General features: G+C 37.1%; 3 protein-coding genes across 4 annotated transcripts; 1 reads left to right on the top strand and 2 right to left on the bottom strand.

The window, feature by feature from the left end:
• The first annotated feature begins 1,005 nt into the window (after positions 1–1,005).
• On the top strand, positions 1,006–18,748 carry LOC137401848 (hyaluronan-mediated motility receptor-like). 2 transcript variants are annotated; one of them, XM_068088320.1, is made up of 9 exons: positions 1,050–1,111; positions 1,312–1,416; positions 3,294–3,399; positions 6,539–6,607; positions 8,312–8,376; positions 8,838–8,955; positions 14,168–14,295; positions 14,692–14,799; positions 18,000–18,748. In XM_068088320.1, the coding sequence occupies exons 2-9, from the start codon at positions 1,378–1,380 to the stop codon at positions 18,090–18,092; spliced, it is 726 nt and encodes a 241-aa protein (XP_067944421.1). In that variant the 5' UTR covers positions 1,050–1,111; positions 1,312–1,377; the 3' UTR covers positions 18,093–18,748. The 2 variants fall into 2 exon arrangements, with proteins under 2 accessions (XP_067944420.1, XP_067944421.1); XM_068088319.1 differs by having other exon boundaries at positions 1,006–1,416.
• A 7,995-nt stretch (positions 18,749–26,743) lies between these two features.
• On the bottom strand, positions 26,744–48,853 carry LOC137401436 (arrestin domain-containing protein 2-like). Its single transcript, XM_068087775.1, has 7 exons — positions 48,733–48,853; positions 46,867–47,007; positions 40,568–40,637; positions 38,226–38,376; positions 32,368–32,476; positions 29,983–30,248; positions 26,744–27,011 (listed from the first exon to the last, which is right to left on the bottom strand). Exons 1-7 carry the CDS (start codon positions 48,845–48,847, stop codon positions 26,817–26,819), a joined length of 1,047 nt encoding a protein of 348 aa, XP_067943876.1. The 5' UTR covers positions 48,848–48,853; the 3' UTR covers positions 26,744–26,816.
• Positions 48,854–61,926: 13,073 nt separating this feature from the next.
• Positions 61,927–65,151, bottom strand: LOC137401839 (uncharacterized). Its single transcript, XM_068088310.1, has 4 exons — positions 64,764–65,151; positions 63,357–64,265; positions 62,247–62,302; positions 61,927–61,938 (listed from the first exon to the last, which is right to left on the bottom strand). Exons 1-4 carry the CDS (start codon positions 65,149–65,151, stop codon positions 61,927–61,929), a joined length of 1,365 nt encoding a protein of 454 aa, XP_067944411.1.
• Between the last annotated feature and the right edge of the window lie 56,745 nt (positions 65,152–121,896).

Below are 121,896 nucleotides of genomic sequence, written 5' to 3'. Positions count from 1 at the left end.
ATGTATGGATGCTGGTTATCAATTATATGTTGTAAGTAATGTGTCTTGTTGCTCAGACCATTTGCATTCCATAAAAGAAACTATTTTATTACCTAATACACCTATTGTGTAACAGTTAACCATGCATCTTTTTCAAACTTTTGAATTACACTATTTCTAACACGGAACCTCACACCTTCACGTGTGTTAGCAAGCTCCCTTTTTTGACGTAATTCAAACTCTTATGCTCTTTCCTCCTGAGTAAGATCTAATGTTGCAAAGGAGGTCTTGATCTCATTATAAATGTATACAGGTTCAGTGAGTTACGAGTAATCATACACTTACTACTAATAAACAACTATGTTTAAACATATTTGTGGCATTCTCATCTATCAATAACCTCCTAGACATGTGGTTTCCACATGGAATTATATTATCTTTCGCTGTGGTGTTTTTAAAGGCTATGAAAATTTATCTCCCTTATCAAGTTCTCGCGTTTTCATCGCCCTCAAAACAAACTCTCACTCCTTTCCCCACTCCAGGGTTGGCAGGCCTGATCACAACTCGACCATACACTGTAACTGTTTAATATAATTAAACTACAAAAGGTGAGTCAAAAACAATCCTTAATTAACTTAGTTGATATCTACATAAACTAAGAATATAATAATCGTGTAAGTTGTATTAAGGCTGCCTTCAAAACTAAACTAGGCTTCAGAATCTGGCCATTCTTAGAAATTACACTACTTACTAGGTAGAAACAGTAAAAACGTGTACGTTAATTTATAGCTAAATTTACAAGTTTGAGTATTTTATGATAAAAAAGTTAGGCAGAGAAACCCATTATGTACTTCACTTGCCGACTACATAGAAATTGGTCTATGGATGGACGTTAGCCTAAGAACTGAATGGACAACGTGCAATTAATGGCTTGAATGGGAGCCGGAGCCGCGCCTTCCAACGAAAAGGGCCATCAATGGGAGCCAACCACATGTTTCCGCTTCTACTATTTGGTGCCGATTCAATTTTTTTATTATTCGTTCGTGCTCTTGCAGATATGAAAATAATCATATTACCGTTCAGTTCCAAACATAAACCATCTAATATACTCGCACCGTAATGGCTGGTTTAAGTGAGTGCTCTTCTAGGAATCTTTTATGTGTAAATTCGCTAGCATTCATATGTACTTTTTGTAATCAGGGGTGTATTCGTCTGCGGATAGCAGCTTGATGCGCAGACGAGACATTACGTCATTGATGGGTCTAAATTGTGGTTCAAGATACCTTGCACTTTGCAATCCTGACCGTATCAACTGCTGTCATGGATTCACAGACGCGAGGAAAACTTCAAGCACTCATTGCTGCTTTAGACTTTCAGAGTCCAAGAGAGTGTCTTAACATGGGCAAGCTGGATAAGGAACTCAAGTATTTTATGGAGGTACCCTTTAACGTGTAAATTTAAAAGCGCTTTTAATGACGGTAATTAGTGACTAATCACCTTTCAAGATTATTGTATTTAATCTTGTACTCAATTGTATTTATTACTGTTTTATTAGTGAGTTATAATTTTGACAGAATGATAAAATGTATCTATCCTACATCCGATGGAACTAATACCGGTATATGTAAGTTTATAGTCCGAACCTCGACTGGTTTGAAACTCGACGAGTTTGTATATCGACAACGGTTGGCCCAATCTCGACAGCAGTTTTACTATTTTACCATCTACTATTTTCATAGTAAATGAGCGATTTATATGTGAAAGATTTATTTGCGCAAAAATATCTTGCGATCCATTTGATGCAGCTCTCCCCAAACTTATGTAGGCCTAACAATATTTTACCCAACCTAAATATAGAACGAATGCTAAAACAAGTAACAATCATAAATATGGTTGACTGTTATGCTAGCAAAATGTTTTATTTGAAATCTAAACTTCAGTGAGTAGCTTTGATTTTTATTTTTTGAAGTGAGGATAGAACTGCAAAAAGACATTTATTATTTGTTGAAGATTAAATTATTGTAAAACTGCATCAGCCTTTGTCGATGTTGGAACCAACCTTTGTCTAGATTCGGACCAGCCTCTGTCGACATTGGGACTTGTCTAGGTTCGGACTTGTCGATGTTGGGACTGTTTCCCGTATATGTATAACAGTGTGTAAAAATGAAATTATCAGTTAATGAATTTTTTCGTATGATCTTGTTGCTCAGCGTGCAAAAGCAATGTAGCTACTATCTATTCTAAAGTGTAGTAAATTGCCAGCTACAAAATTTCCCAGTCTCCCCTTTAATTACAACTTGTTTATTGGCTTTGCTGTCACCATGTTGTTGATATATTTTTATGTTTGCTCACAGTTTATCAGCAGATCTGTTTCCAGACGAGTGTGGTAATTGTCTGGCACTAAACTCCTGTTGTTTATGTGTTGTCACTGTCACAACACTGTCGGTGTTTTCACTTAGTTTGGCTATATGTTATGTTTTCTTGGAATCGTTTTCACGAATATCCTCAAATTGCGAGGTTGTGAAGCATGGCAATGTTCTTCTCTAAAACTTAGTTACATGAGTTCTCTGAAGCTGTCACACAATCATGCTCTGGTTGTTTATTGCAGGATTGTTACAAAAATGAGTAAAATATTTGTTTGCCCACAAACTGCTCTAAGTCATTGTAAAATGGATGATGTTGGATAGTCATAAAATGTTTGTAGAGAAATATATATGCACTATCTTATGAGTCACTAATTTTCCACTAATTAACTAGTTGTTTTTGCTTGGGAATTCAACACTGTTTCAAGAGGTTTGTACCATATGTTGGGACAAATCTTTGCTAAGATTTCATGTAGCGTATCATAAGTTTGGCTGTACTCAGTCTATATCTAATAACAAACGTAGCACTATTTTACCTAAAATCAAAGCAGACATGTCGAAACGATAGACTAAAACTAATTTTGATTATTTGCTAGAAATTTATCCATTCATCAATTTCTGATAACTTGTTGGTTATCTATTTTTCCCTGAAACATTACATCCTAATTTTGCATACCACACAACACTGATTTGAAACGGCTTTGCAAATTAGTTGTATGTTGTCTAAGTTGTGTTGAACAGTGAATTAATTAGTGCACTGCGCTAGGTTGATTCACTACTAATCACTTATGGCTAGTGTGATTTGAACTAAAAGTGCAGATTGCCACACTCACAACTACCCTGCAGTATAACTATTTTACCCATATAGCTTTAGCACGCATTCACTTAATCATTATGGGAAGTTCAATCTGTTGGCTTTTCTGCTCATGCGTGCAGTTTTGTTTTTTGTAGAAATTGAATTCATACATCAGAATGACAGAAGATCTATTTGCTAAGCAACAGGAGGCAGACTCTCATGTGGATAGCCTGAAGTCTCAACTTTCTTCTACCTTGGCAGGTGTGTTAAATATGGTTGTATTGGCCTCTTTTAGAGCTGATTCTACATCTCAGTTTACATCTTGAGTATTCAACATGCTCATGAATTACAGTAGATGTTCCCATAACGTAAATTCTCCTTAACACTTTAAAGCCTGAGATAACCCGGAAATAGGTTTTTCCACCAGATCCTGTAGGCTACCTAGTAATCTCAGATTCTTAGTTTCGCTTTTTTTACAGACTTTCGGTTTACGGAAAGATTACAGATATTTGGTGTTTTGTGTGGTATAGGATTTTAGTAAAATTCCAAAGTTTCGCGTCAATAGGTTTATCGGTTTTTGAGATATAGTAAAAAATACCTATGACACTTTTATCTGAACAAAAATTACAAAATGGCTGCCAGCAAAACACTAATTCTTTTTGCACATTTGATTTATGCAGATTTATTTGATTTTGTTGAGATATTGCCAAAATAAAGAGTGCACTTTTAGCATACCAAGAATGAGAAGTATGAGAAATGAAAGATGACTGCTGATAGAATATTTGTTCTTTTGTACTTCTGGTTTACATAGAATTACCAAACTTTGCTTTGTGCGGTAAGCATTTTCAACATAATGCACAAGTTTTAAGTTGATTAGACATTTGTTCTGGAGATATTGCCAAAAACGGAAGGCACATTCAACCAACCGAGAAATAGTAAATGGCTGCCGTTCGAACATTAGCTTTTGATGACGTACTGATTGAAATTCTCTGTAGTGAAGATAAAACTAGGCAAGCTAACTAAAAAATCAAACTAAACAGTTTCTCAGCAATACGATTTTTACACTAAACTATTTCTTTTTCTACTCTTACACCAATCATTAGGTTTTTTCTGTCACCTCTAAACATCACATCTTTGAAAAAGTGTAAAAAAGCTACTGTAAGACCTAATTGAATGCCACCTTTATTTGAAGGCCCCCCTTAATTTGGCCGCCATTATGGATGTTTTGAAAAATAGAGTGCCATCCTTTAACTTAACGCCACCTTCATTTGATCGCCACTTTGACATTCTTCGATTTTTACGAACCCATAATATCGAGTAATCAGCAGAAGTGTTCTCAAAATCGTACTAAAAATGACTCAGTTAAATCAGCAACAATTAATTCATTTGTTGTTTTGTATCAAAGTTCGTTATCCAACTCCAAAGGTTTTAATTCTTTTGTTAGAACTTCAAAAGCAAAACCATAGAAATAATTAATAATTGTATCAAGCTAATAGTTGTTTCTGGTTTAACACGTTCCTGATACTTCGATGTATGTGAAAAACGGTTTACATTTATGATGGTCAATGAATAACCAGTTTTAGGCAAAAAGTTGTGCTCAAGGCCTGTGGGGCTAAAGTGTATTATTCGTGCGAAACCAAGCATAGAAGTTTTGCTCTGCAAATAAAATGTTTGAACTTTAATATCGACCAGTTCAGCAGTGTAGAAGAAGAGTTGATGTCAAAAGACATTGTGGAAGGTATTAAACAACTAGAAGATGAAATCGTTTAAAGCGAAAGCAACAATCAGAACGCAAATGGCCAAGCAAAACGATGCAAATATCTTTGAGTTTTAAAAATTTTAATTTTTGTTCTTCCATGTATATAAATATGGTTTGTTTATGTCTCTTGGTCTTATATATATACACATGTATATATCTATATATATACTAGTTGTGCCTCTCGGTTGTGCCTCTCGGCTGTACCTCCCGGCGTTGCTCGGGTATCAAAAATCAGCTTATAAACAATGAAAAGTGATAAGAGTTGCCTACCACTTGCTATTAGCCTGGAACATTGCCAATGGAAAAGGCTCCTGTTAAGTTAGAGATTTTATGTAACATGAAGCGTTAAGTCAGTGCAAGTTGTCAAATTCGATGAGTTAGTTATAGTTAGCCTTGAAAATATCGTTCTTCTTTCTCGCCGCATTTGGGAGAGATAATGGCAATTTCAAGGAAGAAAAATTACATGTGCATGTAATTAGTCGGGTGCATGTCGCTATTATATGTACCAGTACCCTGGCAGTCAAGCGTGCCGGGAGAGATCATCATGTGCCGATAAAGCTTAAGAAAATAATTAGCCGCACAATTTTTCAAAAATTCCAAAAGGCGTTTGATTGGTGCAAATGTCATTAAATTAAAAAGTTGAATTTAGTTTTTTCCGATTTCCTATATTATTCCTATTCCTAGAAGGACCAAAGAGGTGAGTTTGGGACAATCTTGAAATGGGGTAGAAAATGTACACATGTTTTACTGTTCGTATAACGTAAAATCTCTATACCGTGAAATATCTATAATGTAAATGTTCTCAGAACAAATTCTGTATGTTGTGGTAGTGTCTACTGTACTACATTTTATATGTTGGGAGTGTTTAATGTACTACTTTTTACTGATTTATTAACATAGCTTTTAAATTGTCTCAGGTAAGCCAATGACAATCTTATATTTAATCTGTCAAAAAACCTTAAAGAAACACAGTAATGCAATCTCAATGTCTTCAACTTGTTTTAACTATGCAGTTTCTTAATAATGACAATGTAATTAGCTTTTATCAATAATCAATTTTTGCTTTTGCAATAAAATTTTTATTATGCATTTTTAAGTATGCTTCAAGTACGCAGTATTATAAGAATTTGCTCGCAACATATTATGGTTTCAAATTAGGAGAAAAATGTCAAAGCAGATCAAGTTTATATGTGGAAGGTTTAACTGTGTTTATAGTCTGAGGAATTTCTATCAATTCTAGGATATTTTTTTACCAATACCTTGCCTGCCTGTTGCTTAATCATCACTACAATACTACTTACACACAGATATAATTATTACACTGACATACAATGCTTACACTGACATACAATACTTACACTGATATACAATACTTACAGTGTGATACAATATTTAAACTGTAGTACAATACTCACGCTGATACTTACGCTTGGAAAAAATTTGTGGTAGACCTACTTCACAATTTTCAAACATGAAAAAGTTTCAAAACACAATGAATAGTTTTGAATAACAGTAATATAATTGTAACACTAGTGCAGGTGCGCCACAAGACCAATACATCAGTTAGTCGCTTGTAAACAGGTTTTCCATTGTACATCTCTGTGGTAACTTATTCTGAATGCGGAGTTGTATTTTCTTTAGATTTGGAAACTCGGAAGAAGCAATATGACACCCTACAGTCGGCATATGACCAATTAAAGTACTTAGAAGGTATAAATAGTTTGCGTTATACATTATACATTATACATTAGCGTTATCTTAGCGATGAATATTACATCCATGACTTATCAAATGTTCTATAATTTATTAATTAAATAATTTATTAAATTAAATACATAAGTGAAAAACATGCGTCTTAGTTCAAGACTTCCAAGTGACTAGCCTTTTACTAATTTACCTACCATTCTAATTTTGCATTAACATAGTGATCCACTCATCAATACAACTCGCTGATGTATTTAAATAAGAATTTAGATATGAAGTTAATGTATTAGTATTCTGTCTAGGCACTTCATTACTGGAAATTCTCTAGATCTAGGTGTAGAGCAAGGTCTATGGCAATACTATGTCAGGTCACTTCATTACTGACAACATCTCTAGGTCTAACTAGTAGTACTCTGTCAGGTCACTTCATTACTGACAACATCTCTAGGTCTAACTAGTAATACTCTGTCAGGTCACTTCATTACTGACAACATCTCTAGGTCTAACCAGTAATACTCTGTCAGGTCACTCCATTACTGACAACATCTCTAGGTCTAACTAGTAATACTCTGTCAGGTCACTTCATTACTGACAACATCTCTAGGTCTAACTAGTAGTACTCTGTCAGGTCACTTCATTACTGACAACATCTCTAGGTCTAACTAGTAATACTCTCTCAGGTCACTTCATTACTGACAACATCTCTAGGTCTAACTAGTAATACTCTGTCAGGTCACTTCATTACTGACAACATCTCTAGGTCTAACTAGTAAAGGTCCAGACACACTAGGCGATTTTTTTGCGTGCGTCACTAAGCTGGCGGCGATATAGCTGGTGTGTGCCCAAACACACCTGAGTGATTCACCAGCAAACGATATAGTGGGCAAGCTCACAAACTGCCAATAAAATTCCGTATCATTAGTTTCTACGGAGTTGGAAATAAGTTTAGTTTAGTCAATATGGCGCCGCCTAGGCAACGACGTAAACAACTTCCGCTTTTGTTATTAGGCCTATCTCGCGTTCACGGATTGTACATTATGAGAAGACGTAAGAAAAAAGATTCTTGTATTTTGAACGGTATTATTTTACGATTTTTATATATAATATATTTTATAGTAGGTTTTTACAGTCAATAGGCTATATTAAATATTTACCATTCTCAAGATGGTCTACCTGCGCACGGTTGATTCCAAGTGTTGGTTTTCAACTAAGATTTTTTGTTTATTTTTGTGTGTTATATCATACAGGACCGGGAGTGTTTTCATTAAGTTTATGAACAACATTCAGCATTCGACTTGTGATGTTCAACTTGTTCTGATGATGTTTCAATCATAACAAAATAGCAAAATGTTTCTGCTGTACGTTGGTGAACATCGATTATAACTAATTACCCGCCATAAAATTGCACTCTGGAAAAAACCAACTAATCGAAATACATCTCGCTAGCGATAAAGTTGTGATGAGAATGTCTAGCGTTATCTGCATGAGATCGCTGAGCTAGTTCTAGCGCAGAGTAGTGCTATGCAGCGCGATATCGCGCTAACTAATGCCTAGTGTGTTTTCACCTTGATACTCAGATCTAAATTTTCTTTTTTTTTTGTTTTTAGACAAATTTTAAGTTGCCTACAGTCTTTTATTTGTTTTGCATAATCTATGGACTTTGCCATGGATTCGAAGCTTTTCATTCATAGATGCTAATCATATTTGCAGCTACGCTTGCCGAGTCAAAATCCACAATCGTGCAGGTTCAACAGGAAAGTAAAACAAAAAAAACAGTGAGTTTCAAGTAATGTCTTCACTTTGCTTTTGGTTGTCTAAATAGGGTATATAAGTAAACTTTCTCAATTTATTTCCAGTAATCAGTTCTTTTTCCACGTAGTGTCACCTCAGTCTCAATTCAGCGGTCTTTTTTAAACAACATCCTCTTTCACCTGAAGAATTGATTATACTCTCTATGTAATGACATACGAGGTGTTTTCCTGGAACGGTTGCTTTTTTCATTTAGGCAAAAAAAAATTGCTTTGCGCATAAGATTAGAAGAAAAATCAGCACAGTTCAAATAACCTTGATGGCTTGTTTGTATGTATTTTGTTGACCATGTATTTGGAACAAAACAGACTTATTACAAAATGTTCTTTTACTTTTTTGAGCCTCTTTACAAATCATGGATATAGCAGAGCTGCTGTCCTTCATTCTGTCGCTATCTTATATTACGCTTTACTCTTTTTCCCAACAGATAATAGATGAGCTCAGTGAAAGCCTGAAGCAACGAGAAATTACTATACAGCTGATGACGGAGAGGCTCTCGGAAAAGGATTCAGGCATTGAGAAGCTTCAAGGCTCGTTAGATGGACGTAAGACTCAGTCAGCTTGTACTTGCTTCCCTACAGTCCAACCTCTACTTAAAATTAACGTAATATCCAAAATTGCCAATATCGAATATAACATTTGAGTGAGTTACTCCAGATTAGAGTAACTTACATGTCATGTACTCCAAATTAGAGTATCTTACATGTCGTGTACTCCAAATTAGAGTATCTTACATGTCGTGTACTCCAAATCAGAGTATCTTACATGTCATGTACTCCAAATCAGAGTATCTTACATATCATGTACTCCAAATTAGAGTAACTTACGTATTATGTACTCCAAATTAGAGTATCTTACATGTCGTGTACTCCAAATCAGAGTATCTTACATGTCATGTACTCCAAATCAGAGTATCTTACGTGTCATGTACTCCAAATTAGAGTAACTTACATATCATGTACTCCAAATTAGAGTAACTTACATATCATGTACTCCAAATTAGAGTATCTTACATGTCGTGTACTCCAAATCAGAGTATCTTACATGTCGTGTACTCCAAATCAGAGTATCTTACATGTCATGTACTCCAAATCAGAGTATCTTACATGTCATGTACTCCAAATTTCAGTAACCTACAATTCTTGTTGTTCAAATTCGAGTAAGCTACACCATGTATCTTTGTTACCACATCTCTATTACATAATGCTGCGCATACGCTTCCATTATTGTGCCCTTGAGATTACTGAGCAATTTGTTACTATATTCATTTAGTTGTTTCATAGGTAATACAATTTTGGTAATGCCCCGCGTATATATCTGAATTGTCTATTTGGGATGTGAAATGGATTGGTGTATTCTTATGAGAATAGATGTTCTTGTTTAAAGGTACATAAATGGGCAAGCGGGGAAGCTGTGCAAATTTTAAAATGTTTAGGTTTGAAGTTTCTCGAAATTAGACCAAGACCAACTTTTGTAGTAGTATGACTTTGGTTTTCAGGACATTCTGTCTCAGAAGGTTGTTCGAGAAGCAGACTTTTCAAATGCAAAAACTCTTCTTCGCGTTACTAATGATGTAAATAGTTTTCATTTCTTTCCTTAAAGAATAGAGAAAGCATAATATTATTATGCTTTATTAGTTATCTTGAGGTGTTGACTGATGTTCTAAAAAAAAAATCAAGGAGATTGACCCACTAGAAGCTGAGATATAGACAGCCAAACACAGGTCTACCTAATAAAGAATCAGAGGAAAACCCTTCGAAAATCCCGAAAACTGTGACGTATAAAATCGACTTAATGGTCATGTGCCGGAGTTGCGCACCCTTACCGCCGTTATGTATAATGATTGTTTTGGCTACGAGATGTGAAACGCTTCTCGCGATAGTAAATAATTTACATACTAGCTCTGGTTTCTCAGAAAAATCATCCAAACATTGTGTGGTAAAGGCATTTGCCCACAACTCCTCGCCATGATTTTTTAAAGCAGAAGAGCAGATTTTGACTATTGTGCTTCAAATTTTATCTCGATCTCCACGGATATGCTCCGACGATCATCTGTTCAACGAACGGCGCGTGTATAGTCTATATGCGATATCCGCGAGTTGCAGTTTGTTTACAATAAGAAATAGGAATGGGACTTTTTGTTCCTTCATCGTTTTTCTACTGTGTATCTACTGCAGCATTCTTCTACTGTGTATCTACTGCAGCATTCAGTTGATTTTCATGATTATCGTCACTATTAACAGACTGAAAGTTCACTACAGCCATAATCTTAAAAAGACTAACTTGACCGTGCTGCTCTTGTTATAAGAAAAGAAAACGATAACTTTTGCTTTGATTTTTCTATTGATCTATTATCTTATCTATGATTATTTTTTATGATTTATATAATATTCATAATGCATATTATACAAAATAATAATATAACTGCATATAGAATAAATGATGTAACTAATATAATTTGTAGAAAATTCCAAATAATAACCGAGATTGATTTAATTGATTCTATTTATTAGCTATAGTTAAAAAATCTGAACAACGCCAAAGATGAGTCCGAATAGGGAAGCTAAGTAGGAGAACAACAAAACTGAGCTGAACTAGCAAGATAGCGAAATAATAGATGCGTGTAATTATTTTACGCTAAAACTAATCTACACGTCAGAGAGACTGGTTCGGAATTCTAGGAACGATGCTTGTTAGGCCCAATTTGATTGTTCTATACTTCCAGGGATTAAACCAATTAAAACGCCGTGATTGTTATAGGAGAGCGCATTAGTTGGCTTAATTGACCAATGGCACACAAGTCGATTTCATACGTCATATATTGATGATTACCAAAACACTTTTGTTTTTCTGTAGACCTGTGTTTGGCTGGCTATATCTCAGCTTCTGGTTGGTCAATCTCCTTGATTCTTTTTTTAGAACATCAGTCAACACCTCAAGATGAATAATAAAGCATAATAATATTATGCTTTCTCTATTCTTTAAGACTAGTAAAACTACTTGTAAAAAATTTTGTATTGTTTCCCAACATAAACTGTACATTAAGCAAGCGATTTATAAATAAACGACTCTGATTTTTTCATAAAGACTCTTATTGTATAACATAATGTATAATATAAAAAGTCTAGATGATGTATGGCCGTATTCGTAGCACCTCGTATCCCAAACTTATTTTTTAAATTTTTATGTAAAATAGAGAAGTGATGAAATAGCTTTATTCTAATAGAAGCTAGAAATAAAACGATAAACTTATACTCCACTCCAGACAGTGTGAACTCAGTATAAACACATCATGGACTAAATATGTACACAGTGAGGAGTTAGTATGTACTCGGTATTTTGTAAAGCACAATAAAAAGGCATGCATACGGTGGTTAAATACTAAGGATAACAGGCTTTTTCCTGCTGCTTCATGCTGCTTCAGCTCGTCTTGGAAGTATTCGAGTTCCGAATTCGTATATGACATCCACCACAAAAAAGTCTCAAATTTTTTGTTTGAAGTTTGCTTGCTTCACAATGGGAGACTTCGGAAAGCAGAAGTTGGGCAGTAGAATCAAGCCTTGAGATACAAAGTTGATTCATGTCGGTATTGGCTTTGTATTTCAAGGCTGTCATATGTGGGAGCAGAGATTCGTAATACCGTGCACTTTCATGTAATTTATTCCAGAGGTCGAAACAACTTCTCTTTCAATAATTTCAAGGGTGTGAGTTAAGGTTGCAATAGAAATACAGAGCTAATACGGAGCTAGTACTGAGTTAGTACTGAGCTAATACAGAGCTAGTACTGAGCTAATACAGAGCTAGTACTGAGCTAATACAGAGCTAGTACTGAACTAATACGGAGCTAGTACTGAGCTAATAAAGAGCTAGTGCGGAGCTAGTACAGAGCTAATGCATACCTAGTATGATTGTATATCATTGTATTTCTACAAGAATACATGTACAAATAATAAATATCAAATATTGTATTTTCATACATTATTTGATATTTTTTAGTTTAATCTTCAATTATTACGGCCAGCTTAAAGAATAGAGAAAGCATAATATTTTTATGCTTTATTATTTATCTTGAGGTGTTGACTGATGTTCTAAAAAAGAATCAAGGAGATTGACCAACCAGAAGCTGAGATATAGCCAGCCAAACACAGGTCTACCAAAAAACATAAGTGTTTTGGTAGTCATCAATATATGACGTATGAAATCGACTTGTGTGCCATTGGTCAATTAAGCCAACTAATGCGCTCTCCTATAACAATCACAGCATTTTAATTGGTTTAATCCCTGGAAGTATAGAACAATCAAATTGGGCCTTACAATCATTGCTCTGAGAATTCCGAACCAGTCCCTCTGACGTGTAGATTAGTTTTAGAATAAAATAATTACACGCATCTATTATTTCGCAACATTCTGCTATCACTTTCTACAAATTATATTAGTTACATCATTCATTCTATACGCAGTTATATTATTATTTTGTATAATATGCATTATGATTATAATATTAATCATAAAAAATAATCATAGATAAGATAATAGATCAATAGAAAAATCAAATCAAAAGTTATCGTTTTCTTTTTTTACAGCAAGAGCAGCACGGTCAAGTTATTCTTTTTAAGATTATAGCTGTAGTGAACTTACAGTCTGTTAATAGTGACGATAATCATGAAAATCAACTAAATGCTGCAGTAGATACACAATAGAAAAATGATGAATGAACAAAAATTCACATTCTCATTTCTTATTCTAAACGACTTGCAATCGCGGATGTCGCATATAGACTATACACGCGCCGTTCGTTGAACAGAGGATCTTCGGAGCATATCCGTGGAGATCGAGTTAAAATTTGAAGCACAATAGTCAAAATATGCTCTTCTGTTTTGACAAATCACGGCGAGGGGTTGTGGGCAAATGCCTTTACCACACAATGTTTGCTTGATTTTCCTGAGAAACCAGAGCTAGTCTGTAAATTATTTACAATCGCGAGAAGCTTTTCACATCTCGTAGCCAAAACAATCATTATACGTAACGGCGGTAAGGGTGGACAACTCCGGCACATGAACATTAAGTCGATTTTACACGTCAGTTTTCGGGATTTTCGAAGGGTTTTCCTCTAATTCTTTATTAGGTAGACCTGTGTTTGGCTGGCTATATCTCAGCTTCTAGTGGGTCAATCTCCTTGATTCTTTTTTTAGAACATCAGTCAACACCTCAAGATAACTAATAAAGCATAATAATATTATGCTTTCTCTATTCTTTAACCACTTTCACTTACAGTTTTTTGCAATGTTTAACCTAGCGATCTGCAGAAGTTCTACGTACGTATGTACCGCTTTGTAAAGCTGCAATGATTTAAGTAACTCCTGGTTTCGTATATTTGAACTTATTTTATATGTTTACGCATGTATTTGCTCCATTTATATGCCTCTTGCTGAACAATTCGCATGCAGAGATGATCATAGGTTGAGGTATGAGATGAAGTGAGTGCTTAGACATGACACAAATTTCTTTAAAAAATTATTTGAAAAAAATCACTGTAAAGACCTATGATCAGCTTTACAAAAATTAGCTCGATACCTTCATGTATTGGTGTGTAGGTTGACATAGACAAAAAGGTTATGTATTTTATTCTACTTTTGGTATTTATGATTGCTAGCTTGTATTACATAAATCAGGTTTTATTGGGTTGTATGCTTCATTCAGGTCTGTATGTCAGATGCATGCAATTTGTTGTTGATGTGAATTCTCTCACAATTTCAGATATAAAAAATGCAGAACATCTAGCATTACAATTGGAAACAGAGAAGACGATTACTAGAGAACTGTCAACACAAATGGAAACGCTCAAATCTGAACACACCAAGCATATAGAGAACCTCAAGTTAGAGGTCATTATTACCATTAACTTGAGTAGTCTGTTGCCACCAAGCATATAGAGAACCTCAAATTAGTCATCATTGTTACCATTAACTAAAGTAGTCTGTTGCCAGTTCGTCATGACTGGCAACTTTTGATCACTGCTGCAATCTGGTTTGAATGGCATCTACATGTCTTTAACCAAACTTAGCTAAAACTCTATCATAGATGTTATAGTGCTAATTATCGCTATGCCATACCTGCACTTTGTGTGTTCATTTCATCAAGTCCTTGGTTTTTGCGTGAATCATGCTTTTTTACCCATTGTATGCCCAGCTTAATTGTTGCTCAAAAAACTCAAATTTGGCACAAAAGTATTTCTGTAAGTCTGACGCCGTGCATTAATTAGTATCGGTTGCTTGCTATAGATGGGAGAGAAGGTTCTAAAAGCTCAAGCTAGGATTGCCCGACAGGCAAATACTTCAACTGCTGGCTCGGGTTTGACTTCAAGTGAGCTCAAAGAGATTTTTAAAAAGGTAAAGTCTTGCCATTGCCTACAAACATATTTTTATCTAAAATAATAATCTGAAATAAATGTGAACGTTACCGACTGGATATGCTGCGCCAAAATACTTAAATTCGATACAATATGACAAAGTATTAATATACTGCCCAAAATTATAAGTCCTCAGCTGTTATATCACATTCTGGCTGAAGCCTGTGGTCCACTCAGAGCTTCGGCTGCATAAGGAAATGTAGTGCGGACAGGAATGCTTAGCCCGCACTACTATCAATGAAAGATTTACATATCCATGCAAACACAGTGTAAGACTTAGAAGATGAGTATGTTAACTGCTTGTGTATGATTACAACAGATTTTTTCCTAATATTATAAATCATCAGTTTTGAATCTTAAGATATTTTAAATTAGAGTAAGACAGCCGATTAGTCAAATCCTCTAGTCAAAGTGTTAATGACCATTTTATTTGTATTTTTATCATCAACATTGCGAAATTTATAAATTCTAGTTTTTTTTCAGTATTTCTTAACAGTTTTTTTACTCCGACGCATTTTAATCCTAGTGAAGCAGGTCTGCCTGCCTTGATCTCTACTTTTCTCTTCTCACCTCTTCTCATCCAAACATGACCCTTGATGATTTTATAAACAGCGAATGCATCCTCGCCCGCTTCGCTCTGTCAATCTTGCTCATTTCTCTTTCGTTACACTCATTCACCTTGTACACTGCTACAATAACATGTGTTCTTTGAACTGTGTACACTGCTACAATAGCGTGTGTTCTTTGAACTGTGTACACTGCTACAATAGCATGTGTTCTTTGAACTGTATACACTGCTACAATAGCATGTGTTCTTTGAACTGTGTACACTGCCACAATAGCATGTGTTCTTTGAACTATGTACACTGCTACAATAGCATGTGTTCTTTGAACTGTATACACTGCTACAATAGCATGTGATCTTTGAACTGTATACGCTGCTACAACAGCATGTGTTCTTTAAACTGTATACACTGCTACAATAGCATGTGTTCTTTGAACTGTGTACACTGCCACAATAGCATGTGTTCTTTGAACTGTGTACACTGCTACAATAGCATGTGTTCTTTGAACTGTATACACTGCTACAATAGCATGTGTTCTTTGAACTGTGTACACTGCCACAATAGCATGTGTTCTTTGAACTGTGTACACTGCCACAATAGCATGTGTTCTTTGAACCATGTACACTGCTACAATAGCATGTGTTCTTTGAACTGTATACACTGCTACAATAGCATGTGATCTTTGAACTGTATACACTGCTACAATAGCATGTGTTCTTTGAACTGTATACGCTGCTACAACAGCATGTGTTCTTTGAACTGTGTACACTGCTACAATAGCGTGTGTTCTTTGAACTGTGTACACTGCTACAATAGCATGTGTTCTTTGAACTGTGTACATTGCTCCAATAGCATGTGTTCTTTGAACTGTGTACATTGCTACGATAGCATCTGTTCTTTGAACTGTGTACACTGCTACAATAGCATGTGTTCTTTGAACTGCGTACACTGCTACAATAGCATGTGATCTTTGAACTGCGCACACTGCTACAATAGCATGTGATCTTTGAACTGTATACACTGCTACAATAGCATGTGTTCTTTGAACTGTGTACACTGCTACAATAGCATGTGTTCTTTGAACTGTGTACACTGCTACAATAGCATGTGTTCTTTGAACTGTGTACACTGCTACAATAGCATGTGTTCTTTGAACTGTGTACATTGCTACAATAGCGTGTGTTCTTTTTGAATTGTGTACACTGCTACAATAACATGTGTTCTTTGAACTGTGTACACTGCTACAATAGCGTGTGTTCTTTGAACTGTGTACACTGCTACAATAGCAGGTGTTCTTTGAACTGTGTACACTGCTACAATAGCATATGTTCTTTAAACTATGTACACTGCTACAATAGCATGTGTTCTTTGAACTGTATACACTGCTACAATAGCATGTGTTCTTTGAACTGTGTACATTGCTCCAATAGCTTGTGTTCTTTGAACTGTGTACTCTGCTACAAAAGCGTGTGCTCTTTAAACTGTGTACATTGCTACAATAGCATGTGATCTTTGAACTGCGCTCACTGCTACAATAGCATGTGATCCTTGAACTGTGAAAACTGCTACAATAGCATGTGTTCTTTGAACTGCGGGGGATTTGTTACTATGACTAAGAAGTGTCGTTATCTCAATGAAGTTTCGAATGCACTCTCCAACTTACTAAATATTTAAGTCGAAGTAATATCAAATTATGATTACTTATAGGAATTCATCATCACACAGTTGCCAACTTGTTAAAAAAAGCTTGCACATCTGTGGGCATATAAAGTTCCATGGAGTATAGCCTTGTACTCTGCTGTCCCATCTGCTGTCTTTTCAGTTCAGCTACCAAGTACCAAGTGCATTTTACTAATATTTATATTTATTCGGTGGTTGATGTTATTAGCTCGGCACTTTCTCTGCTTACTGACATACACTAAGATTCTGTGTCTTTTCCGTATGAATTGAATGTTCTTCTCCGAGAGGCACTTGTTAGTTACTTATTATATATGCTCCTACTCATACAGGTCTGAAAAGTATGTCGACTGAAGCCTACTAGTATGGCTTGTTATTTCTCTTACACTCAACATTAACAAGATAACAGTTGGCAGATTTATTCAAATGTCAAATGGTATCCCAATAAAAAAATCTGAATAGTGCACGATTCTACATCAGAGCGTTGCTTGAAGGGTTATCTTCTTTCAGTAATCAGAGTTGACAACTTTAACCGTGTCATAGTTGTGATCTCTGAGTGTATTTCATATCAGATGGTTGATACACATAATAGATAACGTCATCTTCATTTCTATGAGTAATGCAGTTGAGTTGTGTTTCTTGTATATGAGCTCTATTACAACAGATTTAATGTCTTCAGAATAATCCTCCTCCCAAGTCTGATCACCCAAGTGGTCAACTCCTTACAGCTTGTCTAGTCACACTAGCAAGACTTGTTAGAAACCTTGTGTGTCGTACCTTTTTCACTGAAAGTTTTCCATTTTTATTGTGGTGTTGAGAAGATACATCCTGGTAGATTTGGCTGTTAAGTAGGGTTTGCGATGGAAAAGCTTTTTTAATCTATTTGATGAGAACATTCGACCGTAATTCATTTCTATCATGCTGAAATCTATTGTAGAAACTGGCGAATATTGATGCAATACATGCTAAAGAAGTGGCGGAATTAAGGAAGACCATAGCACGGCAACAGCAGCAACTTCGTAACAAGTAGCTAATGGTAGCCTCTGTACCATGGAATACATTCAATAGTCAACAGCTACTCAGACTTGCTTTGTAGAGAAAGTGCCATTCATTTTAACATGATATTTCTAGAATATTAATTGATGTTTTCATATTCTTAGTAACATGCCAAGTCATTCGCTCAGATGTGAACAGGGGAGAAGATAGCAATATACTGCAATTCTTGTTCTCTTGAGTTTGTTCATGTGAGAGTCTTCTATTTATGGTACTGACTAGTAATGACCAAGTTTGAAAATGTAACGTAGTAGCAAGTACCCATCCCTTCTCTTGGAAAACTCATTAGTTGACACCCCTTTCCTTGAAATACTCATTGGTTGACACTCCTTCCCTTGGAATACTCATTGGTTGACACCCCTTCCCTTGAAATACTCATTGGTTGACACTCCTTCCCTTGGAATACTCATTGGTTGACACCCCTTCCCTTGAAATACTCATTGGTTGACATCCCTTCCCTTGAAATACTCATTGGTTGACACTCATTCCATTGGAATACTCATTAGTTGACACCCCTTTCCTTTGAATACTCATTGGTTGACATTCATTCCTTTGAATACTCATTGGTTGACACCACTTCCCTTAGAATATTTATTGATTGACACACCCATTTCCTTAGAATATTCATTGGCTGGAATCTAACCTACCAGCAGACAGCATCAGATCGCATAAACTTTATCATGCATTTTTATGGTGGAAGATGTGTACATGTAGTTTTATCATTAGCGAATTTCATGGTTGGTTAGTTATGCCAGTTATGGTTAGTTGTCTGCATCTAAGCACACTTATTGGCAGCTCCTCTTGGGCCAATGAAAAACCAACCATATCCTTGTAAATGACTGCTCAGTTCACCATAGAATATTTTAAAACTTCAACTCATGTGTTGGAAGCATTACTGAATAACGCTAGCAAATTCTCAAGGTAAGAAGTGAAATCTGCTGTGGATGTACTACGATCTGAACTAACTATATCCTCTTAGATATTGTGTAATAATATATGATTATACGAAAATTATGATTGGTCATTCTTTTACTGCTCTTCAGAAGTGGTCTGACTATCAATGATATGATTGAAAGTGAAAACTTTCAATGCTGTCACTCACAACTGTCATCACATCTGTCATCACATCCATCAACACATCCGTCATCACATCCATCATCACATCTGTCAACACACATGTCATCACATCTGTCATCCCATCTGTTATCATATCCGTCATCATATCCGTCATCATATCCGTCATATCCGTCATCACATCCGTCATTACATCTGTCATCATATCTGTCATCACTTCTGTTTTCAAATCTGTCAACACATCTGTCATCATATCTGTCATCACATCTGTCTTCAAATCTGTCAACGCATTTCTTCCATCCCATCTGTAATCCCAAATGTTATCACATCTGTCATCACATATGTTATCATAACTGTCATCACATATGTCATCATATCTGTCATTACCAGCTACCAGTAATACCACTACATATAGCTAAAACTCCCCATTGGAAGTAAATTTGTTGTCATATCTGCTTGATATGTTAAAACTGTCATTTTTCAAACCAAATATTTTCTGAAGAATACACTATCACTCCTTCAATGTGGTTTAAAACCAGAAACATGACATTTCTGCAATAAATACCCATATGATTCAAATAATGATCATAACATATTGAAAGAAATTCACGATTTTAAACTTTCTAAAAACCAAATTAAAACATAAAATACAGGTAGAAAATTCAATTTATGCAGTAACAAGCAATGAAAAGAAGTTTGTATTATTATGTGCTCTTAAAACACATAAATGAATACGCAGGCTCGGTAAGACGTCGTATGGAGCTAGCGATGAAAGGGATTTTAACTTACTTCAACTTAAAGTAGGTCAAATTATGTCCAACTTCGCTTTCATTCTTTTACTTTTACTCTTCTTACATTTCTCACACTTTTACCAAAACCATCATATTCTATTACGAACTTGTAATATTTTGAGAAACTGCAAACGTTGTATGTTGTAAATTACCTTCTGAAAAAATCCAAAACTTTCTCAAATCATACTGTATTATCTGGTGATCTTAAGTAAAGATTTGACTGTATTTAATCTTGGGTATAAAATAGAACAAAAATCGGAAGACTATAACAAAATTTAAACCCCACAATGCATGGACAGCTATGAATGTCTATTGCATTTTCACACAAGCAACTTATCGACTTACTAGGAGACCGGGGTAGGTTGGGCCCCTTTTCAGAATTTTTGTTATTGGTTCTGTGTTTCTTATCGGATGCTAATGATTTTTTGTATGACGACATTTTTATCTTTTAACTAAACTGCTACTTTAAAAAAAACTCTGAAAAAATCATTTCAAGAGTGATCCAGCTTTTTGAAGTATATCATTAGGAGTCCAACCTATGACACTCCTAAAGCCAAAAATATCACTTATCAACCTAGCCCCACGCACAGGGTCGGTTGGACCTCTCAATAGGGGCAGGTTGGACTATTCATTATCTAGCTTTTATTATGTACAAAACACGTGTTAAAAAGTGTGACCGCAGAAAGGAAAGATTATTTATTTATTCACTAATACAAGCAGTTATTGAAAGTACAGCTCAATAAAAATGTTTACCACATCATCTAATCCCAGCAAGTGAACCAAGGAAAGACAAAATAACAGAAAATGTGTAATGATTCAGTTAATACTGTACCGAAGGTGGTTAGCGAAGATTGACAGAAATCTCTCAAATCGACGCCAAATGTGAGCTTTTTAATTGCTCTCATTGTTCCTCCGGTTGAAACTGGATCTAATTTCATAACAATGTTCTCCTTGTCGACCCAGTCGCGGTCTTCCTTGTCAGGATATTGAAATGCATGATTCTTGCTGTTGGTTACTTTGTGTACAAAGTTCACTTTGAACTTATCATCATCCATAATTTCAAAAACAAACCCGGCATAAAAGACTGTCCTACCTGCAGGGTATGATGTTCCAACTCATGATATTCATGATATTGGTCATGATATTCTAACTCTACAGGATGGTCTCTAGATTCTGAATCAATTAAATCAATTGATACTTTTTGGTAGGTTTTGGTTTTCTGGCTTTTGCATTCTCTGCTATTCGATTTTTCTCAGGTGTGTCGGTGAGAATTGCTGATGAGATTTTTCTCCTGTTTGACTCTCTTTGGTGACATTTGGTAAGGTCATGGGTTGTTCTGAGGTTATGTGTTGAACTGGCAGTTGTCTTTTCGTCACAGGTGTTGCTGCAGGTTGCTTTGGATTGCTGCAATTACTAGTTGGTGGAACACTCTGTTGGGTAGAAGTGGAAAGTTGTGGATTACCATCTGATTGTGACTCAGGATCAAGTTGACACTCAGAATCAGGTTGGCGCTCAGGATTTTGTTGTTGTGCAAGATCTGGACATGCCTTGGGGTCCGGTTGGTCAGTTACATCTGCGGGAAAGAAATGATAGTCGTCGAATACATAGGGGTAGTTGAGTTCTAGGGGTATATACCGGTAGTATGAAACCCAGCTGTAATTTTAGCATTTGTGACGCTCTCAGTAAATGCTATGCTTGATAGCTCTGGCATTTCATAAATGGAAATGTAACAACTCTGATAACATCGCAGCCAACCGTACGTTGCTGTGTTCAAGTGGTGTTTCAAAGGTCCATATACACTGCGATCTAGGGGTTGGAGCCTATGAGAGGTATGAGAGTTAACAAAATTACGTTGTTTTCTTTGCAAAATTCAATTGACTGGATAAATATATGGGAACTAGGATTGTCCAAAAATAAAACAGCACCTGTGATATATGACACAGCTAGTGAGCAAGCACCTTTGGTATATGACATAGCTCGCGAGGAAGGACCATAGCTGTTGACAAATTAAGGAACCTTTAAAAACTAGTTTTTACATCAACCAATAGGTTCGGATTTGAGTATGAAATATGTAAAAAATAATATGGTAGCATTAGGGTATAGCAGCATGTGTGACAAAGAAATGATGATCATGCCAAAATGAGACCTTATAGACACAATTGCTCCGCATGTTGAGACACGAAAACAGAGACTTTTACTGAACATAAATTGAAGTTTTGACTAAACATCATCATTTTAGTCGACTCATTGTATATAAAACATGTGGAGATTCAATCGCCTTAGTTCATTATCTGAATAAAAAAAACGTTTGCGTTATTAATTATGTGTAATCAATTATGTAGATATAAAACAAATAGATCAATGTTGGCGACTATCTAGTCACTGAATGTAACCTATCTGGATAATAAACTTGAAGAACAAACGAGATACTAACCCAGTGAAAATCCAACTGTAGCCTAACTGGATATTAAACGAAAAGAATAAATGGAATACTAACACAGTGAAAATCAAACTGTAACTTATCTGGATAATAAACGTAAAGAACAATTGGGATACTAACTCAGTGAAGATCAAACTGTAACTTATCTAGATAATAAACATGGAGAGCTAACATGGACGTTATATGGATAGAAAGCATGTGAAAAGTTCACAATGACATTAGATCTATAAAGACCAAGCAGGATGTTACATGACCTAATCACCTTCACACATGTGCACCAATAATTTGATGGGACTTTTGAATTATAGTACCAAACTTGAAATATGATAGCCTCTGATTCAACTAAACAGACAACCATTGTGTTTGAGAGGAATTTTAGGCGAAGTCAAACACAGAAAAAACAAGAGAAAAACAAAGGTCTGAGACAAGTGGTTCTGATGAGCAAACAACCCTTCGCATACTGCTAATCCATCAGTTCAAGTAAACAAAGCTTTCTGTTGTAACTCTATATTAATTGATTAATATATAATTAATAAAGTTATATTGAAAAAGTAACGTAGAAATGAGTTAATAAACAGAGATCTTGAATGCATATTCAAATAGATAACGCAAGAGGCCATATGATTTAATGTAGTATTTCGTTGATTTTGTGTTTTGCCTAGCGATAAGCTGAAAGTCCAACTTACTACCAATAGGGCACCAGCTTGGTTTATAGACAAACCATATTTCATAACTAGCTTATCAAAAGTTAATAATGGCAAACCATTTACAAATAAAGCGTTCCTTTGGTCATAAAATTTGAAACAACAAGGTAAGTTTGAAAGTGCAAAAAATGAAACTGCCTTTACCGTTAGATCTGATAAGTTCCTGCTCAAGGTTGATAAAAAGATCAGTAGAACTCCTTGATTTTTTATTATCTCCTGATCCTTTGCTCCACCAGCAATTAGACACTCCCTGCAGCCGAACATTCAGGTATTTAACCTGTACAGCTGAAAGGAAAAGCAAAAACACTTACTTCATGAACTTGGAAGACGATTCAAAAATGATTCCTAAACATGAGTTTGAACATCTAGTAGATTCTGGTAAAATCTTGATCGACCAAAAAAACAAGAAAATCTCAATTATCTGGTAACCTAAAACACGCAGAACCAATTTCCAATTTTTAGTTTTCAGATCATTACTATTATTATTCTGTTATGATAGCTGATCAGAGGCAGTGCGATTGACTCAATGTCATTTGGAAATACAATCAACAGCAATAATCATTTAGTATTTATAATTACAGTGTTGAAACATCAGTGTAAAATGAAAGAGTTTATATTTCAGGGATGCTCGGAGAACTGTTGCTTAAAAAAACTTACACAAAATTGTAGTAGATTTTATCAGAAAGTATCAATATTTTTTTATTATTTACTATTGTTTTTGATGCTTGAGGTGATCTTACTGCCAGAATGTTTAAGATTAAAATACATAGAACTTGATCGCGAATCAAACTCTCAGATTCATGCGAAAGTGTGCTTACGATGACATAATCGCATAGAGACTGACAGAATAGAAAAGCGTAACGCTGCAACTTGAACACAGTAGCTGATATCAATTACAAGAGAGAGAGACAGACAAGCAACTACAACGACAATTTCAGCACATTTTCATTCTAAGCATTCTAACCTGGATCAAGGCTCGTCGATTTTAACCTTAAAACATCCTGGCAGTGAGATTCCCTCAAAACATCAAAAACAACACAAATGATAAAAAAATACAAATACTTTCTGATAGTCTAATTAAATTTTGCGTAAGTATATTTTTAATTGTAACAAATCTATTAGAGGTTTTATCCATTACAAAGTCATCTACACACAATTTTGAAAAGTGCATACAAACGCAGCTCAACAAATGAGCAATATACCAATATCAGTGCATTTTACTTCTAATATTGGCCAATATTGCATTTCTCCTATTGCAGGGGAGAGATATAAACATATAATCTTTTCTTTCATTATTGCCGTTTTTGTATATAATAACACCCAGTACATTACAGCTACCATTGCAGTTATCCTATTGCACTGCAGTGCCATTTGACTGCTAATATTGCATTTCTCAACCATCAGTACCCTTTTTTTCCAATATCACTTTGGTCGTAGGCTGTATGACAGTGGAATTTCTAGTATAGTAGATTCCTCAAAAGGCCATCGGTGGCGGTGAAAATGGCATCCAACTTGAATTTCTTTTTGGAACTAAACGTGGCCGTAAAGGCTCCCTTGCCAGTGAACTCAGAGATATTCAGCCAAAAATACAGAGCCATTGTTGGTGTAACAACGCTCTTACAAACACACACATGTTCTGCTTGCAGTAGCAGACATACTTACCCTTCAAAGAATTACTCACACAAATGAACAAGGTTACAAACCTTAATTTTAGTAAAACTCTTCATAGTTTATAACTCTTCAGGTGATGTCATATAGAATTACAAATCGAGTCTTACCCAACAATCACATGAATCTCTAATAGAATAAGAGCCGTGTCCATCTGTCGCCATAGTAATCGCTGCTACGAGGAAAAAACTACACCATACTTGAATCAAACCTGGGATCGCAGCAGAATCTTCGCATTTTAAGATATACCTGCTGCCACTACACTACTCAATCACATGTCTATTTCTGAGTAAACTTGCAAACAGACTTATTACACATGACAATCTCTCACAATCTGAGACTAGCAGTATAGATTATGTTATGCTAAGTATAGATTATTTTAATTTATTTTATTAAAAATCACTCAAATTACTAAAACCACAATACAACAGTATCGGAGGTAGTATACGAGGGGTGATCATAAAGTTCCCGGAATCGTCTTCCTAGTCAAATATAAAACCATGTGCAGTTGTTTTGATTGTTCCATGTTGCTAAGCAGCACGGGATTTCTACATAGCCAAAGTTTTACGCTTGTCAGAGCACCCGCAATGAAGTTATAGTACGAAATGTTAAAGTCATTTTTTATCGTTCGTCGGATTTTTCCAAAATGAATAAAGTAGAAGAGCAACGCGTTTGTGTAAAATTTTGTGTAAAACTTGCAAAGTCCGGTGCTGAGACGCTCCAAACGTTACGGACAGCTTATGGAGGCTCTGCCCTTAAGAAAACAGCCTGTTATGAATGGCAAAAAAGATTTAGAGAGAGAAGAACAAGTACTAAAGATGATGACAGCATGGGCAGACCGGCAACTTCAAGGACCACAACTGCCACAGACCTTCTGAGGCAGCAGGTGATGGGATATAGGCGATTGACTATACGGGAAATATCAGCAGAAAGTGGGCTTTTTTATGGTACATGTCATCTTATTCTAACTAAAGATTTAGGCATGAGAAGGATCTCTGCAAAGATGGTACCCAAACTGCTCATTGACGACCAAAAAGAAAAAAGAGTTAGCTGTTGTATCGAACTAAAAGATGCTTTAACACAAGATCCTGACTTTATTTCAAAAGTTGTGACTGGGGATGAAAGTTTGGTCTATGGATATGACCCAGAGACCAAATCACAAAGAATGTCTCGCTCAAATGTAAAAACGCTGCTGATAACATTTTTCGACATCAGAGGTGTGGTACACTCTGAATTTCTGCCACATGATCAAACTGTGAATCAGCATGTGTACAAAGACATTCTAATAAGACTTAGAGACAGTATCAGAAGGAAACGTCGAGATTTGTGGCTCTCAGGTGACTGGTACCTACACCATGACAATGCTCCGGCTCACACCTCATTGATGGTACGTCAGTATTTGGCAAAAAATACGGCGACTGTGCTTAACCATCCCCCTTATTCACCTGATTTAGCACCATGTGACTTCTACATATTCCCCAGAATCAAATTGACAATGAAAGGTGAAAGATTTGACGACATACCAACTATTCAAGAAAATGTGACAAGACAACTCCGAGGCCTCACGGAAAGTGATTTCCAGCATTGCATGGATCAGTGGAAACACAGATGGGAAAACTGCATAGCAAGCTCAGGCAATTACTTTGAAGGGGACAGTTTAAATTAGGTAATTACGATTAACGGTTTTTGTGTACCGAGACAATTCCTGGAACTTTACGATCGCCCCTCGTATATGCATAAAAACTATAAAAATATTATAATAGTGAGCATGTGAACAGTAAAAGATTACAAATATAATTTTGATAGTCATAGTCTAGTCATAGTCATAGCCTGTAGTTATAAGTAACCACACATCATAATAGTAGCCAGAAGTATCACAATACAAGACTTGCAACGCATAAGAAGGTGCAACAACAGCAAAGATACTGAGCAAAGGTTAGATGGGTTAAAATGTCTATGAAGTTTGCTGCTTCACTTCTGAGAAAAAGTGGGAGGTCTAAAAGTCGTATGTGAAAATGTCATAGTTAATACTTCACAGAAGCGGGTTGTCCGGGCTGAGATGGGGCGTACATAGCGCTACCATAATCCATCGGGGGCGCATCGGGGTCATCTCCGGGCTCCGAAGATAAACCAAAGAGCTGGTAGTTAGGATACGCAGTTTGACCCATTCCAATGAAAATCGGATGCAGCAACCTAAATCTTGAGCCCTTCATCGTGACCTGAATCATAACCGTGAATGTGACAATTCGGAGATTGCAGAAATAAATACTGACTAATTTATATTGGTATTATAAATGTGTTTCAATTATGAAACATATTGCCGACAGAGGATACAATACTACAGGTAGATGATATACTACTAGAGTAATATTGATAAAGTAGTATATAGTAACAATACTACAGGTAGATGATATACTACTAGAGTGCTATTGATAAAGTAGTACATAGTAACAATACTACAGGTAGATGATATACTACTAAAGTACTATTGATGAAGTAGTATAGAGTAACAACACTACAGGTAGATGATATATTACTAGAGTACTATTGATAAAGTAGTACAGAGTAACAATACTACAGGTAGATGATATATTACTAGAGTACTATTGATAAAGTAGTACAGAGTAACAATACTACAGGTAGATGATATACTACTAGAGTACTATTAATAAAGTAGTACAGAATAACAATACTACAGGTAGATGATATACTACTAGAGTACTATTGATAAAGTAGTACAGAGTAACAATACTACAGGTAGATGATATATTACTAGAGTACTATTGATAAAGTAGTACATAGTAACAATACTACAGGTAGATGATATACTACTAGAGTACTATTGATAAAGTAGTATAGAGTAACAACACTACAGGTAGATGATATATTACTAGAGTACTACTAATAAAGTAGTACAGAATAACAATACTACAGGTAGATGATATACTACTAGAGTACTATTGATAAAGTAGTACAGAGTAACAATACTACAGGTAGATGATATACTACTAGAGTACTATTGATAAAGTAGTACAGAGTAACAATACTACAGGTAGATGATATATTACTAGAGTACTATTGATAAAGTAGTACATAGTAACAATACTACAGGTAGATGATATACTACTAAAGTACTATTGATCAAGTAGTTTAGAGTAACAACACTACAGATAGATGATATATTACTAGAGTACTATTAATAAAGTAGTACAGAGTAACAATACTACAGGTAGATAATATACTACTACAGTACTATTGATAAAGTAGTACAGAGTAACAATACTACAGGTAGATGATATACTACTAGAGTACTATTGATAAAGTAGTACATAGTAACAATACTACAAGTAAATGGTATACTACTAGAGTACTACTGATAAAGTAGTAGCAAAAAGCATAGCAAAAAAGCTCTCCTAGTCTTTTTACATTACAATCAACTCCATCAATCTCTAATACCGAAGTCAAGGACGATCATGATTCTGATCTGGACATTATGGTATGTATTTGATTTGCAGTGCAGATACGTTTTTCCATAATCAACTGCATTAGTTAATTCTTTTGTTTAAAAACTGATCGCTTTCATCAAATACTTCAGCTATTGTTTTTGTACTTCCTCAACACTCGTTAATATTTTTTTTTGTGTTTACTGCAAATTGAGAATGAAACAACCTACTCAGATTACGAAAACTAGAGACAAGTACTAATATTCATCAAGGCAGGAATATTGGCAGAGAGGCAACCAGTCAACCTAGACCCCTTCATCGACAACAACTCCTTGATATCGCTGTAGCAAACATGATTAAATTATATATTTTATTTCATGTATTATAATTTATTACAAACTTGTGTACAAATAAAATATTTCAAATACTAATAAAATTTTACAAACGATGAATGGAGTAAATATAAACAGTTTAGTCCATATGGCGGTTGTCTAGCAATAAAATTAAACTGGTACTCTTGATATGTGAATACTAGCGTGTAATGGTGCTTTCTGACTATTTGTTTTGGTAATAGCAGCTCTGTCGCTGTCACTGTCTTGGGTATGTGTTGAAGGCGATTCTCTCGCTACTACATGACTGGTAAGGAGGTTATCATCAGAACTCTCCTCGTGGCTTACTATTGCAAAGTTCTGCCGGTTGGCCAAAGATTTGTGCTCGTTAAGGCGTTTTCGTTCCTTTTTTAAAAACAGATATATTCTTCTCGTAAGTAGCTGCGGTCACTTCAACCTCAATTTCCAGACCTCCCTGAATGATTGGTGATCTTCTAAGAATGACATCTACCACCCCTTGCAATCATTGTTCTTCGGTGTATGATGAAAAATCTCTCTCTTACTAAAACAAATATACCTAATGAAGCAGTAGGGATGGAAAAAATTAGTATTGCGTTTTACCGAAGAACCAAAGTACAATTTAACTAATTTAGTAAATGTAAAAAACTCATTACTTACCACAAATTGTTGGCTTATCAAAGGCCTCCAAAGCGATGACTCTTCGTGAAAACCTTTGGACGCAGCAAAAATTGTTTACCGTAGAACAGCATGATCGCCTCGCAGTTGTAAGCTAAATATAAACTGGAACACGCGGTGTGCGCATGCGTAGGAATATTTATTACTAGCCGCAATAGAGTTAACTTTTCCTAGAGAGTGGCAATTTTCAGCCGCGAATAAATTCATCCGCGAATATGCATGAAAAGACAATTTTCGCGAAATATAACTCCGCGAATAAATTCATCCTGTACGGTACTACTAAAGTACTATTAATAAAGTAGTACAGAACAACAATACTACAGGTTGATGATATACTACTAAAGTACTATTGATAAAGTAATACAGAGTAACCATGCTACAGGTAGATGATATACTACTAGAGTACTATTGATAAAGTAATACAGAGTAACAATACTACATGTAGATGATATACTACTAGAGTACTATTGATAAAGTAATACAGAGTAACAATACTACATGTAGATGATATATTACTAGAGTACTATTGGTAAAGTAGTACAGAGTAACAATACTACAGGTAGATGATATACTACTAGAGTACTATTGATAAAGTAGTACAGAGTAACAATACTACAGGTAGATGATATACTACTAGTGTACTAATAATAAAGTAGTACAGTATAGCTATCCGTAATCGCCATAGCAACAAAAACATAACAGAAATACACATTTAAACTCACCGATACCATATAGCAAACGAAAATGTTTCGAGTTGATTCGATGTTTCCACAAACAGTTGGAGGGATTGGTCCAATCACGTATGAACTCCTGTTATGCCGAGTGTTTGGCATGATTGGCTGACCCGGCTGGGCTACTGCTATAACCTTTGTGCCAGTTCGAGAACTCCCTCCTGCTAGAAACCGTGTCATCTCTACGATGCCCACCTCGGGAATAATCGTCTTCCCTTTCATGTTATCTACGGATATGGTAACTTCGAGAGTTTCACCTGAAAAATTTGGATTTAAATATTTTGGGAAGATCAGTCACAAAAGAATCCTAGATAATTTTAACAAACTCCTTTCTCCTTCTCGTGACCTCAAAACAACTTCCCCATCAAAGACGGATTCTGACAGGTTAAATGAATTGTTTGACAGCCAGAATTTCAAACCAGTCTATACCAAAGCTGATGATCGAATTTTTTGTAAAACAACCTTAGAATGGTTTTAGCAATTAACCACTTTTTGACCCTTTTCTAATGGCCTAGAAAATAATAGTAACTATCTTTTTTGTTGCCATCAGTGTGCTATATGCTATACAAGGCAAAACCTTTTTACTTGTTGATACTTTTATTGCTCTCCCTATCGCAGAACCATATGGAAAACATCCTTTTCATTAATATGATTATGGATTGCACAATATACTTATGTATAAACATATTTAAATACAAATACATCCATACAAGTATATACGTACATGTATATACATATATAAAAATATATGTATATACAAGCTAAATGCCTGGACTTCTCAGTTAATAAAAAGTTTTTGATTATAATATTATTTTCAAGCGGTTAAGTTTCTTCACCCAATGAATTTGAGTAACTAAAGCGAGTCTGAATATTTACTATAATAAGAGCTGTGTTCGTCTTTTTATTAAGGTGTTAAGAAAAAAGATTGGACTTCACAGTAATACAAACTGTATATTCTGTGGAAGCACCGATGTGAAGATAAGCGCACTTCCACTGAGCCAATAAACTAGCAGGCCATGGGTTGGGAAACCTCTACTCGTATGCATAATCATTATGAGTCACTCACACAATCATGATCTTCAAGCGTGCTAGAATTATTCAAGTGAGCTAAATATTCAATGGGATCGCAAGTAGCACGGGTATTATAAACAACTTTTAAACAATGGCAAGTAATTTAGTTGCCACTGTTTAACTTGCCACGACTAACTTGTGTAAGCTGGTATCAAGTAGTCAATAGAAACAAGATTTATGTACAAAATTCTGTAATAGGAGTAGAAAAATAATGCAATATTCTTTAATAGAGTTAATTAAATTTTGATTGATAGAGTTTGGTAGAGTTTGTTAAAATTGGTAGAGTTAATTCTGATAGCCAACAGAAACACAAAACCAGCTCGAGCTTTTGTTTTTTTCAGGTCTTGCTGGATGCATTATTGTATGTCAGTAATATTTTAGTAACTCTCTGATATACACAGTATGTAGACTGAAGAAATAAAACATAAGTTTATCCTCGATAATATTATCTGTATAATTTTATTGGTCAAGGATATTGAGCGAATGCTCACACGGCCAATCGCATTTTAGCTTTCGATATTGACCAAATTTAATATCCAGCTTTGGGCCACTGTTGGGCTTTCCACCACAAAGTAATGAAGAATGCATTCATGATAGGTTTCTGTACTTGTAACTAATTATTTTAGTTATAAAGATTATTATAAAGTTAATTATTAATTATAAATATTTGGAAAAAAAGCAAAATGAACATTACGTACTGTCTGCTAACATTTGCAGAGTTATCATCCCTTTTTCATCACTTCATTGCTATTTACTTATATAATTAATTTAAGTAATTGTGTACTTATAGACCTCATGTATTGGTGTCAAAAAATCAACAGTAAGCAGCCATAATTACTCTCTCATTTAATATTTCATTAATCATATCAGTAACGTTAATATTGACTAAAAATTTAATTCTATTTCTATACAAAATAAAATTACATAAAACTACACTTCAGGATTCCTTCAGCTCTGATAGTAAACCTACTAATACTAGATAAAAGATCAATTGTGATATGATCACATGACTGTCAGCTAAAGCTAATGATAAACATTACCAGTTTTTATTTCATGTAAGTCTATTTAGAATTACCCCCTTGACAACAAAAAGAGAAGGCAACTCTAAATGATATTTGTATTAGATCAAATTGGTCATATGTTAATTTAAAGCTAAAGACTATTGGTTACACATAATATAAAATTAGATACAAGCTATAGCAGACTACCCATAATCCTAGTGGCACCTATTGGGAGCAGGTCTGACAACTACAAATGGTGTGGGTTGAGTAGGAGGGCGGACTAATCTGACATGAATCTACAGACCTGATCCAATGGCAAGTCCAGACTTGTTGATATTGGCTGTCACTATGACGGGACCAGAAGCACAGCAAAGGCAGCAATCAGTGTGTGAATCTTCCGCAACAGCAGGTTGCTAAAATAGGTCAGAAAGAAGTAAATCATTTGAAGAATTAGATTAAGGAAATAGATCAAAAAGCAAGCTGTTCCTATACTCTAGTTGACACAAAAAATCAGGAACTTTATGAAACAATTTTTTGCATTCGGAATCCATCGTTGTTTTTGACGTCATCGCCCTGTTTGCACATGCGCTCGTTGACGAAAAAGTCGCCATCTTTGTAAAAAAACGATCGTCATTCTATTGATTAATAGTATTTTTCGGTGTTGTTTTGACACTAAAATAAAAAATTTGCAAATAAAAGCATTGTTTACAATTAATTGCGGAAGCTTCGTGTTTTTCACGAGAAAAGTTGTCCATAAAGATGGCGGACAACGATAGAATAACATCACGAAAAAATGAAGGATTGAAGCAAAATTAAATTTAAATATATCTTTCTTGACACACCATGGCATACCAAGAGAGACAAATCTATTGGCGGTATGTCGTTTATCGGTTCCGTGGGAAACCGTTTTTAGTGGTGTTCCGTAGACGTTTATAAAGCTGTCGCCTAGTTACAATAAACAAATGATATAAATGCTAGTAAGACTTAAACATTATCGGCAAGGTGTTGGTCGATGAGTTAGAATAAAATATGATCATCTGAAAAGCGTTGCCTTGTGCTACGAGCTAAAGAAATCGTGACTTCTTTGAAAAAATGGAAGTTGAAAAGACCAGTCAACATACGGCTCGACATTCAAAACAAAATGAACATTTATTTGATCCTACGATCGTTAGTGATCATTTATTTGATCAATATGATAATAATCTAAATGATGGTAGTGATATAAACTTTGAAAACTCTGAATAACAGAGAAAAGTGATCGTTATGTGAGCGATGCTACCGGCCTTGGCTACGCTGTGGCACTGGACTTTGCCGAAAGGAATGCTTCTATTCTAAGCACTTCATACATAGACAATTGTACATAGTCGTAGCTTTTTGTAGTAGTACACATATAAATAAATGTTTATGTACCAAAAGTTTTCACCAATAGAAATAAATTTCAGTTAGAGCTATGTATGTTCATAAAATACTTATTTTATTGAATTTTTAAAAGTAAATTACAAGATTCGCAGTTGTTTTTGCGGGGCTTTTACCCATCCAAAGGGTTAGTTTTAAGATTCCACTACCTAAATACATGGAATATTTGCCTGCAGAATGATCTTTATGAGGCCTGTATTCATACGTTTGGTACAGCTAAATTTGGGTAATTCTATGCTTCATATGTAAGCGTATTCAAATTAAAGAAATTATGTTCATAAAATTATGTTTCTATTTTATTGAATTTTCAAAAGTAAATTACATGACAGATGATACTTGAGTTTTATTATTATTATTATTATTGTTTCACTATCGCTGATAACTCTCAGGACTCGATTTTGATAGCAAACTTTGAATATATGTATTTTAGTTGAAAAGTCAAACCTTTAGAAACACTCATTTGGTGGCCGTGAGACCAACCCTTCTTGGCGGCACTCCTAATATAGCACAGAATAAGGGCTATGAAATTACGATTAAAAATAACATCAACTAGTCCATAATAAATTGTTCACAAAATAAATTGACGAATGTTAATAAAATACTACGAGTTACAAGACTATGATTACAAGATTGTAATCATGACATCACAGGTCGGGAGCAATTAAATAGCACAATTTCAATAACGTGAATATGAATTGGATTTCAAAGGATTGCTATCTAAGATCTAAACTAATTTTATACTGACCCAATACACTATCTTTTGATGATGGGCATGATGCTCAAGTCTGAGTCAATCCATGTGTATAGCGTGCGTAGAGCGGTATATCTATTACACATATCTACAGTTCACTGTGATAGATCGTCAGACGTGTCGACAAATCAGAGTGTAGGGTAGCTGTGTAATTGTTCATAACTAGAAAAGGCGATCGATTAGTGCAGGTGTTATAGTGTCGGTCTACTAATCTGATTGTCACAAGTTGGAGTATCGTCAAAAGTTGTCTTTTATCCTAACCTTGACCCCTGAGTACAGGATAGATGACGAACAAATAGTATCACTATTTTTTGAAATAAAAATGTTTTTTGCTTCCCTTTATTGTAGACGTATAAAATATTAGTTATTCGTTTTACTTTGCAGAATAGAATTTGCCGTTTGGAAAATAAGCAAATCATTGTAATTGAGCATTAGGATGTGCTGATCAACTTATTGTAGAATTATCGCAAGCATGGTCTATATAAGCAGTGAGGTTGATCAGAAAAAGGAGAAAAGTTGTTAAAGCATTATTTAACAATTATACTGCAAGTACGATAGAGCTCACAAATTAATAAGTTAAGTCTAGTTTTATGTATGGCCAAAGAGGTGAGTTTGAAAAAATTTTGGAACGGATTAGACAATTTACATGTATTTTACTGTTGGTATAACGTAAAATCACTATAATGTAAACGTTTCTGGAACGGATTATTTATATTGTATGAGTGCCTACTGTAATGTGAGAGTATTGCAAAAACAAGGAACTAGCGTGCTATGTTTTAAATCCATTGAAAAGCAATTGAGATTTGTCTCCTCAGGTAAGTACCTCTCTCAATGGTAATTTCAATAGATGTATTTTTACCACTGCATAAGTAATAGTTTAAATGAGCTAAAATAAGCCTGAAAACTCTGAAAATCGTGTTATTTTTATATTTGTAGGTTTGAGGCATTTCAGTTCTTGTTTGCATGTTTACACATAAATTATTGAAAATGTTTATCGGATATAAGCTTGAAATATCAAAATACTACAAAAATGGAACGAAACGGTTATCAACACATTACACAATGAACCAAAGGAGTTTATGAGTATACCATTACTAGGTGAAAGCCTGGCGTTGAACGGGTAATGAAAAACAGTTTATAAACAGTGACAGGTAATGTAGTTGCCATTGACTAAGTAAACCAACTAGCCAATCCATCGTTTTTTACGTCATCAAGTCGTTTGCACATGCGCTCGCTCACGAAAACGCCGCCATATTTGTAGAAAACGATCGTTTTTTTTATTTACTAGTACTTTTAAGTGTTGTTTTGATACCATAATAAAAAAGTTGCAAACAAAAATATTGTTTTCAAATTATCATTGCAAAAGCTTCGTGTTTCTAACGATAAAATTGTCTATAAAGATGGCAGACAACGATAAAATGACGTCACGAAAAAACGAAGGATAGAAAAATTACCCGGAGTTGGCTAATTTAGGTTGAGTAACTTAAGCTAGTATTCAGCTAAACTTACTAGAATAAGAGTCGTGAAGCCAGCTCTAATGACATCGCACAACGTCATTACGCATATTTAGACCGATGTAATGAATATGTGCACGATTAATCCATTATATCAAAAGTAGACCATGTGGCTTAATGGGTTAGCTTGTCTTCCTCCAGAACTAAAAGTGCCGAGTTCAAATCGAGTGTGAAATGCATTTTTCATTGCTAGAACTTTATCACTCTAACTGGACACACGACAGACCAGCAACCAATTGACAAGCTCTAGATGAGCTTTATATATGAACCAAATGAGATTTATATATATAAATTACCATAATATATATATTACCATATATAAATACCATAGTTATAGAGTTGCTAGTCATAGAGAAGGCTTCAGGAAGGCATCGAGATGAATAAATATGTGGAATAACTTTCATTGTGTATTCACTAGTTGTAAACCTATTTCATGAATATGGTATGACCTTCTTCAACACATTGTACAATCAATTAGGCAAATGTTTTGCAATACGTCCCTAATTTTTGATTGAACTATTTATTACGTACATGCAAATATCATAGCTACAAGATCATGCAACCGGCCATATTCATGTTAATGTAACTATCTTATCATAGCCAAACAACAAAGGTTTCTAGGAATTGCATTCAACTAGTAACCACCCCCTACTCTTATCAGTCATACAGCATGCCTAGACACCTCCTAGACTCGAGGCAGAGTAGTAACAGTGATTTAGGAACTAGTTACCATAATAGTAATGGCTGCCACATTCTTAAAATATCTTGTAGAGTAGAAGGTAACTGAGAGAGATTTCTAGTTCAAACCACAGTGAGTTTTCCAGGTCTTCCGCTACCATTGCAATCGAATAAGGAAACCCATAGCAACAAACTTCCCATGTGCTTTTTTCACTTGGGGTAAAAAGGTAGAATTTCAAATGTCAAAGGTTGAGGTCAAATGTTGAGGTCAAATGTCAGAGGTCAAATGTCAGAGGTTGAGGTAGATAAGACCAAACTAATGTCAATAACTTTTATTTTAGCAGAAGATTTGTTATGGAGACTCCAACATCATTAATACATTAAATGTCATTCGTACCCTTTCACCATTTCAAAAACAAAAGTGCTACTGTGATGGCCGATCACCGCGGCTGAGCTAGAGAAGATAGCTGACGCTGGTGCAACCGACGCCGGGACCTGACTTTGTGGACAATACAGCCCTCGGTAACACTTATGGTTTGGCCTAAGCCGAGAGGAGCCAAGCCAAAGTGAGAATGCTAAACTGTTGGGGAAAAAAGATTGCACATTCTAGCAATCCATCTGGGCGCGTTCAGATGCACGGCTGGGAAGTCATGTGCACTTTGATTGGTAGCTGGAATAAGTATGAGTGCTATGCTGTAGTGGAGCAAAACAGCCGTGCGGAGTGGTGGATTGAATGCATGTTCCAAATGAATCGGGTTTCCGAGTTCAACCCCTGGACCAAGCAATTTTTATTGCTAAATTTTAATCGCAACAACTGGATATAGAGTTTAATGAGAAGAAAAACACTTAGATTTATGTACATAAAGACTTGCCTTGTACTCAAGTGATTTGATTCTTGGGGAGCAAGTAGAGGAACTAGGTCAGGCCCTTGACACTACCATATTTTATACTTTTATAGCCGCTACAGGAAATATTCAACGGATAAAAGAATATCAGTGTGACAATTTGTCAGGAAAAAGCCATTTGAGATCAGGAGCCAACATTATTATAAATATAGTTGTCTATAAAGGTGGCCAAGGCTGACCTTATCAACCAAAATTAGTACTTTTGCATGTGAATATCGTAAATAAGCTAAAGAGTTGAACTGTAGCAAACAGACACATAATGTGTAACCTTTGAATCTTTTTCTTTGACCTTGTGGGGTCGCTGTGGACAATCATATCTTGTAGGCATACTAATGCTGGCATGGTGGTTGGAACACAGGAGCAATTGCTGTTGGATGCCTTTCCAAAAAGCTAACATGGTCCTTGTGTGATTTGAACCACCGATCACAAGCCAGCGTGCCAACCAGTACACTAGGCATGTCGTTGGGTAACCATTGTATGTTGCACATAACAACCCGTGTATATGTGCATATGGTTGCATATGTTGTTAATATATTTAGTCTGGAATTACCTATGATAGCACACTACTATTACCTATTATATAGGTGATAGTAGTGTGTAATCATTTTACTTAGAGACCAAATAATCTCTGATTTGTCAGAGGGATTGTTTTTTTATTTTTGTCCAACATTTGACCATTTGTCTTTTGACGTCATAGTGGTTACGGAGGAGGCAAGTCAAACACCTAAAACTAAAGCTATACATTTTTTATATGTTCAAATTTCACTGAAAATGCCTATTGTTGAATGATAAGCTTTAGCTATGGTAACTTTCTTGTAGGCTAGGCTTTTTTATAGTCTAGATCAGAAACTCACAAGCACCCACATAGCTATTAGCACCTGCTAATGTTGTCACCTACCTCATGTAGGGCTGGGTTGAGTGGGGGTGGGTTTGAAACGTTGATAACAAAAGACGATCTGTCATCAAAAATAACTCCAAACCGATCCATCTTGGCACTCAGTGAGTAGACGATACGACCATAGTGCCCGGCGTAGCTGGAAGGCAGGTGCCTGCGGGAAGGAGAGACGATAAATCAAAAATAAACCGAGGAAACACCATGCATTTAGCAATCTTTACTATAATAAGAACCATGTTTATCCAAAGTCACACTAAGCGTTAGGAAAAAGTTGCTTGGTTGGGAATCAAACTCAGATAGTTTATTTTGCGGACAGACTGGCTAACGGCTGTGCCTCTCAACCACTTTCTGAGCTGAAGAATAATTATGCATATACTTATTACACCTGATGATCCAAATAATTGTACATACAGTTAACATGCCTGACTATATGCCACAGCATGCAAGACCGCCAATACAGCAAAAAAGTAGCCAACTCAAAGAAGAAACTTGATTTTAGAGAAAAGCCAACGAAAATATTGACTTAGCGATGCATGAGACAGCTGGTGCGGAGGTAGGGCTGGTTACTTAGGGATGCATGAGACAGCTGGTGCGGAGGTATGGCTGGTGACTTAGCGATGCATGAGACAGCTGGTGCGGAGGTATGGCTGGTGACTTAGCGATGCATGAGACAGCTGGTGCGGAGGTAGGGCTGGTGACTTAGGGATGCATGAGACAGCTGGTGCGGAGGTAGGGCTGGTGACTTAGCGATGCATGAGACAGCTGGTGCGGAGGTAGGGCTGGTGACTTAGGGATGCATGAGACAGCTGGTGCGGAGGTAGGTCTGGTGACTTAGGGATGCATGAGACAGCTGGTGCAGAGGTAGGGCTGGTTACTTAGGGATGCATGAGACAGCTGGTGCGGAGGTATGGCTGGTGACTTAGCGATGCATGAGACAGCTGGTGCGGAGGTATGGCTGGTGACTTAGCGGTGCATGAGACAGCTGGTGCGGAGGTATGGCTGGTGACTTAGCGGTGCATGAGACAGCTGGTGCGGAGGTATGGCTGGTGACTTAGCGATGCATGAGACAGCTGGTGCGGAGGTATAGCTGGTGACTTAGCGATGCATGAAACAGCTGGTGCGGAGGTAGGGCTGGTGACTTAGGGATGCATGAGACAGCTGGTGCGGAGGTAGGGCTGGTGACTTAGCGATGCATGAGACAGCTGGTGCGGAGGTAGGGCTGGTGACTTAGGGATGCATGAGACAGCTGGTGCGGAGGTAGGTCTGGTGACTTAGGGATGCATGAGACAGCTGGTGCAGAGGTAGGGCTGGTGACTTAAGGATGCATGAGACAGCTGGTGCGGAGATATAGGCTGGTGATAGAGGTACAATGCATAACTTACCATATCTTGAACTAAACAGATGTTAACTTGATTTTTTTGGTTTAATGTATTTACATAAAGGAAGATCAGAATCTAAAGCAGTATGAATTGAAAAATACAGTAAAACCTCTATAATTTGAATGACACCTTTACTTTAACGCCACCTGTAATAGAATGCCAGTATAGGAGAAAGGTTTGAAAGTACAACGTCAGCCTTTAACTGAACGCCACCTCTACTAGACCGACACTTTGATATTCATCATGTTTACCTATAATAGAAAGTGATCAGTAGAAAAGTGTCCACAAAATGCTACTAAGAACGATTATTTCATTGTTGCTGTAGTGGTTGCCATGGTTTTAGTGTTGGTGTACCTGAGAGGATCAACAAATCATTATAACTACACTCTGATTTAGAGTCGAGTCTAAATCTGATCCATTTTCTTCAGAGTTGTCCACAATGTGGTTTACAACCGGATATGAGGAGTTCAAGTATTTTGATGAATGATGAGAGTACTATACAAGGAACACCGTATGACGTAATAAAAGTTATTATTATGGTGTATCGAAGTCCGTTTTCTAATTCTAAAGCTTTACAGTTTTTCCTTAAAACTTTGAAAGCAACACCATCAAAATAATTTATAACTTTATCTCTCCAAGGTTTTACTCAAAGTAGTTCCTTGTTTGACTCGGTCTGATACTTTGACGTGTAGGAAAAATGGTTTAGCAAAACCGATGAGGCCGGCGACTTTAATGACACATTGCCCGAAGGAAGGAGAGTGCAAAATCTAAGCGACAATAGCATTTCTGTGCTCGTAAATGAGTTACATTTAGTTTCTCAAAATGCTGATGAGCTAGTTGAGAAATACTGAGCCAACCTTTATTTGAACGTCACCTCTAATAGAACACCGCTAAAGAAAATGTTGCAAAATACAGCACCATGGCGGCCAAATAGAGGCTTTACAGTAAGTTAAATAACATTCTCACCTGTCAGCCTGCACTTGAAAAACAAATGGGACCTTATGAGATCCTTGGTTGAGCACGTAAGGAGATGATTCTAAAGAAGACAAACAATATTTGCTTAACCAACAATTCCAATATAACAATAATATTTTGAAACCTAATCTTGTACATACTATCAGGGCCCCTGATCCTGGAACATATTAACAACTTTCTATTGTCTGTGGAAACACTTAGAATGGTACAATTCCTTTTCAACTGAATATCATATCAAAGCTCCAAACTTAAAGAACTCAATGAAAAACACAAAAATCAAATAAAGTAAATACTTTTTTTTCACACACTTTCAAAGATGTTATGTTTAGAGGTCCTTGTGGTAACTGAAGAAACATAATGATTGCAGTACACTGAGTCTGATAGGGTGTGTATATTTGTTATTAATAAAAAAAACAATAGTTTTACTGTGAAGCTCTTGTCGCTGAGGAGAATCTTTCTAGCTTTGTCTAATTTGAATTCGCCGCTACCAAAAATGAAACTGTTGTTCTGTCAGCAGCCATTTTTCATTTCTTGATCGATTAGAAGTGCCTTGGAATTTAGGCGATATTTGTAGAACTAGTAGTCCAATCGACTTGAAATTTTAGAAATAGACTGAAAACGCATAACGCACAATGAGCCCAAACTTTCGTAATTCCTACTTAAACTGAAAGTGCGGACAAAACAAAGTAAAACTAAGCAGCCGAGTTCACTCGGGTGAGAAAACAACTCTTTTAATCATCTCGGGGCTAGGCTTCAAAGTATTAAAGGTTTGATTGGTTAGCACCATGACCTAATTACACGGAGCCACCAAGGATACAAGATGGCCCCTTTATCAAAATAAAGTATCAGTAAATCAAAATTACTTAGGAGAAAAAAAGAAGTTTAGCAAAGCATTTTGTAAATCTACCCTCAGGCATAAAATCATACCCACACATAAAACTACATACAATATCAGAACCTAATTTAACAACCAGTAAGTTTTTCTTTTCAAGGACAGAGTCTTTTCAATGCACCAGTCAATATGGAAGGGAAACCTGACAAATAATAAACAGGTACACTAGTTGCCAGTCACCACTCTGGACAGCGACACCCACGGTGCTGTCGGACAGTATTCCAATAAAGCTGCTCACCTTGGATTTGCATAAAAATGATTGATTCAAACTATAATATATATACTACAACTAGCGGAATGCCCAGCATGGCACAGGTATAAAAATTCAGTTTATAAACAATGAGAGGTAATGTAGTAGCCTGTAATTAGCCTGGCGCATTGCCAATGGCTGATTTAAGTAAGCTCACTAAGAAGAGCCTTGAGAGTGAGCATAAAATTACATTGCGCAAAAACGGAGAGTGGTAGCGTATTTTCACCCACATAGCAACATATATCGCCCACTAAAGCCATCAATCTCGTGTAGCTTAATTAGAAAGGTATTTGCCCGGTAAACCTGCCTGAGATCAAATCTTCTATGATACAGATTTTTCATTCCAAAATTTTCGTAGCTATAGTTGGACAAACCGAGGGACACACAAACTTTGAGATTTATGAATAAAATAGATAGTTTAATTGAACTCGATGGCTAGTGATAGACAAAGTAATTACTGAGTTGACAGTAAGGGATAACTCCAAGTTTACGAATACAGGCAGGACTAAATTAACAGTCGTAGTGTACTCAAGTCATGGATGGGCCTCTTTCTTGATTAAATCATTTGAAAAACGCTAAGAACATTTTTAAGTACCACAAATAGAAGGATATAGGCTAGTGTATGAACCTGAAGTAATAGCCTTTACAGTTTGTTGAGTGTTACTCGTCATATCAACTCATAGAGTTGAAATTAACTAATCAATTACCGTAAAACCTTTAATTGAATGCCACCTCTATTTGACCAGCACTATAGAGGAAGGGTTGAAAAATAGAGCACCATGACATTCAATTAGAGGTTTTATGGTACATGGAAATTTCAGAACAAGTGAATTTTTTAAAAGCTGCAGTTTACCCAAAGGAGCATAAAAGAAAAAGCACACATCAATGGTTAAAGACTCTTTGGCGTGATAAGCTTTCAGTATTTCTGAATGGCTGCTGTCTAAAGTACACTAGACCGTTATCCCGCATACCCACCCATATACGTATATAAGTGGGTATACTACTGCGTATATACACACTTTACAGCTACACCCCACAAACACAAATCACTGAATATACTAGATACAAACATCTTGACTGTTCTGTGTCTAGAACATCCCTAAGGAAAAAGCACAGACCAATGATCGGAGGCACGATAACCATTGGTTAAGAATGAGATCTTTTTCTAAGAAAATATATAATTCAAACTCAGAATCAAGCGGAAGCATGATCCATAAATGCAGTCTCTTCTTTAGCCAATTATCAGGACAATTGTTTATACATAATGTCTTAATCACTGTTAGCGCTAACAAACTAGTTGTATGTGATCTCGAAGATTCTCGTTGTTATAAAATTCACGCATTCAGTAACTGATAAACACTGATTCAACGCGATCTATTGAATAACAACGGAACTATATCATGGCTTTTAGTTCCAGCGAAAATGCTCTTTCCTATGCTGTTTTCATTTCCCGCACAACCTGATTTGGTTTTATCAGCATTGGCAGGTGAAATAAGGTTAACATCAAATCAAATGCAACGCTCAAAACAACTCAACAAAATAACTCTTTCATTATCGCGCTAAATTCAATATTTTGAGCAAAATATTTCAAACATATTTTCGAAAATTTGATATATCACTAGTATTTATGCAATATCTTGAGAATCAATGCAGATATTGCTTTACTGTAAAATGCATCTTATTCAGAACAAAATTTTCTAAAAGCCAAGTACAAATTTTTTTAATGAATCTTACTCTCGGAAAATTTCTGACGCTTCCTTTACATTGAACGAGTGCAGTGAATTTCTTATTGCCATGATGGTAGCGATTTGGTTTTCTCGTTTTGAAAAATAAACTAGAAATCAAATTACTTAGCAAAATGATTTTCGATTGGTTGCACGTGATTGTCAACAAGGTTGTTTGGAGACCAAAGTTGATTGATCTAGCTTATGTGCAGGCTTCGTAATGAAAAGAAAAGTGAAACCCTTTTGATTCATCGACTTACGGTCTGTAGTTATATCACTTCGGCTCACTGTGGTGAAAGCGTTAATAACCTAGATAACTAGAACATGGATGAACAGCGGCTATTGTTGTATGACAATTGAAAGTGATGCATATAAGCCAAGAGTTTGTCAGAGACACATCAAATATTCATAGATTGGGAACTGACAACAAACAAACATGTCAGCTGGGAATATGCTTATTGCCAGCTGATCAGCCTCTCAGCCGCTGAGTCAGAAACGCAATCAATATTACACTCTGAATCAATCAAGGCTGATAAGGGCAACACTGAATTTGACAGAGTAAATGGCAGCCTCACAGTGTCAACAGATACACTTCCTGTGGTTAATAATCAACTTACAGCATAATAATGGAATTCATTGCGTATAATTACTAAGACAGTGTTGATCAATTGCTACTCCCTTAGGCTGGACACACAGCGTGGTGCTGGCAGACATGACTTCCTTACAGTATAAATATGTTGGATATTTTAAGGAACTCCCTTGGCTGCTATAATCATAGGCATGGCATATACGTGAACCTGTTTAGTTTACTGCTTTGTATCCAGATTTTGTTAAGGCAATAATAATGTTTATGGATTGAGTAGGATCCCTAAACCATTTGTATGTGTTTCAGACACACAGTATTATCCTTTCCTAACTGGAGCTTAGTAACAATGTGATACAAACAGCTAGCGAGGAAGCGCCTGTGATATATGACACAGCTAGCGAGGAAGCACCTGTGATACATGACACAGCTAGTGAGAAGCACCTGTGATATATGACACAGCTAGCGAGAAAGCACCTTTGATACATGACAGAGCTAGTGAGGAAGGACCCATAGCTGTTGACAAATTAAACCATAACTGTCACGTACAACTTTTATCGTATTTATTAGGTAAATCAGAACACTGATTCCGATTTTGTGCTCAAAATAAAAATTGGTCTACTAACTTTCAGAGTGACGATGGCTTTTCACAGCGTTTTAATACCGGTCTCGAAAACGACACGATCGGCACAACAAGCTGCGCCCATAGATACATGGCGTAACCTAGCTTTGTAGGAACGGAAGATAGGGATGTTTAGTCTGATTTAGAATGATAGAGATAGGTGTCTTAAAACCCATTATTATCTAAATTCAGCCTTCAAAATAATTTCAGTCTTTTCTAAAAGGTAAATAAGTTATTTAACATTGCATATTTAAAAATGAGCTTAAAAAAGCGCGATAACAACGCTAGCTTGTGATAAAATCACGCTTTGTTGAGCTCATTTTTCTCGGCTTTCAGCCTACTTAACATCATGTAACAAGCTACGAGAAATTTTAAATAGTTTATATACCTTTCATAAGAGACCGAGATTATGTTACATTCTGAATTTAGACAATGGGTTTTAAGGCACCCATCTCTATAATTCTAAATCAAACTAAACATCATTAACTTCCATTCCCAAAAAGCTAAGTTACATAACATATATATGGGCGGAGCTTGTTCTGCCGATTGTGTTGTTTTTGAGATGGATATTGAAACGCTTTAAAAAGCCTTCATGACTTTAAAGGTTAGTGGATCAATCTTTATTTTGAGTATCGGAATCGGAAATCGGAATCAGTGTGTCTGATTTACCTAGAAAATACGATAAAAGTTGTATGTGACAGTTATGGTTTAACATGGTAGCAGTTATGGTTTAAGGAACCTTAGAAAATAAGTTTTTAAACAATCATTGAGTTTCGAATTTTAATATGAAATATGTAAGAAATAATATGGTAGGATTATGGTATAGCAGCATGTGTGACAAAGAAGGGATGAGCATACCAAAGTGAGACCTTATAGACACGATTACTCCGCATGTTAAGACACTAAATCAGGGACTATAACTGAACATAAATTGAAGCTTTGACTAAACATCATTATTTTAGTTGACTCATTGTATATAAAACGTGGAGATTCAATCGCCTTAGTTCATTATCTGAATAAAAAACTTTTGCGTTATTAATTATGCTAATCAATTATGTGTAATCAATTATGTGGATATAAAACAAATAGATCAATGATGGCGACTATCTAGTCACTGAATGTAACATATCTGGATAATAAACTTGAAGAACAAATGAGATACTAACCCAGTGAAAATCCAACTGTAACCCAACTGGATATTAAACAAAAATAATAAACTAACACAATTGAAGTTGCGGTAAAACATCATCATTTTAGTTGACTATATGCATATAAAAATGTAGAGGATTAATCTTCATACTCCATTATCTGAATAAAAACCGTTTATGTAAGTAATTGTCCTAATAAACTATTTGGATATAAAGCAAGTGAATAATTAGCTGTCTTAACTGATTATCTGAATACTCAACTGTTTTTATCTGTATAATAGAAATGTGAAAAGTTAACTAGGACATTATCGGGATACTAACCCAGTGACATCAAACTGTAACTTATCTGGATAGTAAGCGCGAAGAGCTAACATGGACATTATCTGGATACTAACCCAGTGAAGATCAAACTGTAACTTATCTAGATAATAAACATGAAGAGCTAACATGGACATTATTTGGATAGAAAGCATGTGAAAAGTTCACAATGACATTAGATCTATAAAAACCAAGCAGGATGTTAAATGACCTAATGACTCTCACATCTGTAACGTGTGCATCAATATTATGATGAACTTTTGAATTACAGTAGCAAACTTAAAATATGATAGCCTCTGATTGGACTAAACAAACAACCATTGTGTTTGAGAGGAACTTTAGGCGTAGTCCAACACATACAAAAACAAGAGAAAAACAAAGGTCTAAGACAAGTGGTTCTGATGAGCAAACAGCCCTTCGTATGCTGCTAATCCATCAGTTCAAGTAAACAAAGTCATCGCTCAGAATTTTAACCAAATTTTGAAAAATTAACGCATAAATGAGTTAATAAATGGAGATCTTGAAGGCATATTCAAAGAGATAATGCAAGAAGCCATGTGATTGGCTGTAGCCGTTTGCTTATTTTGTGTTTTGCTAAGGGATAGGCTGAAAGTCCATCTTACTACTGATAGTGCACCAGCTTCATAACTAACTCTTCAAAAGTTAATGAGTGGCAAATCACTTTTAAAGGAAGTCATGAAATTTGAACAAACAACTCAAGTTTAAAAGTGCAGAAAATGAAACCGCCTTTACCGTCAGATCTGATGAGTTCCTGCTCAATGTCGATAAGAATATCAGTAGAACTCCTTGTTCTTCTATTATCTCCCGATCCTTCACTCCACCGGCATCTAGACACTCCCTGCAGCTGAACTTTGAGGTATTTAACCTGTACAGCTGAAAAGAAGAGCAACAAGACTTACTTCATGAACTTGGAAGACGATTCAAAAATTATTCCTAAACTTGAGTTTGAACATCTGTGCACTAGAAGAATCCGGTAAAATCTTGATCGGCCAACAAAACATGAAAATCTCAATTATCTGGTAACTTAAAGGTTGACTTGCAACAAAATACACATTACAGTTATTTGGTATCTAAAGATTCACCATGTCTTACTCTGCTGCGTTGTAGGTGCAAAATATGAGGAAATGTGATTACAAGCTCTTAAAAGCTCAAAAATGAACAGTTGATCGCAGCCATCACGAAACCGCCATAGATTGGAATCAGTTTTTTCTCTGACGTAGTCATTACATTTGGTTATTGTTTTGTCACGTGATGTTTTCACGTAAATTGAAAGGCCAAGAAAAGGCTCAATATAAAACTTCTCGTAACACTAGTTTATGACAAACACTTCGGGTTTTACCGAAGACCCCGTATCAAATATTGATGCTCGCTAATTTACAGTTTTGTTTCGGCTTGGTCTAATCATCTAGTCGTAATCTGATATGACCCATACTTTGCAAATAATTTATATAGCATTTTACGATTATCACAGGTGACTTATTCTTCAAGCTAAGGTTAAAAAATTAAACGAATTTTCACGGTAGATTATAAGATATCAGTGCTGAAAGTGACAGCATTACAATGACGATAAAATAGATGCGTAAGAACAATAGACATGGTTTTATTGAATGCGCGAAGTATATTTGCGAAAATATTTTGATGAATGAGGTTGCCTGAAAGTGTAAACAGAAGCCATCTTGTACAACTACATCCCATTTGAGCCGTTTTAAAAAGAGATTCTAATCTACGTCGGTCAAGTGATGGCTGCGATTAACTGTTCGTTTTTGAACTTTTAAGAGCTTGTAATCACATTTCCACATAATTTGCACCTACCACACAGCAGAGTAAGACATGGTGAATCTTTAGATATCAAACAACTGCAATGTGAATTTTGTTGCAAGTCAACCTTTAAAATGCGCAAAACCAATTTTTCAATTTTAGTTTTCTGATAAATACTATTATTATTCTGTTATGATAGCTAATTAGAGACGGCGCGAATGACTCAATGTCATTTAGAAATACCTTGAACAGTAATAATCATTTAGTATTTATAATTATGATGTTGAAACTTCAGAGAAAAATGAGAGTTTATATTTCAGGGATGCTCGGAGAACTTTTGCTTGAAGATGTCGAATTTATCAGAAAGTATTGATATTTTTCTATCAATTGCATTTGATTCTGATGTTTCAGATAAAATTTGATCAGTTAAAACTCTCATATTCAAGCGAAAGTATGATTATGATGACTATAGTTGCTAGGAGACCAACAGAATAGAGACACGTATGGCTGCAACTTGAACACAATAGCTGATATCACTTACAAGAGAAAGATAGACAGCCGAGCCACAAGTGGCACCATTTCGGCACATTTTTTTTAAACGTCTCACATGTGATCAAGTTTTATGGATTTCAGTCTGAAACATCTTTGTTTCAGACTGAAATCCAATTGTAAATGATAGAAATATACTCCCACTTTTTGCTAAAATCTACTAAAATTTTGTGTAAGTTAATCTTTAATTGTAGCAAATTTATGTCAGGTTTTATTCATTACAAAGTCATAACTACACAATTTGGTAAAAGTCCATACAAACACAACTCAACAAGTGTGCAGTATACATACATTCCTCCAGCTCTATTACAACGCCCCCAGAGACACACAGACATCCAGGAACAGCGGGTGGAATGGTGGCAGGATCAGTATTGATTGTCACACAAAATACTTTTACTTTTCCCATTGTAGGCAATCTGCAAATGAATCCTCCATCTGATTGTGTAAGATTAGAAAACAAGATGAAAACATGATTAGTGAAACAAGATTTGTTCAGAAATTATATAGTAAGCAAAATAATTGTTTTGTTATCAGTTTTTTACAAATTAATTTAAAAAAATGTAACGTTTGGCACACGGACGAATTATTGGTGTTAAAGGCGCATCGACACGCAATAGGCATGCAGTAATCTTTTGCTTTTTCGAGTTTCAGCTTTTAGTACTTCACCATTGTTATTAAAAAATTTGAAAACACAAAAATAAATAAAAATACAAAAATTTAAAAACAAAGTTTTCTCATACTCTTTGCAAAACAGTTTCACCTACAGTTCTCAGCAACACATCATTTGTATTGTAATAATCTCCAAAGATCTCTTCACTACACTACAAAAAGTCTTTTGACGACAAAGACCTTTCAAGCAGCCTTGCATCCGCTCAAAATAAAATTGATAGAGTTCTGCAGCAAACCTTTACCTATTTATACAAAAAAGCTTTGTTTTCTCCTAAGGATTATAACATCTCACACTAGCTAGTCTTTGCTGATAGAACTAATTTTGGGAATAATTTATGCTTATCAACTCACAATAAATTTGTTTGGCAGGTTTCTTGGAAAATGCAGCAGTGAGTGCTTAAATTCAACGAACTAAATAAGCCATGATTTCTATCCCTGAGATTGTTTGGACACTTTAACTATCTCAAACTCTAATTCATGCATTTCAAAGTTCCTACCAAGTTAGATTAAAAGTGTATGAAGTCTAGTAGTTCAGGCAATGAGCTATGCATATAAGAAGAGGTTTTCATTTTGATTAAAAGAAGTAACAGTCCCTCGGAACAAAAATATTTTGGAGAGCGGTAAATAATTTATACACTGTGTTTCTATGTTTCAAAGAAGTTTGGATTTGTCCGCTGACAATGAATTCGCACCCTACCGTTTTAATGGTGCGGATTTGCATCGCAAATGTATAGATTCTTCCAAAAATCGCGATGTGTCCTGAAAACAAAACTTATCAAAGCTGACTCGCTTTCAGGTCACCGCTACTTTTCAACTCGTGCGTAGTCAATTCATAGATGCAACACAATCACAGAACCAAAATACTTTGGGTAGCAGTAACAAAATCATAGCTAATTGTTAAGGGCCCGTTCAGTTGAGATAATGCCATGAGCCAAGCTGGATCAAAATGAATCCCTTTATTTGAAGTCTATTCATATCCATTGAAAATTGCTTTTGCATGTCAAATAACATCTAGCAAAGCAAACTGCCCACCTGTTGTGCCCAACGTAAATCCTTAATAACTAAATACTGATTTTACAATATTTGACATAGCTGATTACAGAATCATTCAAGAGAAATTATTTAAGAGTATTTATTTAAGTATTTATTCAAAGTAAAGTAAGTTATTACTAGTTCATCTTATCATTATTCAATTGATCAACGATGTTATATCAATTTACCAGTTAATAATATACGACGAACACATGTGCCGTTTAGCCTATTACTTTATTATCAACAACTTATACAAGTACCAACTGAAATACCACATAGATTATCGTATAAAATTTAACGATAATACAATTAATTGAATATTACATTATCATCATTATTATTATTATATTCAAATCACATAAATATTCACATACCTACTGAACGGGTACACATCTAGTTAGTAGCATTTCTGGCAACAAACTCACGACCGGAAATGATCACAGAGAAAAAAACAACTAACGTTTGGCGTTGCTAACTCCGAAAAAGTATATAAACTAGGCCAAGCTGGTCAATTTAGAAATAAGCAATGGTCATAAAAAGAGACACTATCAAAAGTTATTTATAAATCACGACTAACATTCCACAAAGAAAGCGTAGAAAATGAATAAAATTCACAGAACCAATCTACATTCCATTTTTTAAATAACTAAAACTGTTCGAAGAAGGTAAAAACAGCAAACACTTTTCACGAAAATGGAAGTTGAACAGGAATTCAGGCAAATTAGCACAATACTTATACATTCCAGATCTTACCAATGATCTGAGAAAACCTCAAGTTTGACAAAAATATTAAGTGTTATCGGTCGGCTGTCAAGCTATGACAAAAATGCTGTAGCAAACAAGGCATCATCGTTGCGAAAAAACGTTTCCTGTAATATTAGAAGTGTTAAGCAATTGAAAAGCTGTATCTACAGCCATCGAACCAACGATCCGAACAACGCTCTAGAAGCTATAGCGCGAGCGCAAAGAGATCATTGAGCTGATTGGCCCTTCGACCAAAAGTCTACGTGATTTGTTCTTTCCTTTTGACTATGAAGATTGGTCAGGTATAATTGCAGTGGCTCAAAACCTGGTCAGTTTCTGGGTCGTTTTGTAGAGGTGGAGCTTAATTCGGAAATGCAAATGTTTTGTCGGCACTAAGCGACGATGTTTTAAGCAAGTGCCAATGTTTAGTCGGTTAGAAATTGAGTCTGTAATCTTTTTATTTTTTGTAACAAAATAAAGCATAAACATCGTTTTAGACAAATCTTTAATCAAAAATATGAGATCTTTCATCAAACTAGCATAACGTATTCACATAGTTGTTTATCGTAGTTTTGTCGTGTTAAGACGAAATAGTAACATGCTCACGAAACGGAAAAAATATTCTCAAAAATACATCATTCATTATTCTGTATTCGTTTATACAGTGTGTATGAAAAACATCTTACATACGTTGTAATATGATTGCACTTACATGTATGTAACGCAGTATTATATAAGTTATTGAATATTTGTGATTATGTTCTAACCAAATAAAATGCACATTGAAACAATTGTCTACTTTGCTACCATTCTGAGAGCTAAAAAAGATTCTATCTCATTTTAGTGTAACTATTTATGTTAGCGTATCGTAAGACAAAGATTGTGAAAAGGCAACAGAAGACATTAGTCTATCTTATCTTTACTACAAACACCGACTTCTCCAACAACTAACTTTATTTAGATTTTGAACATGACCGCACTCTGTAGGTATTCATTTGTCAATTTGCTTATATATTTATTATTTATGTGCAGCATTGTGGGATCAAAAAATTTTCTTGATTTTTTGGGCAAAAAATAATTTCTTACTGTTGGCATGACGATGTATTTTCTTGCTCCAATATAAATAATGCATGTGCCAATTGTTGTGCATCATTGTTAGCAGCTTTCCCGTTACCTCCACAAGCACAATGTAGCCAATTCTGGAAAATCAGAGGGCAGCACACACAAAACCTTAAGCATGATGTATGTCTATTGGCATTGCTGACGTTGTACAACATACATTGTTTGAAAAGTCGATGCGCAATGACAAAATGTCTGGTGATGGACCACTGGAACAATGATGGGAAGTAGGTTGTTTCAGTTATCGGACGAATCTATCATGATAAATTGTAAAGTTTAATAATTTTACTTTATTTGATATAAAAAGAAAATGTTGCACATAACTTAATTACTACCGCATCAGCACCAAAGCCATAAAAGGCCTTTAACAAGCACAAATGAGAACAGAATAACACAGTAGAAAAGGGCTACATATACTACACGTAGATATGTGAAAATAAGTGAATATAAGACTGGTTTATTTGAAAAAAATCAGTGTTGAAAATCATGAATGTTTTATGTATGTAGGTATGTTTTAATTTGATCAATATATTCACTCAAAATTGAGCACAGTACAAGCTGAAACAGTTCAAGTTTTTGCATATAAAAGTATTCCTATCTAGAACAAGTTTGTTCTCTATGGCTGCAGATGAATTGGCAATGAGGTGGAGGGCACGCCAGATGCCGTCTGGCGTGACCTCCCTTCATTGCCAGTTCACCCACAGCTATAGGGAACAAACTTGTTCTATGCCTATCTAGATATTGCATGTATTAGAAAGCCTCAGGAAGCATTTTTGCTCTGTCATTTCTTACTCCCTGCAAACTCCTCTTGGAGATCCTTGATCTAAAATAAAAACAATCATAGCATGTGTATTTACCTCTCCTTGAACTTGTAAAGTACTGTGAATGCAGTATTCAAGTGGCATTATTTGCGACGATTATTGACTTTGACAGGAATATTATTTGTTAATTTAATGAAGTAGATTAAAAAGTTACATTGGACTTTGTGATTAGCTGGAAGTTAATTTGGCGATCTCAAAGAACCGGGCAAATCTGCTTTTGCTAGTTCCTGACTTTATTACTGTTTTTACAGTAGTTCTATTTCACAATTATTTCCTGGCCTCATATATCTTTGCCGATCCTACATTGCTCAACCGACTTAGCCCATAGAGTTGACTTGTAGAAGACAACAGCGAAATTAGTCCAAGTACTCAGTCTATGAATCGGATGGTGTCGTGGCACCTTGTTATCAATTTCTCAAAGAGTTGATAACAACTCCAGAGATGCTCCCAAATCCTGATTAGAGATTTGCACATTACATCAAATCACCAATCATGAGATTGGCATCAAAGCACCATAAAAATGGATTACCCAGTTTGTAAATTAAATCAAATTAAAACCATCAATTACATAGTGAATGATGGTTTTAATTTCATTTTATTTGAAAGCTGAGCAGTCACCCTTCTAAGTGATTTGATTTGGAGCAAAACGCATGCCAGCGATTTGATATGCTGTACAAATCTGGAATCAAAGATTTGGGAGCATCGCTGCACAACTCTCTCCAATTCAGACACTGAGCACTTACACTAAAGTGACACGAAAGCATCATGCAACAGGGTTCTAATTTTAAAACTGAGTTACTGAATATTACCACTCACCGGACTGTTACGTATGAAAGTAACATCAGGTATCTGAGTTACATCTATAATGCTGTCGTTTGTGGCGTTTCGTAGATGCTCCCCACATCTATGGAAGCTCGCATAGCCTCTGCTCTTACTCCTACCCGTCCTGAGCAAGCACTGCGTTTCCACCTTATCTTGAGCTATAAATCAGAATGCTCGAGGCGTTGAACGTTTGGCTGGGTGTGAACAGACAACTTAACAAATATCGCAGTTGGCAGCAAATAATTTGTTTCTAAAACCTAATCCTGCCTACACAAGGGGTTCTTCTGCATTATCCTACTATAACTTCACGTTTTTCTAGCTACTAATCTAGGGCTATAAATGGCTTGAAGATTCGCCTACCAATGAAATTCCACATTTAACCATAATTAATATAGCACGATTTGCCTAAAATTTTATTGCTGGTTATGTGAGTGAGTACCTCCGTGTTACTATCAGATGTATTGTCTTGAGGATGCGGTCTCTTTGTTGGATTCTGTGACTAAAAATATAAACAATACGTAAATTATGTATATCGACACTATGTGACAACATATATGAATTTATGCACATGTATAGCATATTTATATTGGTGGGCACAATCTAACTAAATTCAAATTGGCAAGAGAGTCCAAACAAAGGCCTTGTTGCCAGGGCTCCAAAGTAAGCGTTCATTTTATCTTGCTTTTAATGATTGTTTTTGCAAATTTTAGGTGTGAAATATTAAATGTAAAATAAAATATTACGTCCAAGTTTAACCAAAGGTGTGAACTGCGATATAATACTATCTGGCGCATGTGTGAGGTCTCGGGATGAGAAATTCTCAAGAAAAATGAGACAGATTGCCGTAAACTTCACTGGCTATTTGGTCAAGGATATGGTATCTAAGCATTCCAATCAAGTCCTTGTTTCTTTGCAATTCTACCAAATTTCTATGAGAGTGTAGATGAATTAAAATAAGAGAAAATGTTTTTGAACTTTGATGTACTGTGAGACCGAAAGCAAAGTATCGAATACAGCTTAGACATGTCGCAACCCTCACAGTAGTGTAGACTTAGATTTACTGCATTCTCTGATTTTGGCTTACAAGAATATAAATGTGCACGCATGCTTTTGTTACAAGATAGCTATTTCAGAAATAAGACAAATTAAAATCCATAAAAGTAATAAATATTATTTATTATCTCTATGTAAAATCCCTACTATACTATCTGTGCATTTGCAAAGACATGGAAGGATAGCCCTGTCTAAATATATTGGACATACAATGACCAAGTTTTGCTGTCCAAAAATATCTCTTATAATAGGCTGAGTAAAATATTCTTGGTGTACCGGTAACTTACCCTCCGCTGTTCTTTGTACTTTTTCTTCTGGGTTTGCTGTCTTTCAGGGCCGTACATGCAGCCATACTCTTTTTCTTCGCCATACTCTTTTTCTTCGCCATACTTTTTTTCTTCGCCATACATACATAAATAGCCTTGACTGTCATGAATGACGTTCTTACCTCTCCAAATATCTTCACCTTGCTAAAGTAGAGCAGATAAAATTTTAAAATTAAGAAACATGGTACAGATTTTTTAGATTCATTGGCTGAAGACGTTGTAGGTTTTTAGCCTTACTTGATTGCTAACACTCAATTGGGAACTAACTGCTGCATGTATATGATGCTTGATACATTTATTGCTTGCTTGATTGTAGTTATTAATATATACAATGATTTTTAATGTCATTTCAATTGCATGCCAATGCTTGTACACTGAAGCCCATGTATATCTTCTAATCAAGGCTGCACTATAAGCTTGATTGTAATCCACTGCATGTCTGTATATACACGAATATCCACTTCGTCAAATTAAGCTTAAGAGTTGAGTGTCTATAGAGAGTAATCCTTTATTGCTGAGAGGTAGATGGTGTGTATCCAGTGTGAGTTGCTAGTGAACTGATGAAAATTGTGTCAACTCTGCTTCAAGTAGGGCCTGTGGCATCATAGATCACATGGTACAAAAACAAACCAAAAAGGGCTTCATAAAACTGCAGCATAAAAACATATAAGCTACTATTGACATGTACTTCTATTGCACAACAACCAAGCATAGGCCTACATTTTACAATCAAGGTTACACTTCACAATCAAGGTTACACTAAAATATCCGAGGTCTAAAATGTTCATTTTCAACACAAGATCACAAATTAGGCAGTGAAGAAAAAGTGCTTTAAGGATATGAGATTACCTTCAAAAAGTCTTTCATGCTTGTTGAATATGCCGTCCTCATGGTTTGTATAAAACTTGTTGCCATATTCGATTTCATGGGCTTTGATGGCTTGCTCAGCCTCGTTTAACGATGAGGCAAGAAGGAGCGGCATAATGCTTAAATGCACTGCAATTAAAAAATATATTTGGTAGGCCCTCAGGCTTCTCGTAGAAGTTGACTGCCGTCAGCGATCATGTCATTCAGCTATCGAGGCTTCGATAACCTACCAACATGATTGCCGAATACAGGCACGGGAGGCCTGCAGGTAGGCCTATATAGAAGATGAAATGATGAATACAAAAAGTCAGTTATGAATACATGATGACCCACTGAGGTCTTGAAGCAATATGAATATGCAGTGCATTTCAATTAATTTTTTAAGACAAATTGCAAGCAGTAAGCGACTCTGACTACTGAGGACTACTGATCACAGGCAGGCTGTCTAGTCCGAAAATATAACTGCCCTGCATTGCAGAAGACTACAAAAACTTGCTTTACCTTGCCTCCTCTCCGACACTTTTTGTCAACCAAACAGATGAGATACAGCTACTGACAGCGCACCATTGTAGTAACAAGTTCAAATAAAATTTGAGATACACAATTAAATGGTTGTTCCCGAGGTAGCTACATACTGTCGTTGTTTCAAAATGTGCTACAGTTGAGACTTGGTAGTAATATAAAGTTAGTACTTAAAAAAGTGTGTGCTTGCAGCAAATACAGTAAAAATAAGAAACTGATGTCTTCTGTTGCCTTCATTTTTACAATCAATGCCTAACGAGATGCTAATACTAATATTTACAGTGAAATAAAATAGAATCATTTTAGGCTCTCAGAATGGTAACAAAGTGGACAACCGTTTTAATGTGCATTTTATTTGTTCAGAACATAATCGTAACTTTTCAATATTTTATGTAATACCGCTTTACAAAAGTGTATTCATACTAAAACAATATATAACTATTTTTCAAATATAAACGAATACAGAATAATTAATGGTGTATTTTTTAGAAGATTTTTTCCGTTTTATGAGCGTGTTACCATTTATTCTTAACAAGAAAAAACTACGATAAACAGCTATGTAAATACTCTATGTTATTTTGCTAAAAGAACTCATATTTGTAATTAAAAATTTGCTTGGAAAAAATGCTAACGTGATATTTTGTTAAACAAAAAGATAACTACAGTGCACCCTTGAGATACGATGTTAATCCGTTCCAAGACTGGCATCGTATAGTGAAAAATTCGTATGTCGGGGTATAGAAACCATTGTAATTATACAATACAAAAAATGCAAGGTAAAAATCGTCCAAAATTTTATAAAAATGCGGTACATATTGAAAGTTAGTAACAAAATAGTATGTTAATTTACGTTTTAGTATGTATTTAGAATTAGTTTACTGAATTTCCACTTACTATCACGAAATTTTATCCTTCATAAGTTTCTGTCTTCACTTTCGTTAGAAAATTTGGCGTGTCTCGTTTAAACCTTTTTCAACCAGAATTCAATAAGAAAGGCCGAGCGATGCAGTTATCGAAAGCGGCCTCTCACACACCTGACCATTTAATGGCTACCGAAAAGAAAAATGAAATTTTATTTACTATTATACAGGATGTACATACCTTTGGAGTAACATGACATTAGCTGGTACATGTAGTGAATAAAGCAGAGAGGAGGTAAAAACGTATCAATGTTAATTATGTCGCTGTACACTTGAAGGTTAATTTAATATGTAATGAAATGGAATTTTTAGCGGGCGAAAGAAAGTTGTCTAGTACTGTCCAATTTTTTTTCTGATTTAAAAGAAAAAATGCTGGTGCAATGCAGATAACTGCTAGCTAGCTAACGCTTGTAGAAGGATCCAGAGAAGGTGCTACAGTAGTTTTTCTTGTATGAAACGTGCACAAGAATCAATGTAACCATACGTACTAAGTTTGTACGCATTTATACACTAGAAGACAAGGCTTTAACAAGTTTCAGAAAGTAATGTGAATGCATCAACTATCTTGAGTAGCTAGTTATATGAGTTACATACATACGATGAATTGTATTCACATAGGAGATAACAAGCTCATCTGCAAAGACATGGTTAAACAAGCAAATAAAACAAAATCAAAAGGAAACAAATAAAATGAATAAAATATGAAAAACGTGCCACACAAGAGATAAATAATATAAATTATACATGTATTGTTTTAATGTACCATTCCACATCAGTAAATTAAACACTTGAAACATTTCTGCCAATGTGTGGGTTTTCTGTATCTTCTACCTCCTCGCCCTTACTAATTGGGTGCTCCTTTTGAATGCTGATCGCGTGCATGGCCTTCTAACTCCTTCAAATCGTCAGTCGTAAGCTTCTTCTTGTGCTTGCTTTAATGGAGTTCTTGTTTTAGTAATAATTGCAAATGCTGATTGGTTGCACTCATATTCCTTGACAATGTTAATAATACGGGAGCCTTCTTCTTATTTACGACATCCAACTTTGTTGACATAGAAATCATTTTTCCTTCGTTTTGTATCAGTCTCAGATTCCATAGCTAACGAATTAAATGTAGCGTAGTTGTATAGCTGTGTAGCGTATACAAGCTGTGTAGCGTATAGCGTGTAGCTGTATAGTTGTATAGTTGTGTAGCGTAGTTGTATACGTAGTTGTATACGTAATTAAACTCGTAGTTATATACGTATGCTGACTTAGCTTATAGTAAAATATATTATAACGCTACAGATGAATATTTCCTCTGCCTTCAGTATTTTACACGAAATTTTCCACGCGGAATTCTGACATGGGAGAAGTCGATCATCGTGTCTCTTCTAAACGTTCTGAAAATGTTTTCGGCACACTATGTTTCGGTGTTATTTTTTATTTCGACGTGCGTTATGAGCACACCGACCGCCAAATTTTAACTCGGGCGAAACTTTTCTCACAATCGTATGATGAAATAAAATTCGTATAGCGAGGTGAAGATCTCACAATGTTTCACTTCGTAAGGTGAAAAAATCGTATATCAGGGTAATCATATCTCGAGGGTACACTGTACTCGATTTCTCAACAACTAAACGTTTGCAGTGATTCTACTAACTTTAAAGCTTTTGTATTTTCGGATTAAGCTCCACCCCTACAAAACGACCCAGAAACTGACCAGGTTTTGAGCCACTGCAATTATACCTGACCTTACCGCAAACTCTGTTTTGATCGCAGTTGAATTTGATTGGCTTAAAAGTAGTTTGTTTCGGTACGGGAGCAATGGACCACCCGATAATGCTAATAACGGGCTACCTCCCGGAACCTGTGAGGAACATTTTGGTGTATAATGAACCCTGGTTATTCTTGGCCAAAAACCGCGGGCAGGCATATTTCCAGAGAAAAAGTGGGCATTAACCATTATGTAACAGGGTTGGCTTATTTTATATGAGGTATTTGGATACATTAATAGGTTGCTCATCCATTAGTAGGTTGTGTTTGGCCGATAGAATTGACATATGTTAGTATTTTTGAATATTCGTGCGGAAGACAGCGAAAAGTGTGTCTACCCTGTTGTTTTTGTTTTGTATATGCGTGGCGAAAATCTTGCGTGACCCGGCTAGCCCGTGGTGCAACCCATCTGGTGTTCCAGTTAAACGGTGTTTTCGCCGCAACGCGATCTCGACAGAATTCTCTCAAAATTAAAATTTCGCATTCGAGGTGCTGAATACGTCGGAATAACCAAAATGCCATTAGACTAGCCCCTGTTTTCTTTTTTTTCTTTGCGCAACCCTACTGAGAACCTTCAATATTTATTAAAAGTTCTTGCCCCTCCCCCCGTCTAATCCCTACCCTCTACTTTAATAACAACATTGCCCCAACCAAACTTGAAAATCACAATAAAAAAATTAAAAACAGAATGGGAAGGAAGAAACCCAAACTAAGAGTAATCTACTCATGTTACCTAATAAAGATATCGCTCTAATGCCCCATTATGGGGCAAATGCGATTACAGTACACCCTCGAGATACGATGTTAATTCGTTCCAGGGTTGGCATCGTATGATGAACAAAGCGTATATCAGGGTATAGAGACCATTGTAATTATACAATGCAAACACCCCCTGGTAAAAATCGTCAATTTTTTTTTTTAAAATGTGTACATATTGACAATTAGCAACAAAACAGTATGTTAATTTTAGTAATTATAGTTACTTACAGTAACTGTATTGTATTTGGTGTATTTTAATGGTTATGATCTGCAATGAAACGCAAAATTATAATGTGTGTACCAAATGTAGTACGTACGATAAGGAGTTCTTGCCTTCAAAAAGTACGCATAACATAAACTTTGAATTCACTTCAAGTAAGTTTAACTTGCTAAGCCTACACTTAAAACTAAGTTTTAGTACGTATTTTAAACTATTTTGCTGAATTTCAAATTTTTATCACGAAATTTTATCCTTCAGCAGTTCCTATCTTCACTTTCACTATAAACTTTAGCCTATCTGGTTGAAACCTTTTTCAACCTAAATCAATAAGGCCGAGCGATGCAGTTATAGAAAGCGGTCTCTCGCACACTTGACCATTTAATGGCTACCGAAAAGAAAAATAAAATTATATTTTCTATACTGGACGTACATACCTTTGTAGTAACGTGGCATTAGCTGGTACATGTAGCGGGTAAAGCAGAGAGGAGGCAAAAACGTATCAATGCTAATTATGGTGCTGTACACTTGTAAGTAAATTTAAAACGTAATGAATTGGAATTTTTTAGCAGGCTAAAATAAGTTGTCCATTCCTGTCCAATTTTTCTACAAAAAAATTGATGGTGCAATGCAGAAAATTGCTAGCTAGCGCTTGTAAAAGGATCCAGAGAATGTGGTACAGTAGTTTGTCTTGTATGAAATGTGCGCAAGAATCAATGTAACCATACATACAAAGTTTGTACGCATTTATACCCTATGGGGGACATGGCTTTGGCAAGTTTCAGAAAGTAACGTGGATGCGTCAACTATCTTGAGTAGCTAGTTATATGACTTACATACATACATACGATGAATTGTATTCACGTAGAAGATAACAAGCCCATATGCAAAGACATGGTTAAACAAGAAAATATAACATAAAGTCAAAAGGAAACAAATAAAATGAATAAAATATGAAAAACATGCCACACAAGAGATGAATAATATATATTATCATGCATTGTTTTAATGTACCAGTCCACATCAGTAAATTAAACACTTGAAATATTTCTGCGAATGTGGGATTTTCTGTATCTTCTACATCCTCGCCTTTACTAAATGGTTGCTCCTTTTGAATGCTGATCGTGTGCATGACCTAGCTCATTCAAATCTTCAGTCAGAAGCTCTTTCTTGTGCTTGCTTTAATGGAGTTCTTGTTTTAATAATAATTGCAAATGCTGATTGGTTGCGATCATATTCCTTGACAATGTTAATAATACGGGTCCCTTCTTCTTATTTACGACATCCAACTTTGTTGACATAGAAATAATTTTTCCTTACATCTTACATCTTCTTCTTACATCTTCTTCTTACATCTTCTTCATAGAACGTACTAGAACCGGTTGCGGCAAGCGGCACGCCTCATATGTTGAGCAGTTGTTAACACTAGATAATATTGTAATTTATTGCCATATTAGCAATTAATTGTTTATTGTTGATGTGATGTACAGCTTTTAAATTCACGAACAGTCTTTGGTAAAAAGCTGTTGTGATACACAGACGTTCTTGCATATATAGTAGGAGGATCGCCTCTTCCAGCAGCTCATGTGACAGTCGTACTAACTCGGTCCTGCATTAATTCATCATAGGTGGTGATTAATGAGTTGTGATTTTGGTCAGAGGAGAGGAGTCGCATTAGCAGATTTTGTCTATTGACCTTCCGTCTTTCACATAGTGTTTGCATATTTAAAGTATCTAAAGCTTTGGTGATGCTATCTCTTCCTTTCAGTTTACATATAAAACGTTGTGCGTTGTTTTGCACCATTTGAAGTTCATGTTGTAGTAGCTTAGTAGAAGGGTCCCACACAGTGGAGGCATACTCAATATGTGGCCTGCAAAGATTAGTATATGCTAAGAGTTTGGCCTTTTCAGGAGCTTCATATAGCACACGCTTAATCATGCCTAACTGCTGTCTCACCCTTCAGGCTTTGGAGTCTATATTTTTGTCAAACTTCAAGTTAGATTGTAGGATAACACCTAGGTATTTGGTTTCTTCAACTATTTCTAATTGTTCAGTGTCTAAGAAATATTCAGCTGAGGGAGAGTTATTTTTGTCATTAAAAATCATGACAGAGCACTTAGCTACATTAAATAGCATTTTCCATTTGTTCGCCCATGATTCCAGGGCATTAATGTTTACCTGAAATCGTTGTTTATCAGCATGGAAGTTTACGGGTGTGTATATCAAGGTGTCATCTGCAAATAAACTAATATTACAGTCAACTTGCTGGAGCATGTCATTAATATAAACTAAAAACAGTGTGGGACCTAGCACTGATCCCTGTGGAACTCCAGATGTCACAGCTAGTTCATCGGATTTATGTCCATCAACCACCACCCTTTGGTTTCTGGCCATTAGGAAGTCATGTATCCACATAAGAATTTTATCATCTATGTCAGATATACTGGATAACTTGTTCATCAAGAGTTGGTGAGGTACTTTGTCGAAGGCCTTTGCAAAGTCTAATACTACGGCATGAGTGGTGTCTCCCTGGTCGATGCTGCGTGCAATATCATGATAAGTACTACACAGCTGAGTTTCCCAAGAAAGGCCTTGCCTAAAACCATGTTGTCTACTGTGCAGTACTTTATCAAGTTTATCATTGAGGTGATGTAGAATAATGTGCTCCATGAGCTTACAAGGGATGCTTGTCAGCGAAATTGGCCGGTAGTTGTTTATTTGGTTGTATGCCCTACGCTTGTGGAGTGGTGCTACATGAGCTAATTTCCATTTGGTTGGTAACTTGGATGTTTTATATGATTCATTATATATATATATATATATATTATATATATATATATATATATATATATATATATATATATATATATATATATATATATATATATGTGAGACATTTGGCAGTCATTATTGGATCAATTGTAAGGTCTTCCTTTCTCAGTCCATCTGGACCTGGTGATTTTCCATTTTTTAAGCTATATAATAATTTCAATACACCCTCATGAGTAATGGAGATGTTATCGTTATCACATTGTGTACGTTGATTAATCGGTGTAAGTTGATCTTCAGTACAAAATTGTTTATGAAAGAAACTATTGAGCAGGTTTGCACATGTAACTGGCTCTTCAGTAATGGTGTCATCATTGTCAATAAGTTTCATAGCTGGTTTGGTGGAGCTTTGCATCCATTTCAAGTGACGATAAAAAGGCTTACTATTTCCCGATTCCAGAGGTTTACATATTTTATTGTACAAGTAACTTTGTTTAATTTCTCGAAGTTTATGTTTACCAAGCCTCCGTTCTTCTTTGTAACGCTTGAGATAGAATGGGTTTGATGTTTTCTTAAACAGATTGTAAGTTTTTCTATGTTTGTTGACTAGTTTCCTAGCTTCTTTATTGAACCATAAAGGCTCTTCCTCATTTGCCTTGTGTATTATTTTGACTGGGACTGTTTTATTGACCGCATTTATTAGTTGTTCAGTAAACAGCTCCCACATTTCTTCGACATTGTGCATTACACTTAGTTTAGCTTGTGTAGGAAAAAGAAGTTCCTGAAAAAGGTCAATGTCTACTTTTTGATAGAGCTTTTTCGGTTGCATATGCACACGCTTGTTCGATTGGCTAAGTTGTATTTCAGCAGTGATAATGTAGTGATCACTAATACCTGGAGTAATTATTTCCGCATTTATTTCTGATGGATTTGTAGTGCAGATAAGGTCTAGAGTGTTTCCTAGGACATGAGTAGAGTCATTGATAATTTGTAACAAGTTATTTTCATCTAGGAAAGACTGAAACTGCTGATGTAGTAGCTTATATTGAGTATTTGGTTTAATAATACCTTGTTTCCAGTCAAACCCTGGAAAGTTCATGTCACCAACAATCAAAATATGGTCCTGCGGATATTTGTTAAATACATAATTAATTGAATCTATGAATGAGACAATTGGTCTGCCTTGATGAGGTCTATAATAGCGCCCGATAGATATGCAGTCTTTTATTCTTACAAAGATAATTTCATCTTCAGTTTCAGGAAGTTTAATCAGCTTGGGTTGTAGTTGTTCATTTATAGCGATGAGAACACCGCCACCATTAATATTTCGATCTTTCCTATAGAAAATGAGATCTCCTCTATCGATAAGTGTTCTATTGTTAACTGTGCTGTCAATATGTGTTTCCGTTAAGCAAATTATATTATAGCCTAAAGTTAGTGATGCAATATCATGCGTTTTACCTTTGGCAGATCTGCAATTAGCTGAGAAAAGCTTTACACTACAGTGTGATTGTTGTCCACAGGTTTCAGTACTACCCATTCCCCCGTTGTTTTATCCTTTTGTTAGATATTCATACTACGAATGCGGTAACTACCTTCTTTGTTATCCTCTCCAAGTCGTTTGACTTGTTGTCTTAGTTTGTATTCTTGGTCTTAGTTGGTATTCTTTGTATTCTTAGTTGGTATTCCTTGGTGTTGTCTACTTTGCAAAAGAATCCTTGACCTTTGAGTTGATCATTAACCCTCTTGATAAACTCCCACTTTGAATTTTCATCATTAAATTTGACTTTTATTGGACGTGATTTGTTTTCAATTTTAGCCCCAAGTCTGAGTGCTTGTGTTGGATTTGTGGATTGAGTGAAGCAGTCCTTTTTAAGAACTCTGTAACTTGATTTAAAGCAGATTTGTTGTTATCTTCTGGCAAACCATATAGAATGGCATTCAGTTTACGAGATTCAGCATCTGATATGTCCAGTGTTTTTTGCAGAATGGTCTGGGTATTAGTGTTGACATTCAGCGTTTTTCTAATGTTATCAGAGTTGACTTTAAGAACTTCAGCATATGATTTTTCATGCTCTTCTAACTTGGTTGCTTGATGTTCTATCTTCTCATTAAGGGATTGGATTGATAAGGTGATTTGGTCCAGTTTAGATTCGGTTGATAATTTAGATCCTTGTTGGTTGGAATTTTGTATCACCAGTGATGGTAGGCAACCGACACAAAACCATTTCACACCTTTGTTCACAGTGTCACTTTTGGTGATAAGATTGGCTTCAGATTTATTTAGGTTTTGACACTGGCTGTGGTACCACATCTTGCAGCAGTCAGAGCTTATCCAGATGAATTGGCTGGCATTGCTTTCTTTTTTATTGCAAGACTTACAACATTCATCATCTTTTTATTGCAAGACTTACAACATTCATCATCTTTTTATTGCAAGACTTACAACATTCATCATCTTTTTTTGGAGGCATACCTGAATAGTAGGCCTATTATGGTAGCTAAGTGTTTTGGATAGTAAATTTCGGTAAGTTTGGGTAACAACTGCTCTATTTTTATACTAAATTTCGTTCAGGAAATTTGAGGCACAAAATTAAGCCGCCATTCTCGCCGGAACCGAAAAACCTTTTTTCTATAAATATTCCTTACGGAAGAGGATTCGATCTCGGACAAGCCGTTCACCAGTCTTACGCCTAGCCCACTAGACTACGAAAGTCAAATTAGTCCTTCGTTTTGTAACGTTTTTATCGGTCTCAGATTCCATAGATAACGAATTAAATGTAGATAGTTGTAGTTATATACGTATGCTGACTTAAAAGTTTATAGTAAAAGCGATAATAACGCTACAAATGAATATTTGCTCTCGCTTGTGTATTTTACACAAAATTTTCCACGTGGACATGAGAGAAGTCGATCATCGTGTCTCTTCTAAACGTTCTAAGAATGTTTTTGGCCAACTATATTTCGGTGTCTTTTTATTTCGACGTGTGTTATAAGCACACCGACGGCCAATTTTTAACTCGGGCGAAACTTTTCTCAAATTCGTATGGTGAAATAAAGTTCGTATAGCGAGGTGAAGATATCACAATGTTTGACTTCGTAAGGTGAAAAAATCGTATATCAGGGTAATTGTATCTCGAGGGTGCACTGTAATTAACTTGACTAGAGGCTGTTCACCAAAATCCCTTCCACAACGCGTAAAAATACGATGGTCATTCTCTCAGTTCAACATTATTCGTGTGAAAATTAGTGAACAGTAAGCAAAAATGGATACATATACTAGTTCAAACCACACCACTTCAGGGGTGAAAAATTTTTTCTTTCGGCGGCATTCACATGGCCAAGTATGCAAAAGACTGTTTTCACAAACAGTATCGCTCAAGCTCTCTTTCTCGGTCAGATCTAAAAAAGATAACGATTTGTAAGTTTCTAGCCGCAATTCCTAACTCAGTTGCGGCATGTACACAGAAATAAATTTTGGCACCTACAATATAACTGCACGTTGACAAGGTCGTTGACAATTATCGCTTTCTTTCTCGAAGGATTAGGTTGAAAAAGGTTCTAGTGAGGTCGGTTAAAAATAGAGATGGAACGAGACGTCTGGAGTATCGACCTGTCTCGTTTCGTATCGGTCTCGTCTCGACTTAACTATTGCCAAACTCGAGACAGGAAATAGAACTAAAGCGCCTGCGCACGGTTGTTAAAACATGGCTTCTTGTGGTAGCAAGAACTCCATATATTGTAATGGATTGCGGGCAACTGCCTTTAAAGTTATACCCGGTCCGTTACTACCTGTTGCTATTGATTATGTTGGCCACTGAGTCTAATCATGTAGTCCGGACAACGGCCCTGTTATATTTTAGTTCGGTTCTGTGTCCTTAAAACAGATACCGGGTCATATCTAATTACTCTTCGGATAATCCAGTTTAATAAATAAGACTTTTGCGGGTAAAATGTCTGTATTTCATCGTATCGTGTCTAAAAACCAACTGCCCTTCATAAAATTCGAGCCTCTTTTACGTATATACTACCAATCGCGGGTAAAACCTGCAGGACACGGAGAAACGAACAAAAGGCCGTGTCGACCATAGTCCGTGTTCGGTTAACAATGACGTTTTGTTAGCTCAATATAAGAATATACATGTATACAGTAATTAATATAATTTCATGAGTACAATTTAAATATAATTCACATACTACAGTTAATACACAAACAAAACTTAACATTAATGAAACGATAAGAATGAAAGTGTTATCGTGTGTTCTTTTAGTTGCGGTATTTCTTTGTAGAGCGACGGCTATCGGTTTCATTACACATTACATTAAAAAGTAAGAACTATTCAATAGATGGTAAAAATATACATGTACAAAGCAATATGTTTATAATAATTATGATCAATCAAGCTCAAAGTTCTTAGAATACATAACTTCGGTATTTTAGAGCTGTTTGTGTCACTTTTGTTTACAAAAACTACATGCATATCACTATTAAAATGTTGTATTTAAATCGTTTGCACCAGGTGAAAATTCAATTTAAAAATAGTTTTATTAGTTTTATATATATCAAGTAGCTAGTACTTGTGTAGTGAAATCATCACCAAATGCTCATTATTTTACTGTCTCGAGTCTCGAATTTTTACAAGACAGTGTCTCGAGTCTCGTCTCGAACTTAAAAAACCTGTCTCGTTCCACCTCTAGTTAAAAGTTTTAATAAAGTCAAACTGGAACTTTTTATGATGAAATTTTAGACGATTGCAACATTAAAGTTTAGTGAAATACTATTAAACTTAGCTTTAAGTTTGTGTTTTGTAAACTAAATACATTTAAGCTAAATTCAATGAATATGTTATACATCTGTCTTGAAGGTAGTAACTCCGTACTACAGTACTTAGTGCACATAGTACATTGTAATGTTACATTTTGACGAAAAGTCGGAGGAGTGCGGTGAAGACAACTCTTACTTCTTGTATACCTCCGCTCGACCTAATGCTTCCTGCGATGCAACCTGTTGAAACCAACAGGAAGGAGTTGAAGCCAACTTACTTGTGCTCTGTTGAAACTAACAGAGTGCGCTAAACCCAACGCTTCTTGCAATACAACCTGCTGAAACCAGCAAGAGGGAACTCAACCCTTGTAAGAACAATAACTTTTAGATTCTGGTACGTATATCGACTTGATCACCCCGTCTTTTCACCAGCCCATTGGAAATCAATGCCCATGGAGTTGCTCCCCCTTGGCCCTATCCGGACTGTCACTCATTGCATAGGCCATAAAGTTTGCTCAGTAGAATAGCATTCATGATTTTTGTTAGGTTTACTACAATCTTATTGCAGCTGATAACCCCTAAATGCACTGAAGATACTTTAAGTAACTATCGCTACTAAGGTAAACATAATAATATAATGTAACTTCTTTTTAATATGCACAGTATATATATGAAGTTTTTATGTTTTTCACCAGGGGTTGCTTGCATTAGATAATTACTGTCGATTTCTATAACCCTTTATATGACATTTTCGCCTTATGATGCCAACACCGCAACAAATTATTGGTTGGGGTGCACTGTATTTGTATTTAATTAGCTAACTGGCCATGTTAGCTGGCTATCAAACATTGTCTTGAATTACAGCAAAAGGCATTCGGAAGCCTTGAAGCAAGTGGTGTGTGGAAATTTTACCAAAACAAAAAATCGGAAGCGTTTAAACAATTTGCATCATGATCAGAACATTTACTATGTTAAGAAGATTTACCTAGAGGAAGCACATGACTCAGTAAATTGGAAAACCACATAAAAGACATTCAGAAGCTATAAGCAAATACAAATTAGAAAGATTTACTACCCAGCTGATCACAGGATCACCAAAGATGTATTTGAAACAAACCAAACTATTACACATATACAAGTCTGCCATTTTTTTTCTATTTTCTGCAACTGGCATGCCTCCAGTCATCGAGGTTTCCTTGACACTGGACCCAGACATGTCCAGCCAAGACCACATTCATGCAACATGTTCATGCAACAACGCTTTAAAGAACACCCACACAGCATTTGTTTGCAGGAAGCTAAGCAGACATCACGCTCAATCTACTGTATGGTGGATAGCTCACAAACACAGAGTCATGGCAGAACACAATGCGTTCATATATGTATCATATATAGCATCTTCACAATGACCAATTAGGCTCTTATTAGAAGAGTAATTTTGTTTTCTTGATCAAGTAAAAATTATTGTTACATTCATGTGCAGTTTTCCAATTTATAATTGCCATTATGTTGTTGTCTGTTTGTGATATACATGTTGTTATATATGTTTGTTTATGCTTTTATATAAGCATTGCATTTTTTTTATGTTTGGGTTTTCAATTTGTTTAATGACACTGTTTTACCCCGCGAAGTAATGAAAGCTGAAACTCGGAGTAGCAAAAGATTACTGCATGCTTATTGCATATCGATGAGCCTTTACACCAATAATTAGTCAATGTGTCAAACGCTTCATTTTTAAATTGATTTGGAAAAAAACTCATATTAAAACAATTATTTTGTATATTGTATGATTTCTAAACAAATCAAAATTTGCTTGGTTTTTAATCCTATATTATATTGAAATGATGAAAAATTCATTTGCAGATTACCTAAAATGGGAAAAGTAAAAGTATTTTGTGTGACAATCAATACTGATCCTGCCACTATTCCACCCGCTGTTCCTGGATGTCTGTGTGTCTCTGGGGGCATTGTAATAGAGCTGAAGGAACGTATGTATGCTGCACATTTGTTGAGCTGCGTTTGTATAGACTTTCCCAAAAAATGTGTAGATGACTTTGTAATGGATAAAACCATAAACATAAATTTGTTACAATTAAATATTAACTTACACAAAGTTTAATTGAATTTTATCAAAAAGTATCGGTTTTGTTTGATCATTTACGATCATTAAGATGTATTGATAATCAGAACTAGAGAGGCACTTGCTTGGTTGCTGTCTATACAAGAACTGTATTATGTACCTATATCCAAGGCATACAATGCGCCATAAAACTTGATGAGACAATAATGCAACCAAGGTAAATAGGCTGACTAAACATAATGACCAACATAATGGTTTTCTCGGCATGCTAATGAAAACATACAATATGTGGGAACTAAGACACTACAAGATGTTTCAGAATGAAATCCATAAAACATGATCGCAGTTAAAACGCTTAGAAAAAAATGTAGTAAAATGACATTACTAGTTGCTCGGCTGCCTATCTCTGTTTTGTAAGTAATATCAGCTATTGTGTTCAAGTTACAGCATTACGCCTCTTTATTCTGTTGGTCTCTTGCAACTATAGACATCCTAATCACACTTTCGCTTGAATCTGAGAGTTTAACCGCTATCAAGTTTTATGTATTTCAATCTGAACTATCCTGGCAGTAAGATCATTTCAAAACATCAGAAACAATCGCAAGTGATAAAAATTACCGATATGTTCTGATAAAATCTACTATAAGTTTTGCGTACATGTAAGTTCATCTTTTAGCAATAGTTCTCTGAGAGTCTCTGAAATATCAACTCTCATTTTTCTCCGAAGTTTCAACACCATAATTAAAAATACTAAATGATTATTGCTGTTGATTGTATTTCCAAATGACATTGAGTCGTTCACCCCTCTCTGATTAGCTATCATAACAGAATAATAATAGTAATGATCTAAAAATTAAAAATGATAAACTGGTTTTGTGCGTTTTAGGTTACTCGATAATTGAGCTTTTTATGTCTTGTTGGTCGATCAAGATTTTACCGTAATTTACTGGTGCACAGATGTACAAACTGAAGTTTAGGAATCTACTGGTGCACAGATGTTTAAACTGAGTAAAGGGATCTACTAGTGCACAGATGTCTAAACTGAAATTTAGGAATCATCTCTGTATCGGTTTCCAAGTTCATGAAGTAAGTATTGTTGCTCTTCTTTTCAGTTGTACAGGTTAAATACCTCAAGGTTCAGCTGAAGGTAGTGTCTGAATGCGATTGGAAGGAAGAAGATGATAGAAGATCATGGACTTCTACGAAACTTTTTATCGACCTTGAGCAGGAACTCATCAGATCTGACGGTAAAGGCAGCTTTATTCTCTGCACTTACAAGCTTGACTTGTTTGTCCAAATTTCGTGACCATCAGAAAACTTCCTTTGTAGATGGTTCACCACTCGTTATTGATTTTTGATAAGCGAGTCATAAAATATGATTTTCCTACAAATCAATCTGGTGCATTTTCAGTAGTAGGTTAGACTTTCAGTCCATTGCTAAGTTCAACACAACATAAGCAAAAGGCTACAGTCAATCACATGACTTCTTGCATCATCTATTCAATATCGTCTTCAAGATCTTTCACTTATCTGAAAGCTTTATTTTTCTCTTGTTTTTTGTGTGTGTGCAACTTCACATAAAGTTCCTCTCAGACAAAATAAGTGTCTTTTTAGTTGAATCAGAGGCTATCATGTTTCAAGTTTTGCTAATATAATTGAAAAGTTTATCAAAATACTTGCGCAAGCATTACATGTGTGAGGGTGAATAGGCTTATTTAGCATCATGTCTGTGTTCTATAGATGTATTGTTGTTGTGAACTTCTACATGCTTAGTTTCGGAATCATGTCTATGTTAACTCTTGACGTTTGTTATTCAAATAAGTTACAGTTTGATCTTCACTGGGTTAGTATCCAGATAATGTACCAGTTAGCTTTGCACATGTTTATTATTCAGATAAAAACAGTTTAGTATTCATCTAATCAACTAAGACGGCTAATTATTCACTTGCTTTAAAGTTTAAACCTAAATAGCTTATTAGGACAATTACTTACCCAAACAATAAATGAAGTAAGACGATTAATTCTCTACATTTTTATATGCAATGAGTCAACTAAAATGATGATGTCTTACTACAACTTCAATTTATGTTCAGTTATAGTCCCTGATTTAGTGTCTCAACATACAGAATAATTGTGTTTATAAGGTCTGATTATGGTATGATCATCCCTTCTTTGTCACACATGCTGCTATACCCTAATCCTACCATATTATTTCTTACAGTAATCATAGCAGCACTAGACATTGTTTTTTTCTAATTTGTAGGTTTGTAGAATTTGCAGTTGAGCAACATTTGCTGAGTTTGCTTGTTAGTTTTTGGCAACAAAAGGCACCTAGTAGCGATGAAAAACCGATCAGAGAGCTAGTTTGGTCCGCTATACATGCCAAAGAATTTTTGAATAAAATAAAGTGATACAGACAGGATTTGCAAGATGGATAGGCATGTAGAGCTTGCCTCTTAAGCTTCAACTTAATATTGTTGGGGAATGTGATCCACTGAAAGCTGAGCTTAGGGCTGAGCTAAGCCGAGCCGGGCTGTGTTCAGTCAGGCAGAATAACGAGGTGAGATTTAAGCATAGATATATAAACCTAGATTGGCCAATAGGGAAAAAGCCTGTCAGACTTAAATAGCATGACGTAACGTCATTGTATTGTACCTCACGCTTGACTGCACTGTTATTAACAAGGAAGCTAATGAGTAGAATTTGACAAAATAACATTTATTTTCACATAAAAACCTTCTTGGATACATAATCCAGTAAACTAAAGCAATTCTGTGATAATATCTGATAACCACCATAGATTAAAACTAAAAGCTATGAATTGTTGCGAACAAATCATGAGCCATCAGGGCTTTATTTGTCACCCTCTCCTATCCCCATTCTCTCTTTTCCCCTTCTCCAAGGGAGAAAGGAGAGGGTGGGCAAATAGCCCACCCACTGAAAGAGCCAGACCCTGGCTAGGTAAATAGACTAATATCATGTTGAACTAAACATGACTAAATATGATGAGCCTGTGAAATTTTGATCTGATCAGGGAAATGGAATCAATGGCTTTCTTAGCTAGAGCTGGAACAAGACCAAGGAATGCAGGGTCGGACCAGACTCAGGGTCAGCAATGAGGGCCAAGATCGGGTCGGACCAGGTCAGCACGCGGGCGATTTTTTATTCATTCAAGGTTAAGAGATAGTTCTATTACAGCCTAATGTTGTGACATCAATAAACTGAGATAAAAGAAACCATTATCACACCAATCATTATATTTTGTGGTTTGGTTTATACATGCAATCTACAATTTATGGCTAGACATTGGTGGACCAATGCTATTCCATTGGTGATAGATTAATGGCATGATTTGGCTAGTGTTTTTATTACAGATTTTATTTTCAACTGCTATTATAATCAACAAGAGATTAGTTAAGAAATACTTTACAAGTATAGAAATAGATAACCCAGCATAGTGGAAAGCAAAAATCTATCACTTCTCTAAAACTTCTGGTATTAGTGAAAGAAACTAAAAATAAAATAAATTTGCTGAATTGAAGGTTCTTGGACGCGCTTTTAAGTTCCTCAGGATGCCCTCGTTGTAAATGCCTCAATAGTATTGAGGTGGACCGTTCTTTGTAGCTTAAAGGTTGACTTGCAACAAAATTCACATTACAATTATTTGGTATCAAAATATTCACCATGTCTTACTATGTTGTGTTGTAGGTGCCAAATACCTTGAAATGTGATTACAAGCATTTAAAAGCTCAAAAACGAAAAGCTGCCGTAGATTGAAATCTCTTTATTTTGATGACGTAGTCATTACAGACTGGTTATCGTCTTGTCACGTGATGTTCTCACTTGAATTGAAAAGCAAATAAAAAGCTAAATATAAAACTTATCGTAACACTAGTTTATGACAAACACTTCGGGTTTTACCGAATACCCCGTATCAAATATAGATGCTCGCTACTTTACAGTTTTGTTTCGGCATTATTCAATCGTCAAGTCGTAATCTGATCACGTGACCCAATACTTTGAAAATAATTTTTGCAGCACTTTTTGATTATCACAGGTAACCAACAGGCTCGTCATGATTATCAGACAATGATATGTACTCCTTCGAGCTAAGGTTAAAAATTTCAACGATTTTTTACGATAAGTTATAAGGTATCAGTGCTAAAAGTGACAGCATTACAATGACGATGAAACAGACGCATAAAAACAATAGACATGATTTTATTGAATGCGTGAAGTATATTTATGAAAATATTTTGACGAATGAAGTTGCATGAAAGTGTAAACAGAAACCATCCTGTAACAACTACGTCCCACTTGAGCCGTTTTGGAAAGAGAATCCAAACTACGGCAGTCTCGTATGGCTGCGATTAACTGTTCGTTTTTGAGCTTTTAGGAGCTTGTAATCACATTTCCACATATTTTGCACCTACAAAACAACAGAGTAAGACATGGTGAATCTTTTGATACCAAATAACTGCAATGTGAATTTTATTGCAAGTCAACCTTTAAACAATAGCATAATGTTGAACCTCAGCAACTTCTCCATGGTAGCATTTAGTGTTAGCCTGGGAATGTTTTTCCCCAATCCAGCACTACTAAGCAAGACTCTCGTCGCTTTCTCACTGTGGTTGCAAACCTCAATCACCACAGGTGAAGACAAAGTCAAGCCACCACGATTCTTAACTGTGATTAGGGAATTCTTTGCTTGGTTTACATCATAGTTGGTAACATCCACGATACTAGTGATACAAGCATTACATTTCAGCTTTGGTGACCTAGCCAGCTACATAGCCATCTGTAAAATAATCTTCTGTCTCATTTTTGACTTAAGACATACTTGCATACTCATCATATTTAGTCATGTTTAGTTCAACATGATATTAGTCTAATTACCTAGCCAGGGTCTGGCTCTTTGAGTGGGCGGCCTATTTGCCCCCACCCTCTCCTTTCTCCCCTCTCTCTTTTCCCCTTCTCACATCTTCTTTGGAGAAGGGGAAAAGAGAGAATAGAATGGTTATAGGAGAGGGTGGCAAATAAAGCCCTTATGGCTCATGATTTGTTCGCAACAATTCATAGCTTTTATAGTTTTAATCTATGGTGGTTATCAGATATTATCACAAAATTGCTTCAGATTACTGGATTATGTATCCAAGGAGGTTTTTATGTGAAAATAAATGTGATTTTGTAAAATTCTCCTCATAAGCTTCATTGTTAACAACAGTGCAGTCAAGCGTGAGGTACAATACAATGACGTTACGTCATGCTATTTAAGTCTGACAAGGCAACCGATGGGAATAGCTATTATTGGCCAATCTAGGTGTATATATCTATGGATTTAAGCCAGTCAGAGCCACGCCAAACTGAGCTGTAGAGCCAAGCCAAAGCAGAGCCAGGTCAAGCCTAGCCAAGTAGAATGAGAGGGGGGCCTGCCCACTATATAAGCCTGAACAATTGTGCTAGAGAGCAGAGCTGTTCTGGACCTGTCAAGTCAAGCCGAGCCAAAGCCGAGTGAAGCCGAGCTGAGCCGGGACCAGCCAAGTAGAACAGAGGTGGGGTACACCCGCTATATAAGCATGAACATTCGAATTAGAGAGCAGAGCTGTTCTGGACCTGTTCATTGCATGTGCTTGACTATTCTTGTACTCTTATGAACGAAGCAGAAAATATATGTATAAACCCGTGCACCGAGTCTTGTACTAGTAGAGGAAAATAAGGGTGGTACAAAACCTTTACAATATATATAATAGGGCCTAATATATATATGTATATATTGTTTCCTCACCCCGGATACCCCGTATGGGTGGTAAATTCTGCTCTAACTTGGGTCTCCTACCAGAGACCTGGGAGTTTGAGCACTCGCCTCAAGATCTTAGCTGTTCCCAATAGCGCACTTTTCTGCAACTCACCTGAGTTGATTGTTGTTGGTATTTGGGCAAGCCACATTTGATATACAGTGAAACTCGGATAACTCAAACTTCAAGGGACCGAGCAAAAGTGTTCGAATTATCAGAGTGTTCAAGTTATCAGAGCACTGTCACAAGTCCATGTATTTACTTATTTATTAGTAGATACATGAACATATACAAACTATAATATAAATCAAAAGCACAAATGGCTTGTTTCAAATTAAATGCTTCTAATGTAAAGTTTAAAACGTTTTTTATCAAAAAGTATAGAGATTTTTCTATCACTTGAGATTGGTTTGTTGTTTGAGGTGATGTTATTGCCAGGACGTTTTTAGATTGACATTGGCAAAACTTGATCGTTGCTGAAATGCTCAAAAGAAAAGACATCTTTTTCTTTTGAGCGTTTTACCAACGATCAATTTTGCCGATTTTTCTTGAAGTTTATCCAAAGATTACCTTACTTTACCTGGCATTCGTTAAGAGCAACACTCCGAGGCAGTTCAATTAAAAGTTTTACGAGGTTTAACGGTACATTGTATATCACTAACGTTTTTTGAATAGATACTTATTGAATGTACACACGTATTCTGTGTTTAGGTCAAACGATGAATAGTTTTTTTTAGCTAAGACAACGTATACGTTTAATTACAATTTTTAAGACGTTTTAAACATTCAACATTCCGACGTTGATTCAACTCGGAATCCACGTCGGGTCACGCACTCAAGGATTTTCGCCACGCGAATACAAAACAAAAACAACATGCTGTTTTTGTTTTGTATGTGCGTGGCGAAAATCCTTGCGCCCGTGACCTAGCTAGCCCGTGCTATTCATCGTATAGTAGTACGTATAAATCAAATTTCACCAAACCTTTAGAACAGTCGTTGACAAAAATATTTTGCTGATGGAGGTAGTAACGACGCTTATGAATTACGAAAAGTTGAGGTTTACCTCTATGGCTTGAAATAAAGTGATTTTCTAAAGCGTTTTTCGGTAGCCGTTGGGCAAAAAACAGTTCGAATTAACAATGCTGAGTTCGAGTTATATAGAGCCATTTATCATTCCGTGGGAACGGACCAAGCAAATCCAGTCGAGTTAACCATGTGTTCGCTATATCCGAGGGCGAGTTATCCATGTTTCACTGTATATATAGTATATATATATTTAGTGTATATATATATATATATATAGTATATATATATATATATATGTTTTGTATATTAATATTCTGTATATAATATTGATGACAGCTGTAATGACAGATGTACTGACAGATGTGATGGCATATGTGATGACATTTGTAGTGACAGCTGTGATGACAGAGGCTGTTTATTATAATGCTGGTTCACATTAGAGTTTTGGAGTAAAAACTTCAGATTAGTAGGAACAAACTGCAGTGGTTTAAATTAGTTTTCATATTTTATCTTTATATATATATTTTTATCTTTTATATTTGATCGGCCTTGGTATTGGTATGGTAGTTAGAAAACTATGCAGCCTAGTGGTAGGTCAGAGGTTTGAGCCCTGCTACAACATGTCAGGAGAGGCATAGGGTATTAAACTGTTCCTGCCCTAAAGGAGACAATCCCAAGGTTGAAAAATCCAAAGCAATCAACAGGAAACTACATCAGTACCATACATGAGTTATTTGCCTACAACTACGAGCGAATCTTGGAAGATGGCGTTATTCTGTTCTGGGGTTGGGATTGTGGGCTGAAATACCTGTCAATCTCCTTTTGGAAGCCTGTTGTCGACGACTTTTCAAAATCTTTACTATAATAAAAGCTCAATAAACATTGCTTCTCTCAGGAATTAAATCCAGATTTTAAATTCTCAACCAAGTAAAGTGCCATCAGCACCAATCTTTTCCACATCTAAGAATAATTGTGCACATATTTACTACACATGGCGATCTCTCACGGCTGCTACTAATCCCAGCGTATTAGTATTTCGGAAATGACACACACCCTTAAAAGACTTGCTTTAATGTCTTCTTATTTCTTGATGATCATCTGGTTTCAGTCTTACTCTTATGAGGGGAGGCTAATGATGCGCATGCCTTCTTTAAAGATTGATTTGCAACAAAATTCGCATTACAGTTATTTGGTATCAAAAGATTCACCATGTCTTACTGTGTTGTGTTGTAGAGGCAAAATATGTGGAAATGTGAATACAAGCTCTTAAAAGCTCCATATCGAACAGTTAATTGCAGCCTTCACGAAAACGCTGTAGGTTGGAATCTCAGAAAAATGAAGGGTGAAATATCAGGGAAAAATCAGGGAGAAACAAACAGATTCCAATCTACAGCTGCTTTTCGTTTTTGAGCTTTTACGAGCTTGTAATCACATTTCCACATATTTTGCCCCTAAAACACAACAATGTAAGACACGGTGAATTTTTTGATACTAAATAACTGGAATGTGAATTTTGTTGCAAGTCAGCCTTTAAATTACTGTATCTTTTAGCTTTGTTTCCATAGTGATCATCTTCTTGATTCTCCTTTTACCACCACTAGTAACTTTTGGACCTATGGCTTATGAATGAATGTTTGTAATGAGCACTAAAAAGCACAAAGTAAATATGATATCATCAACACTGACAAGAGATAAACATGATGCAATGCGTGGTTCATCACTTAGCTAGCAGTAAACAACAGATAGCGTCTCAGGTCTCATTCAGGCATTGTAGGAAGAATTTGGCCAATAACATAACTGTATATTATTGATGCCATGGTGCCGACCAACATCAGGCCAGCATTTATGTAGGCTGGTTCGCTTTTGAGTCTTTCATGAGAATTATAATATTAGATCTACTGGTCTATAGTTGGATATTTGCTCTTAAAGGTGAACCTACACAAAATTTCAGTATATTTTATCAGGAACTGTGGCTATTTTTTATTATTTGCAATAGTTTTTGATGTTTGAGTAGCTCTGACTGCCAGGATGTTTCAAGATTAACATTGTCATAACTTGACCTTGGTTAAAATATTCAGGAAAGAAGTCAAAATGGCGTCACTAGTTGCTATCATTGTTATAGTTTATATCAGTTATTGTGTTCAAGTTGTAGCGTTATCCGTCTCTATTCTGTCAGTCTTTTTGCTCCATAGGTGTCATAAATAGACCTTAGACGTCATAATCGCACCTTTGCGCGATTATGACGTCTAAGGTGCAAATCGTTTCAAATTATTTTTGTTTTTCAAAGTTTTGAGAGGCTCTTTGTAGGATTTGGTTATCAGGTTTTTTGCATTGACAAGACTTTATTTTTGGAAAAAAATTGACATCTGACATTGCATTTGACATTTGAAATTGATATTGCAGCTAAAAATATGCTGAGCTATTGTATATAGTTTTATGTGTAAATATGATTTTTGCTGAGGGTAAATTTGCAAAAAGTTTTGCATCCTTTTGAAAGTTTTGAAATCGCTTTACTAAACTTCGTTTTCTTTGTTTTCTCTTCTTTTTTTGATTTACGTGAAATAATTTTGATTTGCGCTGTAGATTGATGCTTTATTTTGTTGAAAGGTCTATTTTGTATCCAGGGTGACCCTGTGTTATTAGGACAATGTGCTAATCAATTAAACCTTTAACATATTCACTTGTAGAATTACAATTGTAGATAATTCAAGGAGTTGTTGTCCCATGCCTGGGTTAACTCGGCTGCTTAGTTTCACTTTGTTCTTGCGCACTTCCGGTTTAAAGAAAATTTTGAAAAGTGTTAGTCGTTTATTAGTTGGAGTATTAGTTCTAGAAATACTGCTAAAATACTGAGAGCAACTCTTGCCGATCGAGAAATGAGAAATGGCTGCCGACAGAATAATAGTGTCTAATGACACACTGAATTAACTTAACCTAATTTAAATTAATAGAGAAGGACTTAAATTAGACGAAAAGCTTCGCACTAAAATTATTTTAGCTTATTTCAGTGTTGGCATGCTAAAATTGGCATGCTAAAACTGGCATGCCAATTTTAGCATGCCAACACTGAAATAAGCTAAAATAATATAAATGTATGCCAAATAAATTTTCATTTTAATTGTAGCAAAGCAAAGTATGTTTAGCCATTAGTTAATAATGATTTCACATTTAAATTTAAACACCTTTACATTTTCATTTTCCCTCCTAATTTATTTCAACGAAACACCTATTTCAAGTTATTAATTTTAAAACTTTTTACTCCTAATTTATTTTAACTACACAAAACACTTCTCTCATGATATGTAGTGTAAAGGTTAAAAATGGCCAATAATGTTATATGTTAAACACAAATCAATTTTCTGTCCAAAAGCTTTTTTATTACCGGGGCAACGCTGGGTAGTACAGCTATGTTTACTAAATAAATAACCTATTTTGCTCTAAGCCTCTACAAAACTCAGATATACATGTAATATTTGTATAAATTGTGAACATGTTCACTTGTTAACATATCTAGCAAATACATATACAGGTAAGTTTGTTTCTTTCATCTATTAAGCCGTTTGCTTTTTGTAGGTACCAAAAGTATCACTTGAAGTACATCTCACTCAGTTTCTTTTACTAAGGAAAGTCAACAAATGTTTTGTTGTCTTTCATTGTGTAAATTGGAGTTGTCATATATCGCAGAGTAGGAAAACTTTTGTTTCTAGTAATTCAAGTTTTGTGTGTTCTGTATAATGACAGTTTTTCAGTTCATGCTAATATAAATAAATCTTACTACTTACATTTTCAAAAGTATTTATTCTGAGCAAAACCAAAGCAAGAAAACAACACAACACCTAATTCTTCTGACTGCCGACTGTCTAGTCTTTCGTTAACCTCGTTTAAGTGGACAATGCCAAAGATAAACAAACTATTCATAGCTTTCAATTGTTATTTCTCAGTTTTATTTTCATTTCTTATTGTGTACTTTTTTATTATGCAGTAATATGATTCTAATATGTTTTTTGCTGGTTTTAACTTTTGCATGTATTTATAACTTATACAAATACTAGCGGAATGCCCAGCGTTGCATGGATATTAAAAAACCGGCTTTTAATGTACCCTAGGACACTTATATTTTGCTAGTATTTAGTTTCGTGAGTAGCATACAAAGTAAAATTTCGCTGGAACTTAATTTCGCAGCTCTGATGAGTGCAAAAATATAGTGATGTGAAAATAAATGCAGTGGAACAAACATTAGATTCCTCAGGTCCAGTTCACTGGTACGAAATATTTTTCAATTTGGGACTACCGTACTGTTTGGACTATAAACCGCACCTTTATGTAAGCTGCATGTGCTTTATTTTCCAAAAACGATAATAAAACAATACATAAGCCGCACCTTACTATAGGCCGCAGAACTAAGGGCTGTGCTTTTTTAACGTGGCAGCAACTTTGCCATTTAAAACGGAACAGTGCAGAACGGCACAGTTTCGTATTATCCGACGCTTTTTAACTTAGTGCCTATTGGGACAGTACCGTGAGGCATTGTTTCGTATTTTCTTTCACAGCTAGAAGTGCACTTATTGGAGATCCCCGTTAGTGCGCCCTAGCGGTGAAAGAAAAAGTCACAGAATAAGCCACAGTGATTAGCCGCACCCTTGTAGGCCTACCTATATATATAAGCCGCATAGCTCAAATCATCAGAAAAAAGTAGCGGCTAATTGTCCGAAAAGTACGGTAGTTTGTATTTGTGAACCGCAGGTAGAAATGTGTAGGCGAGATCGATCAATAATGCAATTTGATCGCTTGCTGCAGTTTGTCTCCTGGACTATCAATGACGTCAAGGTCCCTGCCGCAGTGACTGATGTTGTACCAATATTACAATTCAAGTATTTATAGCACGCGGTGCTGCGGTGGCCATGGCCCCGGGTTGTTATTGCTTTTGGTTGGTAATAAAATTCATCACCACAATAATTATTATTCAATTTTATGACTTTCCTTACCAGACTGTCATCCTCATCAGTTACAAATTCAATGACTAAACTAATATCATCATCTTCTTCATTTGTCTAGGCTTTTCCAAAAAAAATTTATTATCTTAATTTGTTTTGCCAAGCTGCTCAGTCGGTGTATTAGCTATAATGAGTTTAGCAAAACTTGCCCCATGAGCCAACCACACACGAAAATTGCCTGCATTTCTAATATGACTATTTTATTGTGAATATCAATGAAGAAAGCCATTTATTTTTGTGTTTTCGCTCGTTCGTTATGATTATTTAGTTTCGCTCATGAAATTTTCGCGAGAGGCTGTTGCCGCGAAAACGCGAAAGTTAGATGCCGTGAATACATAAGTGTCCTAGGGTAGTTGCCTGCAACTTTTCAATAGCTAGTTTAAGTAAGCTAGTTATCTACGGTTTTTACTAATACATATGGAAAATTATAGATCCTATTGGAAAATCGCTGTTTCCTGTTACAATAAAATTTAGTCGGCTCGCTGAAAACATAGAAACCCAAACTGATGTCGTTTGCGTGTTTGCGCTGAAGTTCCATCCATCTACAAGTAGTACCGTCTAATAGTATATCCAACTACTATTAGACGGTACTACATGTCCTACTATATCCAATTCTACCATCCAACTGAACCTTTCCAGTATCCATGAATGTATATACTCTTGACCATAGGGCTCGTTAGCTATAGTTTGAATGTACTATGTATATACTCCAGACCATGATGGCGCTCGTTAGCTATAGTTAGGCTATAGTTGCGCTGTAGTATACTTTTAATTTCGTTAAAGAGATAGAATATAAATGTTGTTGCTTCTGCACTCATCATTCCCATTTTTTTCATTCCCACAACCCTTAGCTTTGGAGTCCCTGGTTGGTTGCAGGGAAGGTGCATTAGTTTATAATCATTGTCAACCCAACACGTAGTATCTACAGGACAATGACAGCACAAGAAAACAGCGAGTCAAACCGGATACTCACTCAATTGGAAACAGCGGTTTTCCAATAGGATCTATAATTTTCCAATACATATAATGACGTTGTGCCGTAACAGAGAGTGGCAGCATAATTTCACCCACATAGCGACATATGGTATGCGTCAGTCATGTGTAGCTAAATTGGAAAAGCGTCTGCCTGGTGACCGTGAGGTTCTCGGATCAAATCTGTTGAGATACGGATTTTGCTTTCCAATTTTTTAATAGCTATAGCTGGTTATACTGAACTACACACACATACACATACTTTGAGATTTATAGACATAGATTATATTTGAGTTTTGTAAAGGCATGGAATGGATTAGGGCATTGATCGTGAGTCCTCATGCTCAAACCGCGCGGCTTGTCATTGGGTGTGGCTTCTGGTTCAAAGTCATAGACCGCGGCTAAAGGCCATTCTTTTAAAACTTACGTGGGGCTCAGGGCGGCTTTTTGATAAATGCGGTCTCTGCTCAGCTCCCGCGCTATAACCATAAAATCGCATTCACGATACACTTTTATATACGGGGTTTTGGCGACCTACTCGTTTATTTTCAAGGTCATGTTTGTGGAATACTTTTGACTAAAGAAAAATTTATCGCTCCAAGTCGAGATGAATTTGTGACACACGAGTGAGAGACGAGTGGTTGAGAGGATGTTAATACCTGCTGACATCGGAGCAGAAACTATGGATCAAACTGAGTGCAAAACTCACCACATCAAACAAATTGCAGCAAGCCACAGGCGTTCAGTTATTTCACATCATTGATACAACCATGTCCACTAGTGCTAAACCTTCACGAAAAACCTACAGTGTAGCATATGTCCTCTAACAGCGCAATAAAAATCTAGTTGAGACATGGCAAGTAAGTTCTTGATGCAAGGGTTTAGGAATTATAATTCGAACTTGGAAGTAAAAGAAAACTATTTTCACATGTACTGATGTAGCCTGTTTTCTTATTCAAGAGGACGGGGGTATAGCATAACCCGTCTCAACACTCTCGCTCCCGAAGGGGGGTCAAGGAAGACAAAACCTAAGTCGAGAGCAGCGGTCTGTGGACATATGCGGCTTGTTGGCAAGGGAGGCTAGATACCACAGACAGCTTGTTGGAAGGTTATTTTTTCCTTCGTGAGTCATCTGTTTGTGAGCACAAGCTGCGCGGCTTGCGCATGAGGACTTAGGGTATATGATAAAATCGGTTTCTATTTATGAACTTTCTACTTAAGACTCACAGCTTTCGAAATGAATTACTGTGAGTAGAGAATCCTCTATACATCAAAACCTTCTTCAACAAGTGATAGATATATATATATATATATACATGTGTATATATATATATATATTTTAAAAAATTGTTTCCTCTGTTGAACGGACAATCTGGCACTGTATGCTAGACATGTGATAAATAGTATATTCACTATTAATTAGGAATTATGCTCTCGGTACGGAGTAGGCAACTCCAATCTATTCATGTATTACGATTGTGTGAATCACATTTTCTGTTTCCTGTTTCTGTTCGGCAATGCTTTGTACTTGTTGCTAAAAATAAATCATCAGAATTAATCTGCTTACATCGGCCTATTATGGCCACCAGCTCAACAGGTTATGGGCCCAGTGCTAGAAGCAGACTATATTTTGATGGAAATCAGCAATCATACACAATATGGGAAACGAGATTCATCAATTATCTTTACACACAGGATAGGGCAGTATACAAAGCCATATTACCTAAAGGAGACGATGATGATGATAGTGATTTTCCTACCAAGAACAGAACAGCATATGCAGAACTGGTTCAAGTTCTGGATGAGAGATCATTACAATTAATTATGAATGATGCCAAAGACAATGGCAGAGATGCTCTCAAAGTACTAAGACAACATTACGCGTCTATAGAAAAGCCGCGAGTATTAACACTATATGAAGAACTTACAACCTTACGTATGCACGATAACGAGGATATTACTGACTTTATTATCAGAGCTGAGCGTGCAGCTACAGGCTTGAGAAGTGCAAAGGAAACCATTTCCGACAATCTCATCATTGCTATGGTACTAAAAGGTTTACCAGAAGCATATAAACCATTTGTGGTCATACACACACAGCTAGACAAAGCAAAGTCTTTATCAGACTTCAAAGCTGCCGTCCACAACTATGCTAATACCGAAGCAATGCGTCTTGCATCACAAACAGCATCTGCACTAGCGACTCGATCTACAATAAGAAAACAACAACCGCGTGCTACTGCCAATGCCACTACTACACAACCAAGATGTATGGCATGTGGTAAGTCCAATCACACTTCATCTGAATGCCGTTCTAAGTCTAAACTGAAATGTACCTTCTGCCTAAGGCAGGGACATATTGAAAAGGTATGTCGTACCAAAGAACGAGCCCATAAAACAGGTTCTAACTCAACTGCAAATACTGCTACAGAATCAACTGAATTCTCATTCACCGTCAGCGCAGATGACACTGAATACGCCAACACGATATATCACAATGACAATAAACTATTAGTAGACTGTGGGGCCACATGCCACATGGTCAACAACTCCAGCCATTTTGTATCTTACGATAGAAGTTTCGACCCGAAGCGACATTTCATACAAATGGCAGATGGACACAAGACAAATGAATTGGTGACAGCCAAAGGTAAAGCTAAATTTACCATAATCGATTCTAAAGGCAGGCAACAAAATGTGACACTAAATGATGCACTACTAGCCCCTGAGTTTCCAGTTAGTTTGTTTTCGGTGCAATCTGCTGTGCAAACTGGTGCGGAAATAACATTTGCGAAAGATAACACCAAACTCACAGCTAACGGTACAGATTTCGACATAGCCCAACACGGTAAACTGTACTACTTACACACTGTATCCGATACGCCATCAACTATCAACACCGCTGACGAATCAGCCAATGTTACGAAGTCACTAGATGAATGGCATGTAGCCCTAGGACACTTAAACCACGAAGATGTTCTCAACCTACAAAAAGTAACACTTGGTATGAAAGTAAGCCAAACTACATCAACTCCAACATGTACTACATGCACCACCAACAAAATGACACGTCTACCAAAGTCACATGACAATCCTCCTATCTATGCTACAAAACCTCTAGAGCGTGTACACTCAGACCTATGTGGTCCCATATCACCATCTTCTAGAGAAGGACATCATTATATCATGAACTTTATTGACGAATATTCAAGCATGATATTTATCTATCTACTACGAGCTAAAAGTGAAGCACACATTGCGCTACAACAGTTTCTCGCAGACATTGCACCTATTGGAAAGGTAAAGGAACTACACAGTGACAATGGAGGTGAGTACATGTCTGACTCATTCAAGAAGATACTGTTATCAAATAGTATTAAACACACAACTACGGCACCCCATACTCCATATCAGAATGGAAAATCCGAGAGGTCTTGGCGTTCGCTACTAGAAATGTCAAGATGCTTGTTAGCTGATACAGAGCTTCCTAAAAGCTACTGGTCCTACGCTGTGCGACATGCTCAATATCTGAGAAACAGGAGCTATCAAAGACGCACTAAGTCTACAGCCTACGAGTTATTTACTAACGCAAAACCCGACATGTCAAAACTTCATAATTTTGGTTCCCCTTGTACCCACTACATTGACGGATACAAACAAAAGCTAGATAAACGTGGGAATGTAGGAATATACTTAGGTGTCAATCTGCAAAACCATGGATATTATGTACTCAGTGACAACAAAGTCATCACGACGCGTAATGTCACTATACATGATAACAGTTCCCGAAACCATGAAATGCCTGAGGTAGATCCGTGTAGCATGCCTCTCCGTGGTACAAGTCAAGCCATAACAAGGGACAATGATTCTGGTACCATGCCTTCGGACCAGGAACCTGAGCCAGTGAACCAGCCAGTAACACTACAGCAAGCTGACCATAGTACTGAGCAGACAACTTCCATTCATGTAGCTACCAGACCACGTAGAGAGAGGAAAACTCCACCTTATCTATCTGATTATTATCTGTCAGTAACTGATTATGCATACACTACAAACCTGGTTCCTCTCATACCAACGACTTATGAAGAGGCAATCAAATCTGATAACTCTACTCAGTGGAAAGCTGCAATGGACGCTGAAATATCTACACTGCAAGCTAATGATACATGGACCATAAAACCTCTTCCTGTCAATCGTGAGGAGACCAAAGGCCGCTGGGTGTACACCATTAAACAAGGTAGTCAACCAGGCAAGATACAGTACAAAGCAAGGTATGTGGCCCGAGGCTATTCACAGATAAAGGGTATAGACTATGACGAGACTTATTCGCCTACTACTAGGTTCACATCTATTCGAACTCTACTACAGAAAGCTGTAAATGAGAACTTACACCTACATCAACTTGATGTAAAGGGTGCATACTTAAATGCTCTTATAGACAAAGATATCTATGTACAGCAGCCTCCTGGATATGAGCAAGTGGATGCCAAAAACACACATCTCACATGTCATCTAAACAAGTCACTATATGGACTAAAACAGAGTGGCAGGAACTGGCACACCACGCTAACCGACTATCTGAAATCTATAGGCTACGCTGCCAATGATATTGATCCATGTTTATACACTAAACAAGATGGAGATGATCAGATAATCATTTTATTCTGGGTAGACGACATCATAGTTGGAAGCAACCGCCAAGAGCTGATAACTACCACAAAGCAATCCCTACATGACAAGTTTAGAATGGATGACCGTGGTAAGTTACAATGGTTCTTAGGCATTGATTTTCAACGACTAGCTAGCGGCAATTACCAAATGTGTCAAGAACGTTATGCAGAAGCGATACTCAAGCGTTTCAACATGACAGACTGTAAGCCAGCTAAAACGCCAGCCGAGAATACATTAACACTCAGAAAGGCTACTGATACCGACAATATCGACACTAACTTTCCATACCGCCAAGCTATAGGAAGCCTTATATACCTAATGACAGGAACCCGACCTGATATCAGTTGGATCGTTTCCAAGCTTTCTCAATTTTTAGAGAAACCAACTAAGTCACATGTTGCTGCTGTGAAAAGAGTTCTGCGCTACATAAAAGCTACAAAATCATACTCTCTCACATTCACACCAACTAATGGCACATTGCTAGGCTTTACTGATTCTGACTTGGGTGGTGACTGCGATGACAGACGCTCAACCACAGGGTACCTCTTTAATCTCGGAGGCACACCCATTAGCTGGAAATCGCGTAAGCAACCTACTGTTGCATTATCATCCAGCGAAGCTGAATATATGGCGATTGCAGAAGGCACCAAAGAGGCATTGTATTTACGACAACTGTGTTCTTCTCTTGGTATGCCACAATCTAATCCTACTATTATACATGTTGACAACCAAAGTGCTATTGCACTAACTAAGGACACGGCCAGCAAACATAGCCGCACTAAGCATATCGACATCCGTTTCCATTTCGTTCGACAACAAACTGATATATCGTATGTACACGTCGATACTAAGAGCAACCTAGCTGACCTCCTAACTAAACCACTTGGTCGAATTGCTCATTACAACCAAACACACGAGCTCCAGCTTGAGGGGGCATGTTGAACTGACAATCTGGCACTGTATGCTAGACATGTGATAAATAGTATATTCACTATTAATTAGGAATTATGCTCTCGGTACGGAGTAGGCAACTCCAATCTATTCATGTATTACGATTGTGTGAATCACATTTTCTGTTTCCTGTTTCTGTTCGGCAATGCTTTGTACTTGTTGCTAAAAATAAATCATCAGAATTAATCTGCTTACATCGGCCTATTATGGCCACCAGCTCAACATCCTCACCCCGGATACTCCGTATGGGTAGTAAATTCTGCTCTAACTCGGGCCTCCTACCAGAGACCTGGAAGTTTGAGCACTCGCCTCAAGATCTTAGCTGTTCCCAATAGCGCACTTTTCTGCAACTCACCTGAGTTGATTGTTGTTGGTAGTTGAACAAGCCGCATTTTATGCGCCGGTGTTATTGCGCCCAGTGCCCCAATGATTACTGGAATTACAGTTGTTCTTACATTCCAGCATTTTTCGATTTCTTCTCCAAGAGGGAGATATTTCTCTACCTTTTCTTTTTCTTTGCTGGCTATATTGTAGTCATTGGGTACCGCTATATCTATTATAGTAGCCCTCTTGTTCTCCTTGTCTACCACCACTATATCTGGTTGGTTTGCTAGGACATGCTTGTCAGTTTGGATGTAGAAGTCCCAGAGGATCTTAGCGCGGTCATTTTCATTGACCTTACCAGGAGCTTCCAACCAGTGTTGTGGTTTATTAAGGCCATACTCATCACATAGACTTCTATACACAACACCTGCGACATGATTATGCCGCTCAGTGTATGCGTTTCCAGCTAGCTGTTTGCATCCACTGATGATGTGTTGGATAGGCTCAGGTGCATCTTTGCACAGTCTGCATCTAGGATCGTCTTTAGTGTGATAGATTTTCGTTTGGAGTTGCCTTGTTGGGAGCACTTGCTCCTGGGCTGCCATGATTAGCGACTCTGTATTGGCCGTTAGGTTTCCTTTGTTTAGTCACATATATGTCTGGTGAAGATCGCCAACCTTAGATATTTGTTGGTGGTAAGCACCATGAAGAGGTTTCGTGTGCCAGTCAATTTCCTTATCATCAGGGCGTAGGTCCGTTGTAAGAGCAGCTGATTGAAATTCAGCTAGCAACTTATCTGAAATGGCCATGGAGGCTGCATATGCTTTGATGCTTTGCTCCTCCTCTTTCACAGTCTGATGTACACTTTTGAGCCCCCTACCGTCATCTTTTCTATCAAGATACAATCTAGTAGTATCAGATCTTGGGTGAAGTGCTCCATGCATGGTCAGCAGTTTATGAGTTGCTATATCTGTTTCTTTGATGGCTTCCTCAGTCCACTTTATTATGCCTGCTGGATATCTTATCACTGGCAGTGCGTAGGTATTTATTGCCATGACTTGGTTTTTGGCATTGAGCTGGCTCCGTAAGACCTGCCGAAGGCGTTTCTTGTATTCGGTAATGGCTTTGTGACGTACCTCGGCTTCGTGGTTGATGTTGCTTTGCATAATCCCCAAGTATTTGTACCCTTCTTCTATATCTTTGATGGTACCATTTGACATTCTTAGGCCATCTGTGAGCATAGAATGGCCTTTCTTGAGAATTAGCCTTCCACATTTCTCAATACCGAAGGTCATTCCGATCTCCTTGCTGTATACCTGAGTGAGGTGTATTAGCGAATCAATGTCCCTTTTTTTGTTAGCATACAGCTTGATGTCATCCATGTAGAAGAGGTGGTTAATCTTGGTGCCACTCTTAAACTGGTACCCATATTGAGTCTCATCCAGCATATTGCTTAGAGGGTTTAGGCATATGCAGAAGAGCAGCGGTGATAAGGAGTCACCTTGATAGATGCCTCGCTTAATTTTTACACTCGCCAGCTTTTTGCCATTAACCTCCGGTTCCGTCTTCCATTTGGTCATTGACATCTTGATGAATGCCACAAGAGCAGGGTGAACATTGTACATACTGAGGCACTCAAGTATCCAACTATGGAAAATTGAGTCATAGGCCTTTTTGTAGTCAATCCAAGCCATGACAAGATTGGTTTGCCTTCTCCTGCTGTCTTGACAGACCGTCTGGTCCACCAGTAACTGATGTTTGTGTTAACTGGTGACTAGTAACCAGTAACCAGTAACTGGTGTTGCGCCCAATTCCTTTCTGAGCACTGGTCATATAGTGACTCATGTGCTCTTCCAGTTTGTCTGCAACTATTCCTGAGAGCAGTTTCCAAGTGGTGGGCAAGCACGTTATTGGTCAATAGTTTTTGGGAATCGGCCCTTGCTTTGGATCTTTTATCAGAAGTACAGTTCGTCCTTTGGTCAGCCATTCTGGATGGTCACCTTGTTCTATTAGGCATTCCATCTGCTTAGCCATTTTAGTGTGAAGTGATGTCAATTTCTTTAACCAGAAGGCTTGAATCATGTCATGGCCAAGTGCTGCCCAGTTTTTCATTCGCTGCACTCGGCACTTGATGTCCTCTTTGCTGATGGTGAGTCCTTGCTGAGCCACAGTGTGTTGATGGCTCTCTTTAAGTCTCTTCAGCCAATTTGCAGTGGTGTTATGAGTAGTCTCTTTCTCCCAGATGTCCTTCCAAAACTTTGAAGTGCTAGATCGGGGAGGCTCAGACATTGGCCTCTGCAGTTCACCTTTGAACTGGGAATACACTCTAGATGGATTATTGATGAACAGTTTGTTCATTCTCTTGTTATCTCGCACTTTGGTGTACCGCTTCAGTCGTGCCGAGAGTGCTACTAGCTGCTGTTTGGCAGATTCTAGAGCATCTATTGTGGCTTCCCTTTTTGGACGCTCCAAACTGTGGTTAGATCTCTCATTGAGCCTACTAACTTTCTTGCGCAAGTCCTTGATCTTATTTTGTAGCCTCAGCTGCCAGGATGGAATGACTTGAAGCCTTGTCGGCAGTGGTTTAATATCCATCTCCTCCAAGATGACGGTTGCTGTACTGTAGATTAAGGCATTAGTCTCACTGATTGATCCAGTTGAGATCGACTCCAGTGCCAAGTTAATGTCTTCTAACAGCTTCTTAGGTATGGCCTTGCTAACTCTTCGTAGTGGTACCCTGCTCCCATATATATATATATATATATATATATATATATATATATATATATATATATGTATATATATATATATATATATATATATATATATATATATATATATTGCAAATTGGCTGAAGAGACTTAAAGAGAACCATCAACACACTGTGGTTCAGCAAGGACTCACCATCAGCAAAGAGGACATCAAGTGCAGAGTGCAGCGTATGAAGAACTGGGCAGCACCTGGCCATGACATGATTCAAGCCTTCTGGTTAAAGAAATTGACATCACTTCACACTAGAATGGCTAAGCAGATGGAATGCCTAATAGAACAAGGTGACCATCCAGAATGGCTGACCAAAAGACTAACTGTACTAAAACGAACTCCCAAAAACTATCGACCAATAACGTGCTTGCCCACCACTTGGAAACTGCTCTCAGGAATAGTTGCAGACAAACTGGAAGAGCACATGAGTCACTATATGACCAGTGCTCAGAAAGGAATTGGGCGCAACACCCGAGGAGCTAAACATCAGTTACTGGTGGATCGGACGGTCTGTCAAGACAGCAGTAGAAGGCAAACCAATCTTGCCATGGCTTGGATTGACTACAAAAAGGCCTATGACTCAATTTCCCATAGTTGGATACTTGAGTGCCTCAGTATGTACAATGTTCACCCTGCTCTTGTGGCATTCATCAAGATGTCAATGACCAAATGGAAGTCTGGTAAACTGGTACCAGACTTCCATTTGGTCTCTTAAACTTTAAGTCTCTTAAGCTGGTACAAAATGGGTACCAGTTTAAGAGTGGCACCAAGATAAACCACCTCTTCTACATGGATGACATCAAGCTGTACGCTAACAAAGAAAGGGACATTGATTCGCTAATACACCTCACTCAGGTATACAGCAAGGACATCGGAATGACCTTCGGTATTGAGAAATGTGGAAGGCTAATTCTTAAGAAAGGTCATTCTATGCTCACAGATGGCCTAAGAATGCCAAATGGTACCATCAAAGATATAGAAGAAGGGTACAAGTACTTGGGGATTATGCAAAGCAACATCAACAACGAAGCCGAGGTACGTCACAAAGCCATTACCGAATACAAGAAACGCCTTCGGCAGCTCTTACGGAGCCAGCTCAATGCCAAGAACCAAATCATGGCAATAAATACCTACGCACTGCCAGTAATAAGATATTCAGCAGGCATAATAAAGTGGACTGAGGAAGCCATAAAAAACAGATATAGCAACTCGTAAACTGCTGACCATGCATGGAGCACTCCACCCAAAATCTGATACTACTAAATTGTATCTTGATAGGAAAGATGGCGGTAGGGGACTCAAAAGTGTACAGCAGACAGTGAAAGAGGAGGAGCAAAGCATCAAAGCATATGCAGCCTCCATGGCCATCTCAGATAAGTTGCTAGCTGAATTTCAATCGGCTGCTCTTACAACGGACCTACGCCCTGATGATGAGGAAATTGACTGGCACACGAAACCTCTTCATGGTGCTTACCACCAACAAATATCTAAGGTTGGCGATCTTCACCAGACATATATGTGGCTGAACAAAAGAAGCTTAATGGCCAATACAGAGTCGCTAATCATGGCAGCCCAGGAGCAAGTGCTCCCAACAAGGCAACTCCAAACGAAAATCTATCACACTAGAGACAATCCTAGATGCAGACTGTTCAAAGATGCACCTGAGACCATCCAACACATCATCAGTGGATGCAGGCAGCTAGCAGGGAACGCATACACTGAGCGGCATAGTCATGTCGCAGGTATTGTGTATAGAAGTCTATGTGATGAGTATGGCCTTAATAAACCACAACACTGGCTGGAAGCTCCTGGTAAGGTGAATGAAAATGACCGCGCTAAGATGCTCTGGGACTTCTACATCCAAACTGACAAGCATGTCTTAGCAAACCAACCAGATATAGTGGTGGTAGACAAGGAGAACAAGAAGGCTACTATAATAGATATAGCGGTACCCAATGACTACAATATAGCCAGCAAAGAAAAAGAAAAGGTAGAGAAATATCTCCCTCTTGGAGAAGAAATAGAAAAATGCTGGAACGTAAGAACAACTGTAATCCCAGTAGTCATTGGGACACTGGGCGCAATAACACCGGCGCATAAAATGTGGCTTGCCCAAATACCAACAACAATCAACTCAGGTGAGTTGCAGAAAAGTGCGCTATTGGGAACAGCTAAGATCTTGAGGCGAGTGCTCAAACTTCCAGGTCTCTGGTAGGAGACCCGAGTTAGAGCAGAATTTACCACCCATACGGGGTATCCGGGGTGAGGAAACAATTTATATATATATATATATATAATGTATATATATATATAATGTATATATATATATGTATATAATATATGTGTTGCTATCGTTAGCGATAATATTTTGGTTGTGTAATTAGTTTAAGGTTTGACAGTACCCTTTTACGAGCATGCAGGTGAGGTGATGTGTGGTGGTATAGTGTTGGGCAGATGAGTTGTGAGGCCGTGAAGTGTTGAAGTAGTGAAGTGTCAATGTTGGAGCGGTACAGAAATTTCTTATTTGTTAAGTGGTAGGAGAAGTCGAAAATTGAAAATTAAAAGTATAGGTGTAGAGTGGGTGGTGTAAAATATATTGTGTTCTGACCACATAGAGAACGGTTATTCAAAGCTAGCGTTTGGTGAGCACGGTGATGGTTTGTGGAAGAGATTTATAGAAGAGATGAATTTGTGTATTGAGAGTTATGAAGGTGAAAGTGGCGATAGATGTTTTATTATGAGAGGTAAAGCTAAATTGAGGATGTTATTGAGAGCTATTGGGCAGAGTGGTAGAGAAGTTAGGAGTTGCAGAGTTTGATGTCGATGGTGCCAATTCAACTTATAAGGAGGCAATAGAGATTTTGCAAGAATATTATGGTATACAGGAGAGCATGTTTGTGAAGGTGAAAGTGATAGAGGGTTCAAGCTACAAGTTGAAAGTTTGAGCAGAGATGCTGAGGTAGCGAATAATGCTGATATAATTTGCTATTATAATAGTGGAAATTAACGAGTTGAGAGATAGAGAAGTGAGTAGAGACTTGATGAAGAACGCCAATTTGACCTGTTTGATGTTGAATGAGGCATTGAGGGTTCATTAGATGGCGAATTATTCAGACAGGTTATTGAAAGCAAATAGTAGAGGTAGCGACTTAAAAAGTGAGACTTAAAAAAGATAGCAAAGGTATCAGAGTGCGACAGTCATTCATGGTGATAGAGGGCATGACTCAAGAAGAAGATATTCTCCTAGAATTAGTCCGAGGAGGGTAAAAAGTATCATGAGGATAGTAGTGATGAGCATGATGTTAGTAAGTATGGAGGCAAGAAATTGAGAGTATAACAAGGGCAGCAGGAAGTATAAAGACAATAGCATGGAAATGTATGTCTCTAAATATGAAGAAAATAGTAGAGAAGGTAATAAGTATAGAGTTTGCTACAATTGCAAGCGTAGTGGCCATGAGATGTGAAGTTGTCTTTCCATTAAATTTTTTTGTGAGAAACGAGGACATGCATTACGATATTGCGAAAATAAGGGCAGAGAAGTAAGGTATGCCAGTTGAGAGAGCAGTAGAAAGAAGTATTGGGGCAGAGACAGTCCTTAAGATGTAACAGATAAGTGGAATAAACCCAGAGATAACAGTAGGAACAGGTATGAGAAAGACAGTCAGTATGAGAAGTGAGAAATGAATAGGCATGATGAAAGGTACAGTGAAAGTAAAAGGGATAGAAGTGCAAGATTTGCTGGCTCTAGGAATAAATATGGTGAAGATGAACACTAAGTCAGAGAATTGTGCAGAATTTAGAAGTTAATGGAGTGAATGTTGAGTTTATGTTCGATACTGGAGCTGAGGTGTCATTAGTAATCGAGGCAAAAGCTAATAGGTTAAACCTATGGTTAAAGAAGCCATCAACAATTTTAGAAAATGCTGATGGTAGTGAGTAAAAAGTGGGTGGAAGTGTGGTAGTTCATTTGGAAAGTAAGCACAGGACTATGGATGCCAAAGTTTATGTGGTGAAAGAATAGAGAACAAACTTTCTGGGCATAACTGAGTTATAGCAGCTAAATTTATTTGCTGTTGTAAATTCGTTATGCGAGAGCAAGTTTGAGCCTGCTACGGAGTGTAGATGCATAAAACCAAAGAAGCCATTTTTATTGAGAGCCCCCACTGCTGGGTCAAGTTGTTATGTTTCAGATGATGTCGAGTTGCAAAACCTGACAAATAAGTCTGACAAAGAGAACGGTGTTAAAAAAGACCACACAGGTCAAAATTTGTAGACCTGTGAGACTAAGGGAGTTACGCGTAGTGGGTGCACAGTAATAGAAAAGTAAACTAAAAACCAGCTCAAAAACAGTGGTGGAGAAATGGTAGTCAAGGGGGGATGGCTCAAAGCACCAGAGAGATTAAACTGTCTATGGGACATAACAAGAAACACAGTCACGCTGAGGTAGGTGAAGGTGCTAAGAAAGTAGCTGAACCAGTATCTTTAATGGAAAAGGTTTGCTCTTTTTTAGCTGAGGTATCCAGAGATGGAATGTTGGACAGAGATGGTCATGAGAGAAAGGTAGCACAGATTGAGGGAAAGGAAAAGGAGATACAGAGGAAGTCAAAAAGAAAATGGCTAGGCTGAAAGCTAAGCATGAAACTGCAGTCACGGAGTTGGAAAATGTCAAGGCATATAGGGTAGCTGAGCAAAAGTTGGCTGAGTTTCAAAAGAGGATTGTGAGTAGCAGACCTGCGCTAGTACAGGTTCAGGCTGAGCTAGATAAATCTGGGCTCAAACTGAATCTCGATGGGGATGGAACCGCAGGCTGGAATCAACTCCCAGCTCTGCGGTGCTATCCTCTGTGCAGCTGGTTACAGCCCAGGTGTAGATCTTTCGCAAAATGCCTGTCAAGCCTGCCTCTTATTGTGGAGAGCAATGTGAAGACGGAATAGACAGAGATGGGGTTGGGGAGTCATTACTGACCCAACCAAAAGTTTTCGGGCTAGTCAGGGCTGGTGGAAGTAGTGTTGGTAGTGACAGTAGTCACGGTGAAAGTATTGGTAGTGGCAGAGGTCAGGGTGATAGAAAAGCAAGTACACACTAGCAATGGAGCTGGCTGTGGCGAAAAGAGCATTTTTGACAGTGGCACAGGGTCAGACAAGCCAGAGGCGTAGCCTATGGAGACTACTCAAAAGAAGTCAGGTAAACGAGTGACACAAGCTGAGTTACTACGTCTGGTTTTTGTTAGTAATGGTGTGGCCAAAACACAAAGAAAAAGAGAAAGAGCATGCTGTATTAATGCGATTTGTTAGGCCGAGGCTACATTGGCCTCTGAGCTTTGCAAATCCCATAATACAACACATAGTATATGTAAAATTTTATGACATTTTTGTTAGTGCCTAGTTCATTGCATTGCAATGGCTAGTAGTCAGTCAAAATAATTTTTACTGTTGAGAATGTGATAATTGTATAAAATCAGCAGTCAGCAAGGCAATGGGATTGGTCAGTTTGAACAATATATGTTAATCTCTAGGTCAGTAGTTCCCAAATGGTAGGGAACTCCCCCAAGGGGGGAAGTTTTCATTTTCAGGGGGAAGGGGAATTCCAGCCTTTATTTATACATTTTTGCTGATACATTGTATTTGCAAAGCTGTGCATAATAGTTCCATGCTGCATATTGTTGTTAATAAACTGGGTGTTTATTACATTTTGTACTATCTTGCGATTCATAGTTTCATCATACCTTCTATAACTTTGGGGATTTTCTACTTTTCACCAATAAGACGCTGACCAGATCTTTATAAAGATAGTTAAACTACTAAATGTTGTGATACTTAATATTTGGTGCTGGGAATGCAGAAATGACAAAATATGAAGAAGTATGCAGATTGAAAGCAAAATGAAGCCTGATAGAATAGGTGGGAATAGAGTTTTCGTAGTTTGGAAAGGGGGAAGAAACTAGCGAACCTAATTGGGAACCCCTGCTCTAGGCCATCTGCTTATGTAACATAAATACTCTTACAAATTTTAGGCAGCTCAGCTTGTGGTTTAGCTCTTGAAAAAGATACATTATATTATTAATATTGTAAAATCATTTACTTTTTAGAGAAATATTATTTGTGATGGTTATTGAATGATTAGCGCCAACCTCGGACAAGATGTAGAATACTAAAGAATTATAATTCTTACACGATTTGAGTTCCCTCTTGTTGGTTTCAGCAGGTTAGAACACAGGAAGCGTTGAGTCCAGCGCAGATATACCAAAAGTAAGAGTTATCTCCACCGCTCCTACAAGTTTTCTTCAAAATGTAGCATTGCAATATACTGTGTGCAGTATGTACTGTAGAAGCTTTTTGCATGAAAGATGTATAACATAATCTTTGATGTTAACTTTGAAGTATTTAGCTTACTGGGGGTCCTCCCATGTTTTATGACAATTTTGACAACCCGACGACAGGGATATTTGAAAAGTGACAGACGAGACGACTATTTATCACTGTAGGTGACGACGACGAGAAGACGAAGATTGTGTAAGTAGGCTTACTAAAGGTACGGCTACACGTCATGAGTTTTTCGTTGGTTCTGAGTTCTGACCGAAATCACGAAATGAACGAAAAACACAAAATTATTCGGTCGAAATTCACAGAATTATTTGAGCTGTGCATGCCCACCGAATTCGTCGACGAATTGCTTTTAACAAGCTAAACTATTATTAGCAAGCACGATTCTAGCAGCTTTAGCAATTAGTATAGTCCAAGACACGTATTCACGACACACAATAAAATTAAGAAGGCAATTTAACATAGTACACATGATGTAACTGCTTAGGTTGCGCTATTGTTGGTTAGCAAGCACGATTTTAGCAACTTTCAAAGTTGATGTAGTCTGAAGCACAGAACACGACACACAAGAAACATATTACGACTACTCACCATATTAAATATGATGCAACTAACTTGATTGCGCTCACGGGCTAGCCTAGTCATGCGCTCAAGGATTTCTGCCACACTCACAAAACACAACACATACAACAGGGTAGACCCACTAATCGCGGTCTTCCGCACGAATATTAAAAAATACCAACATATGTCAATCCTATCGGCCAGACACAACCTACTAATGGATGAGCAACCTATTAATGTATCCGAATACCTCATATCAAATAGGCCAACCAGGTTACATAAAGGTTAATACCCATTTTTTCTCTGGAAATATGCTTGCGATTTTTGGCCAAGAATAACCAGGGTTCATCATACACCAAAATGTCTCTCACGGGTTCTGGAGGTAGTCCGTTATCTGGTATTATTGGGTGGGTCCATTGCTCCCGTACCGGAACTTAAACTTTTTTTAAGCCAATCAAATTAATACTGTTCATATAAACGCCTGCTTGAATTTACCGCTAACTCTAATGTTTTGACTGCAGTTGAATTTGATTAGCTTAAAAATAGTTTAAGTTTCGGTACGGGAGCAATGAACCCACCCAATAATACCACATATTGGACTACCTCCTCCGAGACATTTTGGTGTATGATGAACCCTGGTTATTTTTGGCCAAAAATCGCGAGCAGGCATATTTCCAGAGAAAAAATGGGTATTAACCATTATGTAACTTGGTTGGCTATTTTATATGAGGTATTCGGATACACTAATAGGTTGCTCATCCATTAGTAGGTTGTGTTTGGCCGATAGAATTGACATATGTTGGTATTTTTTAATATTCATGTGAAAGACTGCGATTAGTGGGTCTACCCTGTTGTATGTGTTGTGTTTTGTGTGTGTGGTGGAAATCCTTGAGCGCATGACTAGGCTAGCCTGTGAGCGCAATCAAGTTAGCTGCATCGTATTTACTATGGTGAGTAGTCGTAATATTTTTCTTGCGTGTCCCGTTATGTGCTTCAGACTACATAAACTTTGAAAGTTGCTAGAATCGTGCTCGCTAACTAAAAATAGCGCAACCTAAGCAGTTACATTGTGTGTACTATGTTGAATTGCCTTCTTAATTTTATTGTGTGTCGTGAATACGTGTCTTGGACTATACTAATTGCAAAAGCTGCTAGAATAGTGCTCGCTAGCACGATTCTAGCAGCACAGAATAATTCTGTGTGTTTTGTTCATTTCATGATTTCGGTTAGAACCGATGAAAAATTTGTTATGTGTGGTCGTACCTTTACTAACTTATTATTTGTCATTAAATCAACACGATCAAACGAAATTTCACTAGTTTCGGTTTGAAGCATCTGGACCAGCATTTGTAGACTGCCAGGTAATGAAGTAAACAGTGAGTAAACACTGAGTAAACAGCAATGGAATGCCACGACACACTGACGGCAAATCCGTTTCCAAGTCTGTGACAGACAGTGATTATTAAAGACAATCTCGGTCTAGTTTCAGTTAAAGAAGTGTAGCCCTAAAAACCTAAGACACCTGTCACTCTTGGCGAAGTAATCAGCAACGCTCCCAAACATCACTAATAAGTTTGTGAAGGTCGCTGATTGACCTATGCTCTTGATTAACAGATGTTCAAGCTGAGCAAGTTTCAGGTTTTCAGCGCAACCCAGTGCCACCAGAATGGAGATTTGTATTAACATAACAAATGTGAAGAAAGAGGTTGTTTTTGTTACCAACTTGAAAAATCATATATTATATATATAATATATATATATTATATATTATAGTACACATTGACCTAAATAGATTGTAATATATTATGTAGCAAAAATAGATAATATTAAATACAATTAAAATGGACGTGTTTATTTTGATTGTTCATGTTTGGCAATGTTGACTGTATGGCACAATTTTTTCCATAATAAAGATTGTATTGAGTGCTTGGCAAGAATTGTCTTGAGTCCCAATAAAAAATGAAAACTTGTTTATTTTTGAAGTGATGTGATTTGAGCTGGTATCTATATTTCCTTTTGATTACTTTCTACTAATTTTCACATGAATAATGCTGAACTGAAAAAACGAGCATCGTATCTCCATACGTTGTAGAAGGCGTTTTAACCAATTTCCTATCAGCATCTTTGTTATTCCGTCGTATTCAGCACCCCGATTGCCAATTTTTTGGAGATGAGAATTTAAGAGATTTTTTGTTAAGATCGTATAACAGCCAAAAAACCGTATAACTGAAACACCGTAAGCCGGGATGCACTGTATACATACAGAGTACTTTTTAACTTCATAGTTGATTATTTCAGTGGCTACAGCTGAAAAATGGAGTAGGCTACTGTATTCTATTGGATATTGTAGATATTTTTGTGAACCTATGCTTTACACCAAAGTTGCGTTCTGCGTAGAAGAGTGAGAGTGGGTGCATCGGTCGACTTCCGGTAAAGCACTGGCGGCGAATATTCAGTGAGACCATTAGAGCTAATACGAATTGTTGTAATTTTTGCCTCTGAACTATCAAACTCCTTAGAAGCAAAGGCTCTAACAGAAGTAACCTATAAAAATCCCAGAATGTGCCCTATTCACTGATATACTTTTTCCTAGAAACATACTCACCAGAATGTATACATGAGTTCACAATTCCTCTCATATTATGCTATACATTAACCAGGTTACATGGTATAATGTACATGGTACATGATATCATTTTATCATGAATGCAGCTAATGTGAATATGCAAATGTGGACATAAAGGAGAGTTCTATATCCCAAATGTGTAGCCAGAAGGATTTTAATCTCAAAATAACAAACCTGCATGTATAGTAGCAAATGGAAGTTTAATCAAATTACAAAATATATTTTGTGATTGACTAGAAGTAGAATGTTTTTTTTTGATGAATATTAAATATAATTGCAGTCAGAGATAAGATTGCAAAATATAGTTGAGTTCATAGGCTACTTATGTGTAACATTTAGAATAAATGTTCAAATATAGTCGCTATAACAAGTTTAGCATTTAAAAATTCTAAATAAAATTTCAAGTAGAAAAGTATTGATTAAATGCAATATGAAAGAATTATGAATATTTAAAGAAAAGACTTACAAGTAGAACATAAACTTAAAACGTACATGAGAAAAACATCTGAAAACCAAATGAGTGTCATGCAGACATTTTACAATATGAATATTGCTTATAATTACATGTTATTTTATTGTGACATTTTATAGAAACACTAGTGCAACATATAGACTTAGTATGTACATGCATTTAAACTATATGAATAGACATTTTAGATCACCTCTGTTTCAATTAATTTAGCCTTTTGATGATATGTCGCATGGCCATTGAGCTCCTCTGCTATGGGAAATTGGTGACGGGTATGGTTACCATTACTACTTCTATTTGAGCAACCTGGAGCAGAGCAGCTACTAAGCACTGCAATATTAGACATAAAATAACCATCGATGTTGTGATAGCATTTCATTTACCATTAAATATGATTTATATTGTTATATCAAACAATTGAGTTTACAATATTGCTACCAATAGTTTTTCAATTAGAAGTTTTCAAATTAATCAGTTGCATGCTTTTATCTACTATGATGATGTATTATTTCAATATGATTTATTGTTATATTATAAAACATTTAATTTTAATATCATAGTCCTACATATATTTGAGTTTATTATGTATTAATTTGATAGTATAATATAATACGCATTTTACAATAAAATATAATTTAATATAAATATAGTAAATTATTATAATTATTAGACTGTGACTAACGCTAACTAATAAAATAAGACATGAAAAAATATTATAACAGTTATATATTTATCACTCATGTATTGTATATAGATCGCAGCAGTATAATTGTTAACTGTAAACTATGATAACGATATAAAATTGTGTGTAATTTAAAATTTGTAATAAACCCATAAAGATATTTATATAACTATATAATACATAAATATATATAAACAATATTAATATTTATTTTATAATATTATTTTAAAACCACATGTATATATCACCTGATACTCACTCAGTCACTGGTAACTTTTCCTCTATCCATTGAACTATTGTACATTTGGATTTTCAATTAAGGCATTAGGCATAAGATTTACCTGCTACATTGACTATTGTACTTTCAATAGACTCCACAGGTATTGAATGTTTGCTCAATATACCTCAAATTATGACTAGCCTGTGAATAACATAGTTTATTGAAAAAGACAATAACAGTGCCATGATGAACTCAATAAAATAAGCAATTGTCCGCCGCCATTTCTAGTGTCAAGGGAGAAATTTTAAAATAAATAATATATTATTATTTAATTTGAAATATGATTTGCAATTGATTTTTTAGCAGTAATAATAATAATTTGATATTTAAATAACAACATAAAATGTATTGTTTTTGTGTTTCCTCTGAGTGTAATAATATTATGGTTCTATGGTTCTATGTGTAATGGTTAGCCTCTGGACCTTGAGTTCAATTTCTCCCAAGACAAATTTGGACCGGAGACAAAGAGGCACTTCTGCCCACAAAAATCAGACTGCTGCTATAAGACAAAATTGAAACAACAACTCAATCGATGATGGGATGAGACGGGCACTCCTATATAGGCCGTGGGCCAAGGCAGTTTATCTTGCATTTCTGTTGGCACCTGTTTTCAGTGGCAATTTCTGCAGTGATTTAGACTAATTTTGGTATGGTAATTAGGTATGGTGAGACATCAGTTCCCTCGGCACCTAGATTTTTGACACTCCCATAGAACTTCTTGTACAATATCAGCTTATGATTCTGATATGACACTTTACTGCATACTCATCGTTTTTCTTTCCCAGTATCCACCGATGTAAAGAAGGAAATGGTGCATTAGCAAGTTGTGTTGTTGCCTCTTTCCACATACATGGAGGTACCTGCTACATAATTGACACAATGCACATGTTTTTTTAGAGATTGAAGGGTGGGAGGGACTGAATGGCCTAAACCTAGACACAAAAAGCCTTTCCCTTAGTCAGTTGAAGTCTATGCCATTTTCCTGCGTGCAATTTTCTTGGTCATAGAGTCTGCATGTGTAAGTCTCACAGAGAGAATAAAGTTGTCCTGAATTATTTTCAGAGTCTTTTCATTGCCTGTTGAAAGTCGACTTCTATTTTGATGAGTTTTCTATATTCTTTTTCCTTTGCCTGCAAAAGATGAAACAACATCACAACTAAAGAAAGCATGCAAACCTATGAGATTTTCACATTGGAAGTATATCTCTGAGCTCAGTAGCCTAATTATCTTTATTCTTGCAACAGTTTTCGATCACAAAATCCACACAAGCAGCCTTGTACTTTTTAGCATGAGCAATAAGCACATGAGGAATGGTATCAGCAAATTGACGGAATGTTGAAGAAATGGCACTGGCGGGGAGGGCTTGGATGAGCACCATGGCATCCACAAGGATCGCCCTACATCCTCAATAGCTTGGAGTCACTGCATTTATGGTAGTTTGATCATGTCTGCCATAGATATGAACTAGTCTCCATGAGAAGGTTTTTAATTCAGTTGCGCTCTAAAAACCTGGGCTGTAATATCCACAAACTGCAGTTAGAGGCACAGCTCTTTGCTTGTCCCCTTACATAAAAAGTTCCAAGATACCATAGATAAGTAGTGCACAATCTAGATTGACTCTGTTGAGGCAAGATTGATCAGAATTTTCACTACTCACGCAGTTGCTATGAGAGGTCATCTCTAAAACAACCACATCTTGACCAAAGTTCTACAAAGTACATGTTCTTTTTGTTTGATAGTAGCAGCATTTTTCAATTCATTTGCATATGTAGACAGGTGCTGCACTGCTCACAAAGTTAGCAAGTTATTTACATTAAACCATGCTTGAATATGCCAATAGGAGTTTAAATCCGTTATGAGGGCCATAGTTGCTTGTAGAGGGACATGATGCCAATCATTGGTGCCATACCAGTACAAGTTGGTCTGCAAAAAATAACAATGCACTGCTTATCAATTACTTAATCATTGTCAAAGCAACTGAAGAAATCATCTTAGCTTAATTCACAGGATTGATGGACATACCAGCAGACACAGCTTTGGCCACACAAAGAACAGCTTTGCAAGAAGTTGATTTGTGTGAGTTGTACCACACTTTATTCTCACAAATCATGCATTTATGTTTGTATGTAGGTCTTGATGCGTATAAGTGGATAGCAGAATTGGATCTTGTGATTTTCTTAGGTGGCTCGTCTTCATCTTGACAAGGTAGCAGGTTTCCAACTCTCTTCATGTAGCTAAATGAATGTCAGGACAACATTGACTGGGAAGTCATTGTTGGATAACTCTCTCTGAATAATTTCACTAAAGGTCAAGATTACAGTTTAGGTTATGCCAAGGCCGGTTTTAAACCAGTCGTAAATGTCAACGACGCTCTACAAGAATCTCGAAGACTAATGGACCCTATACAGCTAGACGGTACCTGGCACTTCTTGTTCTGAACCTGACGTCGTAAGTTCACAATTCAACAATTACTACTACTTAGTCAGCTTAGACTAATAAACTAGAGTGAATACATGCATGATTTGTCAATTTGATAAATGAAGGTAAGACTAATGGTTAGTGCCTTGCTGGATTGAAATTTAGTTGTTTTTCAAACAGAATACAGCTTCCACCACTACTGTAGCCACCACTACTAGTTTGTACCGATTACAATTTCAGCATTCCTTCTATCTTAATAATGATTACTAATTATGTAATTAAATTACAAAATAATTATTTTTAAAATAATTATAAGTCGCGTTTAAAACGTGTTTGGGTTTATGGCTGCTTACTATCTAAAGGCTGACCAACAAGATTTCAAACATTACCCTTTGGACAGTATTTTGGGGGCCATGTTTTGTCACCAAGCAGGAAACCAAAAGCTACGCCTGCGTGACTCTTATATTTGTATTTGGTGTGGCCAAAAGCAAAACAATAGGATGTGCGTAGCACCGGTAAAAGCAATACCATGAAGTCTGTGACTACGCATGTGACCATACAGCTACAACATGTAACATCCCCTCTTTTCTAAAACAAAAAAAAACATACAGATTGTCCCAATCGCATTAAAGTTAAAGCACCAAACTAAAGTGACTAAACCTAATAAACCATGGTAATATAACTCAAAATAGAGTCTATAATGGACAAACACTATCTCAGTATCTTAATGACTAACTTTGATCATAGTCATTCAGCCAAGCTGGTTCTCGAGAAACTCGGGGAGGGGGGTTCTGCAGAGCCATGTTCTCTGCAACCTCACATGGCTGCCTAACCGGTTTTTAAAGGTGATAACTTCTTAGACAACTTGTTGTATTGTGTTCTGGTTCGTTGTCTTTTAACTCTCTTCTTCTCAGAACTGAGTTGCTCTGCTCTTGACAACCTCATCTTGGCGTCAGAAGGAAGTGTGGAACGAGTTGACCTGCCGAGGAGACGCTCTATGGGACTGGTGGTCATGTTCTCTGTTGTTGTGTTACGGTGTTCTAGCAATGCTAACTCTGGGTCAGCACATCTTCTCAGAATTCTTTTGGCTATTTTCACAGCAGACTCTACTTTGCTATTAGATTGAGGGTAGTGCGGGCTGATTGTAGTGTGAGTGAAGCACCATTCTTTGGCAAAATGCACAAACTGTTGAGATGTAAACTGGGGACCGTTATCACTCCGGACTTGCACTGGAGGTAAGTCCAGAGGGATGGGAATACCCCATCTGACAAAGATCTTCTTCAGTGCTGTGATCACATCACAAGTGTCCTGACTGCTTATAAGTTCATGCTCTCAATAATCAGAGGTGTAGTCTACAGCCATAACATAATGTTTCCCTTGCTGTTCTTACTTTGTTCCATACCTTGAGTGGGACATTACGGGCGTGGTATTCTTCTCTGGGTTGTTTTGGGGCATCTTTCAAACAGACCAAACATGCTTGACAGTGTTTGGTAAGTTCCTCAGCCATTCCTTTCTAAGACACAGACCGTCTTGCGCGGCGGAGTGTGGCCTGCATTCCCTGGTGACTGACAACCAGTTTGTCTAACATACTTCTTTGAAGAACTCTAGGCACCAATACACGCAGTCCTTTAAATATGAGTCCTCTTTCTACTGCTAGCTTGTCTCGAAATGACCAGTACTTCTTCATTGGTTCCTGAACTGCACTTGGATCATTAGGCCAGCCTTCCAACACCCATCTCATCAACATCTGCAACTCTTGATCTTGTTCTGTAGCAGCTTGTAGATCTTCATAGATCTGGTCTGGCAATGCCATATCACAAGGACCCTCGCACACAGCAAAGACATGCGACCTCTCTGGTGTCCCGGAAGGCTTCTCCATGTAGCTATCTCGAGAAAGAAAGTCTGCTGAGAGCTGCTCCTTACCAGGTTTCCAAACCAGCTTAACTCCGGCATATCTCTGGAGAGAGAGAGTAACATTGATTGCATATGACGAGGAGCCTTAAATACTGGTTTTTTGAAGATGGAGACGAAGGGCTTATGATCTGTGTGAACGGTGACATCTGAGCGGCCAAAAACATACTGGTCCAACCTTGACAGAGCATAAACCACTGCTAACATTTCCAACTCGATAAGGGCATAGTTTGTCTCCCTATCCATCAGAGATCTAGAATTATAAGTAACTGGGTTTCCTCCCTGGAGTAGTGTAGCTCCCAAGCCTGCTGTAGAAGCATCAGTCTGAACAACTATCGGGGCATTTGTGTCAAAGAACTGGAGTGTCTCAGCATTAGTCAAATCTTTCTTAATCACTGTGAAAGCATCTTGTTGACTCGACTCCCAAACAAACTTTGTACCTTTCTTTGACTGTAACAACATACAAAGAGGTTCTGCCTCAGCTGACAAGTTTGGAATAAACTTGGCCATATATGTCACATGACCTAAAAACCTCTTTACTGCCTCAGCCGAAGTTGGTGGTTGCATGTTCTGAATAGCCTCTATCTTTCGTGGATCCAGTTTTAGACCTTTGGAAGTCAGGATATGACCTATATACGGAAGATCTGAGTGAAGAAATTTGCATTTCTCTCTGTTTAGCTTAAGGCCAGACATCCTAGCCTTTTCAAGTAACTTCTTGAAATTTCTGTTATGATCCTGCCAATCTTTTCGGAATACTAGTATGTCCTCTGCAACCAAAGCTATTTCTTCCAATCCCTCTAATGCATTTGCTAGCCTTCTTTGGAACTCTTCATGGGCCGAAAAAATTCCGAATGGCATTCTAACATACTTGTAGCGTGATTCTGGAGTCCAAAAAGTGGTGAGATCTGTTGACTCTTTTGCTAACTTGACTTGCTGAAAGCCACTCTTTGCATCACAGAGAGAAAAACATGTCGCAGCATTCAGCTGTGAGAGTATGTCTTCTAAAGTTGGCATTTCAACATGATTGCGTAGAATTGCTCGGTTTAGATTCTGGGGGTCAATACATATCCTAATGTCTCCGTTTAGTTTTCTGATAGGAATCATTTGACAAATCCAAGCTGTTGACTTGTCAAATTTTTCAATAATTCCTTGTTTTTCAAGTGACCTGATCTCCTTCTCTACTTCTGCTTTCATTGTCAATGGCACCTTTCGTGGTTAAACCTGCACTGGCCTTACTGACGACTCCAACTCAATGCGATATTCTCCTAGCAGCTCACTCAAACCACCGAATACGTCCTCATACTCAAGCAGCATACCTTGAATATCTGTATCGGACACAAAATTCACTGTTTCAGACAAATGTAAGAGCTCCATTTCCAAGCATGCAACACCTGATAATGAACTATGTTGGCGAGTTTGCACCACGAGAAAACGTAACTTTATCTCTTTACCCCCTTGGTCCTTCACTTTCCGGCAGTACCATCCACGTGGTGTGCAAGATGTTTGGTCATACATGTTGAGCGTAGTATCAGTTTTTTGTAGCTTAGGACTGTCTAGTGCACAGTAATCATTGATTGTGAGAATGTTACAGGTCGCACCTGTATCAAGTTGAAACTCAATTTGTCGGGTGACAGCAGGAGATGATAATGTCAGTGTTGACAACAGTTTCCTATCTTTCATCGTGATGGATATACTGTTGCTATATTCTTTGTCTGTAAAATAATTCAGCAGTTCCGCTTGATGTACCAATTCTTTCTTCTTAGTTCCATCCTGAAAGTTCTGACTGCGAACTGTACAACACCGTGCATAATGATTCATTTTCGAACATTTGTGGCATTTCTGACTAGAGTTGCCCCGATTTTGGTATCGGAATCGGTATCGGTGCCGATATGAGTGTCAAGTATCTGAATCGGTATCGGCCGATCTTTTCTTAAAAAATCTGAACCTTCCGATACTTTTTACAGATCAACCATTTAACAGAAAACTGTATTTTAGCCTGCTATACTAATAAAAAATCATCAGCTGTAAGCTTCTTACTTTTACTTAATGAATTTCAGGCCTGCCATACAATTTATTTCATGTCTATAGCCTGATCAACACAGCGAAGGAAACTTTTTAGCCAGAACGTAAACAAAAAGTGCGATATTTCCCAATTACAGCGATAGGTTTTATTGCAAGCAATCACGAACAAGATAACAAAAATGAGAAACAAGAACGCAGTGTAATATTTCTATTCACTAGCATTACGAAAGTAATTTAAACAGTCGACGCATAAAGTTATCTATCACTCTTTTGATCCTGACGATACAATTGATCGTTTGTATTGTACAAAAAACGGTAACCCCAGTGGCGTATCAGTATGTAGCCTGTCCTCCAACAAATGTTGCAAGGGAATCCCCTGTGGTATAATCTCAAAGATACTTTAATTGAGTTTATCTAATTAATCGTTAGTTCGAGGTTATCGGGGGGTTCGTTTCCGGTAGCCATTAAAACCAGTTATACAAAATGCATCTGCCTCATCTTAATCCTAATTCATCAGCCCAACAACACATGGTGGCAGCGAAATAGTAGTAAATATGGGTGATTACGAGGCTGAAGCCGCTCCGAATGTTGTTATTCCAAGGTCTATGCCAAGGATTGACCCTCCAGCTGAATTAATATTGGACAGTAACAAAGAGGCCAATTTCAGGACTTTTAAAGCTAAGTGGCGCTCTTATTATGTCTTGTCCAGGTTGGGAGGGGAGGAACTGGAATACCAACGGGAGTTATTGTTATATACAGCTGGTACTGAAGCTAGCAAGATAATTAATAACTCAGCTAGGTATGCAGATACAGGGGATGTGGATAAGACTTGTGACTTGGTTTTAGAGATATTGGAACAATATTGTATAGGTGAAAGGAATACAATCCATGAACGATATAAGTTTAACACACGTACACAACTCCCTGGAGAGTCCTTTGATGCTTTCTACACTGAGTTAAAAACGTTAGCAAGTAGTTGTCTATTTAACTATCGTGCTGCGGAGGGGGCACCAGCAGAAGCTGAAAGTCCTATAGATGAAATGTTACGTGATAGGATAGTGTTAGGCCTAAGAGAAGATGAACTGCGAAAAAGGTTGATTTCTCAGGGCAACAATCTTACACTGGCAACAGCTGTACGGTCATGCAGGTCACATGAGGTTACATCTACTACAATGCGGTCTATGAGTGGAGGGTCCAGTCAGCTGGCAGTCAATGCTGTCAGAGCTAGAAAGCGCTCTGAGCAGTCAAAACCGGCTACTAAAAGGAAATCGCACTCGAGAGCTAGCAGTGGAGAGCAGAATAAACCAAGTGATAAATTTCCAAACAGTCAAGCACAAAAATGTAGTTGGTGTGGGAAAACTCCAAATCAAGCTGAAGATCAGTGTCCAGCTAAGGAAGCAGAGTGCAGAAACTGTGGAAAGAAAGGACATTACTCGAGAGTATGTCGTTCTAAACGCATCAATGAGGTCAAGGAAGAAAATGATGACAACTTCCTGTTTACAGGCAAACTAGTTGTTGGAGAAGTTGAGTGTTGGCAAGCTAAAGTAGATGTCAATGGATTTCAAACTATCTTCAAACTGGATACCGGAGCTGATGGAACGGTTGTCAGTCATGCAGAACCTTGGGTCAACCAGATGAACTTATCTCCACCTGATACCATACTACATGGTCCTGGTGGAAAAGAGTTAGAGGTATTGGGAGTATTTGAGGCTAAAATGTCCTATAAAGGCCTAAAACATAGCGAAAAAGCTTATGTTATTAAAAACCAAAATACCTCGCTCTTGAGTAGAAATGCTTGTGTCGCATTAAATCTGGTAACTTGTCATGTAAATGAAACTCTGAAACTCAATGACATTTGTTCAGAATTTCCCAAGTTGTTTAAGGGGTTAGGATTGCTCAAGGGATATACCTATAAGATTTTCTTAAGAGACAATATAACACCCACATGTATATATACACCACGGAAAATACCTCACCCACTTAGAGAGAAGGCTAAGCTACAGTTACAGGAGATGGTAACCTCTGGGGTGATATCATCAGTGACTGAAGCGACTGACTGGTGCAGTGGACTAGTCACCATCCCCAAAGCTTCCGGAGCCGTACGCTTGTGTGTGGACCTGACTGGCTTAAACGCAGCAGTAAAAAGGGAGATCCATCCTATGGCGGCAGTGGAGGAGAGTTTGTCTAAATTGGGGAAGAGTTCTGTGTTCAGTAAACTCGATGCCAACAGCGGGTTTTGGCAGATCAATCTTGAAGAAGAATCTAAGAGACTAACTACGTTTCTATCACCATTTGGACGTTATTGTTTTAACAGACTTCCCTTTGGAGTGTCTAGTGCTCCAGAGATCTTCCAAAGAGCTATGTCAAGACTATTAGAAGGTGTACCAGAAGTTGTTTGCCACATGGACGATATTCTGGTCCATGGCAAAGATTTACAAACACATGATGAGAGACTCAGAGAGGTGCTTAGAATTCTCCAGGACTCTGGACTTACGCTCAATGCTCAGAAGTGCGAGTTCAGGAGATCCTCTTTAACTTTTCTAGGTCATATTATTAGTCAGGAGGGAGTGAGACCTGACCCCACTAAGGTGGCAGCTATTCAGGATTTCCTCACTCCTACCAGTAAGACAGATCTGAGACGCATTAATGGTATGTTGAATCAGATGGCAAAGTTCATTCCAAATCTCGCTATTCTGAATGCTCCTATGAGAGAGCTGCTGAAAGAGAAGAGAGAGTGGATATGGGGACCAGCATAGGAGGATGCTTTTGCCAAAGTTAGAGATACTCTGACATCTGCTGAGACTATGGCACATTATGACCCGAAGTTAGTTACTATTGTCACCACAGATGCTAGCAATATTGGTTTGGGAGCCACTCTGATGCAAGTTCAGCCAGATGGAAACAGACGGCCAGTGATGTATGCTTCACGATCTCTCACTGAGACGGAGAAGAACTATGCTGCTATTGAGAAAGAAGCTTTGGGGACCGTTTGGGCATGCGAGAGGTTCGATCAGTTTGTCCGAGGGATGGCTTTCACTATAGAGACAGACCACAAGCCTCTAGTGCCATTGATGATGTCTAAGGAGTTAGACCAGGTGCCATCAAGAATCTTACGGATGAGGCTAAGAATAATGAGGTATGCGCCTAGGTTTCAATATGTGCAAGGGAAATTTCATTGCTTGGCAGATGCCTTATCCAGAGCGCCAGTAGAATCTCCAAGCACAGAGGATCACATGTTGATCGAGGCAGTTGAAGAATACGCACAGAGTGTTATTCCTTCAAATATAGCTGTTGACAGACTGAAAGAGGCTCAACACAAAGACGAATTATGTCTGGAAGTTATCCGATGTTGTCGAGAGGGGTGGCCAGTCTACAAGACAGATGCTTACTTAAGTGTTCAACCTTACTGGGAAGTGCAGCAGCATCTTACAGTTATTGGTGATCTACTCCTCTATGATGATCGTATTGTGGTTCCCTCGAGTGAGAGGTTGAGAATGCTTGACATTATTCACCAAGCCCACCAAGGAATAGTTAAATGCAGATTGAGAGCAAGACAGTCAGTGTGGTAGCCCAGGATTTCAACAGAAATTCAGGAGATGGTACAGAACTGTAGAGTCTGTAAAGTCAATTCAAAACCTCCTACGGAACCTCTTCTTCCTTCATCACTCCCCGAGAGAGCTTGGCAACGTCTTGGGGCGGATTTGTTGGAGTTTCAAAAGTGTCACTATTTACTCTTAGTAGACTACTACAGCCGTTGGATTGAAGTCCGGAAACTTTGCTCATTACTTTCGAGAGACACCATTGAGGCAATGAAGTCTATCTTCTCAGTGCATGGAATTTGTGAGATGGTCATTTCAGACAATGGCCCTCAATTTGCCTCAGAGGAGTTCCTTAAATTTACAGAAGAATATGGATTTACTCACGTCACGAGTTCACCACGCTACTCAAAAGCTAATGGAGAGGCTGAACGAGCAGTTGGAACTGTGAAGGGACTTTGGAGATCAAACCCCAAAGACCCACATCTGAGCTTGCTTACTTATAGAGCCACACCTCTAGATAATGGCTATACCCCATCAGAGTTGCTGATGGGAAGGCAGATACAAACAAACCTTCCTGTTCTCCAGGCTAACTTGATGCCTCACAAGACTGATAGAAGTCACATTGTTGAGAGCGAGGGGGCCAGGAGACAGGCTACAAAGCTGAATCATGATAAGCACTTCAGGGCCAAGGAGCTACCAGAACTCAAACCGGATAAAATGGTTTATATTCGGGACAGTCGGAAAGATGGTATGGTAGTGAAGAAAGTAGCACCAAGGTCCTACCAGATCCAAACAGATACTGGGATAGTCAGAAGAAACCGGAGTGCATTGGTAGACATGGAACAATCTGCAAATAATACAAAAGAGGAGGAACTACAGACTACACCCAAACGTAGTCAGGATGTCTATTCTCCTGGCTCCACCAGAGGCGCAGAGGGCAGGGCAATACGAAAGAGCCCACAGGCCAGTCCAGGTGAATGTCGGGGGCCTGAGTCGACTGTCGCAGAGGGCAGGGCGATATGAGAGAGCCCACAGGCCAGGCATGTTGACTCAGACCACAGGTTTAGTAGACCGCAGAGGTCGAAGAGGGTACCAGGATATCTTACCCAGGATTATGAGCTTTACTAGTCAAGAGAGATGTTAAACACCCTAAATGGACTCGGACAATACTAGTCATATAAACATTGCAATCGGACAATCACTTGTTAAACACTCCTTGTTTATTACCAAAGATATTTGAGTTACATATATTTTCTTATTTGGTTATGTATGCTTTGTTTGCAAACATCCATCTGGAACGGGGGATGTGGTATAATCTCAAAGATACTTTAATTGAGTTTATATAATTAATCGTTAGTTCGAGGTTATCGGGGGGTTCGTTTCCGGTAGCCATTAAAACCAGTTATACAAAATGCATCTGCCTCATCTTAATCCTAATTCATCAGCCCAACAACACATCCCCCTTCAGTACGCTTGGCTACATTGATAATGATGGAAGAAAAGAGACGTCTTACTGAGATAATTGAATCGCTAACGGTTTTTAAAAGAAACATTGATTTGCTCTAAACTTGTACAGGCACAGCAGCTCATCCAACAATAGAAGAGGGACTTCGTTATCACAGATAGAACTGTACCACTAACAGTAATTACTTTTATTTACAAATTACAAGAAACATGGACTGTTTTGTTACTACATGCACGGTATGTCAGTATGTGAATATGTATATATTTTTTTCCATGAATGCAAACAAATAAATACAATAATATTCATGTTTTCTTTGCATTATGTTTGTATTTGCATAATAAAATGAGCTACTATCTATGCAACACAAAAGATCTGAATCGGTATCTGAATCGGATTATTTTTCAATTAGGATCGGTATATCGGATCGGTATCTGAATCGGCTGGTGAATTTAGAATCGGGGCATCTCTACTTCTGACCATAGGCTGGACATGAATAGGGGGTGTACTCCACTACACCTATTGCAATTGGCTGCAGAAGCAGAGGGTTTTGGCTGGCTTTTCCTGGGCTTTGGTTCATTTTTTTATACAAGCTCAATGCATTAACATCTTCCGCCACCGTACCCTCTATTGCTTTAAGATCTCTTGCTGCCGCTTCAATTGGCCAACACAATCTTAGAGCTTCTTCCAGTTTGATGTTTGGTGTCTCAAACATTCTACGCTTCATTTTGTCACTTTCTACACCAAGTATCAAAACTTACAGAACCATGCGATCATACATAGTGCCAAAGTCACAGTCTCGAGCAATCCTATGCAGCTCTGTAATGAACTTGTCTATAGTCATGCTGCCCTGTTTGGTTGTCAAAAGCTGATGAGTCATTGCAACTGTGTTTACCCTGGGAGCACAAAACTCTGCGAATTTCTTACATACTTGCCTATAGACCATTTTACTGGCCTCACTAGACCATGAAAAAGAATCATATATGTTTAAACCCCTAAGACCAATGGTTTGGAGAAGCAGTGCTACCTTTACATCATCAGCACATTCACTCTTCTCTGTTGCAACCAGAAATAAATCGAAGTTTCTCTTGAACCTCTTCCATTGTTCTGGCAAATCACCACCTTCCTTCAGCGGTTCGGGGCATAAAAACTTTTCCATTCTGACTGACAGTGTTAAAATGTCCACAAGAAAACTACCAATATGACTAGTAAAACTATTATGACAACTCCAGTTTTAATATTTGTTAACATAGTATTCTCACTGCCAGCGTCAAATACCACTATTGTAGTAGTTAAAAATGTTGACTCACTCAATAATAAAATACAATACACAATCTAGTTAATACTGAAAAACAATAACACATTACACAACACTGTACCAAACAAAATTCGTGTGGGAATGGGCTTGCCGAGTGACTCCCCAACGTCAACTTATTAAATCAATTTATTCTAAACGCAACGCAATTTCGTTAACATAAAATCAAATAAAATAACTCGGGGCACCATAAAACGTGTTTGGGTTAGTGGCTGCTTACTATCTAAAGGCTGACCAACAGGATTTCGAACATTACCCTTCGGACAGTATTTTGGGGGCCATGTTTTGTCACCAAGCAGGAAACCAAAAGCCGCGCCTGCATGACTCTTATATTTGTATTTGGTGTGGCCAAAAGCAAAAATATAGCACGTGCATAGCACCGGTAAAAGCAATACCATGAAGTCTGTGACTACGCTCGTGAACGTACGGCTACAACATGTAGCAGCGTTATCTCACCTTAAATATTTGAGAGGTAAAGTATCGCAAGTCTAAAAAAACACTCACTCACCTCAATATGTTTTTTCCTAACAACCCTAATTTTGCTGTTGTTAGTTAGTCTATGATAGCATGTTTTGGGAATCTAGGAGCCCTTGCAGACAAATCGAAGCCATACACCTTTAGAGACGGACTTTTCAGGCTCTTTGACAAGTGTTTTTCAGCTTTCTAGCCAGTGACTAAGTGTTTGACCTGTGTGCTTTTTCAATTTTTATCAAATTAATTTCTTGAAAGTCATGTATGTGGGCTACACAAGTCATGTCAAAGCTCAAACCATGAATGCACTTATCTTGTATCTTATTACTTCCTATGATTCATAAGTGTCAGGATATAAACCATAATTATAGTGTTTTGAACTTTTTTTGCAAAATAAAGCTATTAAACCATACAATTATATACACACTAGCTGTGTTACCCGACATTACCCGGGTAATAGAAAAGTCTTTGGACAGACAATTGATTTGTATTTAACATATAACAACATTTGCCATTCTAACTATCAAACTACATATCATGAGAAAAGCATGTTGTCTTATAAACAATGAGAAGTAGCAAGAGTTTGTGCTATTGGCCTGCACGCTATTAGCCAGTAGGCTTAATAATGTGAGCAAACAGCTTCTCATGACGTTATGCTATGGCCCGCATCATACGCAAAGCAGTTAAGTATTTTCTTTCATATAATGACTTATATTGGCAATCTACATATAGCAATTCGATTTCTGTAGTCTAGTGGGTAAGGCGTCAGACTGGTGAATGGCAGGGTCTGAGATCAAATCTTCTCTGCGTACGAGATATTTATTCCAAAATTTTAAGATCTATAGCCGGATAATCAATCCTACAAACATATGACAAACTTTGAAAATATATACATGTATATAGATGTACATATATGCATATAGTTTACATGTGCGAGTAACAATAGAAGGCTATGGAATGTTCGAAAATAGATAGAAAATGAAATTTGGCTTCACTATAAACATCATAAATTACTGAAAAATTATTACGATAAAAAGTTGCAAATCTGATGCTTTTATGAAAGGAATTTTATTTACAGGGGAGATAAACCCTAAAATATCATTTTATTACATTTCTTACAGAAGTGGGAATGTCAGCTGCGGCAACTCTTCAGTTTTGAACTCTCCAAACTAAGATCGGTCTAAATCACTGCCGAAATTGCCGCTGAAAGGGGTGCCAACGGAACATCATTTTTAGAGCTCTTTTGCCTGCTAGACCCACAGCCTAATAATTCTCCTTGCAATTTGTTTTGACAGTAACACGCTGTTGCAATGATGAGCCCAAGTATCAAATTTCACAACAAGTAGTATTGAGATAGCAGGGCTTACTACCGCTTGTAGGCAATTATCTAATAAACAACAATAATGGGCCAGTGGTTTGTTTTCAAGTGTCTGTAGACTCTATTTTCTTTAGAAAATCAAAAATAACAGTAATTAGGTCAATAATCACTAGCCAAAGCAAAAATAACAATGCACTTGTATAATTAGCCCTGTTAGTTATGGGCTTTTTAGGTTCAATAATTACGTGCGTCTAATGCTGTGTCTAATGTGTAATAGCTCCTTCTGCTGGCAAGCGGCTGAATGAATTTTCTTTTCTCAGGGCTTTGTAGTTTGCTGGCTTCCCGCCTCTTTGGGTAAATTGTATCTGCTGTATGTTTCCTCCTCAATATATTGGTACTCTGCAGGCTGTTTGCTGCAGGATCCTATGACTTCTATTAGCCTCTCTCTAACGCCCTTTTTTGCTGCTTGGCTTGTTGCCAGCTTTTAGCTGCTTTCTCTGGCTCGCTGCCAGTTTCTCACTCTGGCTCGCTGCCAGTTCCTGTCTTTGGCTCGCTGCCAGTTCCTCACTGCCTGGCTTGCTGCCATCTCTTCCTTATATACTCATTCTGGATTGTTGACAAATGTCATTGGCTGCCTGAGTTCATTCTTGCATTCTCACATTCCTGAAATGTCTATTTTTAGCATCCTCGATGTCAACCAGCATTCCTTTCAGACAGCTGATATCTGACATCATCTTTTTTGGGATTTCATGACAATGAATGGAATCCCAATAAGCTAACCAGTCAATAAGCTAAGAGACGAATTCGGTATTTTCTACAAGAATGGCCATAACCTGAAAACATCAATAGCTGATTTGTAATAATGGGTTTTGCTACAATCCTCATTCTGAGACAGTTCTTATCATCTATCTTACATAAGGCAAAAAAGAAATTCCTATCACGCATTCTAGTCGTTACATGAACCTTTTTCGTTTTTCAAAACATTAAAAACATGCATTATTATATTATGGTTTCACAAAGTCATATTATCCATAATAAAGATGTTATAAGCTATATCTATAAAAGTGTTGTAAATACTTGATTTGTTTATGACTGGTTGATGGTTGGCCGAATACAGGTCCCTGCTTGTGCAGGTCACTCTGCAACGTTGTTTGCTCTACAGAACAATCTTTGGTAATTTTCATATGTACTGGTAACAATCATAATCAATTAGCAGATGGTCATACATCTCCTTTATGGGTAATGGTGATAATCATAATTGGGCGTACACACCTATCATGCTTGTTAATGTCTATTATCATTTGTAATGGTTAGATGGCTCATATGCTTGTTATTTTCGTCAGTGCATCATTTACTACGCTGCTTGTGGCAATGAGATGGCAATACTTCAATGCTACTATTATGCTGTCGTGACAATGCTTCAATGCCTGATGCATTCCTAGCCTCGTAGTTTCTCATGGGGCATGTCAGCGCTTCAATCACTGATGGGTTCCTAGCTGTCATATGTAATGCTTCGCATTCCATATGACAGCTAGGTATGACATGTAGCCATTTATGGCAATTCACTGATGCATTGTTATGTGTGGTTGTGGAGAAATTATGTTATGCATAACTAATCCGAATCCACACACAACATCAGTGTTGAATTTGCTTTGTCACTTTATTCTATTTTTGACTATGTTCAGTTTGTGTATTTTTGCTTAGCATGTGGGAACTAATTTGATTATTACTGTTTCAGGTACAAGTGAAGTTGTTAACCTGTTGTAAGCAATACTGATATTTACTGGTCAAAGTTAATTATTTATTCTATCAGTTCATTAAATGAAAAACACAACTAAAAAAATTTTAAACCATAATATTATTGGCAAAAGGTTAAGATAGCTAATAAAAGTTACACCCTTACTGGAACGGTCGTCCCTGTTTGCTTGCTTGGTCTCGTGCGGCTGGGCATTTCGATAGTAAAATGAGAGTCGTGACAGTCCTTATATGTAGAGGCTCGGTAGTTGAAATATGGAAATAGAAGAGAATCAGCTGATGATAGAAATGGAAGCTCCACAAGTAGGAAAAAGATAGAGGCTCCCGATACAGAGTGAGGAGAGAGGTAGGTTCTGGAGAGAAGAGGGAGGCTCCAGGGCAGAGAAACGCACCTCAGCAGGTCCTTCATGAAAGAGAGATAGATCGACTGCAGATCGCCATAGAGTCGTCTGAACCGGTTCTCTTTTATAAATGTCTTGTTAGCTTGTGAGATGGTGTTTAGGAGCTCAGGTTCTGTAATTTATGTTGCGGAGGGTTAGCAATTGAGTGAACTTGTCTTAAGTACATCATGGGATTGTAACAATTGAAAATGATGACTAACTCTAATTGTGTTGGTCGTGTCTGGTACAGGCCTGATATCTTTTAATGGTTTTCAGGTAGGTCAATTTCTGACGTCTTTCCTCATGAGCTACTTTCACCGGAGATTCCTAAGCTGCTTGTAAATGAGTATATGATGACTGCCTTTATTGCTGTCCTCTAATGTATTAGGTTGATATAACTCAAATGTTCCGTTCCTATTTAACTAATGGTCGTACCTCTTGTATTATGTGTAGAGCACGACCCAGGGATATCCTTTGTCCTTGTCGTAAATATAGTTTGACGACTCTTTGTCTTTCTCTGTGGCGAGTGTCTGTGTAGCTTGGAGGACCACTCCTGCATATACTTAATGTCCTTTTCTATAATAGTAGTGGTTTCATGTGGCCAAGTGTCTGTCTTTCTTGGAAGCTATCTTCTCCTAGCTCACCACTAGCTATCTCACTCTCCACTCCTTAACACTTCCCTCTATATAACTAGGGTAAGTGCTAATAATAGATCAGTATACAATAGAATTACATGCTCCTGGTTGATGTTAACAGTAAGTAAAGGTATAATGTTATCTGAGGTGTAGTCTGTTCAGTATCTCGGTTAAGACTAACTAAGAAAAAGATATGCACCAGCTAAATGTATTATACAGTAATACTTCAACTTACGAGTGCTCCAACTTATGAGAAACTTGAGATACGAGCCAGCTTTTAAGCAAGTTTGTGCACTAACATACGAGCCATGTTTGAGATGCGAGCACGTGAGTCAGTTGCCAAGTATGCCGGAGGTGTTTTATGAGAACAGCATCACTCTGTATTTTTAATTGCTCAGGTAATAATACGTTTGTACCGTGTTTTTGTGTGCAATTTTCAGTGCAGAAGTATGTGAATTAAAAGTACTGTGCGAGACCGAAAGTTTGCCAGTGAAATGAAAGATAATGCAAAGAAAAAGCAAATAATAACAATTGATAAAAAATTATTGAAAAATATGCGAAATGTGTATGCGTGATTGAGCTAGCTCAGCAATGTGACCGAAATATGTCCACAATGATCAAACAGAAGGATTATATTCAGGGCATTTAGTTCGCAAAAGGACTAACCATAGTTTCTAACTAACGGCGCAGTGATCTTCACGACCGCTGATGGAGGGGCTGCTCAAGCATTTGCCGATATTGCTCAAGTATTTGCCTCAATTGGCCGATAACAGCGTAACTGAAACGATGCGATGTGAAAAGGCCGGTGATATCTATCAAAACGATAATAATAGACATTCGCGCAAGTTGGCTAGTGGTTGTAATAAAAAAAGTGGATGATAAGTACGACACTGAGTTTCCACCATTGTCGTCGCAGAACAAAACCCTTAACATGGAAATGATGGCCCTGAAAAGGGCTGAGGTGGTTGGTGGGACTACTGGCACTCAGAAATCGATTTTGACTGGTGAGTCCAGTAGACCGAGAGGGTCACTGTCGTCCCCGATTTGGTCTACCGATGGGTGAACGATCCTGGACTCCACTTCATGCCGTGGAGTAAGGCAAGCGTCACGGGCTGGCCTCCAGTACGGCCGTCGGTCCTGCCGTGGCCTTGTATGGCGTTGCCCTAGGTGATGGTGTTGGCGACGGGGTGAACTCGCCCTAGGTCTCTGGGGTTCAGTCTGGGTAGACTGTGTTCTTCGGTGCTCAGCAGAGATGTGCGCTTGCAGGAGAGGCTGGGTGGTGAACACCTCATCACAAGAGGAGCAGCGGTGTCTGTGTACACGAGTGTGCCTCTGTAGGTCACGCTCTTTGTTGAAAGAAAAATCGCAAAAAGTACACGAGTGCTTCATGCTTGTAAAAGCGAATGAACTGTCAATCAGTGTGTGCCGTATTTATAGACAGTCAGCATGCATAAGAGAGTTGATGATAGCCTATAATCCAGCTTAAGCGTTGAGTTAAGCCTATAATCCAGCAGCTTCAAATTGCTGACTCAATGGATCTATATTACATTCGTCGCAATTCAGACAAATTTGAATAGTCATTTATAAGGCGCACGCTTAACACTTGTCCAATGCAGAATATATGTATGTGTTATACTAGCAATTTTTTTTATGTTAACCATTTATTACCATATTGTTCTAAGATTTGCATGTTACTGTACAAAACACAAAAAAATTAGTAATGCTCGTATTGCATGATTAGTTAGTGACAAATGTTATTGTTTTTGTTTTCGAAATACGTTATTGTGGAATTGGTTGACCTGATTACTGTGCAGCCAATCAATCGTAGATTTTTCCGTGAGATTGCTATATATGTAACCTGTCAGTTTTGTCATTGCTGGTGTGTTACTGCTTGGTACTGAGAGATATAACACCAATAAAGATACTGTGTTCTTTACAATAAGCTCTGCTTGACTTTCAAAAGCAAATAGTGTGTAAAAATTCTTGTCACTGTTTCTGACTTTAGCATTGTGATATTGGCCAGCGTATCATAGCTGCATTCACTATAAGTGCTATTGACCGAACATCAAGAATTATTGCGCTTGGCTTGCTAGGGTGTAATAGTTGAGAAAAGACACCATCGAGTCTGCTTATCGGCTCACTCTCGAGTCTGTTATCGGCTCACCATCGAGTCTGTTTATCGGCTCACTCTCGAGTCTGTTTATCGGCTCACCCAAGAGTCTGTTATCGGCTCACTATCGAGTCTGTTTATCGGCTCACTCTTGAGTCTGTTTATTGGCTCACCCGCGAGTCTGTTATTGGCTCACCATCGAGTCTGTTTATTGGCTCACTCTCGAGTCTGTTTATCGGCTCACCCACGAGTCTGTTTATCGGCTCACTCGCGAGTCTGTTTATCGGCTCACCAACGAATCTGTTTATCGGCTTACCATCGAGTCTGTTTATCGGCTCACCATCGAGTCTGTTTATCGGCTCACCCACAAGACTGTTATCGACTCATCGAGCTTGCGTAAATTCACTCTTGAGTTGGAAATTGTCTATCCTTGTCGAGTAG

Source organism: Watersipora subatra, chromosome 8, assembly GCF_963576615.1.
Source record: "Watersipora subatra chromosome 8, tzWatSuba1.1, whole genome shotgun sequence".
Taxonomy (NCBI): domain Eukaryota; kingdom Metazoa; phylum Bryozoa; class Gymnolaemata; order Cheilostomatida; family Watersiporidae; genus Watersipora; species Watersipora subatra.
Note: the sequence above shows the minus strand (reverse complement) of the source record. Positions and strands in the feature narration are given on the sequence as shown.

Bases quoted from the DNA above. Each gene is read 5' to 3' on its own strand.
- LOC137401848 (XM_068088319.1), top strand. From the start codon at position 1,300: ATGGATTCACAGACGCGAGGAAAACTTCAAGCACTCATTGCTGCTTTA. The intron at 1,417-3,293 runs GTACCCTTTAAC...TGTTTTTTGTAG, and splicing joins AACTCAAGTATTTTATGGAG to AAATTGAATTCATACATCAG. The intron at 6,608-8,311 runs GTATAAATAGTT...TCATATTTGCAG, and splicing joins CCAATTAAAGTACTTAGAAG to CTACGCTTGCCGAGTCAAAA.
- LOC137401436 (XM_068087775.1), bottom strand. From the start codon at position 48,847: ATGGGAAAAGTAAAAGTATTTTGTGTGACAATCAATACTGATCCTGCC. The intron at 32,477-38,225 runs GTAGGTGACAAC...GACCTATTTTAG, and splicing joins TCAACCCAGCCCTACATGAG to CAACCTGCTGTTGCGGAAGA. The intron at 27,012-29,982 runs GTGAGTTTAAAT...GTTATGATTCAG, and splicing joins TCGTTTGCTATATGGTATCG to GTCACGATGAAGGGCTCAAG.
- LOC137401839 (XM_068088310.1), bottom strand. From the start codon at position 65,151: ATGTGGTACCACAGCCAGTGTCAAAACCTAAATAAATCTGAAGCCAAT. The intron at 64,266-64,763 runs GTTTGCCAGAAG...CACTAACTTTAG, and splicing joins ACTGAATGCCATTCTATATG to GCTATAATATAATTTGCTTA. The intron at 62,303-63,356 runs GTAAACATAAAC...GTTTATTTGCAG, and splicing joins CAAAGAAGAACGGAGGCTTG to ATGACACCTTGATATACACA.